This window comes from Pinus tabuliformis, chromosome Q (assembly GCF_031772625.1).
Source record: "Pinus tabuliformis cultivar Carrire ecotype Pingquan chromosome Q, CPIR1, whole genome shotgun sequence".
In the NCBI taxonomy this organism is placed as follows: Eukaryota; Viridiplantae; Streptophyta; class Pinopsida; order Pinales; family Pinaceae; genus Pinus; species Pinus tabuliformis.
Genome location: NC_142296.1, coordinates 87,508,162 through 87,652,340, shown reverse-complemented (window position 1 = coordinate 87,652,340; position 144,179 = coordinate 87,508,162). Strand labels below are relative to the sequence as shown.

The 144,179-nt window shown below is 38.2% G+C and overlaps 1 protein-coding gene across 1 annotated transcript; it reads right to left on the bottom strand.

Annotated features, from left to right (window-relative positions):
• Positions 1-30,429: 30,429 nt before the first annotated feature.
• LOC149218379 (pinene synthase, chloroplastic-like) lies at positions 30,430-115,524 on the bottom strand. Its single transcript, XM_089386546.1, has 6 exons — positions 115,299-115,524; positions 114,997-115,202; positions 31,405-31,508; positions 31,096-31,311; positions 30,763-30,901; positions 30,430-30,636 (listed from the first exon to the last, which is right to left on the bottom strand). Exons 1-6 carry the CDS (start codon positions 115,522-115,524, stop codon positions 30,430-30,432), a joined length of 1,098 nt encoding a protein of 365 aa, XP_089242672.1.
• Between the last annotated feature and the right edge of the window lie 28,655 nt (positions 115,525-144,179).

Genomic DNA, 144,179 nt, shown 5'->3' with positions numbered 1-144,179 from the left:
TCTTGGATCAAAAAGTTATTGTGCGAAAAAAAGGTTATGCCACTAAATTAATGTTTAGAAGAGATCTGATGAGAGCTAAGTGAAGTGGGAAAACATTGAGAAGAGACCTATATCCAGGTGCTAAATACAATCCTATGTTAGGAGCATCTGATAGTGACAAAGAAAGTAGTGTTCTGAGGACATCGTTAGGTGTGTTGGATGTGGTAAGAGAGAGTATCGCAGGGATACAAAATCCTTCCACTACACCCTTTACTGGATCCTTCCACTCCACCTCTGCCACCACCTTCGCCTCACACACATACACCCATGTCTCTGCATCCACCTCCACCTCCATCCTTCAAAATGGCGAACACGATGAATATGCCCGTGTTTAAGGGTCTAGGGATTGAAGACCCTCAGTAATTTGGTTCATAGCATATTCTGTATGGAAGGCGCAATAGATTACTAATGATGACATGAAGAAAGCGTATTTGGTTACAACGCTACATGACAGAGTGCTGAGATGGTATATGAAGTTTTGTTTGGGTAAGGTGACTGATGGAAACACAAAAAGTGCTGAACAATAAGTTTAAGAAGAATAAATTTCAGGCCCATTCAGTGACGAAGTTTAAAGAGATCCAGCAGAGGATAAATGAGTCCACATGGGACTTTGATCAAAGACTGAAGTGTCTAATCCAACAGGCTAATAAGAAGATCATGGATGATCAACACCGAGACTGGTACATTGCTTCGCTATTGTTTCATCTGAGATTGCCACTATCACAATAAAAAATAAGAAAGCAAGCTGAAGCCTTGGAGATCCCCATGAGGTTGGAGGCTTCACTCGTGTAGGCTACAAATTTCTGGGTACAACAGATTTAGTCACAGTTGGCCATTCTACATATGGGGTTATAGAGCCTTAAGAATGGAAAAGAAGTCCAGCCTGAGGTGTGCACAGAAGTTTGGTGCTTGAAGTGTAAGGGCCATGGTCATGATAAGGACAACTGGCCAATATACCAAAATTATCTTATTGGGCGGGGGGGGGGGGGGTGGGTCCTGTCCCCTTGAAACGAGAAAAATTGTTGGACCGAGTATAGGAGTAGCATTATGGTGCGCTATTTGTCAAATATCTAGGAAACACACGACTGCTAACTATTTTTGGGTGTGGAATCCCCCCAAGGCATGTTTTGGGGTTTAAAGCCTAAATTTTGACCAAGTCCATTGTAAAGACTCCGCGATTTGTGGGCATGGAGTGTGAAGTCATAATAGAGTCATAGGGTTGTTTGCTCTTGTTTTTGTAATGTAATTTCAGCTTGATAGATCTACCCATGGTTTACGAACCATGGGATTGTATAAATAGAGTGAGGCTCTAAGTGTAGAAAACAGCTAAGAAAGGAGAATAGAAGCATGAGGAGTCTAGGGAAGTGATTGAGTCGAAGTGTAAAGTGTGTCTTTGGGTCGTAGAGTAGGAGAAGGCTCTGCAGTTGAGTGCGCAAAGGCCTAGTAGTTCGTGGTTGAGTGCACGGTCCCTTGTAGTTGAGTGTGAAGGGCAGGTCGAGTTTGTAACCGTTGGAAGCATTAATAAAGAGAAGTTTTATCATACTTCTGTGTATCTTTTCCTGTTTTATGTATTATTGGGTACAAATTGCAAGTTTACTATATATTGGCTACACGAACTCATATGAATGTCCTGTATAAATAAATATAACATAAGGCATCCATTTACATGAAGATAACTAACTGGTGTAAGAAGATAATTAAGATCTCAGGTGTGACTTAGGGAAATAGTGCAGAGCTCTGCTCCAGAAGCGCGGAAACCCCACAGCCCTTGGTTAGGTCTATGCAAAGGAAATCATATTAGGACGTGAGGGATAGGGAAGTGTGCGAAGTAACCTGTGTGAAGGGATTAACAATTGGACCAAGTTAACCCCTCAGACATCTCAAGGGTGCGGAAACCTGGTTCAAACACCCCCCATACTACTTCGGGTGAGACCTCAGTCCACGCTTCGCGGACTGTTGCCGAAGGGGCCAATAATATAGGGATTTGTTTGGCTAATTAACTTCGAACTTGGATTAGGCCCTAACAAGCCAACATATGGTTTTGTTGCCGGGACCGAGATCTACATAGAGATGTTTGATGTCGTATCACTGGAATTCAATTAAGAAAGGAATTGGAGATTGGTTGGAAAGGAAGATTCATGAGTTCGTGGCACAGAAGAACAGGAATCCACTACTATCAAAATAAGAGTGGTTAGACTGCTACTTATACATAGAGATCCATGAAATTTTCTTCGCATCTTTCCCTACTGAGCTATACGATTGGATCACAAAGCTAGCAGAGAGCCAATGAAGGTGCAAGCTCGATAGACCTATTGTGTGGACCCCAGAATTGGTGCACAGATTGGAAGCATCAGAGGATAAGATCATGTGCGTTGTTGATCACTGGCTCGATCGAATTATAGGACGATTCACCACTGAGTTCACGGTAGATATTTCAGTCAGCTATAGTGAGGTAGAGCGACGCTTCCTCAAAGGACCACGAGGTAAGTACGTTAAGTCTTTGAACACTTGGATTAAAATGCTACTATGTAAAAAATGGGTTATGCGAATAAATTGATGTTTGGGGCTACAGGAAGTTGGAGAATCTACAAAAACAAAGGTAGTGCAGAACTAGAAACTAGCCCCTTGATTTCACCTTCGTGAGGGGACAGGGAAGAGCTCACGAAGGTCTCACCAAGAAGTACGATCAATTTGATGAGGGAGATAATTCCGTGCATACCACCCCCACCCACACCACCGCCAGTTTCACCGTCTTCACCCCCATCTTCGCCCAGACCACCTCTGCCACCACTGCGAGTCAATATGTAAAGCACGATAAATTTGCCAGTGTTCAAGGGAGTAGGAAATGAAGATCCGGACCAGTTTTGGTTCGTGATAAAAACTGTATGGGAAGCGCAGGGAGTTAAAAATGAAAATATAAAGAAAGCAACATTGGTCAGTGTTGTGCAGGATCACGCTTTGACATGGTAAATTAAGCATTCCAACGACAATCCGAATGCGGGGATCGTGGATATCCAAACTGTGTTAAACAAAGAATTTAGTAGGCTGAATTTAGAGGCATAATCGATCATTAGGTTCAAGGAAATCACAATGCTACCAGGCGAGACCCCTTGGGAGTTGGATCAGAGACTGAAGTGCACAATTCGCGAAGCTAACATGACGTTGACGGATGGAAAACACTGCGAATGTTTTGTAGCATCGTTAATGCCGCATCTAAGGAATGCGCTGTCACAAAAGAGGCTAACAAATCAGGTCGAGGCCCTAGAGATCGCGATGAGACTGCGCGAGATCCCGATACAGGATCCCAACCTCGGAGTTCAGCAGATTCACACGCAGTTGAAAAACTTGTGCCTTGAGATGTAGAGTCTGAAACAAGATAGGACAATTTTCCAAAAAGTGCGCGACGAGGTATGGTGCATAAAGTGAAAGGGTTAGGGACATGACAAGGACCACTGCCCAGTATTCGCGAATCACCTCATGGGAGGAGGACCAATGCCATTGAGACTAGAGGCACAAGCATGACCTAGCACAACACCTGCATTGTGGTGCACAATTTGTCAAATAGGAGGAAAGCATGCTACAAATAATTGCCATTTATTGCAGAAGTACATGCAAAATTCACAATAGTTGTTCTGTAATTTTTGTAGATCAGTGGGACATGATGAGTGCACATGTAGAAGTTATGAGCTAATGATGGATAGGACTCCTAGCTACAGATTTCAGGCTGAGACACGACCCCTTGACCAAAACGCAGGGATGGCGCGAACTAGATTTCAGGGGTGTAGATGAGGCCAAGGTGGAGGAGGACTTGGAAGAGGTCGTGACAGCTGATATGTTACAATTTCGGAGGGCCAAGACATTATGCCCATGATTATATGAATCTGACACATCCATCATGCATGTATTGTACATTGTTTGATCATGAGACCGAGGATTTCTCACACTGATAGCAAGGCTGTGCGACAAGGGAGCGCTCCAACCTCCCCCGACTCAGAACCTGCAAATGATGAGGTCTAAGTTGCACGAGGAATACCCTAATGTGAATATTGTGCTCTGGAGTGGAATTACGATGGGGGATGACAAAGGCTAACAACCTGAAGATAGTACTTGGGTTCATAAGGCTCCAATGAAAGAACCAGAGTTTAATTTGGAGCATGCTAAGGAAACCTTCATGGAAGCCAAGAAGAGCTTCACTAATGCCTCCACTTCAGGAAGCAAAGACAGATCGGAGCCAGAAATGGATCCATGGATGCTCATGATGTTTTTGGAAACATGCATGAAGCTATTGCGTGACAACAAGGCTACAAAGGGGCTGCAGGAACGCATAAATAGATGTGCCGGCTAGGAGAACCGCGCGTAGTCTGGAATCTCGGAAAACACACAATGAGGATGGGAAGGGAGATGAGATTGACCACGCAAATTGGAGAATATGAGATGGACCAAGTGATTCTGGATCTCAGATTAGACATGAACGTTCTGCCAAAGCAAACATGGGAGCGCATGGGAAGGCCTACACTGCAATGGTATCCTATCAAATTGTGAATGGCGAACCAGCAAAAGATCCTACCTATCGGAAGATTGCAAGGAATCACAGTGGATATCAAAGGAGCAAGCGCGTTAGCAGATTTCGAAGTGATAAAGATTATTGATGACAACAATCCATACCCAATGCTATTAGGAATAGATTGGGTTGCTAACATGAATGGGGTGATAAATCTGAAGAAGCACAAGATGATTTTTGAGAGAAAGTCTCTACTTGTAGTTTTACCTTTTGACCCTGTATAAGGATCGCACTACATAGAGCCCTTGCGCGACTATGAAAGCGATGAAGACTTGGACTGCATTTAGAAGATAATTGCGCGAGAGCAAGACTGGGTAAATCTGACCACGGATGGACGAATCTCATGGGAGCGCGAAAGATCTTGCACCTCGGATTCTGACGAAGAGATAGAGCAATGGTAGAACCGATTACACAAGGTAACCACACTGAACTGTAACATGATGATGAAATCGTTGCGCTACATATCAACGGAGGTAAGGGATCTACCTACTTATGATGGGTTAAGTGAGGTAGACGACTTCATGAATAGAATTGAAAAAGAGGTGCCGGAACAACAATGCTTCAAAGCTTTGAAATGGGTACTATGCGCTATGCCTGTGAGGTGGTGGGTTACGCACCAAGGGAGCTTCAAGGACTGGAATGAATGCAGGAGAATGATGCACATGCGGTTTGGGAAGCTTCAGATGCGATTAAAAAACAAGTATGACGGATGGGATGGTCCACGCATGCACCTTTCCAAGTGGAAAAAGGTCTGTGGGGAAGGTCCATAACTTGAGTGGGTGCGTCTATTCTACCATACCCTAGATGTTATTCCCATGAACTAGTATATAGAGATAAAGCTCCGCCATGGAAGAAGTGAATGGGATATCTTGCGCGGAGGGTTCCTGTTAACCTTCATATTTGAGGATTGTTGGTGGGAAATGTTGATGATGCGCTACAAGCAGTAAAAACAGTTATCTTTAAAATACCCTAGGAGCCAATAACAGTGATTCACCTTGAATGGGCGACCCAGCTGAGCTGCTCGCTGGAGTGTTACGACGTAACCACTGAGGAAGACGACGAGGATCTGTGAAAAGTTAACATTCCAGAAAATGAAGGCTATTGCAAGGTTCAAGGGCCATTGATTGAAGACCCTGACATAACCGCGCTGGTAAAGACAAAGCAGGTGAAAATTAGTATGGAAGCCGAACCTAAGTACGCAACGCTCGGTGATTATTGGGATGACGTGACGGTAGATAAAGTTGTTGAGTTACTCCGCGAGTACCAGGATTTGTTCCCTACCAAAATCACAGACTTAAAAGGAATCATCATAGATTTAGGAATGATGCAGATCACATTAAAGCCCGACACAAAGCCTGTTAAGCAGAGGCCTTACCACTTGAATCTAAAGTACAAGGAAAAGGTCCACATAGAACTGGACAAGATGCTTGCGGCTGGAATCATCGAGCCGATGGAAGAATCCGATTAGGTAAGCCTTATGGTAGTGCAGGAAAATAAGCACAAGGGCGAGATAAGAATATGCGTGGACCTCAGAAAATTGAATGACACATGTGTGCATGACCCATTCCCAACTCCGTTCACAGATGAAGTACTAGAAAATGTCGGGGGGCAGGAAGCATATTCTTTCACTGATGGATTCTCAGGGTACCACCAGATCAAAATCGTGCTAGAAGATAGGAGTAAGACAACCTTCACGACTGAATGGGGCTGCTTTCAATACACCGTTATGTCGTTTGGGCTGAAGAACGCGCCAACCATCTTTTCGCACATAGATGTTGTAGCATTCAAAGAATACATCCACAAATTCTTGAAGGTTTATCTAGATGATTGGACTGTATTTGGATTGGTTAAGCACCATGTAACAAGCTTACGCTTGATGCTGGATAATTTCCGACGACACCAAAGTGCGCTGAACCTCAAGAAGTGTACGTTTCTTGTTACCTTTGGAAACCTGTTGAGACATGTAGTCTACAAATAGGGACTGATGGTAGACCTCGCAAAGATTGCAGTAATTCTGAATTTGGAAGTGCCGCGAAGTGTCAAACAGCTGTGCGCTACCCTGGGACATCCGGTAAACTACAGGAAGTTCATCAAAAGCTATGCCTATATCACTGCGCCAATGGAGAAATTATTGAAAAAGGATGTCACATTCTGCTGGAATGATGATTGCATGAAGAGCCTGGATGTACTAAAAGAGAAATTGGCCTCTGCGCCAATCCTGGTCTTCCCAAAATGGGATGTGGAGTTTCATGTCCATGTTGACACGTCATGTATACTGTTGGGAGCTGTACTAACACAGGAGGGTGGAGAGGGATTGGATCACCCTATCGTGTATGCGAGCCATAGGTTGTCTAAAGCAGAAAATAACTATTCCACAACTGGACGCGGGGGATTGGCTATTGTGTACGTGCTCCAAAAATATCAGCACTATTTGCTGGGAGGACACTTCAAGATGTATACAGATCACTCCGCGCTGAAATCCTTGATCAATAAGCCTGTGTTGTGGGGGCGCATATGCAGGTGGCTCTTATTGTTTCAAGAATATGATTTTGAGGTCATTGTGAAGCCTGGAAGCCTGGACGCTTGAATGTGGGACCCTATCACTTGTTGCGCATTGAGACGGGAGAGGAAACTACTAGTTTTTGTTGTGCGCGTAGTGAACTAACACTTTGAAGATATAATCCACTTTCTGACAACGAGGACTGCACTGAAAGAATACTTTGTCCAGCAGAAGAAGGAACTGGTGGTGCGTACACCTGATTTTTCTGTCATCGTGGGGCACTTATATAAGATGGGCAATGACGAGATATTGCGAAGGTATGTACCTGAATTCGAACGAAGTCAGATCCTTGCCAAAGCGCATGGGGGCACTACAGGAGGACACTATGCAAGGCAAGCGACTGTGCAAAAGATTCTTCACGCAGGGTTGTGGGGGCCAACCCTTCATTAGGATTCAAAAGCACACTGTAAGGCCTATGACATATGTTAAAGAACAGGTAAACCATCGCGGAGGATGAGATGCCTTTGAATATGCAAATGACACTGCAACCCTTTGAAAAGTGGGCAATCGACTTTGTAGGACCTATCAAACCTCAAGGAAAGATGGGCGTGAGATAAATTATCACCGCGACAGAATACCTGACTCATTGGGCCGAAGCACAGCCGGTAAAAGATTGCATGGCTGCCACGGCTGCAAAGTTTCTGTTCGAACACATATTGACTCTATTTGGATGTCCGAAGTTCTTGATGAGCGGTCGTGGTACACATTTCTTGAACGAAACAATCAGTGCTCTAACAGAAGAGTTTCAGGTGTATCATCAGAAAAGCACACCATATCACCCCAAGCCAATGGGACAGTAGAAGCATTTAAAAAAATACTGGAGACTGCACTGGCCAAGGTATGCAATGCACAACGGAGTGATTGGGACCTGTGCGTACCTGCAGTACTATGGGCTTATAGGATAACATGCAAGAAACTGACGGGACAGAAACCTTTTCGGTTGGTTTATGGCATGGAAGCTGTCATGCCAATGGAGTATATTGTGCCTAGTCTATGCATAGCAGTGCTCACAGGTATGACAGACCGCGAAGCCCTGGAAGAGAGGCTTGCACAATTGGAGGAACTCGAAGAGGAATGGTTCTTGGCTGGCTTTCATCAGCAGGTACAAAAGAAGTGCGAAAAGGCCTGGCACGATCACCATATTAAGTTCTGCACCTTCAAGGTAAATGATTTAGTGTTACCATATGACAGTAAGTTTGATAAATTCCTGGGAAAGTTTAGAATGCATTGGCTGGGACCATACGTTGTTCAGGAGGTCACAGACGGAGGCATGGTGTAGCTAGTAAAGCTAAATGGAGAACCTTTCCAGGAAAAGTGAATGACAGTTGAATGAAGCCCTACATAGGTGGCTCGACTATCTGACTAGTCGGCAGAAGCACAGTCTTCACGCTCCATGTAGCCGGACGAAGGCACGAGACTATAAATGTAGGCAGAGGACGCAAGAATAGAGGTAGGGAAGCAATTCCGACACCACGGTCTCGGAACAACAGGTACAGGAGATTTAGTAGGCAGCCACTCAGTGCAGTGTCAACCTTGTAGCTGTTTGAGCAGAGTTGGAGGGACTCCATGCGAAGATCTCTACACTAACAGAGTGACTCAAGGGCGAGTCACGATGTTTGTGTTGGGGGCTTGTTGGGAATGGAATCCCCCCCAAGGCATGTTTTGGGGCTTAAAGCCCAAATTTTGACCAAGTCCATTGTAAATACTTCGCGATTTGTGGGCATGGAGCGCGAAGTCATAATAGAGTCACAGGGTTGTCCACCCTTGATTTTGTAATGTAATGTCGGCTTGATAGATTTACCCATGGTTCACGGACCATGGGATTGTATAAATAGAGCGAGGCTCTAAGTGTAGAAAACAACTAAGAAAGGAGAATAGAAGCATGAGGAGTCTAAGGAAGTGATTGAGTCAAAGTGTAAAGTGTGTCTTTGTGTCGTAGAGTAGGAGAAGGCTCTACAGCTAAGTGCACAGAGACCTAGTAGTCTGCGGTTGAGTGCGCGGACCCTTGCGGCTGAGTGTGCAGGGCAGGTCGAGTTTATAATTGTTGGAAGCATTAATAAAGAGGAGTTTTATCGTATTTCTGTGTATCTTTTCCTGTTTTATGTATTATTGGGTACAAATTGAAAGTTTATTGTTTATTGGCTGCGTGAACTCATATGAATGTGCTGTATAAATAAATATAACATAAGGCATCCATTTACGCGAAGATAACTAAATGGTGTAAGAAGATAATAAAATCTTCGGTGTGACTTAGGGAAATAGTGCAAAGCTCTGCTCCAGCAGTGTGGAAGCCCCACAATCCCTGGTTAGGGTTGCATGAAGGCAAGCATATCAGGACGCGAGGGACAGGGAAGTGCACGAAGTAACCTACGCGAAGGGACTAACAGTTGGATTGAATTAATCCCTCAGACATCTCAAGGGTGCGGAAACCTGGTTCTAGCACCCCCCCATACTACTTTGGGTGAGACCTCAGTTTGCACTCTGCGGGCTGTTGCCGAAAGGCCCAATAGTATAGGGATTTGTTTGGCTAATTAACTCTGAACCTGTGTCAGGCCCCAACAAGCCAACACTATCATCTCCTACAAAAGTTTGTGCAGACTCCGCAACAGCTGTTTTTCAATTTCTGCAAATCAGTAGGTCACGATGAGCACAAATGCCGAAGTTATGAAGTAATGATGGAGCGGACCCCTATATATAGGATGCAACAAAAAAAAATTGGCCTCAAGATCTGGGCATGGGTGTGACATGTGGAGGGTTCCAAGGCCGAGGAAGAGGTTGCATAGGAGGAGATGGAAGGGGTCGGGGCCAAATTATTTGTTACAACTGTGGGGAAGCAGGTCATTTTGCACGTGATTGTCAGAATCTGACACACTCTTCCTGTTAGTATTACAGGCAGTTTGACCATGTCATTGAAGATTTCTTGATACTTATCACGAAGATGTAAGAAAAGAAGACTCAGACCCAACAACCTACCCAAAACATCCAAATGATGAGGTCAGAGCCTCGCGAATATGAGCTTAGTATTAATATTGTTACACAAAGCGGTATTGCCACTCGAGAAGATAAGGGGAAGTATCTAGAAGTTGATTGATGGGTACGAAAGGCTACTGAAAAAGAAGTGGGGTCCAATCTAAGCAAAGCAAAGGAAACCTTTATGGAGGCTAAGAAGAGCTTCACAAAAGCCTCTACATATGGAAGTCAAGGAAAATCTGGAGGAAATGACAACGCGCAGGATGTAGATCCTTCGTTGTTAGAGACATCTTTTGAAGACTTGTATGAAGCTTCTAAGGAATAGGAAAGCAGTGGAAGGACTACAGGAACTTATCGATAATTGTAGGGGTAAAAATAAGCCTCTGCTGGAACAACACACAGTACGCAAGGTTGGAAAAAGCAAGAAGAGAACAGGTCACGAGATGAGATTGACTACGCAAATTGGAGAGTACGATATGGATCAGGTAATTCTTGATCTAGGATCAGTTGCGAACGTTTTTCCAAATCAAAATTGGGAGAGAATGGGGAGACCTATGCTGCAGTGGTCTCCCATGCAACTATGAATGGAAAATCAACAAAATATCATTCCTATGGGGCACCTATATGGGGTAATGGTAGATATTGAAGGAGCAAGCGCCCTAGATGATTTTGAAGTAATTGAGATAGTTGATGATAGTAACCCATACCCTGCACTACTTGGCATTGATTGGGCCTTTGATATGGATGCAGTCATTAATATAAAAAAGCGCAGAATGACATTCAAAAGGAAGGAGCTCAGGGTTATTGTTCCACTAGATCTGACTAAGGGTGCACGATATACTGAACCAGTCCGCGATTATGAAGAAGAAGACGACCTGGATCAGATCTATAAGATCATTGTGTGCAATGAGGACTGGATCAACCCTACTGCGGATGGAAGAATCACATGGGATAGGGACAGTTCCTGCACTTCATATTCTGACAAGGAGCTTGAGAATTGGCAGAACCGACTACGTGAAGTATCGTTTCTATGCTGTAACATGCTAACAAAATTGCTTTGATGCATATCCAATGAGGTATGAAATTTGCCTTATTATGATGGTTTAGAAGATGTTAATTTATTTTTGGATAAGTTTGAAAGGGATGTACTGAAGGAACAATAGTTCCAAGCTCTAGATATTGCACTGTGAGCTACGCCTGCCCGTTGGTGGGGTACGCATAAAGACAGCTTTGTCGATTGGAAGGAGTACTGAAGAATGATGAAGTTGAGGTTTGGGTACACCAATACCTGCTTGGTGGATAAATACATTAGGAAGGACGATCCATGCGAGCATTTGGTGCGATGGATGAATGCATGGGGAGAAGAACCGTAGTCAGAATGGGTTCATATATTCTGTGACACGTTGGATACAATACCAATGAACTGGTATTTGGAAACAGAGTTGCGGCATGGGATCGCAGCATGGGATGTGTTGAAGGAAATTTTTCTATTAACTTTTAGCTCTGAAGATGGGTTTGAATGTATAAATGAAGCACTATAGACGATCAAAGCTGCGATATTCAAAATGTCTGAAGAACCGGTTGCGTGGGTACTGTTATCACCCCAAGAAACTCACCTAGGTTGTAAATCAGTGATGCTCAGGAACATTAAAAATTCAACAATTTTGTTGGATAAAATGATGGATAAATGGAAGATGTGCAGCACCTTTAAGCCAGATAACCACTCCTACTATGATTTACCCCAGACATGGGTGAAGACCCCCCAAACTACAAGGCTTTCAACCACCAGCTACTCACGGTTTAAGGTAAAAGTGATAATGGAGAAGACTGATTGCACCAGCAGATGCACAGAGCTCTGTGATGGCCAACTGCTACCAGTTAGAGGATCTGCAAGACTATTATTCAATAGACAGTGAGGATGACAGCTCTCTGTTATTAGAACAATAGCAACCTGCAAACAATTTTCAATGAACCACTAAACTTTAACATAGAGGTGGGATGACAGCCCCTCTGATATTAAAAATCCACAGCACATCAAATAAATGCAAGCAGGCACAACATAGAACGTAGAAGAAGTGAAAAGCGAGCAGGTGATTGCAAAAGAAGCTTGTATTAGTGGAAATCAAAACCAGAAGCTGCAGGTCTCATAGTATTAACAGTCTCCAGAAGTTAAAAGGCTACAATAAGCTCTCATTCATCAAACACTCATCAAAATACCATTACATTTTTTGCTCTGAGTATATATAGTGTTACAATACAAAACATCTCTATCAAACCATGCGTGGAGGAGCCCCATAAATGGCCACCAACCATATTCATATTTAGAAATGGGCCTCTGATATAAATCTGTCTGAGTTTTAAATAGATTTGACTCTCTCTGGCTCTCTGTGGTCCTCCTTGGGCAAGTGGAATGAGGTATGGGTGAAACCCATAACCATTAAATGCTCTGATTGGATCTGTGGTGTCTTGCTTCCTCCTCGGCCATACTGTTAATTGAAGGCAGCTGCCTACTACGTTGTACTGTTGTGTGCTTGCTTTAATCATCTTTGCGACACTGAGAAATACCGCCCTCCTTGTCATTTTTAAATATCAAAGGCCCACACACATATATCTTTTCTATCAGGTCCGCCCTTTCGGGTCGCAATGCATATCTTAACCAGCCAATCCTCTGTTTCATTGTATTTGAAAATACATGTAAAAATGCCCCAAAATCAATAAAAATAGTTTTGGCGGACTCAAATATTATGCCATTCTGCTAAACATATCGGGTCTGGCCCATCGGGTCGGAGGCATGCATATGATTAAAGCCCCGCCCCCTTCCATTGCCGATAGTGAAATCACCCCGGACCCGGTTATTCATCAAAAATAACTTATAGCGCCATCGGGTCCGGTCTTATCGCATCGCAAACATAAACATTGAAAAGGCCTTGCCCCCTTTGAAAGCGTCGATGTGATATCAGCGATCGCTGCGGACCCGAAATAATATAAAATGTAGCGTTGTATGGCCGTCGGGTCTGGCCCATCGGATCGGAGACTCCTTTGTCACTGCCACTGCCCGCCTCCTCCGATTGCGATATGCCGACGCGATCTGGACCGTTGATCGGCCAGATCCAACGGCTGAGATCAATGCGGATCCTTAAACCTGTAACTTTGATTTTTACATGTTTTGGAGTGTTTTTGCCTCCCGATAGTGTAATTCTGCCCCTCCAAGGGCTTTCCCTTTACAACCATTTCGATCGGTGGAGGCCTTAAGAGGATTTGAACAACAAACATGGATCTCGGGCATGATTATCAGTATATTTGCAGCCTTTGAGAGTGTTTGAATCCATTTTTGATTCTTTTTTTCAGCAAAGCTAACAGTGGCTCCTTCTCGGGATGAGATCCTCCCTGTGAAGTCTCAAGAACCTGCAGATCAATGCCTTTCCAGCAACAAACAAATTAGCCAAAATTCCTAGTGTTCCATTGGGCATGGAGTTAACTACAGCTACACTAAAAACTGATAAAAGCAGAATATTTACAGCTTTTAAGGCCAAAAGACCTTAAATCACATAGTTCTTTAGAAACCGCCCATTAACTAGGCCATCAAAGACTGGTTCTCCTCCCATACTTTTCAGTATGAAGGTATTGTTCCCTTGAATCTGCGAAATGATGAAAAGGCCTGTCCAGAGAACATCGAATTTCCCATGATTACCTTTCTTTTCTTTAAAAGCATCCCATTTCATGACCAAATCCCCAACCTGGAAATTGTTTCTTTTTGTCTTCTTGTCAATGGATTCCTTGACCTTTTGTTGATGTGCTGTAGCTTTTTCAATCAGCTGTTCCCTGATCTGATATAATTCTGTTAGATCAGTGATTCTATTTGCCATATCATCTTCTTCATTCTGCGCTGTCTGGATCAGCTTTTCCACAGGAAGGGTAAGCTGAATGGGAAAAACAGCATCAATACCATATACCAGCTTGAAGGGAGAGCAACCTATAGATCTCTTAATGGTCACTCTGTCCGCCAAAAATGCATACTTCAGCTTGGCATCCCAACTCTTCTTGTTATCCTCTAACAACTTCCTAATAATCCTGATCAGACTTTTATTAGAGGATTCTGCTAGACCATTCCCTTGGGGGTAATAGGAGGTGGAATGGACAAGTTTAATGCTGATTGAATCACACATTTCCACCAACTCTTTTGCCTTGAAGGCTGCTGCATTATCTGTTATAAGCTTATGTGGGCAACCGAATCTGCTGAAAATGTTTTCTGATAAAAATTTCATTACCACATTATGATCGGCCTTCCTTGTTGGGATTGCTTCAATCCATTTTGTAAAATAATCAGTAGAAACTAATATCCACCTGTGCTGGCCACTGGAATGTGGGTTGATTTCACCAATGAAATCCAAGCCCCACTGTTGAAAAGGTCCTTTTGCAATTATTGGCTTTAGGGGCAGGGATTTCAACTGCTGCTTACCTTCAAATCTCTGGCACCTGTCACAAGATCTAACAAAAGCAAATACATCAGAAAATAAAGAGGGCCAATAGTACCCGCTCTGAGAATCTTATGGCTTGTAGTTCTCCAATAGTGATGTCCTCCACACATTCTGTCATGGAACTGCTGCATAACTTCTATTGACTGCTATTTATCCAGGCATCTTAAAAGAACTCCATATGGATCCCTCCAATAAAGCAAGCTACTATTGATACAATATTTCGTTGCCTTGAGCTTTAACGTTCTTGCTTGAATTTGAGAAAATTCTGAAGGAACCTCTAGCTTTAGCAGAAAAATAATTATTGCAGCATACCAGATACATGAAGCTAGGTTCTCGGCCACTGACTGTCCTCTCTGCGTTTCAGCTGTTTCATGCTCTTCTATCTGACCATTTTCTGCTACATTGAACAAGAAATCAATGTCCAAAGACCTGCAATTTTCTTCAGCCAATAGTTTAGCAAGACCTTGACCTCTTACCAGCTTGGTGGGCTTTAGCTCTATGTTGAATTCTATCATTTTTGCAATCCATTTCGCTCTTTTTCCATCAGCATCAGGCTGCGTTAAGACATCCTTTATTGTAGCAGAGGGCACATATGCAACTATTTTGGAATGCAAGATGTATACTCTGAAAGCTTTCAAAGATTTGATAAGAGCATAAGCCTGCTTTTCAATAATATCATACCTTAGTTCAGCATCCCTTAGATTCTTGCTGAAAAAGGCCACTGGATGCTCTTGACCTGCTTCATCTTGCTGCAACAGGACAACTGCAATGGTATCCTTAGAGGCAAATGAGAATATATGAAACTCCTTGCTATAATCAGGGCTTATTAAAGTAGGAGCTTCCATAATAGCCATCTTAATACACTCAAAAGATCTTCTAGCCGCATTAGTCCACTTCACCTCTGCTCCCTTTTTTAACATGGAGGTTATGTGCTTAACCAGCTCATCAAAATTAGGAATGAACCTCCTTACAAAGTTAATTTTGCCAAGAAAGGACTGTATATCTTTCTTTGATCTTGGAAGAGTCAAGGCCTGAATCGCTTTGACTCTTTCTGGGTCAATCTGAACGCCTGCAGCAGACACTACATGCCCCAATAGTTTCCCTTCTTCCAAAGAAAATTGGGACTTTTTGGGATTGAGTGAAATTTCGAATTTTCTGCATTTTAAAAACACCCTTTTTAAATGCTGTAGATGATCATGATGGCTGCCAAAATAAACAATTATGTCATCAAGATATATCAGCACGAATTTATCCTTTTCACCCACAAAAGCAATATCCATAGCGCGCTGAAAGGTGGCTCCAGCATTCATTAGCCCAAATGGCATTTTTGCATACATGAACATGCCCCAAGGAGTGGTAAATGCTGTCTTTTCTTGATCATCTGGATGCACAACGATTTGATTAAAGCCTGAAAACCCATCTATGAAAGACATCACTTTGGCACCTGAGACTTGCTGCAACAAATGCTCCATTTTTGGCAGGGGATAATTATCCTTTTTGGAGCATTTATTTAGATTCCTGAAATCAACGCACAATCTGATTTCTCCATTCTTCTTCCTCACAACAACCAGATTGGCCACCCATTTAGAATATCTGAGAGGCACTATAATCTTAGCAGCCAACAACTTTTTAATTTCTTTCTCAACCAAAGGAAGGAGCATCGGATTCATTGGCCTCAGCTTCTGTTTGAAAGGAGTAGTGCCTTTCTCAAGAGGAATTTTGTGCTGAATTATATTCCTGTCATATGTTTTTAGATCACTGTACTCCCAAGCAAACACATCAGCAAATTGCCTCATTAGTTTGCAATATTCAGCACTCTGATCAACAGATAGATTAGTGGACAAATTTATGAATTTGGGCTGACCTGGACCTCCTATATCATGCTTGCAAACTTCAGATTGATCTTCTTTTTGGGCAGCTTTGTAAGGCACATCATTGTGGTCAAACAATCTCTCAAGAGGAATTAGACCCTTAGGGATATGGTTACTAGGAAGCTGGACTATGCTATTCTTGCCGATTTTATTTTTAAGCTGGGATTTGGGATCTTCTAACAAAGCATCATTATTTTGGTCAATTTGCATTTCAGAGAACTCATCTATGACTTGAAGGAACCTATTTAACTCATCATTGTCATAAAAAACCTTCCAATGGTGGACATTATCAGGCACAGAGGGTCTATATTTTATTTGTACCTCATAAACTAGTTTGGGAGGCGATGGAGGGATGAACAAACTAGCAGAGACAGCAATGGAATCAACAAGCTGATTTTTGGCTCCAGGAATATATGAAATGCAGAAAAAATCAAAGAACTCTTTGACTCTCCATACCTCATGTCTGTAAGCTCTCAGCCTTGGGTGCTTTGCTTGGAATGATTTATTTACTTGCTGAATTATCAGATCAACATCTCCGAACACCTTCAGATTTTTTATTCCTCTATCTTTGGCTTCATGAAGGCCCAACAGTAGTGCTTCATATTCTGCTATGTTGTTTGTCACCTGAAAAACCAACTTCAGAGACAATTGAACTGTTTCTTGTTGTGGAGATACTAGCACCACCCCCGCTCCTGCAGTCTCCTTGGTACATGCTCCATCAAAGAACATCTCCCAAATCTGACCACCTGTATCATGCTCAGCCTGAGCTATTGGTTTCCTGATCTGCAATGCAGCCTTCTGAGATTCTTCTAGTGATATCAAGGCCTAACTCTTCCATGACAGTTTTAGGCATTAGATTGTGGCTGGCCCCTGTGTCTAGTAGGAAATTGTGAAGGATTTTATCATGGATAGTTAATGAAACATAAAAAGATGGAGAACTATTATCAGCAGGTTTAATCATGGGACTAAGCACAATAGCAGGCTTGTCATCTTGCAAATTGACAGAGTCAATGGAGGTTTGTTTAGGCTCTAGTTCAAGGGCCTCAAGGATGGGTTTTCTGAATAATTCACTCTTCACCAATTCAGCCAGAGGCATAGATATTTTCAATTTCTGAATTTCTGACTCAAAACTAAAAGAAGATGATACTTTATCAGAAGTTTTTACCTCTTGAACTGGAGCTTTGAGGGTGATAGGATCAGCTGCTGGTCTTCTTTGCCTGCTATTCTGTGGCATTTTTTGAGCAGCTGCTTCTTGTGCAACATTTTCTTTGACATTCTTTGCATTGGATCTTAGATTATATCTTTGCTGCTGCTCACCAGATTGCAGAACAGCACCACTGTCCCACCTCTGACTGTTTTGCTCTTGCAGCAATGACTCTTCATATTCGGCCAATGTTAAAAATGCAGCGCTGCCTTTATCCTCCAAGCAATGAATTTCATCCTCATATTCTTCAAATTGTTCCTCCTCCATGACTGCATTCTGAAGGGGAGCTTTTACTTTATGATCTTCTTTTGATCCTTCACCCCTTTGCATAATTTGTAGCTGCTCATTTGCTTTTCTAAATGGGCTTGGATTTCTTGGAGCAAACGTGTTTTGCTGCCTTGTTTTGCCTGAAGTCTGCTCCACTTTTAGCTTAGAAATTTTAGCAGCCAATGACTTAATCATCTTAGTAATTTTATCTAATTTAGGCTGTTATGAAACCAGCTCAAGAAAAGATAGAAAAGATAGATCAATGCCTTAGAATTCAGCCTCTTCGAGGGGGCAACCTCCTTTACATTACATAAATGAAAAATTATTGGATGATACAAATGAAAAAACCTCCTTTCTATATATAGGAGTCTAAGGAGTCACAATATAATCCAGCCGACCTAACAATAATAATATAAAGCCACAAAAATAACAATAGAGGGATTCTATGGGGCACATAAATAACAATATGGGGGTAATAGGGGCACAACAATATAAATAAGGGGTATAACTACAATAGTAATGGGGTAATCACTAGTATTATAGGGACCCAACATGCCCCTCTCCTTCAAAAAAGTGTTGTCCTCAACGCTTGAGTAGTTCTGGATACTTCTACACAAAATTCTCATCCTCCCATGTGGAATCTTCAGCAGATAAGTTCTTCCACTTGATAAGATACTCTGAAATTGATCAATTTCGTAGCTGTCGAGTTCTTGTTTCTGTGACTGCTTTCGGTTCCAATATAATTTTTCCTTCCTCTTCAAGTTCTGGCAATATTGTTTGAATTGGGAGCTTGTCGCCTATAACCTTCTTTAAACATGAAACATGGAAAACTGGGTGCAATCGAGAAGCTGCAGGAAGCTCCAATTTGTATGCCATAGTACCAATCTTTTGCAACACCTTGTACGGACCATAATACTTTGGTGATAATTTATTATCCTTCTTAGCTTGCTTTAGGGACATTTGCTTATATGGTTGTAGCCGTAGGAATACCCAATCACCTACATCAAAACTTCTTTCACTGCGATGTTGATCTGCCTGTTGTTTCATTCTATTTTGTGCCAACACGAGGTTATCCTTTAAGAGTTGGAGGACTTGTTGTTGATGTTCGATGTGATGTTCCACTGCCTGAACCTTAGAATTTTCTCTTAAATATGATGTGATGGATGGTGGTTGATACCCATAAAGTGCCATAAATGGGGTCATTTTTGTTGCTGTATGGAAGGAAGTGTTATACCACCATTCAGCCAGAGGCAACCATTTGACCCATTGTGTCTGTTTATCAGATACAAAGCAACGAAGATATCCTTCCAAACATTTGTTTACTATCTCAGTTTTCCCATCAGATTGAGGATGATAAGATGAGCTATGAGCTAACTGAGTACCAAGACAAGAAAATAATTCTGTCCAAAAATTTCCAGTGAAAATGGGATCTCTGTCACTTACAATAATCTTTGGGTTTCCATGTAGCTTTTGAACTGTTTCCATAAATGCAGTAGAAACTGTACTGGCTTTAAATGGATGTGATAATGCACAAAAGTGTGCATACTTGGTAAGTCTGTCAACTACCACCATGATGACACTCTTTCCCTCAGACTTGGGTAAACCTGTGATAAAATCCATTGAAACCTCCTCCCAACGTTGGCTTGGAATGGATAAAGGTTGTAATAGACTCGGTGTCTTAATTGTTTCAACTTTATTTTGTTGGCAAACCAAACATTCCGCCACAAACTTTTGAATATCTGATTTAAGGCCATCCAAAAAAAATTCCTTCTTAACCCTGTGGTAAGTTTTTAAAAATCCTGAGTGCCCTCCTAAGGGAGAAGTGTGCAATTCCATAAGAATCTTTTGTTTTAGCTGGGAATTCTTACAGAGGTATAAGCGATCTTTGTACCATAACGAATCATTTTTCCAGCTAAATGTATCAGAAGTACTGGAATCTTGTTGTAGCTTTCGAATAAGTGCCCACACTTCTTCGTCATTCTTCCATTCCTCCCTTGCTTCATTTATCCAATCTGGTTGGATAATAGAAATGGCACACAACAATGCTTCCACATCCTCATCCTTTCTTGAGAGTGCATCTGCCACCACATTTTGCTTCCCTTTTTTGTAGATGATTTCAAAGTCATAACCCAACATCTTTGTGACCCACTTTTGTTGCTCTTCAGAGGATAATCTTTGTTCTAAAAAGTATTTAAGGCTATCATGATCCGTTTTTACCTTGAAGTGTCTTCCCATTAGGTAGGGTCGCCATTTCTTAAGTGCATGGAGTATTGCCAACATTTCCTTCTCATAAATAGCTTTGCTTAAAAACTTTCCCTTGATTGGACGACTTTCAAAAGCAATGGGTCTTTCATCTTGCATTAGAACAGCACCAATTCCATTTCCTGAAGCATCACATTCCACAATAAAGGTTTTTGTGAAGTCCGGTGTAGCTAAGACCGGTGCTTGGCACATTGCCTCTTTAAGATGTTCAAAGGCCTTTGTTGCTTCTGGAGTCCATGAAAATGAATCTTTCTTCAATAATGTTGTTAGAGGTGCTGCTATTCTCCCATAATTCTTAACAAACTTGCGATAATACCCTGTCAACCCAAGAAATCCTCGCAGATGCTTTATGGATGTGGGGATTTTCCATTCCTTAATGGCTTTAATTTTGCTAGGGTCTACCTTAACTCCTTCATGAGATACAATATGACCCAAATATTCCACCTCCTGGACTCCAAAGAAACATTTGGATCTTTTTGCATATAATTGTTTCTCCTCCAATAGTTGTAGCACCCTGTCAACATGTTCAACATGATCCTTCCAAGACTTGCTGTAGATTAGTATATCATCAAAAAATACTAACACAAATTTTCTAAGGAATGGTTTGAAAATTGAATTCATCAAACCTTGAAATGTTGAAGGTGCATTGGTAAGGCCAAAAGGCATGACCAAAAATTCATAATGACCCTCATGAGTTCTAAATGCCGTTTTCGGAATGTCTTCAATCTTCATTCTGATTTGATGATATCCCGAACGAAGATCCAACTTGGTGAAGTAAATTGATCCATGCAATTCATCCAGTAATTCATCAATGACAGGAATGGGGAACTTATCTTTAATAGTGAGCTTGTTGAGCTCCCTATAATCTGGACACATGCACCATGATCCATCCTTCTTGTGCACCAATACTACTGGAGCTGAGAAAGAACTTTGACTCGGTTGAATTATACCAGCCTCTAGCATTTCTGCAACCATACGTTCAATTTCACTTTTTTGGACATAGGGATATCTGTACGGCCTGATGTTTGGAGGAACACTTCCTGGAATCAGATGAATAGCATGATCATGATCACGCATAGGTGGGAGACCTTTGGGAGTCTCAAATACCTTGGAATGATTGTCCAGGACTTTTTGGAGATCTGGAGAAATAGATGATTCCAATGTGGAAACATCTAGCGAACATAATTGTGCAATTACACCTCTTTGCTCCTTTTTTAGAAGCTTTGTCATGCCATTAGAGCTGATTATCTTTCCTGGTTTCCCTGCAATACCCCTTAATTCAACTTCCTTTCCTTCCGTAGAAAATTTGATGAAAAGTTCTTGAAAATTAAAAGCTATTGTACCCAAGGATTGTAGCCATTGGACTCCTAGTACAACATCAGCACCTCCCATTGGAATGGAAAGCATTGGGCTAGTCAATACATATTCTCCCATGGATAGCTTGATATTATGGCACTTTCCAGAGCAATTTATTGTTCCTCCATTTGCAATCATCACTTGACACTCTGGTGTTGGATATAAGAAGCAATTCAATTCTTTTGCTACCCTACAATGAATAAAATTGTGGGTGCTTCCTGAATCAATCAACACTATTACCTTTTTCTTCTTGATTTGTCCTTCTATCTTGATGGTTTGAGGAGTGGTAATTCCCACCAATGCATTACAAGATATGGTCGGATTTATTTTTTCTTCATCTAGGCTTTGTTCCTGGAGTATATCCTCTTCTTTTGACCTTTCTTGCTCCTTTTCTTCTTCCTCTTCACAATCTATGTAGAATAATTTCTTCTCAGACCACTTATGACCTTTTGTGTATTTGCTATCACAATTGTAACAAAGCCCTTTTGCTCTTTTTTCTTCCAATTGTTGTGGTGTCAACCTTGTAGGTTGTGGAAGACTAGGGGCAACAACACTTCCGTCTTTATAGTTGTGAATGGTATGCTTCCTAGTTGCCATAATTTTGCTTTCCATTTTTCTTGCTAACCTGAATGCCTTCTCTAATGAATCAGGTTCCCAAAGGCGAACATCATGTTGGATATTATCCTTTAAAGACCCTATGAACACATCAATCCTATGCTAACAATGTAAACTTTGAAACGGGAACTGATACTGTTACCCGTTTTGTAGAAGTGGCAAAAAAATGACCCGATTTTCAAAAGTGGTGATGCAGAATACACATGTTTTTTTTAGAACATGGTTTTTGGAACTTTAATTTTTTCATGTGCATTAAGTTTTAGAATGGTAGTGAATGGTAGTGATTTTCATCCTGATTTTAAAAAGTGAGTATTCTGCATCACACCCTTTTTTTAAAAGACCTATTTTTTGACTTTATATTTTCTAGTGTGTGAAATGTAAAAAATTATTTTCTAAATTTGATAGTTTTTGAAGTGGTCATTTTATTCATATTTTCTTGTTCTCTATCTTAATTTTTTTTTTTTTTTTAGTGGGGTTTTTATTGTTTTGCGTTTTTAAATTAGAAAGTCGATAGTTTGAATTTTAGATAATCTACATATTTATACATCCTTAATTAATTTTTCAATCCACATGAAATAATTGTTTCTAAAAAACAACATTTTTTAACAATGGACATAAAAATAACCATTTTTAACATAAATATAACAAAAAAACTAAACGTTTTGATAATTTTTTGCTAGAATTAACATGTCAAAATCACAATTTTTATACAAAAATATTAACTAAAAATGGTCAAATAATAGTTTTTTTTATGAATTTCATGTCAAAAAAATAATAATAACAACTTTTTTTTTTCAAAAACTAATAATTAACTTAAAAATCAATGCGAAAATCACAGTTGTGCTCTCCCCCGCCCACCCCTCCACCGCCACCGCCCCCGCCCACCCCTCCACCGCCACCGCCCCCTCCCCGCCCACCCCGCCCACCCATCCCCCGCCACCGCCACCGCCACTGCCCCCCCGCCCACCCTGCCCACACCCTCCCCACCCCCCCTCCACCGCCACCCCGCCCACCCCTCCACCGCCACCGCCCACCCCTCCCCCGCCACCGGCCCCTCCCCGGTCCCCCCGCCCACCCACACCACCCCCTCCCCGCCCACCGCCACCGCCCCCTGCCCGCCGACCCCGCCCACCTATCCCCCTCCACCGCCCCCTCCCCGGCCGCCCCGCCCACCCATCCCCCACCACCGCCCCCTCCCCGGCCCCCCCGCCCACCCCGCCCACCCATCCCCCACCACCGCCCCCTCCCGGCCCCCCTGCCCACCCCTCCACCGCCACCGCCCCCTCCCCGGCCACCCCTCCCCCTCCCCCTCCCCCGCCCCCTCCGCGGCAGCGGCACCCTCGGGCCGCCTCGCCCCGCCCGACCCGCCGTCGGTCGGGCGGGGCGGGGCGGCCCGGGGGTGGCGCTGCGCGAATCTAGAACACATCTACCCAAATCTTCAAGTAATTTCGAATCAAACAATGAATACTTTATTCTCCCACCTTCACATGCAATTGTTTTATTTCTAGACGCACGTTAGGAGGGACAATGTTGAAAATGGATCCACCTTTTTTAAGAGTTGATCTAGTCTATATACTCGTCGCACTTCATTTTATCCCATTCTCTTCTCTTAAACTTCTCTTTTCATTCCTTTTTTTCTAGTTTGTTTCCTCCTATTTGAATTCTCTCATGCATCCCCCTAGCAACTTCCCCTGAATCCTTCTTCTTATTCCAAGAATGGAGGTGAGACACCTCTTTAGTCTTCCTAGTCAGAATTTGCCTCCAAAATTTCTTAGGAGCTAGCTTAGAGAGGTGTAAGAGATTCCCTTGTCTTTGACGAATGTATTACCTCTTTTTCCTTTTAGTTAGGGCTTTATATATTTTTATCTTGTCCATTTTAAGAGATTCATCAACAGCTTCCTTAATTGCTCTCCTCGCACTTTTACACTCTTTGTCATACCATGGATTGGTTTTGCTATTTCTTTTATTATTTGATATAGGAAAAATAATTTGCAAAATTTGATAACTAATTCTCTAAATCCCTTTCCAAGACTAACACTTGAAAAATCAATTAGGTAACAAACATGCTATTAGATAGAACTATTTGTTTCTTTATTTCACCAAACCAAATTGAAAAAATAATTTTATAAATTAAAAATCAATAATACAATCTTAGAAGCAGTTTAAACCTATTATTATAATCATGATGTGAAATTGAATAGCTAGATTCTTAGCACATCTAATATTCTCTTTTATTCTGCTATCAATGATATCATATTTTCCAACATTTGATACATTGTGCAAGGCCTATCTATATAAAAGGATCATGAAATACAAAAAATGGAGAACCTTTTCCCACGAGCATGTGTGTGCTTGACACAATAGTACTTGCAACAACAAATATTCAACAAGATGCAGACACTTTTAAATTGGTTGTAATTTGGAGAACCTGATCTTTTTTCAACCTTTTGAACTCATTTTTGTATCAGCCATAGCCAATATTATGCTTTGACTTCCTTAAAATTTTCAATGGTTAGAAGAATAAATTACTGATTAGCAGAAATAGTAAGATATGTACAATTTTGGTTTTGTTAATATCACAGTTATGAGATCAAATTACATGTTATAAGTTTAGAAATTTAATTTAAGACATCATTAAATCATTATCCAATATAGCATACAACATTTAACCTTATAAATAGTGTTTTATTAGCACAGGGTCCACATTAAATATATTATTTACTTCTTCCAAATCATCTGGGGAGGGTTTCAAATGGTCTGCCTTCCATACGCTACATGCAGAAAATACATTCCAAATAAGATTTAATTTTATAAATAGTGTTTTTGTTAGTACAGGGTCCACATTAAATATATTACTTACTTTTTTAAATTGTTATACATCTTTACAAAAAAATAAAAAGGCAGTGACATCATTACCATGCAACTCTTGTGTTATAAAGAATACGAAATTCAAATATAAAAGTGTTTATGAATATCAAATATAAAAAATTATATATATCGTATAATTTTTTATTATACATTTTTATACTTTGAAATTCGCATATTTTAAAGCTCCAAATTACTTTTCCATTATTCTAGAGTCGTATAAGACAACCAAGTTGAATAATCAAACACCAACTGGAAACTAAAAGTCCGATATCTTGCGAGAAAACTCGAGCGTTGTACTTAATATGTTATTTCTCAAGTGATTCTCTGTATTCTATGTTTTTAAGAATTCCTAACTAAGAAGTTGTTTGCTAAACCAACCAAAAACCGAGACAATCAGGCACAAAATCATGACAATTTGTAATAAAACAATAACTAATATACTGTATACAATATTGAGGAAAGCTTGATGATGGTAATACAGCAAGGAGAAAAAACTAAAATATTCAGTACCGTAGCAAATAATCCGTCTGAATATATAAACTAGAGCTCACAAGCTCCGAAGCCGGTACGGGTCGATTCCCAGAATCGACCCGCCGCCGGTCGGGCGGGGCGTGGCGGCGCGGGGGTGCGCAGCGCCACCCCCGCGCCGCCCCGCCTCGCCCGACCGGCGGCAGGTCGATTCCGGGAATCGACCCATACCGGCTTCGGAGCTTGTGAGCTCTAGTTCACAAATTTTTGGTTTAGGACGCCATATTTGATGAGAGAGAAACTGTTAAAACTTGCAAAATTGGAATTCAACATCTTTCACTCTATACAGAAGAGAGAGTTACAATCTCTCTCGAGGTGAGGTGATGAGTTGTCATTGCATATCGTCTCCAAATTAATTGAATTTGAGTCCTGAAAAAATCAAGAAAGTAAAAATGGGAAGTTTATATGTGTAGATGGTGGAAAGATTATGGGTTCCCTCAAGTAACATTCGCACGGCATCGTCACGTGGAATACTACACTTTAGCAGCTTGCATTGAAAATGATCCTAAACATTCTGCCTTCCGACTCAGATTTGCCAAAATATGTCATATGATCACGGTTCTCGACGATATCTACGACACCTTCGGAACAATGGAGGAGCTCGAACTCTTAACCGCAGCATTTAAGAGGTGATATCTGGAGAGGCCTATTTCATACATATAATTATTATCTATTTTTAATAACTTTACCTTCAAATTAAGAAAAAGTATACTAATCCTTCTCGATTTTAAATAAATAACTTTCCTTTCGAATTAAGAATATGCATTCTACTAATCGAGTCAACGAATATTACTATTGCATAAATTGTGTATATAATGATCAGATGGGACCCGTCTTCAATAAAGTGTCTTCCAGATTATATGAGAGGAGTGTACATGGCGGTTTACGACAACATAAACGAAATGGCACGAGAGGCACAGAAGATTCAAGGCCGAGACACAGTCAGCTATGTTCGACAATCTGTATGAACAATTATAATAAAGCATACACGTAATACAAATATTTCTTTGTGAGAACCTGGGAAATATTTCACCCATCATGATCAATTAATTTTGTTTCGCTTAGTTAATTTTGTTTTGCTTGTTCATGTGCATGTCCAGTGGGAGGATTATTTTGATTCCTATATGGTAGAAGCCAGGTCGATTTCCACTGGTTATCTTCCGACGTTCGAGGAGTACCTGGAGAATGGTAAAATCAGTTTCGGTTCTCGCATAATGACACTGCAACCCATGCTCACGTTGGGATTTCCTCTTCCGCGTCACATACTGCAGGAAATAGACATTCCCTCACCTCGAGAGAGATTGTAACTCTCTCTTCTGTATAGAGTGAAAGATGTTGAATTCCACTTTTGCAAGTTCTAACAGTTTCTCTCTCATCAAATATGGCGTCCTAAACCAAAAATTTGTGAACTAGAGCTCACAAGCTCCGAAGCTGGTACGGGTCGATTCTCGGAATCGACCCGCCGCCGGTCGGGCGGGGCGGAGCGGCGCGGGGGTGCCAGCGCCACCCCCGCGCCGCTCCGCCCCGCCCGACCGGCGGTGGGTCGATTCCAGGAATCGACCCGTACCGGCTTCAGAGCTTGTGAGCTCTAGTTTATATATTCAGACGGATTATTTGCTACGGTACTGAATATTTTAGTTTTTTCTCCTTGCTATTTCCTGCAGTATGTGACGCGGAAGAGGAAATCCCAACGTGAGCATGGGTTGCAGTGTCATTATGCGAGAACCGAAACTGATTTTACCATTCTCCAGGTACTCCTCGAACGTCGGAAGATAACCAGTGGAGTATTCCAGGAGTACCCAACGTGACGTGGGTCATTATTTGGTCTTATCATAAGCTTCTTTGTTTATTCATCAACGATGCTATAATATTCCACATCATGATGGGCTTCGTCATCCACTCCAGTTGTCTATTGCACTATGAGATGCAACAAAGTTGTCATGTTTACTCTTATCTTTAAATTTTCAGAGTATTTTGAAATGCGGCAGATAAGCACTAAATTAAACTCATTGAGATGTACTAAATTGCACCTAACAACTCATTCTACCGGTTAAGCTGAAGTTTCCTTGAGGCATAATTAGGGAAAAACCATGAAATGAGAATGTCTTCACATAAAACTGCCTCTTTTTCAAATTAAAGTAGTATTTGTACTGCATAGACAGTTCATTACGTACTTCTGTCATGATCAATGTAAGCCAATAAACAGTCAGGAAGCTGCGTAGTCCGCCTTTTCATTTGCCTTCTTAGATTTTAACTGCTCTAGATGTGCATATGAGCTACTACAATTATTTGTTCCAGATCAGCGCATTCTATAGCCACTATCAATAACCTTGTAAGGCAAGCACCTGTTTTCCAGGGCAGCAATCTAACTTTTTTGTTTTTTTGGTATTTTCTGGGTCAGTTGTGTTCATCCGAATAGATTTCTTGAAATCTTAATTTTGAGTTGTATAATCTGTATAAGTGGAGTGTCGTAAAGCTTTTTCAGAATGATAAATCTATTTATGATTTTAAAAAACTAAATGCCATTCATTGTTGGGTGGATTCAGTGTCCTTTATTAATGGAGTAGAGATAGCTAGAGCCTCATGAACTAACATAATATTAAGACAATTTTGCACAATATTTTTGAAAGACACCTTACCCAGATGTTCAGAGGAGGAAAGAAAGGTGTTGGCACACACCGAAAGCCCATTAACAACTTTCATACTAGCACCAGAACTATGGAAGGAGGATGTGGACGTCACACGAACAACCACCGCGACACTGAAATCATAGACATATTCGAATCATTACATATTCGAATCTTCTTAACGAATTTCCAATATTTTTCCTCTGATCCTGGCGAATTTCGTAACTATGGAATAGATAGGTTAGTGAAGCAGTATAACTATAATAGTTTTTTTCCATTTCCCCTTCAATCTGGTGATTCAAAAACCTCTAGAACATCTAAAACTTTGAAGTTTAATACCTATAATCTAAATTTACAAAAATCCCTACACAATTTTATCATAATCTTACGAAAATTTTCATAATTTTCAAAAAAAAAAAAAAAAACCAAACCAACTAACTAAACTCCTCCTCCTCCTTTCCGTAACCAAAATAATGAAACAATAAAATGGAAATTTGGAGTGCATGTTAAAACGGAATCTGCAAGGGCGTTTCTGTGTAATAGGATTTTTTTCACATCATTAACGAAATTATTCAAGCTCCATTCAATATGTCTAATTTATTTTCTTACGAGGTTAGTATTTTATCTGTGGTGCGAGGGATGAGTCAGATGCACGCTAATTTCAAATTCCTCACGGAAAGATTTGCTACAAACCATACTATTCATGATAGTTCTAGTTATATGAATATGTAGGTTTGCTACAAACCATACTATTCATGATGGTTCATATTATTCAGGATGGTTTTATGATGGTTTTAGTTATTATTGTTCGAATGGAAATTCGTTAAGAAGATTCGAATATGTAATGATTCGAATATGTCTATGATTTCAGTGTCGCGGTGGTTGTTCGTGTGACGTCCACATCCTCCTTCCATAGTTCTGGTGCTAGTATGAAAGTTGTTAATGGGCTTTCGGTGTGTGCCAACACCTTTCTTTCCTCCTCTGAACATCTGGGTAAGGTGTCTTTCAAAAATATTGTGCAAAATTGTCTTAATATTATGTTAGTTCATGAGGCTCTAGCTATCTCTACTCCATTAATAAAGGACGCTGAATCCACCCAACAATGAATGGCATTTAGTTTTTTAAAAGCATAAATAGATTTATCATTCTGAAAAAGCTTTACGGCACTCCACTTATACATATTATACAACTCAAAATTAAGATTTCAAGAAATCTATTCGGATGAACACAACTGACCCAGAAAATACCAAAAAAACAAAAAAGTTAGATTGCTGCCCTGGAAAACAGGTGCTTGCCTTACAAGGTTATTGATAGTGGCTATAGAATGCGCTGATCTGGAAAAAATAATTGTAGTAGCTCATATGCACATCTAGAGCAGTTAAAATCTAAGAAGGCAAATGAAAAGGCGGACTACACAGCTTCCTGACTGTTTATTGGCTTACATTGATCATGACAGAAGTACGTAATGAACTGTCTATGCAGTACAAATACTACTTTAATTTGAAAAAGAGGCAGTTTTATGTGAAGACAATCTCATTTCATGGTTTTTCCCTGATTATGCCTCAAGGAAACTTTAGCTTAACCGGTAGAATGAGTTGTTAGGTGCAATTTAGTACATCTCAATGAGTTTAATTTAGTGCTTATCTGCCGCATTTCAAAATACTCTGAAAATTTAAAGATAAGGGTAAACATGACAACTTTGTTGCATCTCATAGTGCAACAGACAACTGGAGTGGATGACGAAGCCCATCATGATGTGGAATATTATAGCATCGTTGATGAATAAACAAAGAAGCTTATGATAAGACCAAATAATGACCCGCGTCACGTTGGGTACTCCTGGAATACTCCACTGGTTATCTTCCGACGTTTGAGGAGTACCTGGAGAATGGTAAAATCAGTTTCGGTTCTCGCATAATGACACTGCAACCCATGCTCACGTTGGGATTTCCTCTTCCGCGTCACATATTGCAGGAAATAGCAAGGAGAAAAAACTAAAATATTCAGTACCGTAGCAAATAATCCGTCTGAATATATAAACTAGAGCTCACAAGCTCCGAAGCCGGTACGGGTCGATTTCGGGAATCGACCCGTACCGGCTTCTGAGCTTGTGATCTCTAGTTCACAAATTTTTGGTTTAGGACGCCATATTTGATGAGAGAGAAACTGTTAGAACTTGCAAAAGTGGAATTCAACATCTTTCACTCTATACAGAAGAGAGAGTTACAATCTCTCTCGAGGTGAGGGAATGTCTATTTCCTGCAGTATGTGACGCGGAAGAGGAAATCCCAACATGAGCATGGGTTGCAGTGTCATTATGCGAGAACCGAAACTGATTTTACCATTCTCCAGGTACTCCTCGAACGTCGGAAGATAACCAGTGGAAATCGACCTGGCTTCTACCATATACGAATCAAAATAATCCTCCCACTGGACAGGCACATGAACAAGCGAAACAAAATTAACTGATCATACTGGGTGAAATATTTCCCCAAGTTAAGGTTCTCACAAAGAAATATTTGTATTACGTGTATGCTTTATTATAATTGTTCATACAGATTGTCGAACATAGCTGACTGTGTCTCGGCCTTGAATCTTCTGTGCCTCTCGTGCCATTTCGTTTATGTTGTCGTAAACCGCCATGTACACTCCTCTCATATAATCTGGAAGACACTTTATTGAAGACGGGTCCCATCTGATCATTATATACACAATTTATGCAATAGTAATATTCGTTGACTCGATTAGTAGAATGCATATTCTTAATTTGAAAGGAAAGTTATTTATTTAAAATCGAGAAGGATTAGTATACTTTTTCTTAATTTGAAGGTAAAGTTATTAAAAATAGATAAGAATTATATGTATGAAATAGGCCTCTCCAGATATCACCTCTTAAATGCTGCGGTTAAGAGTTCGAGCTCCTCCATTGTTCCGAAGGTGTCGTAGATATCGTCGAGAACCGTGATCATATGACATATTTTGGCAAATCCGAGTCGGAAGGCAGAATGTTTAGGATCATTTGCAATGCAAGCTGCTAAAGTGTAGTATTCCACGTGACGATGCCGTGCGAATGTTACTTGAGGGAACCCATAATCTTTCCACCATCTACACATATAAACTTCCCATTTTTAGTTTCTTGATTTTTTTAGGACTCAAATTCAATTAATTTGGAGACGATATGCAATGACAACTCATCACCTCACCTCGAGAGAGATTGTAACTCTCTCTTCTGTATAGAGTGAAAGATGTTGAATTCCACTTTTGCAAGTTCTAACAGTTTCTCTCTCATCAAATATGGCGTCCTAAACCAAAAATTTGTGAACTAGAGCTCACAAGCTCCGAAGCCGGTACGGGTCGATTCCCGGAATCGACCCGCCGCCGGTCGGGCGGGGCGGGGCGGCGCGGGGGTGGCGCTGCGCACCCCCGCGCCGCCACGCCCCGCCCGACCGGCGGCGGGTCGATTCCGGGAATCGACCCGTACCGGCTTCGGAGCTTGTGAGCTCTAGTTTATATATTCAGACTGATTATTTGCTACGGTACTGAATATTTTAGTTTTTTCTCCTTGCTGTATTACCATCATCAAGCTTTCCTCAATATTGTATACAGTATATTAGTTATTGTTTTATTACAAATTGTCATGATTTTGTGCCTGATTGTCTCGGTTTTTGGTTGGTTTAGCAAACAACTTCTTAGTTAGGAATTCTTAAAAACATAGAATACAGAGAATCACTTGAGAAATAACATATTAAGTACAACGCTCAAGTTTTCTCGCAAGATATCGGACTTTTAATTTCCAGTTGGTGTTTGATTATTCAACTTGGTTGTCTTATACGACTCTAGAATAATGGAAAAGTAATTTGGAGCTTTAAAATATGCGAATTTCAAAGTATAAAAATGTATAATAAAAAATTATACGATATATATAATTTTTTATATTTGATATTCATAAACACTTTTATATTTGAATTTCATATTCTTTATAACACAAGAGTTGCATGGTAATGATGTCACTGCCTTTTTCTTTTTTTGTAAAGATGTATAACGATTTAAAAAAGTAAGTAATATATTTAATGTGGACCCTGTACTAACAAAAACACTATTTATAAAATTAAATCTTATTTGGAATGTATTTTCTGCATGTAGAGTATGGAAGGCACACCATTTGAAACCCTCCCCAGATGATTTGGAAGAAGTAAATAATATATTTAATGTGGACCCTGTGCTAATAAAACACTATTTATAAGGTTAAATGTTGTATGCTATATTGGATAATGATTTAATGATGTCTTAAATTAAATTTCTAAACTTATAACATGTAATTTGATCTCATAACTGTGATATTAACAAAACCAAAATTGTACATATCTTACTATTTCTGCTAATCAGTAATTTATTCTTCTAACCATTGAAAATTTTAAGGAAGTCAAAGCATAATATTGGCTATGGCTGATACAGAAATGAGTTCAAAAGGTTGAAAAAAGATCAGGTTCTCCAAATTACAACCAATTTAAAAGTGTCTGCATCTTATTGAATATTTGTTGTTGCAAGTATTATTGTGTCAAGCACACACATGCTCGTGGGAAAAGGTTCTCCATTTTTTGTATTTCATGATCCTTTTATATAGATAGGCCTTGCACAATGTATCAAACGTTGGAAAATATGATATCATTGATAGCAGAATAAAGGAGAATATTAGATGTGCTAAGAATCTCGCTATTCAATTTCACATCATGATTATAATAATAGGTTTAAACTGCTTCTAAGATTGTATTATTGATTTTTAATTTATAAAATTATTTTTTCAATTTGGTTTGGTGAAATAAAGAAACAAATAGTTCTATCTAATAGCATATTTATTACCTAATTGATTTTTCAAGTGTTAGTCTTGGAAAGGGATTTAGAGAATTAGTTATCAAATTTTGCAAATTATTTTTCCTATATCAAATAATAAAAGAAATAGCAAAACCAATCCATGGTATGACAAAGAGTGTAAAAGTGCGAGGAGAGCAATTAAGGAAGCTGTTGATGAATCTCTTAAAATGGACAAGATAAAAATATATAAAACCCTAACTAAAAGGAAAAAGAGGCAATACATTCGTCAAAGACAAGGGAATCTCTTACACCTCTCTAAGCTAGCTCCTAAGAAATTTTGGAGGCAAATTCTGACTAGGAAGACTAAAGAGGTGTCTCACCTCCATTCTTGGAATAAGAAGAAGGATTCAGGGGAAGTTGCTAGGGGGATGCATGAGAGAATTCAAATAGGAGGATTCTCATAGATATGATTGCGCTTAGTTAAAAAACAACCGTGCATATTCATTGAACCCTTATGCTTTGGAACAATACAAATATTAGGATTGGATAAGTTCTTTAGTGATGAATACGCCCTTTGGTTGGAAGTCCTCACATGTATAGTGTATTTCAAGACCATATTACACTTCATGGACTCTTAAAGACTATTGTAATATATTGTATTTTATTATATGATACTGTGAAGGATGCCTCTTAGGTCAGCAATGGTCCAAGTAGCATGTTTTTGAAAAATTAATTGTATATATTAAATTTGTTATTTATTATGTGAATGTTTGAGCAACGATATCTATATTTGGTCGAGCTCTATTATTTTGTCTGTACTCCAATTATATATAGTTAGCATTATAGTTTTGATGAAAATTTTAAGGTGACGTTAGGTTGCCTTCGCATCCCCGACTACAGGTTTCGAGGGTGGACGTCAGCTTGTATGTGTGATACAACGGACAGAGAGACAGTACGCGACAGAGAGACTCGGCAAAGTGAAAAGACGCAGACATTCTCCATTGATGGGCAGCTTGGGTTTTACCAATTCCACGCATCAAATGATGATCCACATTACCAATTCCACGCAGCGGCACCCCCAAGCTGCCCCGCCCCGCCGGACCGGCGGCGGGTCGATTCCAGTATCAACACTTTCGTTCTGAAGCTATATTTTGCAGGAAAATTTCGTAGTCACTGCCATTTTTAAAACAGCCGCAAAATTGACACCTAAAAAAATAAATCATTATTCCAGTATCAACACTTTCGTTCTGAAGCTATATTTTGCAGGAAAATTTCGTAGAAAATTTCGTAGTCACTGCCATTTTTAAAACAGCCGCAAAATTGACACCTAAAAAAAAAACATCGTTCCAGTATACACACTTTTCGTTTTGAGCACTGTTTTTGTGGTTTTTTTGGGGTTTTTGGGCCAGAGTTCCCGTTTTGAGTTTATAGTTCCCGTTTCAAAGTTTACATTGTTTGCTACTCTGGAATATCTTTTACCCTTATGTTCAGGTTTTGGAACTCCTCAATGTGCTCCATTATTGAACCCTTTTGTTTGAGACTTATCAATTGGCTAAAAAAAGTGTTGCATTTTGTATCCTCATAATGTGCTATCAATTCTTCTGTAAAAATTGCCCAAGTGATAAATTGTTTACAAGAACAAAGCCATTGATACCATACAAACTGATTTGGTTCCAAATATACAGTTGCCATACGTAACTTTTGTGCGTTTTTCACATTATTGAGATCAAAGAATTGCTCCATCTGTAATATCCATGTGGCGGGATCCTTGCCATCAAACTTCCTCATATTGATTTTTGGAATATGGTGATTCTTCGATCCAACATTAGCGTCTATGGAATCATGATTAACATTTCTTTTGTTCTCATCATGAGTTTCCTTTACTACCTTTTCACCATTAGTAAGTATTTCTTGTAGAAAATTTGTCAAATCTGTCTTCAAATCTGCCATGCCTGTCTTCAAATTTGTGTTCAAATATATCTTCAAATTGTCCATCTTAGCTTCCATGCCATTCATCTTAGCTTCCACACCATTTATCTTGGCTTCTGTTAACTTTTGTGAGCGTGACATTTGTTGCACTTGTTCTTGTAATTTTGATATATCATGTAGCATTTCTTCCTCTTCTTCATGAGTCATGCTAGAGCTTTCAAGTTCCTTACTAGGTGTTTGCATTTTCTTTCCTTGGGACATCAGTTACCGATAATAATTCTCTACTATGCCCTTTGAATTCCTTCAAAATAAATTTTCAAACCAAGCTTAAGAAAAAATTTAAAAAAATCTACACACCTTTTTTCACTTTGTAGGAGCTTGATATTGTCTCTGATGTATCTCTGTACTTTCCAATCATCTAGTTCTGAATTTGTGACCTGTAGTAGCTCTCTGTGTCCTCTTTCCAATGCCACCAGTCTAATCCAAATTGGATTCTCCAAGAAAGAGTTATGCACAATCTCCCAAGATGACCTGATTATAGACCTTTCCAGAAGAGCGAACTTGTATGAAGTGCCACGTGTACAATTTTCGATCTTTGGTTCTGTAAAATATATACAAGAAACTACAGTCCGTCCTCTTTCTGTATCTTCTTACGAAATTTCAATCTGATTCCTAGAGAGAAAGTTATGACGATTTTCCCCAGGTCACCTGTTTTGAATGTAATTCAAGAGTCTGCAAAAAGACCAACTTCCTCAGATCATATCTCCGTAAATATCACGCGAAAAGCTCTGAAATTTGGACCCAAGGTTCAACGCGATTTCTTCTAAAATGGTTTTTTTTTGTGACTTCTGAAACGTCACAGAAAAAAAGTTATATCAAAAATGCCACGATGACCTGTTTGGAGCAGCAAACCCTAGAATCCAAAGCTCTGATAACAGATGTTATGAAACCAGCTCAAGAAAAGATAGAAAAGATAGATCAACGCCTTATAATTCAGCCTCTTCAAGGGGGAAACCTACTTTACATTACATAAATGAACAATTATGGGATGATACAAATATCAAAACCTCCTTTCTATATATAGGAGTCTAAGGAGTCACAATATAATCCAGCCGACCTAACAATAATAATATAAAGCCACAAAAATAACAATATGGGGGTAATAGGGGCACAAAAATATAAATAAGGGGTATAAATATAATAGTAATGGGGTAAACACTAGTATTATAGGGACCCAACATAGGCTCTGAAGTTGATGCAGGGGAAGAGGAAGCCTCACCTATCGGCTTTCTTCTATCAACTTGACTCTTTAACTTTTGTGCTGCCAAAATATTGGATTTGACCTCCAGGGCTGCCTCTTGCATATCACCCAGAGTAGCACATCGTCTTTCTCTCAACAATAAGAAGAAATCAGAGTCAAAAGCATTGGCATATGTGAGTTTAGCAGCAGTGGGGGTAGGCTTTACCTCAGCTGGTATTTTACCGTACATTATATTAAATCTTTTATTGAAGTCAGGCAAAGACTCACCCTTTTCTCTTTTCAAGTTTCCAAACTCTATATGATAATACAGCAGGTCCTTCTTATCTCCCCATTGCTTCAAAAATGCATCATCTAATGCTTCAATATCTATTATGGATCCTTGGGGTAATTCTCTGAACCACTTCCTAGCCTCACCATCAAGGCTTTGGACAAACACTCTCATCCATACATCATTCTCACTAATAACTAAATTATCAGCATAACTGTAAAAGGCTTCAAGATGTTCTTCTGCTGTCACTCCCTCTGTTCCAGTAAACTTAGGCATATATTTTTGATATTCTCCCACAGGCATAGGATTTAGAGGTACAGGCAATACCAAAGGTCCATATCTAGTAGCAACAATCCTCTCAATCCTAGTAGGTGCTTTATGTCCTGCCATGTTTGGAATATGTGGAAGAACACTAGCAGATGGAGCAGTAGGAAATAATGTAATGGATGGCAGAGATATTGGGATGTTTTGGACAGTATGGGAAGCTTTCTTTGGACTGAGATTCAAAGGGGAACTAAATGGACAAGGAGCTTTATGAATCTCTGCAGGTTTTTCTTCCTTAGCAATACTAGGCTCTAAATCTTCAAACTGTGTATCCTCAACTAAAAACTTCTCAAGCAGAGACAAATAAGATTTCTTGGGCTTACCTGATCCTGATGCTCCTTTTTGTGATGTTTTCTTCGGGTTAACAATCTTCTTAGGGTCAGGTACTTGAACAGCTGGAGACTTCTGCGGATTTCTTCTAGTATGCCTCACAAACTGAGCCAAAACTTCAAAGTGGAGTCGCCAAAGGATGGCCTTCCTCCAGTGGAGTCGCCAGACAGATGTTTACAACCAAAATCTATGTTCAAGCCTTGTCTGTCATCAAAATCTTGAAGTTGTGTCGTCTCCCAGGGAAGCTGAGCTTCGATTCTCCTCTCCCCAGCAACGACGCCAATTAATGTTATCACCCCAAGAAAATCACCTAGGTTGTAAATCAGTGATGCTCACGAACATTAAAAATTCAACAGTTTTGTTGGATAAAATGATGGATAAATGGAAGATGTGCAGCACCTTTAAACCAGATAACCACTCCTACTATGATTTACCCCAGACATGGGTGAAGACCCCCCAAACTTCAAGGCTTTCAACCACCAGCTACTCACGGTTTAAGGTAAAAGTGATAATGGAGAAGACTGATTACACCAGCAGATGCACATAGCTCTATGATGGCCAGCTGCTACCATTTAGAGGATCTGCAAGACTATTATTCAATAGATAGTGAGGATGACAACTCTCTGTTATTAGAACAACAGCAACCTGCAAACAATTTTCAATGAACCACTAAACTTTAACATAGAGGTGGGATGACAGCCCCTCTGATATTAAAAATCCACAGCACATCAAATAAATGCAAGAAGGCACAGCGTAGAACGTAGAAGAAGTGAAAAGCGAGCAGGTGATAGCAAAAGAAGCTTGTATTAGTGGAAATCAAAACCAGAAGCTGCAGGTCTCATAGTATTAACAGTCTCCAGAAGTTAAAAGGCTACAATAAGCTCTCATTCATCAAACACTCATCAAAATCCCATTACATTTTTTGCTCTGAGTATCTATAGTGTTACAATACAAAACATCTCTGTCAAACCATGCGTGGAGGAGCCCCATAAATGGCCACCAACCATATTCATATTCAGAAATGGGCCTCTAATATAAATCTGTCTGAGTTTTAAATAGATTTGACTCTCTCTGGATCTTTGTGGTCCTCCTTGGGCAAGTGGAATGAGGTATGGGTGAAACCCATAACCATTAAAAGCTCTGATTGGATCTGTGGTGTCCTGCTTCCTCCTCGGCCATACTGTTAATTGAAGGCAGCTGCCTACTGCGCTGTACTGCTGCATGCTTGCTTTAATCATCTTCGCGCCACTGAGAAATACTGCCCTCCTTGTCATTTTTAAATATCAAAGGCCCACACACATATATCTTTTCTGTCGGGTCCGCCCTTTCGGGTCGCAATGCATATCTTAACCAGCCAATCCTATGTTTCATTGTATTTGAAAATACATGTAAAAATGCCCCAAAATCAATAAAAATAGTTTTGGCGGACCTCAAATATTATGCCATTCTGTTGAGTCTTGAAAATGTCATTCATTTGCATTACACTTTCACTATTATGTCCATTATATCACTTCCATTTCACCTCCATTTCACTACTATGTCACCACATTCATCCCACTTTCATTATCATTGGGCCACCTTTATGTTTTTCCAATCTTTATTATTTCTAAGCCTTTTAAGTGAATTTGTGGTTAAACATTAGAAAATAATGTGCATATGCTTATACCTAACAAATGGGTTGAGTTTGTTGACATGTGTAGGTTGAAAGGAGGCTTCTAGAAGACCCTTATGTGGCACTCTAAGGCCAAATTCGAATTTGGTTGGAAAGAATCATGGGATCATGAGGATATGTGTCACATATCCTAATTGTATTGTAACTCTAAAAAGACATGTGTCTTATCAGTTCCTATTTTGATTAGGACTCTAGAGGTAGAGGGAGAGATTCATGGACTATCATTAATGAGATGGCTCTCATCTTTTTGTATAAATAGGAGATCTCTCTCCTTCATTTGCTAGTCTTTCATTTAGTCTTTTCTTAGTCCTTTTAGCTTGTTAGTCCCATGGCTTTTGAAAGCTTTTGTACTTTGTACTTTTGAAGAAATTGAATAAAGCTTTGATGTTCTCAACATGGAAGGAGATGTGAAGTAGATGTCATGGAGCATATTAGGATGTAAGTAGAGTAGATTTCATTTTGTAAATATTGCTTTGTAGAATGTAAGATAGATTAGATTTTCATTCATGCAATTTTAATTTATGCAAGTGTGTTTAATTTTGCTTTGATTTCATAGGTGGTAGGGGGCCCCTGCCTTGTACAGATGTCTTTGTTGTATTTGCTTTATCTCTAATGGGATTTTCAGTTGTCATATTCATAAGTTGCTGCCTTTATTTTATTTTTCTAGCTTGATTTCTAAGTTTAGTTTCTCAAGTTGTATGCTAACATATTGATGGTCTCCTTATCATAAGTTGTTCATCTTTAAGAGATCAGAATACTAATAAATCACAGCTTGCTTTGAGTAGTTTTTGACTTATATCACTAACTCTTTCTTCACTTGTTACACATTACAATGTATGTTGGAAGCAGAATGTTGGAGAAAGGCAAAGTGGTGTTATAATTTGTCATCTTAGAGCTTGATTACTTTTTAGACTTATATCTAACTACTTCTTAATCGTGTTTCACATAGTACTATATGTTGGAAGCAGAGTGTTAGGAAGAGATGAACATTATAATTGGTCTTTAAAGTGGTTTTTCTTACCTTTTTATTGCAGCAGCATGAGTAGTGACTAGTGCCATTAGAAAGTGGTTTTTATGCTTTGCTTTCAGTTTCATTTCAAGTTATTTCTTTCAAGCTCTTTCTTTGCAAGTTTAGAAGGTAGTTAGAAACCACCAGTTACACACACTCACTCATTTAGAAACCACCATACACACACAAATCACTCATTTGTTTATAAAACCATTACTATAAACAAAATAAACTATAAAACAACGAAGTAAGAAAAAGGTTAACTAAACACATATAGTGCACCACACTTCATCAGTTTACGATACCCGGATTGATAATTTATGTAGAGCAATTTAAGACGTTAAATTGACTAGACACATTCTGCTATGGAAACATATCGGGTCCGACCCATCGGGTTGGAGGCATGCATATGATTAAAGCCCCACCCCCTTCCATTGTCGATAGCGAAATCACCCCGGACCCGGTAATTCATCAAAAATAACTTATAGCACCATCGGGTCCGGTCTTATCGCATCACAAACATAAGCATTGAAAAGGCTTTTCCCCCTTTGAAAGTGCCGATGCGATATCAACGATCACTGCGGACCCGAAATAACATAAAATGCAGCGTTGTATGGTCGTGGGGTCCGGCCCATCGGATCAGAGACTCCTTTGTCGCTGCCACTTCCCGCCTCCTCCGATTGCGATATGCCGATGCGATCTGGACCGTTGATCGGCCAGATCCAATGGCTGAGATCAATGCGGATCCTTAAACCTGTAACTTTGATTTTTACATGTTTTGGAGTGTTTTTGCCTCCCAATAGTGTAATTCTGCCCCTCCAAGGGATTTCCCTTTACAACCATTTCGATCGGTGGAGGCCTTAAGAGGATTTGAACAACAAACATGGATCTCGGGCATGATTATCAGTATATTTGCAGCCTTTGAGAGTGTTTGAATCCATTTTTGATTCTTTTGTTCGGCAAAGCTAACAGGTACATCCACATTGGAGTACTCAGTTGTGCCATGCGCTCGAATGTTATAATTTGACCGCAAAGGAGGTTGGAAAGATCCCAAAAATATCAACATCCATGAGTCTGAAGGACAACGCAAAGGCGAGGGACCTCAGGTGGAGATACCCAATCTATCAGAGCCTTTAAAGACTAATAAAGTAAATATTGGATTAGATGCGCAACTAAAGTTTGTGAAGATCAACGACTATTTGGATGAAGATACCGTTGATAAAGTTGCGAATTTGTTGCGTGAATATCAGGATTTGTTTCCCACCAAGTTATCAGATCTGAAAGGGATAGTAGGGGATCTGGGCATCACGAAGATTAATTTAAAACCATATGCGAAGCCAGTAAAGCATCGCCTCTACCGATTAAATCCCAAATATAAAGAAAAGGTACACAAGGTATTGGATAAGATGCTGGAAACTAGGATCATTGAATCTGTGGAGGAGTCTGACCGGGTGAGTCCCATGGTGGTTCAAGAAAAGAAGCAACAAGATGAAATTTGGATATGTGTAGACTTGAGGAAGCTGAATTACACATGCATTCATGATCCATTCCCTACGCCATTTATAGACGAAGTACTACAGAATGTTGGAGGGCAGGAAGCCTACTCGTTCATAGATGGATTCTCAGGGTACCATTAGATCAAGATCGAGCCGAAGGATCAGAGCAAGACTACTTTCACAACTGAGTGGGGCTGCTTTCAATACACAGTGATGCATTTTGGACTAAAAAATGTGCCTACAATCTTTTCACGAGTGGTAGTTGGGGCTTTTAAGGAATTTATCCACAAAATTTTCGAGGTCTACTTTGATGAATGAACCGTGTTTGGGTTGGTCAAGCGCCATGTTGATATTTTGCACCTCATGTTGGATACCTATCGAAGGCATCAAATAACCCTTAACTTGAAAAAGTGCATATTCTGTGTACCGTATGGGATACTATTGGGTCATGTGGTTTGCAAGAAGGGATTGATGGTAGACCCTACCAAGATTATAGTCATTGTCAATTTGGAGACCCTGAAGAATGTTATGCAGCTATGTGCAACGTTGGGCCATACTAGATATTACAGGAGTTCATCAAGGCATATGCGCACATAACTGCGTCGATGGAAAGAATGTTGAAAAAGGATGCAACATTTTGTTGGGACGAGGATTGTTAGAAAATTTTGGATGTTTTAAAGGAGAAAATGGTCACCGCGCTAATTTTAGCATTCTCGGATTGGAAGAAGGAGTTTCATGTTCATGTAGATGCGTCCTATATTGTGCTATGTGTGGTACTAACCCAACCAGGCGAAGGAGATATTGACCACCCTATAGCATTCGCGAGTAGGAAGTTGTCGAAGGAAGAAAAGAACTACTTGACCACGAAGCACGAAGGACTAGCAATTGTCTATGCACTGCAGACATTTTGACACCATCAGTTAGGAGCGCACTTCAAGATGTATACAGACCATTCTGCTCTCAAATACTTGGTTAACAAGCCTGTGTTGGGGTGGAAGATTTGTAGGTGGTTGTTGTTATTCCAGGAATATGATTTTGAGGTAATTATGAAGCCAGGATGCTTGAATGATGGTCCTGATCACCTCTCGTGGATTGAGACTGGTGATGAGCCTAAAAGTTTGGAGGAAGGGTTGTCTGATGCGCAACTCTCCGCTGTTCACGTCGCAAACGATCACTTCACAGATATAATTCAATTTTTCTCTACATGCTTGGCCCTAGAAGGATATTCGACACAACAAAAGAAAGAATTGGTGGTCGGATAGGCTGACTTCTCTGTGACCACTAGACATTTGTACAAGCTCTGATGAAATATTGTGCAGATATGTACCAGAGTATGAATAATCAAGCATTCTAAAAGAAGCACATGGAGGAGTAGTGGTGTTATATACCTAGGGGGGATAATATGGGGTACAAAGGGAGGTACCCAAGGGAACAATGTAGCAATGGGATGGGCCATAGTAATAAATAAGGTAGTTAAATTGTATCATGTAAGGGAACACAAGTAGTTAGTAATAATGTAATGGGCCCATGGTATTAGATAGATGGTATTGAGGGAACCATGGTAATGCCCCATGTTATTGTATGTATGAGGCCTATATAAAGGCTAGAGACTCCCCATTGAGAGATGTCAAGGAATATTGTATGATAGGCATATGGCTTGTGGAGTGTTCTCCTTCCTTAAGGAGTGAATTTATGGTATTGCCCTACCTTAAGGGTTTGATCAATAAAGAAGCATTTCTATCTATATTCAGATCTTATTTATGGGTATATTTGCATCTTATGTTTTTGGATTAGATCTATAGCAAGTGGTATCACTTGTTATAGATCTAACCCAGAAATATATGATACTATAAATAAACCCAAGAATAACAAGATCTAAATATAGAATAGAAATTGATTCACTTTATTGATTCAAACCCTTAAGGTAGGGCAACACCATACATTTACTCCTTAATGAAGGAGAACACTCCACAAGCCATAAGCATGTTCATACAATATTCCTTGGCACCTCTCAATGTGGAGTCTCTAGCCTCTATATAGGCCTCATACATACAATACCATGGGTCATTACCATGGTTCCCTCAATACCATCTATTTAATACCATGGGGCCATTACATTATTACTAACTACTTGTGGTACCTTACATGATACTGGTTAACCACCTTATTTATTACTATGGCCCATCACATTATCACATTATTCCCTTGGGTACCTCCCTTTGTACCCCATATTATCCCCCCTAGGTATATAACAAGCGGGAGGTCATATGTAGGTAGAGCGATTGCGCAAAAGATATTGCGCATAGGGATTTGGTGGCCGACGATACATAAGGACTAGGAGATGTATTGTAGGGTGTACGATGTTTTTCAGAGGATGAGGTGATCATCGTGAAGGGATGAGTTGCCACCAAAATCCGCAAATAACGTTGCAGGTGTTTGATAAGTGGGCGATAGACTTTGTGGGTCCAATTTAGCCACCCAGGAAAAAGATGGGGGCTAGATACATTATCACTGCAACTGAATACTTGAACAGGTGGGTGAAGTCACATCCAGTGAAAGGCTATAGCATAGCTACAACCATGAAGTTTATCTTTGAATGCATATTGTCTTGATTCAGCTGCCCTAAAATTTTAATGAGTGATAGGGGCACACACTTTTTAAATGAAACCATTGTTGCGATGCTTCAGAAATTCCAGGTATCAAAAGAGTATGCCCTATCACCCTCAAGCTAATGGCACGGTGGAAGCCTTCAAAAAATTTTGGAGAGCACCTTGATAAAGATTTTCAACGCGGAACAGAATGACTGGGATGTGGCATACTAGCGGTGATTTGGGCGTACAAGATCACTTGTAAAAAGTTGACAGGCCAAACCCTGTTCAGATTAGTATATGGGCAGGATGTTGTAATGCCCATGGAATACATTGTGCCAAGTTTTCTGATTGCGGCATTGACCGATATGGTCGATCGAAATACCATGGAGGAGCGTCTTGCGTAGCTGGTAGAACTAGAGGAAGACAGTTTCCTGCAAGATTTCATCATCAAGTGCAGAAGGACAATCAAAAGGCATGGCATGATCGCTGCATAAAATAATGCACCTTCAAGAATGAAGATTTGGTATTGATATATGACAATAAGTTTACAAATTTCCTTGAGAATTTCAAATTCATTAGCTAGGACCCTATGTTGTTAAGGAAATTATAGATGGTGGCACAGTTCAGCTAGCGAAGCTGAATGGTGAATTATTTCCAGGACAAGTCAATGGCAGTTGATTGAAGATTTACAAGGGTGATCCCATCCGTGCGCAATGACTATATGATTGCGGGATAGTCTTAGTACTCTAGGAAGTTGTAAGGAAGTACAAGACTCTAAAATACACTGCTCAAAAGTTGGAAAACTGAAGTAAGGGGGCTGCACAACGGGTTGAGGCGTTGAGGAGAGCTTCACCGAAGAGGCTGTGCCACAAGAATGGGTGCCACACGGCCTAGCTAACAAATGACTGTTGGAAGCGCTGTAGATGATTGGATAGCAAAATTTTCGTTGAAAGGAGTATGGAAGACGCATTTTTGGAGCACATATTTGGCAATCTGTCGCCAAAGATGCATTAATGATCGGAAATTGGAGGGAACATTTGGATTTGAATTTAAAATAATTTATAAATATGGGATGCTGCCCCGCATTTGAACACTTTTCTTCCTGAGAATTTGTATTGAGATTTTTCACCTTGTTGTGTGCCAAGTGCAAAACTGTATGTCTGGGCCAGATTGGGAAGAGCTCTTTCGATGACCAAGGTTGGTTTACGTACCTGACTTTCTCCATGAGCATTTTCTGGATAGAATGATTGCAAATCCCCTTGAGATGGAAGCAATGCCATCTATCCCTACATGATTTCCAACTACGGCACCTAGGTCTCCTAGAGCTAAGCCTTATGTATCTCAACCTTCTCTGTCCAAGGCGATAGATAAGAAGTAGAAGAAACCTCAACAAGTCCTGGTGAGGCAGTCACCATAGAAAAACCCCATAGAAGTCCTCTAGAAGGGGAAGATGGATCTGTCACAACAACCGACAGAACCGATGGATTTGGATGAAGAAGAACTGCGCAGAGGCATCGAGGAGATTGATGTTGAGGAGGGTGAGCCAATGACTCGGCTACAACAGTATATTCCGCTGCAAGGAGGCAATTCTTTCTGCACGAACACAACCATGGACTAAAGAGGCCAACCAGTTGAATCTGTGTACAAAGTAAGATCAAAGGGATGCAATAGACTCAGAGGACCATGGGCCTTGTAGTTGAAGGTCCAAATACCGAAAATTTGGTCGAAGAAGTGCAACAGGATGCTACACAAGGAACCACCGACCTGTAGGTTTTGAAGTTGGAGTTCTGCGAACTGCAGGCCAAGATCGAAGCACCAACAGTGACTTGAGGATGAGTCACGAAATTGTGTTGGGGGCCTGTTGAGATAGGGTCGCTTGGGGTAAAGTTTTGTAATAAATTTTAGTATACTTATAAAGTCTCCGTGTTTTAAGGAAGTGGAGCACAAAGGTCATAGGAGTTAAAAGGGGATTTATTCCCTTAATTTTTTGGAAGATAGAGAGTTTTGTGACCAGCCCATGGCCCGCAGACCATGGTATTGTAAAAGAAAAATCTATATATAGAAGAGTCATATCGAGTCTAGGAGGTAAAAAAATAATAGAAGATCATTGTATGGGAAAGTAAGTTAAGGCAAGAAAGTCAGTTTCCTGTACTTAGGTGAAGGGGAAGGCTCTTGTAGCAGAGTGCATGAAGACCTCGGTAAGTCCACAGGCTGAGTGCCCGAGCCCCTGCTACCGAGTGCACAGGGAAGAATAGTCCGTAAACAAACAATTATATCAATAAAAGACTATTTTGAAGATGTACTTGTGTATCTGTGCATCTATATTTACTAATGAAATTTTTGTGTATTCGCTCTGATATTCTTAATTTATATGTAGTAATGTTTGATTAATGTGTGAAAGTAGCAGATATTCATTTTTACTTATTGTTATGAATGATTAAAGCATTTCGCGAATGTTAAGATTCAATTTTAGTGAGTTACTGCAATTATTTATCTTTTAAGGGTTAGGGTTTGCGAATACTGAAAGAAGCCCTAGAAGTCTCAGGAACCCATCACACTAACCTCTGGATGCAGAAACCTGGTTCTGTCATCCCCCAATATTTATTTGGGTGAGACTGTAGCCTACGCTACGTGGGTTGTTGTCGAAAGGGCCAACAATTAGTGTTTTTTTGTTGGTGCAACTAACTTTGAACCTGGGTCAGGACCCATCAAGCCAACAACTATTGAAAACTTGGAGTGCTTTTGCATAAAGAATTAGTAGTTGGAAGGATACTCCAACATTCAAACAAATGTGGAATGCATGTAGTCAAGAAGAAGCCCATATATCATTAGCAAACAACAAAAAGGAGGATGATGAAGAAAAGATCTCTAATTCCTATTATGCTCATCACAAGAAGAAGGGAACCTTCAAGAAGTTCAAAGGACTATATCCAAGGTTGAATGTTATAACTGTCATAAGATGGGTCACTATAAAAGTCATTATCTTGAAGATCAAAGGAATAACAAGAGAGAAAGAGAACACACGAATTTTGTTGATGAAGCTCCACCTAAGAGAAACAAGACTAAAGAATTTAAAATCAAATATATATTTGGCAAAGAATCTTAGGGAATATTATCCCTCACATATCCTTCTATCTTAAGTTTTGCATTGTTTCCCTTTATGTTTTGATTTCTAGAATTTGTAGGTCTAACATGTCGTGTTAGAACATTTTTGAACTATTTTGATAAGTTGTAAGTATCCCACAAGATTCGATTAAGAGGGAGCCTTCACCATTTTACTAAATATGAGTATCTTGTTCCTTGTTTCCTCTTTTATGTTTGGCTTCCCTCTCATATCAAGATTTGTTTGTATTATATGCTAATAACCTTTCTTTGTGTTTTCCTTAGTAGGAAAGATTGAAAAATACACAAAGGTTATGGAGGAGACTTCAAAGGATTAAATTGAAGCATGGAAGAAGTTTTGTTGCAAAGGACGCCCTTCAATAGTTGATGTCCTACGAGGTTTGTTAAATAAAAATTCAAGGTATGTCTTAAACTACAAGTTTGGCTAGAAAAGGTATGATCATTCTCTTTTGAAATTTGCTTTAAATTAATAACATTGTTATGTCTAGGATTTTGAATCTTAAAGATTCTTGTTAGGGTGATTAATCATTAGATTAAATCTACCGTTGTTATACTATATTTTGATCATTCTCGTGAAACCCTAACCTTTTGGTACTTAGGGTGTGTTAACAATAATTTTGAAACCGTAGTCCTCTTAGGGTTATTGATAAAATATAGAACCTACGATGAAAAATCTATTATTTTGATGTTTAGGGCTTTGATATTGTTTTAGAAAAAATTCCTAGTATGTTAGGGTTTGTTGTTAATATCTAGGTCATATAATGAAACTCTAGATATTTAGGGTTTAGTGAATTAGGGTTTATGAACAAAACCCTTGTAATAACTAAAGTAAGATCCTAGGAATAAAACCCTAGGTGTATATTCTTTTGTATAATTGAAACCCTAGTATGATTAAATTTTTTGTAATTGTGATGTATTGATGTTTGTGTCTTGGGATTACCTATTAGGTATATATATTGATATGATATGCTAGTACATGATAATAGAACCCTAGATATACATATGAAAGTATGTTATCTTGACAGTTGATGAAATATGAGGCATATAAAAAAACCCTAGTAGAGATTAATATTATAGGGCATGGTGATACTACTTTCGATTAGTGATATGATTTAGCTTTGATAATAAAATCTAGGGTTTACAACAAACCATAGTAGATTTTGACATGCTATTTTAAAAACATATTGTTGAAACCTTAAATTTATAGTACTATGATTAGATTTTAATTGAATTGCTAATATCTAAAACTTTATGTCTCGAAGATGGAGTCTAGGGTTTATGACAAAACCATAGTAAAAAGCTGAAGTGTAGATGTGTCTCTTGCTTATTATGAACCTAAATAGGTTTATGTATTTGATGTATAAAGTTTAAATGTTTTGATGCTTCCATTGTAATGACATAATAAACATATTATAGTTATCTTAATGCTTTTGTATATTTGTATTTGGTTGTGCTTTTTGTTGAATATTTGCAGGTACATAATATTCAAGATATACATAAGTTGGAGATGAGAATGATGAGAATGATGAAGGAAGATATAAGAATGAATATGATTAATATGACCTTGATGCCATAAGAAATAAATGAAGCCTTGGAAGAATGAATTTTCTCCGATGTTATGAAGTTGTTGATCTCCTCAAGTTAAGAGGGAGCTTGGATAGAAGAAAGGGTATATCTCTCTAGTTGAGAGGGAGGGCATATTATGAAAATAATAATGAATACCTTTAAGTAAGAATGAAAATAAATAAATGAAATTAATACAGATGAATGTTCATGATTCATGAAGTTATAAAAAAAAGATTTGAGAAGTACTGAGACTGTATTTGGTGTTGCTGAAGAAATGGAAAATCAAAAACTTCCGATAATATTGAAGATGATATAAGAAACATCATAATGATTAAGGACCCTGAAGGTTTGTGTTTACTTGTATATATATTTGAAAGTTAATTAATGTTTGGGGTTGTGATTGTGTAGTATCTCTCCATAAAATATTGGACATTTGAAGCATGCTTGGATTGGTGGATATATTTCATTTAGTTGATTAGGATAGATGAAGCATCTTATGGAAAGATGCTTGGGCAGACATCTAGCTGACCTATTTGTTTATGTCTAGATCCCGAAGTAGGGAGGGTGGTTTTATTCATGGAGATCCGACCATGGACATGCACCTATACCCATGGGTTTGTGGTAGAGTTTAAAAACCTAATGCTACCTATAGTGGCTAAATCTTGTGTCCACCTTAGTCCCACCCAATTAGAGCACCCTGGTTAGGTATATAATCTATAGCATTGTGTGTGTTGTGACTCTTCATAGAGCATATCATTTTGAGATCTTCCATGTACCTATGTATATATGTAATTATGAATACCTCCCTAGTTAAGAGGAAGTGTTGAAGAATGTAACTAATGTTGGTCATCATAATTGTATTTGAGTCATGACGTAATGTATTTGTCAAAAGAAACAAAAATGAATTTTATTATTAAAGAAATTGACTTATTAAAGCATGGGTTTCATGCTTGGGTCAATTTTTTTTAGGTCAAATTCTCTATTGTAGGATTCTAGGGTTTATGTCAAGTGCCCTTGTCCATGTCATAATGTAAAAGACCTGGGCTTCATTTGTCAAGAAAGAAATTTATTTTAATGTAAAATAGGTCAATTGGGCCTCCTCCACCAAATAATATTCAAACTGGACAAGTTATCCTAATTGAGGGGAAAAATATCATATATAAATGCAACAACTCAACCTCATTTTGAGCCCTTACTTACCAATTTCGATCTGTAGTTGCTCAGGGTAGTAAAAAGTGTGAAATTCAAGGAAGATAGTGGAAAGGGATAACAAAGGATAAGGAGGTCGTTATCAAGCACAAGAAGTCAAAATTATCTCTCTCTCTCTCTATAACACACATGTGAAGCTGCTAAGCTACTGGAAGGGCTTAAGTTGTAGTAATATAGCTAGGGGCCAAAATTATGGGTTGTTGCTGGGCAGAAGTTGTTGGAAGGCTAACTTGGTGGAGGAGGAAGGTCTTTTGCTCTAGGGTCTTGGTCAATCTCAACTTGAATTTTCTAGTGGAAGAGTTTGATTGGTATTTTCCCCTATAGAGGGGTTTTAGCCCTGGTAGAGTGCCTACATCTGGTGTCTTGATCTTCATGTTTTTCTTTTGATAATTTCTTGATGAAATAAAGATAAAATAAGAACTTAAGGAAGTTAATAATAACACAAATATATCACAAGCAATTATCAACATAAGAAAATATTTCAGCCTTTCTGATTTTCTAACAAAAGGGTCTAAGAACAATCTCTTGGAGTTTGTTAGTTTCACTTGTGACTAAGAAGAGAAACTTATGCCTAGCCTCAAGGATTTCTACACACCCCTTTATCCATGTAAAGAGTTTGCAACCATTATCTTAGAGGTCAACCAAGAGTTAGAATAGTGGGTAGCATAAATGGAGAAGAAGAGGAAAAACTTAGATAAAGTCATTAAAGGGAAAGAATAGTCCAAAACTCCCCACAACAATTTCCATTCATTATATTCAATTGAAATAAATTGGAATTTAGCAAGCATATGCCACATTAGAGTGGCATATGCTTGCTCCATAATGAGATTATGGAGTTGGCTAAAATTGTTGGAGTATCTTATATTTTGGAGTTGGGTACAATTAGCTTTCAAAATATATAATTTTTATTTATGGAAAATTTGTATAGCTATGAAAAATAAATCTAAAAATGTGATGTTGCTTTTTGTCTACATTATATTGTAGATATTTGCATTAAGATGTAATTTTAGTACCTAAAGGTCAAAATTTATTTTAACAATTTGCTTAGTTGTGATAAGAATAATTTCCTATGCACCACCACATTTTGGATCCTTTTAATACTAATTTTATATTTAAAAAAAAAAAAATATATATATATATATATATATATATATTAGTGAAGCTTCTAAATTGTGATGTCAAGAACTAATATTAGCTTTGAGGGTCCTACCATAGTGGAGGGAGGTTTCCTCCAAGATTAAACAACTCCAATAATTTATTCTTGAAACCAAGAGGACCTCATTAAGGTATTCATGCACTCAAATATTTTAATTATTTTTTTCCCGTGGAAAAAGTCGTAATTTTATTCATAGGACAAAATTACATTTTGTAGATGCTAAAAACATATGTAGATGTATTATTCCTATTTTCACAGAACCCAAAAAAATAAAAAATGAAAATGCTATTCTTTTCTCCCCTTCTTTTTCTCCACCTTTCGCCATCCTCCAGTATTGGGGAAGCAGTTACAATGGATAGCTGATTTTCGGTTATAAGTGTGGGAGAGTCCTTGTCCAACTCAAATCCTTATGATCCATGTGTTTTCTTGTTGCCAGATATTTCCTTTCTTGTTGGCTGAGAAGCTTGTCGCTGCAGGGGGTTGTTGGGGGTTTCCTCTTTCTTTAGTGTGTTGTTCTGGACTTTTTGTTCATCCATTTCTGCTTTATATTCTGTAGTCTCTGTTGTGTCTTCTTCTTCATCCAATGGATCTGTATCTTGCCATCCTTTAGACTTCCTCTATTGCTTCTTGTTCCATTCTGAGATGTTCCTTGCCTGTGGACAAGCGCTGAGGAGGTGTCCTGTTTGTAGACATCCACGACATTGAAACACTATATTTTCATAACCAAGGTTTGTATCCACTGTGTATTATTGAAATTCAGTGTTATGCTATCTGGCAGACCCTGACTGAGATCTACTTCAACACAAATTATGGAAAAGTAAAATATTCCTCTTGTGAGTTTGTCTCCATCAATCTTTAAAAAATTTCCCAAAGTATTTCCTATGGTGATTAAAACCTTGGGGTGCCAGAAATGTAATGGAAGGTTATGCAACCTAACCCAAACTGGCATCCTTGATACCACCATTGTGTTGGCATCGAAATCTGGGAACCAGGGGGTCATGAAGAGCCCTGCGCTGCCCAGAACCATGGTCCCTTGCTGAGGATGTGTTCCTTTTCCTATTCTGTATTAAATCTTACTATAAAGAACCCCTTAGGGAATAAATATATATCACAGTTTGGTGTCCATAAAGTGTGGATCCAGTGGTGTAGATCAAAAGATTTGGGCTAGAACCCATTAAATCTACAGATAATTGAGTGGGTATAAAGATTTGAATACAAAGCATTTACCTCAAGCATTTCAATGGTGAGAGAAGGATTCTTAGATTTTTGTTTTACAATGTAGGGTCTGGGTAGTTCCAGCATTGTTTCTGTTTTGGGCTACACTTTTCCCTTGCCTTTGACTGCGTCCTTGAAGGAGCTTCTATTCTTGGAGTTGGTTCTAGAGCATCCACCCTTCAGATGAAGATTAATGATGATGGCTGAGTTTGTAGTTATGTTGTAATCCTGTAGAGAGTAATTGTCCTGTAAACTGTGTCCCCTGTGGATCATATTTTGCCCATGTACAGGTATACCAAGGAGATTCTGAATTTTATATCTTAAGTCCTGGATCCTACAACCTTTCCAAAGTCTCAAGCAATAATGTCTAACTTCCGGTGATTTGATGAAGAACTGAATGAGGTCCCTCTTAGTATGGTATGGATCTGTATGAGGATGACCCCGATCTGTTGTTCGGGTCCCCCTGTTTCGAAACACTAGAACCTCGTCATTTTGCTTGTCTATCAGAACTCCTTCTGTGTTTTGGGCCTGTAATTCAGGGCAGGGAGGTGTTTTTGCGATTGCATGCCCCCAGATCTAAGCCTTTAGTAGGCTTCTCGGTCTTCTAGGTACCAGATCTACTAGATCGTTAACGGATCTGAGAATGTTGCTACCATTCTTGGCATGAGTGATTGCCCCTCATCCATTCAATGACCATGCAGATATTGCGTTGCCTAGCTCTGGATTATAAAATAGGTTTATGGAAGGCATGATGTCCCTTATCTCAGAAACTATAGCGTGTAGACTGCTAGATTCCATAGTGGAAGCGTAAAAACTCCCTTGGTCGTGGGCCTGAGCAGATACAGAAAATATGTCTGTAGCAACCCTCACCGTCTCCTTCGTGTACGCTCTAGCTCCATGTCTTTTACTTGTCAATCCGTTCAGGCTGCCTTCTCTGCAGCCTATCGCCACAACCCATACGATAGCGTGGTTCATCTAATATGGGGTATTAAGTTGGATCCCCCTGATTTTGCTCAGATCCAACGTCCTGGGGTCGTTCCTCTTATAGCCCTTAATGATTTCATCGATCTTCACTACAGTGACATCGATGGGGTATTCCTCAGAGGCATACAGATTGTATGCATCTCCCAATCCGGATCTAGGCTTGGCCTTGAGCGGGTGCGTGGTATTTTTTCATAGGAGCCCACAGTAAGGAAAGGCAAAAATCATTCCAGAACTAATTGCAAGACAAGTTTTAGGAGAGGAGGAGGGCCTCCAAGGCATAGCTTGTGGCTTTGATGTCGCGTCATTACAATCGAACGCTGTGGTGGCTGGGCTTGCTGATTTTGTTTCCATGGTCCTTGAAAGAACTCCCAAACCCTCGTCAAAATCTTTTTAATTATTATTTATTCATGCAATTAAATTTACTGTTTGGTTAAATTTAATCCAGGTTTGCCTAATTGGTCTCATGAATATGTTTAGGACAACTAATATCAATTAACATGTTGAAGTGGAATCACTATCGAAAGCAAATAGCTAAAAATGGTAATATTAAATTTAACGTTCAAGGTAAGTTACTTTCAATTTGATACCTTTTTGCTTTTGCATAATTCACTGCACTACTTATTGTATTTGTAGTCATATGAGTGGGTAGATATTGTTGGAATAAAGAATTACTGAGAGGGGGGTGAATCAGTAATAGTGAAGTTATTTCAAATTTTAAGTATAAATCTTCAACTCTTTTCACTACATCCAATTACTTGTGAGAGATTTCATACACAATACAAATGATCAACAAGATAAGGAATTCACATGTACATACAATCCATCACATGAGAAAAATACACATATTGACACATGTATTTTTACATGGAAACCCAAAGGGAAAATCCCACCAATCTGTTTTTTTTTTATGATGTAAATTAATAACCTACTTAATTACATCAATTTTTTTATAATCACCCACTCACAGGAGGCACTGAACCCCTTAAGATAGCAAGCCACTACTTTCCAAGAGGCACCAACCCCTTATGAATGCAGGCCACCACCTATTCTAGCCACTGTTCTACCTTTCATATAAATTTTAAATTGAAAATAGGGGCAAATACATATATAGAGAAATAAAAATCTGATCCACTATAGGTCTCCTTTAAACTATTATCCTTGCTACTCCCTCAACTCTAATCATATCCCTCAACAACAGTCTATCTTAGGTTAAAATCTTGGCCATTCACACCACTTTCACATACTCCACTCCACACTCTTCAACTTGCACATCAATACTGTATTCCCCATCTTTTCTCTTTTGTGATCACTGGTTTTGTTCCCCTTTCACATAGCAAACGATGTACTCTCTGTCAACCATCATTTCACCATTTACACTTCTCGAGTGTACTTCTGCACTTGGCACTCCTTCTTGTTGTTGCATTTGATACATAGACACTGCAACCTCATTAACCATTGAGAATGGCCTCTGTTCTCTCACCCATTATTACTGCATTAAACATGAGGATGAACACCTGAGTTTTCCCATGCTAAGACATAAATCCTTAGTCAACTTGCAGACTCCAACAAGGCTCTTGTTCTTTCTGTGAATAAATATTCTATGCCTAAGGGTCTTATCTTCATTCAATTCGATGAGGCATGCATGGGAGATCAGAGGTAGCTTACTTCAACTCAAGACATACCCAACAATATTCTTTGATAATCATGGTCCTCATCGTCCTTGAATCAATGATCTTGAAAGTCACTATTTAATCCAGTGACCAACTCTCCTAAATGAATTTACTCTTAGCTAGCAACTCATTTATCCTTCATACACCTATGTGTTGCAATATTAGAGCCCATTATTTTGTAACTTTTATTATTGTGACATTACCAAATTGCGAGATTCTGATTGACCTTCAGTCCCTTTTGCTTCGCCCCTTATTGTTTTACACCATACGATTGGGTGCTATAATCAACAACTTCATACACCTCTATATTGCAGTTTCAGAGCTCCACATATCATAAATTTATTAAGGTGATGTTAGGAAATCTAAGGATTCCAATTGGCCTTTAGCCCCTTTTGCTTCGCCCCTTATTTTTTTACACAGTAGGACCGGGTGTTGTCACCAAATACATAACATTTGGTGCTAAGCCCTTCAAGATTCTTCCAGGGGCCTATCTCCTTGTGTACTTTCTCTTCACCCCTTATTTTTTTACACAATAGGATTGGGTGCTATGGCCAACATCATAACACTTGGTGCTAAGCCCTTTAGGATTCTTTTAGGGGCCTATTTCCTTGTGTACATTCTCTTCACCCTTGGTTCTTTGGGCTTCCACGACCAACCGTCAACAATCATTAGAAGCCCCTGGTATAGGAACTTTCTCAAAATTCAATTATAGAGGAGTTACGAAATCTTGACCTTCGATATTTTGACCTCTGAGATGACATCATGCTCTTATCATCAACCCCACTTGGTGTCTCCATAGTGGTGATACATGTCACAAGGATTTGCCCCATTAGGCACTCAATAATGTTGAATTTGACTGCAACGTGTCCTCCTTACAACCATGTCATGCTGATGTCATCTTCCACTGTCATCTCTCGAGGGCCAATCAATTACTGCCATGCGTCTTATCTGAGGAGAGAAAAAGGGTCCTTGGTTCTTGGTTTTGAAAATGAATTCCTTTGAAATCCCTTCTCCCTGTAACCCTCGGTGACAACTAAATGACAGCAAAATCGGAAGCTCCCTGTATTAGAACTTCTTCAAAGTGAAATTATGAAATCTCCGACCTTCGATATTTTGACCTCCCAAAGCTTCGATGTTCTAAGAATCAACTCCCTGGTATCAAATTGGAACTTTCTCAAAAAGGAATTATAGTGAGGTTACGAAGTCTCCAACCTCTTGAAGCTCCAAATTTCTGAGAATCGACTCCCTGGTATGATATCAAAACTTTCTCAAAAATAAATTATATTGAGGTTATGAAATATTTGACCTTCGATATTTTGACCTCTTGAAGCTCCGAAGTTCCGAGAATCGGGGTTCCGATATTACACTTGCTTCCCTGGTTCTGAAAATTTTCATGCTCCTAAGGACCTCAAGATCCTTACTTCGACTATCAATAAATTTTGATACCGAGATCCATTTATGGACTTCCACATATCGTTGGAAATATTTTTCAAAGATCTTTCTAGTGGAGAAGGTACGATGCAATCCTTAAGCCCATTTTCTACCGGAAACATGGCTGCAAACTTTACCATTATTTTCACCTTGACTCTTCTTCTTGTGCCTGGAATCTTGGACTCCCCGACCAGCACAATCATCTTTTTATGGATTTTGCAATAGACCTGCTTACTGTGATGATTCTCTACGTGATATTGAAACAACCATGGGAATCCCCATGGAACAAACATGCTCAAATCAATGCTAACATTTGTTGCTTCTAACCTAATGCTAGTCCGATTGACATCAATGCCAACATACCAAGTGCCACCAATCAATCAAACAATTTCAATTATCCAAAAATCTCCCCCTTTGGCATTGATGGAAACAACATAAGCTCCCCCTCAAACAAGGCATGGTCTTATTCATTTTTGTTCTTCTCTGATACACCAGTAATCTTCTCCCCCTTTGGCATCAATGTAAAATGATGCTCTTGAAAATCCCCCCATACCACTGCAACCTACTCTTTAATTGATCCCACATGCTGAGTAGTTGCTAACACACATTATAATTGTGTCATTTGGGAGGAGGAGTCACAACCCCTATCTACTTCCTGAGATATTGAAAGGGTTCTCTTGCCAGTGGCTTAGTAAAGATGTCTACAAGCTAGTCTTTAGTGGCCACATATTCAAGTTGAACAACGTTAGCTGCAACATTCTCTCTTAAGAAATGGAACTTGATAGGGATGTGCTTGGTCTTTGAGTGCATGACAAGATTCTTAGAGATACTAATGGCACTAGTATTATCACACATGATTGGAATGAGATCAGTCAAATCTACCTTAATGTCCTTCAAGGTCTGCTTCATCCATAGAATTTGCGAGAAATAAGTGGCAGTTACAATATACTCTGCTTCAACAATTTATAAAGAAATGGAGTTTTGTTTCTTACTGACCCAGGACACTAAGCAGTTTCCAAAAAAGAATGCTGCACCAGAGGTGCTCTTCCTATCATAAATATTGTCTGCGAAATCAACATCAGTATAGGCCTTCAACTTAAACTCTTTACTTTTAGCATACCATAATCCATAATCTATTGTTCCTTGAAGTTATTTGAAAACCATTTTGATAGCAATGACACGACTTTCATGAGGGAAAGATTGAAATATGGCCACAAGGCCCACTTCTTGCATGATGTATGGTCTCGAAGCTGTGAGATACAACAAGCTTCCTATCATTGATATGTACTCAATTTGATTTACTAGCGATGTCTCATCTTCTTTGCACAATTTTCAGCCTATAACCATAGGAGTGCTAACTAGCTTGCAATCTTCTAGCTGAAACTTTTTCAGAATTTCTCGTAGGTACTTGGATTGGGAGATAAATACCCCATTTTTTGACTAAGAAATTTTAAATCCTAAGAAGAAGTAAAATTCTCTAATCATGGACATCTAGAACTTTGTAAGCATACAATTTGCAAATTGATGTCCCAATTGCTCCAGGTCACTGCCAAATATTATGTCATCCACATACACTACTACAATTAGTAGATGATCATCTTTATACTTTATGTATTTATTGTTGTCTACAAGAATTTCTTAAAGTCTTGTTGCTAAAGGTATCGATCCAGTCTTGCATACCGGGCTCTGGGAGCTTGTTTGAATCCATATAAGGCCTTTTTCAGTTTGCACACAAACCCTTCATTTTGGTGAGCGTGAATCCTTCTGGCTACTCAATATAAACTTCTTCTTCTAGATCTCCATTGAGAAATACTGACTTTACATCCATTTTATATACCTTGATGTTTTTATGACTCACGAAGGAAATAAACCTTTAATGGATTCCAGTCTAGCAATTGGTGCAAAGGTTTCCTCAAAATCTATTCCCTCTATCTGGGCATACCCTTTGATAACTAATTAAGTCTTGTTCCTAATTACTCGAACTTGCTCATTTAGCTTATTTTTTAAGACCCATTTTGTACCTATGATATTTTCCTCTTTTGGTCTTGGAACAAGCTCCCAAGTGTCATTCTTCTCAATTTGGTCAAGTTCTTCATTCATAGCTCTCACCCAAAACTTATCCTCACTTGCCTAGATGATATTTTTAGGCTCAACCTGAGATAACAGAGCAAGATTTACACAACTTGAATTGCCAACAAATTTCCTCCTAGTCTGAACACCAAGTCTTTGATCTCCAAGAATTTGACTCTCAGGGTATTCTTTCTGTACATACCTAGAAGGTGTTTTGGGCCTTGGAGTTGTGATCATTTCCATGCCTTCATTATCTGAATTTGTTTCATCTTGATCTAAGGGCCTGATGTCTAAACTCTCTTCTCCATCTGAGTTCATGTTTCCTTTGGAGGACTCAGGTTGTGAAGCTATTTCATCTACTATTACATCAATGCAATCCTCAATCCTCTTTGTTTGTTTTTTGTAACACTTGTAGAAATTCCCACTGTAGATCACCTGGTAATGTAATGTGCTAAGGAAAAAAACTTGATCTACGTTTACAAACAATTTAGCAGAAGCTTAATTGAACATGAGCAACATCAACCAAGAACAAATATAACTACAAATGAGAAGTAATCAACCATAACACAAAAGATATAACACTGGGGAAAGCACCAACCTAGAACCCGAACTTTGTATTATCATACAAGTGGAAATCTTGTTCAAGTTACAAAAAGAATTAGCTCTCAAGCTATCCTTCTCTCTCTGCAATCAAATAATACAACTCATAGAATTAATAGACATAGCATATATCTTCCCCAAGCCCTCCAAGCCTCTTATTTCCTTGCGCAGTTTTGATTGGGGTCCAATGATGTCACATGTGTGAATTGGCCTCATCACACTCAATGTAACCTCTGATCCAACTGCGCAGTCCTGAAGGAGATAAATCCTTCTCCATGGATGAGCTTCCTTTAGAGGAAAAAATACATCCAACTGATAGTACATTGTACCTCCTCTAATCTCAACTGGGTCTCTATCTGAACTTACATGCATGAGTTATTCATGAGAGAATATTCAGTTATCTGAAGTGTAGCAGTTATATGAAAGCATGCATTAACTAACTGAACTAACATTAATTTAAACAACTGTTTAAATCAATCTAATTGGACTTGAATCAATTAAATGAGCCAACTAATTACTACTCGAATTAGAACTCATCCTTATCTCTTTAACTGATGGATAAATTCCTCAATTAATAGAGAAACTGTTGCATGTCCTCACATAGACTTCATGTTTGATTTTTCACAACTAATTAACTCATGGTGAATTAATTAATTTATTTTCAAACAGCTGTTAAGATCAAATTCGAATTTTACTTCCTATTTTTACTCTAGGGATTGACTAAAATAGGAATCCATCCCGAACTGCTAAAAATAGCAATGCTGTTTTTAGAACTTCCATTTTTTATTCCCTGTTTCTCAATCCAGCACTGGTACTCAAACTACTATTTATAGTAGTGCTATTTTTATCACTTTTATTTTTAGCGTTTCTTGTTGCCATTTTCAACAACACTTGTATGCTTTACTTCGAGTAGAGTACCCGAGTAATATATCCTCATTAGCGTGTGAATCAAAATTTCCAAGATTTTTATCATTCCTTTTGATAAAGAATTTTCTCCCAAACACCTTGTAGTGTTTAACTAATGCAGGTCTTCCCTTCCACAACTCATAGGGAGTTTTATCACTATTAGGTTTGTTGTAACATGATTAGTTTTGATAATTTAAATTTGATGATATAATATGTTTTAGTAGTTTTTAAATAATAAATGGGTCTTCAAGATCGTATTGAGATATTATAAGGGATGACTGGACCCTATTTTTTATAAATTCGGGAGGAAAAAGGTCAAGACAGTTAGTGACTTGGAGGCCACCTCATCAAATATGAGTTGCAATCAAATTCGAATTTCTCTTGTTTATCAAAAGAAATCCTTACGGATAGTACAATAACTCTTCAAATAGTTTTAGTTACCTTTATTTGTGTTCTATTTTTGTAATATAGTTTTCAGATATTTGTAATAGCTCTTGATATTTTTTATTAAGATATTTTGTGAGGAAATTGTATAGATAATTCATCAATTGAAGTAATATGGGTTGGATTTTGATGCCAAGGCTCTTAAATTATGTAATAAATTCTCCTGTATAATTCTAATAAAATCCTTTCGGCTCCAATTATGACAGAATTTTGTGTTTCTTGTATGTCTTTCTAGTGTTTTCATAACTTGTTTCTACATATGTTCAAAGCAATTGTAGGAAGGTCTGGGTAAGGTAGATTAAATCTTAATCTCTCTATAATTCCCTGCAAAATCATAACCTTTGGAAAGAGATTAGCTTATTGGACTGTTTGTCCAAGATAACTCCTCTTTGACTATTTTTTGCTTTATGTTTTCTGATAGCCATTAAAAGAGATTAACTTATTAGACTATCTATCTGAAATAGCTCTTCTTGGAATTGGTTTCACTTTAGCCTTCTATTACTTTTGAATATGTTTTTGTTGGGCTATAGAAATATTCTACACGCATCTAAATTTCCCTATTTGTTAAGTCATTAGTCTGACTGCTCAATTATTAGGAATCCCCTTACATTCTTCTACCATAATTCTTGAAAAAGCTAAGTCATTCTGTCAAGATGGAAGCTGACACTTTCAGAAGGGACCCTATGAGAGAGGCCTTTAATCATGATTAAGGATTATCATTGATTGCCAACCATCCCCATTAAAACAATAAATTTGGCCATTGTACTTCAAAGGATCTTGTTCAGTGACAGGTGAACAACATTAAATAAAGCCTCGTAGCAACTGAGGGATCCCCCTTTGGTTCAAGGGCCAACTTGAACCTAAAGGCTGGTTGAGTTGGTTTCCTAGCGTAGTTTTTGTAGCCAAGGACTACCTACAAGAAATAGGTACAACATCTGGCGCCATTTCTAGGGAGAAAAGTAACAAAGATATCTTTCTCTGAGGAACGATAAAGATTAGATCTATTCATTGCTCATGAACAAGGAGTAGGCATTTATTATTGGTTTCATTTCTTTTACCTCAAGACTGCACTTTGTCATATGGAAATTCCATTGGGTAACCAATCCCACTATTTCAAAATTTTAGCTACCTTTACTGCTATGCGAGGTTCGTTGATACTTGCAATCAACAATATATGTCTTTCCCTCTCAACCATGGTCAGAAATCTAAGATATCTACAGAGGAAGCATCTTTTAAACTAAAACTTTGCAGGGGTAATATGCAGTAGTTAGATGATGGGTATTGGTTATAAATTACATGATGACAGATCAGTGATTGATGGTTTTATGGTATGACTCCATGCCCAACACTAAAGGAAACTAGTCTACTAGGTCTCTACATCCCACGGGGGGAAGCAATCCCCATTGGAGCCGATGTTGTAACATGATTAGTTTTGATAATTTCAATTTGTTGATATAATATGTTTCAGTAGTTTAGAAATAATAAATGGGCTCACAAGAGTAAATGCGCCCTCAAAATGTAAATTTAAGTTTCATTAGCTGGTTGATTTAGTTAATCATGCATTTAAACATGATTAAATGATGTAATAAAGTACATTCAAACATGGTTTACAAACAGCCGAGAACAATTTTTCAAAACCTAAAAGATGTTTTTGTTTATAACCTCCTCATGTACGAAAACCTATCTCATTTTTCTAACATCTGTTATAGTTTGGGAAATACAAGTGCATCTTTAAAGACATATTTTCCATAAATTTCATGTTTTAGTCACCTTTTTACAGAGGATATTTTGACAAAAAAAAGATGAATATTTAGAAAGTGGAAGAGGTTTTGGCTCATAAGATACCAAAATAAAATAGCCTATCTCAATTTCCACATAGGTGTCAGGGGTTGGGAGATAAACTCTCATCATGTTTAGCATATTTTTCCGACTGTGTAATGTCCTGTTTAAGCCACCTTTTTGCAGAAACTATTGTGTATAATCAGAGATGAATCTTGGGAAATTGGAGGATTTTTATGTTCCTAAGATACTGTACAAAAAAAACCTCTCTCAGTTTTCACACAGCTAGCTCGGATTGATATATTGGAAGGGATGACTAGACCCTATTTTTCAGAAATTCGGGAGGAAAAAGCTCAAGACAGCTAGTGACTTGGAGGCCACCTCATCCAATATGAGTTGCAATAAAATTCGAATTTTTATTATTTATCAAAATAAGTCCTCAAGGATAGTACAATAACCCTTCAAATAGTTTTAGTTACCTTTATTTGTGTTCTATTTTTGTAATACAATTTTCAAATATTTGTAATAGCTCTTGATATTTTTTATCAAGATATTTTGTAAGGAAATTGTATAAATACTTGATCAATTGAAGTAATATGGGTTGGCCTTTGACTCTAGGGCTCTTAAATTATGTAATAGCTTCTATTGTATAATTCTAATAAAATCCTTTCGACTCCAGTTATGACAGAATTTTGTGTTTCTTGTATGTCTTTCTAATGTTTTCATAACTTGTTTCTACATATGTTCAAAGAAATTGTAGGAAGGTTTGGGTAAGGTGGATTAAGTCTTAATCTCTCTATAATTCCCTGCAAAATAATAACCTTTAGAAAGAGATTAGCTTATTGGACAGTTTGTCCAAGATAACTCCTTTTTCACTGGTTTTTTCTTTATGTTTCCTGATAGCCATTAAAAGAGATTAGCTTATTATACTATCTGCCTGAAATAGCTCCTCTTGGAATCGGTTTCACTTTGGTCTTATTTTACCTTTGAATATGTTTTTGTTGGGCTGTAGAAATATTACATGCATCTAAATTTCCCTAGTTGTTAAGTAGTCAGTCTGACTGCTCAATTATTAGGAATCCCCTTACATTCTTCTACCATAATTCTTGAAAAAGCTAAGTCATTATGTCAGGATGGCAGCTGACACTTTCAGAAGGGACCCTGTGACAGAGACCTTTAATAGTGATTAGGGATTATCATGATCGCAAACCATCCCCATTAAAACCATAAATTTGGCCATTGTGCTTCAAAGGTTGTTGTTCAGTGACAGGTGAACAACGTTAAACAAAGCCTCATAACAATTGAGGGAGCCCCTTTTGGTTCAAGGGCCAGCTTGAACCTAAAGGCTGGTTGAGTTGGTTTCCTGGTGTAGTTTTTGTAACCAAGGACTGCCTACGAGAAATAGGTACAACAAGGCCTGATTTGTGTTCTATTTGATAGGTACAATCTTGCTTATATTGCTTCTCCCTAGAAGATGTGAGGTACATCTGGTTCATCAATCATAGCTCTAGCCATTTCTTGAATTGTTGTGTTCTTTTTCTCAACTACATTTTTTTGTGGAGTTCTAGCCATAGAATATTGCCTCCTTATGCCATGCTCTTCACACAATTCTTCAAATTACCTTGAAGTGTATTCTCCTCCTTTGTATGATCTCAAGCATTTGATATTGAGATGTTTCTCATTTCCTACTTGAGCTTTAAATTTTTTTAAATGTTTAAATGCTTTTTATTTTTCCTTTAAGATCATGATCCAAGTGGCCTTAGTAAAACCATCAATAAATAGCATAAAATACCTTTCTCCTCTTGGGATTTTTACTCTAGTTGGGCCATAGATATCTGTGTGATTTAGCTCCATTGGTCTAGATGAAGAGAACTCTTTTGTCTTGAAATGAGTCCTAGTCTACTTACCAAATTGACATGACTTGTAGATTGAATTATCAGGTCTTGATAGTCTTGGAAAAAATCTCACAGCTCCCATCTTGCTGACTCTTACTAGACTATAAAAATTCATATGACCAAGTCTCCTGTGCCATAATCGGGCTTCACTCAAATTTCTCAAATAACAACTTACTATGGAGTCATCAACCACATATACATTATTGTGAGTTCTGAATACTTTTCCCACAACTTTCCATTTTCTTCATTTTTGATCTCACAGTCTTTGGATCTCATTCTATCAGGATGGAAGCTGACACTTTCTGAAGGGACCCTATGAGAGAGGCCTTTAATCGTGATTAAGGATTATCATTGATCGCCAACCATCCCCATTAAAACCATAAATCTGGCCATTTTACTTCAAAGGATGTTGTTCAGTGACAGGTGAACAACGTTAAATAAAGCCTCGTAACAACTGAGGGATCCCCCTCTGGTTGAAGGGCCAACTTGAACCTAAAGGTTCGTTGGTCTACTAGTTCTCTACATCCCACGGGGGGGAGCAATCCCCATTGGAGCCGATGTTGTAACATGATTAGTTTTGATAATTTAAATTTTGTTGATATAATATGTTTCATTATTTTAGATATAATAAATGGGCCCGCAAGAGTAAATACGCCCTCAAAATGTAAATTTGAGTTTCATTAGCTGGTTGATTTAGTTAATCATGCATTTAAACATGATTAAATGATGTAATAAAGTACATTCAAACATGGTTTACAAATAGCTGAGAACAATTTTTCAAAACCTGAAAGAGGTTTTGCTTATAACCTCCTCATGTACAAAAAATTCTCTCAGTTTTCTAACATTTGTTATGGTTTGGGAAATACAAGTGCATATTTAAAGACATATTTTCCAGAAATTTCCTGTTTTAGTCACCTTTTTGTAGAGGATATTTTGATTAAAAAAAGATGGATATTTAGAAACTGGAAGAGTTTTTGGCTCATAAGATTCAAAAATAAAATAGCCTATCTCACTTTTCACACAGGTGTCAGGGGCTGGGGGATACACTCTCATCATGTTTAGAATATTTTTCCAATTGTGCAATGTCATGTTTAAGACGCCTTTTTGCATAAACTATTGTGGATAATCAGAGATGAATCTTGGGAAACTGGAGGATTTTTATGTTCCTAAGATACTATACAACAAAAACCTCTCTCAGTTTTCACACAGCTAGCTCGGATTGATATATTGGAAGGGATGACTGGACCCTATTTTTCAGAAATTCGGGAGGAAAAAGCTCAAGAGAGTTAGTGAATTGGAGGCCACCTCATCAAATATGAGTTGGAATCAAAATTGAATTTCTATTATTTATCAAAATAAATCCTCAAGGATAGTACAATAACTCTTCAAATAGTTTTAGTTACCTTTATTTGTGTTCTATTTTTGTAATACAGTTTTCAGATATTTGTAATAGATCTTGATATTTTTGAACAAGATATCTTGTGAGGAAATTGTATAAATACTTCATCAATTGAAGTAATATGGGTTGGCCTTTGATTCCAAGGCTCTTAAATTATGTAATAGCTTCTCTTGTATAATTCTAATAAAAGCCTTTCGACTCCAATTATGACAAAATTTTGTGTTTCTTGTATGTCTTTCTAATGTTTTCATAACTTGTTTCTACATATGTTCAAATAAATTATAGGAAGGTCTAGGTAGGGTAGATTAAGTCTTAATCTCTCAGTAATTCCCTGCAAAATCATAACCTTTAGAAAGAGATTAGCTTATTGGACTGTTTGTCCAAGATAACTCCTCTTTGATTGGTTTTTGCTTTATGTTTTCTGATAGCCATTAAAAGAGATTAGCTTATTAGACTATCTGCCTGAAATAGCTCCTCTTGGAATCAATTTCACTTTGGCCTTATTTTACCTTTGAATATGTTTTTGTTGGGCTATAGAAATATTCTACACGCATCTAAATTTCCCTAGTTGTTAAGTAGTCAGTCTGACTGCTCAATTATTAGGAATCCCCTTACATTATTCTACCATAATTCTTGAAAAAGCTAAGTCATTCTGTCAGGATGGAAGCTGACACTTTCAGAAGGGACCCTGTGAGAGAGACCTTTAATCATGATTAGAGATTATCATTGATCGCAAACCATACCCATTAAAACCATAAATTTGGCCATTGTGCTTCAAAGGTTGTTGTTCAGTGACGGTGAACAAAGTTATACAAAGCCTCGTAACAACTGAGGGAGCCCCTTTTGGTTCAAGGGCCAGCTTGAACCTAAAGACTGATTGATTTGGTTTCCTGGCGTAGTTTTTGCAGCCAAGGACTGCCTACGGGAAATAGGTACAAAAAGGCCTGATTTGTGTTCTATTTGATAGGTACAATCTTTCTTATACTGCTTCTCCCCAAAAGATGTGAGGTACATCTGCTTCATCAATCATAGCTCTGGCCATTTCTTGAATTGTTGTGTTCTTTTTCTCATCTACTCCATTTTTTTGTGGAGTTCTAGTCACAAAATATTGCCTCCTTATGCCATGATCTTCACATAATTCTTCAAATTACCTTGAAGTGTATTCTCCTCCTTTGTATGATCTCAAGCATTTGATATTGAGATGTTTCTCATTTCCTACTTGAGCTTTAAATTTTTTTAAATGTCTAAATGTTTTTTATTTATCCTTTAAGAGCATGATCCAAGTGGCCCTAGTAAAAGCATCAATAAATAGCATAAAATACCTTTCTCCTCTTGGGATTTTTTCTCTAGTTGGGCCATAGATATCTGTGTGAATTAGCTCCATTGGTCTAGATGAAGACAACTCTTTTGTCTTGAAATGATTCCTAGTTTTCTTACCAAATTGACATGACTTGCAAATTGAATTATCAGGTCTTGATAGCCTTGGAAAAAATCTCACAGCTCCCATCTTGCTGACTCTTATTAGACTGTCAAAATTCATATGACCAAGTCTCCTGTGCCATAATAGGGCTTCACTCAAATTTCTCAAATAGCAACTTACTATGGAGTCATCAACTACATATACATTATTGTGAGTTCTGACTACCTTTCCCACCACCTTTCCATTTTCTTCATTTCTAATCTCACAGTCTTTGGATCTCATTCTGTCACGATGGAAGCTAACACTTTCAGAAGGGACCCTATGAGTGAGGCCTTTAATTATGATTAAGGATTATCATTGATCGCCAACCATCCCCATTAAAACCATAAATCTGGCCATTGTACTTCAAAGGATGTTGTTCAGTGACAGGTGAACAACGTAAAAATAAAGCCTCGTAACAACTGAGGGATCCCCGTCTGGTTCAAGGGCCAACTTGAACTTAAAGGCTAGTTGAGTTGGTTTCCTAGCGCAGTTTTTGTAGCCAAGGACTACCTACAGGAAATAGGTATAACATCTGGCACCGTTTCTGGGGAGAAAAGTAACAAAGATATCTTTCTCCAAGGAACGATAAAGATTAGATCTATTCCTTGCTCATGAACAAGGAGTAGGCATTTATTATTGGTTTCATTTATTTTACCTCACGACTCCACTTTGTCATATGGAAATTCCACTGGGTAACCAATCCCACTGTTTCAAAATTTCCGCTACCTTTACTGCTATGCGAGGTTCGTTGATACTTGCAATCAACAATATATGTCTTTCCCTCTCAGCCATGGTCAGAAATCTAAGATATCTATAGAGGAAGAATATTTTAAAGTACACCTTTTCAGGTTTAATATGCAGTAGTTAGATGATGGGTATTGGTTATAAATTACATGATGACAAATCAGTGATTGATGGTTTTATGGTATGACTCCATGCCCAACACTAAAGGCAACTGGTCTACTAGTTCTCTACATCCCATGGGGGGAAGCAGTCCCCATTGGAGCCAATGTTGTAACATGATTAGTTTTGATAATTTCAATTTGTTGATATAATATGTTTTAGTAGTTTAGAAATAATAAATTGGCCCGCAAGAGTAAATGCACCCTCAAAATGTAAATTTAAGTTTCATTAGCTGGTTGATTTAGTTAATCATGCATTTAAACATGATTAAATGATGTAATAAAGTACATTAAAACATGGTTTACAAACAGCTTAGAACAATTTTTCAAAACCTAAAAGAGGTTTTTCTTTATAACCTCCTCATGTACGAAAACCTCTCTCAGTTTTCTAACATCTATTATGGTTTGGGAAATACAAGTGCATCTTTAAAGACATATTTTCCAGAAATTTCCTGTTTTAGTCACCTTTTTGCAGAGGATATTTTGACTAAAAAAAGATGAATATTTAGAAACTGGAAGAGGTTTTGGCTCATAAGATTCAAAAATAAAATAGCCTATCTCACTTTTCACACAGGTGTCAGGGGCTGGGAGATACACTCTCATCATGTTTAGCATATTTGTCCGAATGTGCAATGTCCTGTTTAAGCCACCGTTTTGAAGAAACTATTGTGGATAATCAGAGATGAATCTTGGGAAAATGGAGGATTTTTATGTTCCTAAGATACTATACAACAAGAACTTCTCTCAGTTTTCACACAGCTAGCTCGGATTGATATATTGGAAGGGATGACTGGACCCTATTTTTTAGAAATTCGGGAGGAAAATGCTTAAGACAGTTAGTGACTTGGAGGCCACCTCATCAAATATGAGTTCCAATCAAATTCAAATTTCTATTATTTATCAAAATAAATCCTCAAGGATAGTACAATAACTCTTAAAATAGTTTTAATTACCTTTATTTGTGTTCTAGTTTTGTAATACAGTTTTCAGATATTTGTAATAGCTCTTGATATTTTTTAACAAGATATTTTGTGAGGAAATTGTATAAATACTTCATCAATTGAGGTAATATGGGTTGGCCTTTGATTCCAAGGCTCTTAAATTATGTAATATCTTCTCTTGTATAATTCTAATAAAAGCCTTTCGACTCCAGTTATGACAGAATTTTGTGTTTCTTGTATGTCTTTCTAATGTTTTCATAACTTGTTTCTACATATGTTCAAAGAAATTGTAGGAAGGTCTAGGTAAGGTAGATTAAGTCTTAATCTCTCTATAATTCCCTGCAAAATCATACCTTTAGAAAGAGATTAGCTTATTGGACTATTTGTCCAAGATAACTCCTCTTTGACTAGTTTTTGCTTTATGTTTTCTGATAGCCATTAAAAGAGATTAGCTTATTAGGCTATCCACCTGAAATAGCTCCTCTTGAAATCGGTTTCACTTTGGCCTTACTTTACCTTCGAATATGTTTTTGTTGGGCTGTAGAAATATTACACGCATCTAAATTTCCCTAGTTGTTAAGTAGTCAGTCTGACTGCTCAATTATTAGGAATTCGCTTACATTCTTCTACCATAATTCTTGAAAAAGTTAAGTCATTCTGTCAGGATGGAAGCTGACACTTTCAGAAGGGACCCTGTGAGAGAGACCTTTAATCGTGATTAGGGATTATCATTGATCGCAAACCATCCCCATTAAAACCATAAATTTGGCCATTGTGCTTCAAAGGTTGTTGTTCAGTGACAGGTGAACAACGTTAAACAAAGCCTCATAACAACTGAGGGAGCCCCTTTTGGTTCAAGGGCCAGCTTGAACCTAAAGGATGGTTGAGTTGTTTTCCTGGCATAGTTTTTGCAGCCAAGGACTACCTACGGGAAATAGGTACAACAAGGCCTGATTTGTGTTCTATTTGATAGGTACAATCTTGCTTATACTGCTTCTCCCCGGAAGATGTGATGTACTTCTGCTTCATCAATCATAGCTCTGGCCATTTCTTGAGTTGTTGTGTTCTTTTTCTCAACTACTCCATTTTTTTGTGGAGTTCTATCCATAGAATATTGCCTCCTTATGCCATGATCTTCACATAATTCTTCAAGTTACCTTGAAGTGTATTCTACTCCTTTGTATGATCTCAAGCATTTGATATTGAGATGTTTCTCATTTCCTACTTGAGCTTTAAATTTTTTTAAATGTTTAAATGATTTTTATTTTTCCTTTAAGAGCATGATCCAAGTGGCCCTAGTAAAAGCATCAATGGCATAAAATACCTTTCTCCTCTTGGGATTTTTTCTCTAGTTGGGCCATAGATATATGTGCGAATTAGCTCCATTGGTCTAGATGAAGAGAACTCTTTTGTCTTGAAATGGGTCCTAGTCTGCTTACCAAATTGACATGACTTGCAGATTGAATTATCAGGTCTTTGATAGTCTTGGAAAAAATCTCACGGCTCCCATCTTGCTGACTCTTATTAGACTATCAAAATTCATATGACCAAGTCTCCTGTGCCATAACCGGGCTTCACTCAAATTTATCAAATAACAAATTACTATGGAGTCATCAACCACATATACATTATTGTGAGTTCTGACTACTTTTCCCACCACCTTTCCATTTTCTTCATTTCTGATCTCACAGTCTTTGGATCTCATTTTGTCAGGATGGAAGCTGACACTTTCAGAAGGGACCCTATGAGAGAGGCCTTTAATCATGATTAAGGATTATCATTGATTATCAACCATCCCCATTAAAACCATAAATCTAGCCATTGTACTTCAAAGGATGTTGTTCAGTGATAGGTGAACAACGTTAAATAAAGCCTCGTAACAACTGAGGGATCCCCCTCTGGTTCAAGGGCCAACTTGAACCTAAAGGCTGGTTGAGTTAGTTTCCTAGTGTAGTTTTTGCAGCCAAGGACTACCTACGGGAAATAGGTACAACATATGGCGCTGTTTTTGGGGAGAAAAGTAACAAAGGTATCTTTCTCCGAGGAACGATAAAGATTAGATCTATTCCTTGCTCATGAACAAGGAGTAGGCATTTATTATTGGTTTCATTTCTTTCACCTCACAACTCCACTTTGTAATATGGAAATTCCACTGGGTAAACAATCCCACTGTTTCAAAATTTCAGCTATCTTTACTGCTATGCGAGGTTCGCTGATACTTGCAATCAACAGTGTATGTCTTTCCCTCTCAGCCATGGTCAGAAATCTAAGATATCTACAGAGGAATCATATTTTAAAGTACACCTTTGCAGGTTTAATATGCAGTAGTTAGATGATGGGTATTGGTTATAAATTACATGATGACAGATTGGTGATTGATGGTTTTATGGTATGACTCCATGCCCAACACTAAAGGCAACTGGTCTACTAGTTCTCTACATCCCACGGGGGGAAGCAGTCCCCATTGGAGCCGATGTCGTAACATGATTAGTTTTGATAATTTCAATTTGTTGATATAATATGTTTTAGTAGTTTAGAAATAATAAATGGGCCCGCAAGAGGAAATGCGCCCTCAAAATGTAAAGTTAAGTTTCATTAGATGGTTGATTTAGTTAATCATGCATTTAAACATGATTAAATGATGTAATAAAGTAAATTCAAACATGGTTTACAAATAGATGAGAACAATTTTTCAAAACCTAAAATAGGTTTTTCTTTATAACCTCCTCATGTACGAAAACCTCTCTCAGTTTTCTAACATATGTTATGGTTTGGGAAATACAAGTGCATCTTTAAAGACATATTTTCCATAAATTTCCTGTTTTAGTCACCTTTTTGCAGAGGATATTTTGACTAAAAAAAGATGAATATTTGGAAATTGGAAGAGGTTTTGGTTCATAAGATTCCAAAATAAAAAAGCCTATCTCACTTTTCACACAAGTGTCAGGGGTTGGGAGATACACTCTCATCATGTTTAGCCTATTTTTTCGACTGTGCAATGTCCTGTTTAAGCCACCTTTTTGCAGAAACTATTGTGGATAATCAGAGATGAATCTTGGGAAACTGGAGGTTTTTTTTGTTCCTAAGATACTATACTACAAAAACCTCTCTCAGTTTTCACACAACTAGCTCGGATTGAGATATTCGAAGGGATGACTGGACCCTATTTTTTAGAAATTCGGGAGGAAAAAGCTCAAGACAGTTAGTGACTTGGAGGCCACCTCATCAAATATGAGTTGCAATCAAATTCAAATTTCTATTATTTATCAAAATAAATCCTCAAGGATAGTACAATAACTCTTCAAATAGTTTTAGTAACCTTTATTTGTTTTCTATTTTTGTAATACAGTTTTCAGATATTTGTAATAGATCTTGATATTTTTTATCAAGATATTTTGTGAGGAAATTGTATAAATACTTCATCAATTGAAGTAATATGGGTTTGATTTTGATTCCAAGGCTCTTAAATTATGTAATAGCTTCTCTTGTATAATTCTAATAAAAGCCTTTCGACTCCAGTTATGACAGAATTTTGTGTTTCTTGTATGTCTTTCTAATGTTTTCATAACTTGTTTCTACATATGTTCAAAGAAATTGTAGGAAGGTCTAGGTAAGGTATATTAAGTTTTAATCTCTCTGTAATCCCTGCAAAATCATAACTTTTAGAAAGAGATTAGCTTATTGGATTGTTTTTCCAAGGTAACTACTCTTTGACTGGTTTTTGCTTTATGTTTTCTAATGGCCATTAAAAGAGATTAGCCTATTAGACTATTTGCCTGAAATAGCTCCTCTTGGAATTGGTTTCACTTTGGCCTTATTTTACCTTTGAATATGTTTTTGTTGGGCTGTAGAAATATTACACGCATCTAAATTTCCCTAGTTGTTAAGTAGTTAGTCTGACTGCTCAATTATTAGGAATCCCCTTACAATTTTCTACCATAATTCTTGAAAAAGCTGTGTCATTTTGTCAGGATGGAAGCTAACACTTTCAGAAGGGACCCTGTGAGAGAGACCTTTAATCATGATTAGGGATTATCATTGATTGCAAACCATCCCCATTAAAACCATAAATTTTGCCATTGTGCTTCAAAGGCTATTGTTCAGTGACAGGTGAACAACGTTAAACAAAGCCTTGTAACAATTGAGGGAGCCCCTTTTGGTTCAAGGGCCAGCTTGAACCTAAAGGCTGGTTGAGTTGGTTTCATGGCGTAGTTTTTGCAGCCAAGGGTTGCCTACGGGAAATAAGTACAACAAGGCCTGATTTGTGTTCTATTTGATAGGTACAATCTTGCTTATACTGCTTCTCCCAGAAGATGTGAGGTACATCTGCTTCATCAATCATAGCTCTGGCCATTTCTTGAATTGTTGTGTTCTTTTTCTTAACTACTCCACCTTTTTGTGGAGTTCTGGCCACAGAATATTGCCTCCTTATGGCATGCTCTTCACACAATTCTTCAAATTACCTTGAAGTGTATTCTCCTCCTTTGTATGATCTCAAGCATTTGATATTGAGACATTTCTCATTTCCTACTTGAGCTTTAAATTTTTTAAAATGTTTAAATGCTTTTTATTTTTCCTTTAAGAGCATGATCCATGTGGCCCTAATAAAACCATCAATAAATAGCATAAAATACCTTTCTCCTCTTGGGATTTTTGCTCTAGTTGGGCCATAGATATCTATGTGAATTAGCTCCATTGGTCTAGATGAAGAGAACTCTTTTGTCTTGAAATGAGTCCTAGTCTGCTTACCAAATTGACATGACTTGCAAATTGAATTGTCAGGTCTTGATAGTCTTGGAAAAAATCTCACGGCTCCCATCTTGCTGACTCTTATTAGACTATCAAAATTCATATGACCAAGTCTCATGTGCCATAACCGGGCTTCACTCAAATTTATCAAATAACAAATTACTATGGAGTCATCAACCACATATACATTATTGTGAGTTCTGACTACTTTTCCCACCACCTTTCCATTTTCTTCATTTCTGATCTCACAGTCTTTTGATCTCATTCTGTCAGGATGGAAGCTGACACTTTCAGAAGGGACCCTATGAGAGAGGCCTTTAATCATGATTAAGGATTATCATTGATTGTCAACCATCCCCATTAAAACCATAAATCTAGCCATTGTACTTCAAAGGATGTTGTTTAGTGACAGGTGAACAACGTTAAATAAAGCCTCGTAACAACTGAGGGATCCCCCTCTGGTTCAAGGGCCAACTTGAACCTAAAGGCTGGTTGAGTTAGTTTCCTAGCGTAGTTTTTGCAGCCAAGGACAACCTATGGCAAATAGGTACAACATATGGCGCTGTTTTCGGGGAGAAAAGTAACAAAGGTATCTTTCTCCGAGGAACGATAAAGATTAGATCTATTCCTTGCTCATGAACAAGGAGTAGGCATTTATTATTGGTTTCATTTCTTTCACCTCACAACTCCACTTTGTCATATGTAAATTCCACTGGGTAACCAATCCCACTGTTTCAAAATTTTAGCTACCTTTACTGCTATGTGAGGTTCATTGATACTTGCAATCAACAGTATATGTCTTTCCCTCTAAGCCATGGTCAGAAATCTAAGATATCTACAGAGGAAGCATCTTTTAAAGTACACCTTTGCACGTTTAATATGTAGTAGTTAGATGATGGGTATTGGTTATAAATTACTGGATGACGGATCAGTGATTGATGGTTTTATGGTATGACTCCATGCTCAACACTAAAGGCAACTGGTATACTAGTTCTCTACATCCCACGAGGGGGAGCAGTCCCAATTGGAGTCGATGTTGTAACATGATTAGTTTTGATAATTTCAATTTGTTGATATAATATGTTTTAGTAGTTTAGAAATAATAAATGGGCCCGCAAGAGTAAATGCGCCCTCAAAATGTATATTTAAGTTTCATTAGCTGGTTGATTTAGTTAATCATGCATTTAAACATGATTAAAGATGTAATAAAGTACATTCAAACATGGTTTACAAACAGCTGAGAACAATTTTTCAAAACTTGAAAGAGGTTTTTTTTTAACCTCCTCATGTACGAAAACCTCTCTCTGTTTTCTAACATCTATTATGGTTTGGGAAATACAAGTGCATCTTTAAAGACATATTTTCCAAGAATTTCTTGTTTTAGTCACCCTTTTACAGAGGATATTTTGACGAAACAAAGATGAATATTTAGAAACTGGAAGAGGTTTCGGCTTGTAAGATTCCAAAATAAAATAGCCTATCTCACTTTTCACACAAGTGTCAGGGGTTGGGAGGTACACTCTCATCATGTTTAGCATATTTTTCCGAATGTGAAATGTCTTGTTTAAGCCACCTTTTTGCATAAACTATTGTGGATAATCAGAGATGAATCTTGGGAAATTTGAGGACATTTATGTTCCTAAGATACTATACAACAAAAACCTCTCTCGGGTTTCACACAGCTAACTCGGATTGATATATTGGAAGGGATGACTGGACCCTATTTTTCAGAAATTCGGGAGGAAAAAGCTCAAGGCAGTTAGTGACTTGGAGGCCACCTCATCAAATATGAGTTGCAATCAAATTCGAATTTCTATTTTTATCAAAATAAATCCTCAAGGATAGTAAAATAACCCCTCAAATAGTTTTAGTTACCTTTATTTGTGTTCTATATTTGTAATACAGTTTTCAGATATTTGTAATAGCTCTTGATATTTTTATCAAGATATTTTGTGAGGAAATTGTATAAATACTTCATCAATTGAAGTAATATGGGTTGGCATTTGATTCCAAGGCTCTTAAATTATGTAATAGCTTCTCTTGTATACTTCTAATAAAAGCCTTTCGACTCCAGTTATGACAGAATTTTGTGTTTCTTGTATGTCTTTCTAGTGTTTTCATAACTTGTTTCTACATATGTTCAAAGAAATTGTAGGAAGGTCTGGGTAAGGTAGATTAAGTCTTAATCTCTCTGTAATTCCCTACAAAATCATAACCTTTAGAAAGAGATTAGCTTATTGGACTGTTTTTCCAAGATAACTCCTCTTTGACTGGTTTTTGCTTTATGTTTTCTGATAGCCATTAAAAGAGATTAGCTTATTAGACTATCTGTCTGAAATAACTCCTCTTGGAATCGATTTCACTTTGGCCTTATTTTACCTTTGAATATGTTTTTGTTGGGCTATAGAAATATTCTACACGCATCTAAATTTCCCTAGTTGTTAAGTAGTCAGTCTGACTGCTCAATTATTAGGAATCCCCTTACATTCTTCTACTATAATTCTTGAAAAAGCTGAGTCATTCGGAAGCTGACACTTTCAGAAGGGACCCTGTGAGAGAGACATTTAATCATGATTAGGGATTATCATTGATCACAAACCATCCCCATTAAAAGCATAAATCTGGCCATTGTACTTCAAAGGTTGTTGTTCAGTGACAGGTGAACAACATTAAACAAAGCCTCGTAACAACTGAGGGAGCCCCTTTTGGTTCAAGGGCTAGCTTGAACCTAAAGGCTGGTTGAGTTGGTTTCCTGGCGTAGTTTTTGCAGCCAAGGACTGCCTAAAGGAAATAGGTACAACAAGGCTTGATTTTTGTTCTATTTGATACATACAATCTTGCTTATACTACTTCTCCCCAGAAGATGTGAGGTACATCTGCTTCATCAATCATAGCTCTGGCCATTTCTTGAATTGTTGTGTTCTTTTTCTCAACTACTCCATTTTTTTGTGGAGTTCTAGCCATAGAATATTGCCTCCTTATGGCATGCTCTTCACACAATTCTTCAAATTACCTTGAAGTGTATTCTCCTCCTTTGTATGATCTCAAGCATTTGAAATTGAGATGTTTCTCATTTCCTACTTGAGCTTTAAATTTTTTAAAAAGTTTAAATGCTTTTTATTTTTCCTTTAAGAGCATGATTCAAGTGGCCCTAGTAAAACCATCAATAAATAGCATAAAATACCTTTCTCCTCTTGGGATTTTTGCTCTAGTTGGGCCATAGATATCTATGTGAATTAGCTCCATTGGTCTAGATGAAGAGAACTCTTTTGTCTTGAAATAAGTCCTAGTCTGCTTACCAAATTGACATGACTTGCAGATTGAATTATCAGGTCTTGATAGTCTTGGAAAAAATCTCATAGCTCCCATCTTGCTGACTCTTATTAGACTGTCAAAATTCATATGCCCAAGTCTCCTGTGCCATAACCGGGCTTCACTCAAATTTCTCAAATAACAACTTACTATGGAGTCATCAACCACATATACATTATTGTGAGTTCTGAGTACTTTTCCCACCAACTTTCCATTTTCTTCATTTCCGATCTCATAGTCTTTGGATCGAAGGTCACATTATAGCCATTATCACACATCTGACTTACAGTAAGAAGTTGTTCTTGAGACCTTCTACATGCAACACATTTTTGGTCCTAAGTCTCTTCATCAAGAATGACTATGCCCTTACCCTTAATTCTTGCCAGGGCATTGTTGCTGAAAGTGACATTGTTCCTCTTTCCTTTTCTTTTAGCAAAACTATTTTTTTCTTATCCCCAATCATATTCTTGGAACAACCACTATTCACATACCATCTGTTTTCTTGATTATGTGCTGCTAGAGCAAGTCCACATTCCATGTTTTTTCCCGATTTTTGTTTCCAATTCTCCTTATCTTTTTGAAAATATGGCTGCTAATTATTCTAAGAATTAGATGGGTACTCAAACCTACTTCTAGACTCACTTGCCTCGTGCCCAAAATTATTACATTTGAAACATTCAACATCACTCATTAGGGGAGAGAATGCATTTCAATTTCTGAGAGAAGAGTTTTGAGATCTAAAATTTTGATACTTATTATATCTAAAATTTTCATCTCTTTCAACTTTAATCCTTCTACAATCAAAAATCTTATGTCCAAAGATGTGACATTGATGAAAATGCCATAAAATAAATGAGAACACCTATATTTGGAAAGTTCATGAGATTGTGCATGAAGGTACCTCTATTGTCTATCTGATTGATTCATTCTTTGCTGGTGTGGTTCCTTGGGGTAGATGGAGTTATTATTCTAGTGATGGGCTCCTCTCTAGCTTGCTACCTTTTTGTCTTCATTGATTCTTTCTTGATACACCTTTGCATATCTCTGAGGTTCCTCAAATCCTGCAGACTTGAAGTTCATCTTTCCCATAGAATATTCTTGTGGTTTGGAGTATCCCATGATTATTTTATTTCTTGAATACCATTAACTATTTAGAATATGATCTATATTTCTTGTTCCTTTTGTAAAATTTTCATTTATACCTTTCTCGGTCTTCATTTTCTCAAGATCCATTCTTAGAGAGATGACCTCTACCTCGAGACTCTAACATTTCTCCTCCCATTCATGGATCAAATCTTGAAGAGCTTCTTCCTTTCATTTAGCTTCTTATAATTTGAATTTCAAGGACAAAATTTAATCTTTTCATGTTTTTGAGATCGTTTTCTTCTTTACTTTGAATAACTCCTATTTTAAATGCTTGTTCTCTTCTTCTAGTTTCTCACATGTTCCTTTTTTTTCTTCTAGTAGAAAGGCTAAACTATCTTTTCTTTTAATGACTTCTTCAATTTTTTCTTTTTGATAAACAAACTCCTCATTGTCGAAGTTGTACATACCTTATTCAACATGTTGTAGCTATTCTTTTAGTTGCTTTTTATTTCTCCTTGCCTTCTTTAACTCATCAAGAGAACTGATGACTTCCACTTCAAAGTCCATTACTCCTACTTCTTCTTCTTCCTCTTAAGAGTTAGTAATATTTTGTTTCTTGGAGTCTACTCCAGACTCCATAAGTATATACTTATCTGAATAATATTTTGAAGGTTTTCATTGTCTGACTCTAGTGCTGAACTATCCTCTTTGGAGTAGATCCCCTTTTTTCTTATAAAACTTATTCTTCTAATGTTTTTGAGATTTGTTTCTAAATTTTTTATCATCTTCCTTTTCTTTCCTTTCTTTGTAAGGGAACTTGGATGAAAAATTTCCCACTCTTCCATAGTTAAATCATTTAAAGGGAAAATTCCCTTTATATTTTCCTAAGCCACACCTTAGTTTCCTGGAAAATTGAGCCAGCTCTTGATCAGATTAACAGTTGGACAAATCTTGATTATCTTTGTGCTCCTTGGCCTTCTTAGACACTTTGAATTCTGCTTCCTTTGGTTCAAACTTCTCTCTTCCTACTCTCATCTCATAGTCTGTGAGAGTACCATGCAACCGATCCATCTTGAGATTCTTTAAATCATCCATTTCTTCAATAACATAGACATTGGAATTAAATCTCATGGGTAGAGATCTTAAGACCTTTTGAACAATCATATCTTCCTTAACATCTTAACCAAGTCCTCTAATCATATTGGTTACTTCATCAACTTCAAGGAAGTATTCTACTATGCTTTATTCTTCACTCATTTTTAAGCTTTCAAACCTCATTTTGAAGATTTGAAGTTTGGGATGCTTGACTTTGTCATCTCCTTCATGAATCTGATTGAGATTCGCCCACACTTCCTTGGGAGACTTACAATGCATAACCTTTGTGAGTTCAGATTAACTAATTCCAAAGAGAATGCCATTCTTGGATTTATCATTATTATCATACAATTTTTTACCATCTGCATCAATGGGAGGGACATCAGGGACATCATAATCTACTAGTACAAATCTCCAAACATCTACTCCTAGAGACATAAGATAGGCTTCCATCCTAACTTTCCAGAAGGCATAATTTGTCCCATTAAAGAATGGTATATTGCTTGAGTAATCATCTTGAATCTCTTGCCTAGACATAATTCCTTATGGATCTACCTTCCAGTGGTTATACTGTTCCTGAAGGAACTTGACTCTGATACCAATTATTGGAATAAGGAATTGCTGGGGGGGGTGAATAAGTAATAGTGAAGTTCTTTCGAATTTTAAGTATAAGACTTTAAATCTTTTCACTACGATAAGTTACTTGTGAGATCTATCATACACAATACAGATAATTAGCAAGATAACGCATTCACATGTGCATACAATCCATCACATGAAAAACATGCACATATTGACACAAGTATTTTTATGTGGAAACCCAAAGGGAAAAAAACACCAATCTGTTTATTGTTATGATGTGAATTAAGAACCTAATTAATTACATCAATTTGTTTGTGAGAAACCACTCATAGTAGGCACCGACCCCCTTAAGATTACAAGCCCCTATTTTTCAAAAGGCACCAACCTCTTATGAATGTAGACCACCACCTGCTGTAGCCACTGTTATATCTTTCATACAATTTTCAAACTAAAAATAGGGGAAAATACATATACAAAGAAATACAAATATGATCCACTACATTTCTCCTCTAAACTGCGCTCCTTGCTTCTCCCTTAGCTCTAATCACAACCCTCAACAACACTGTATCTTAGTTTAATCACTTGGGCCATTTGTACCACTTTCGCATACTCCACTCCACACTCTTCAACTCGCACATCAATACTGTATTCCCAATATTTTCTCTTCTATGATCACTGGTCTTTTTCCCTATCACATAGTGAACGATGTAGTCTCTGTCAACCATCATTTCACCATTTATGCTACCCAAGTGTACTTCTGCACTTGGAACTCCTTCCTGCTATTGTGTATGATACATAGGGACTGCAGCCTCATTAACCATTGAGAATGGGCTTCGTTCTCTCATCCATTGTTTCTGCATTAAACATGAGGATGGGCACCTGAGTGTTTCCATGCTGAGACATAAATCCTTAGTCAACTTGCACACTCCAACACGGGTCCTGTTCTTTCTATGAATAAATCTCCTGTCCTTGAGGTTTTTTATCTTCATTCAATTCAATGAGGTGTGCGTGGGAGATCAAAGGTATCTTACTTCAACTCGAGATAGACCCAACACTCTTCTTTGAAAATCGTGGTCCTCATATCCCTTGCCTCAATGATCTTAATAGTCACCATTTATTACAGTAACTAACTATCCTGAATGCATTTACTCTTAGCCGCCAACTCATTAATCCTTCATACACCTTTGTTCTGCAATATCAGAGCCCCTCAATTTGTAACTTTTATTATGGTGACATTACGAAATCGTGAGATTCTGATTGGAATTTAGCCCCATTTTCTTCACCCATTATTGTTTTACACCATAGGACTGGGTGATGCGACTAGCAGATTCTTACACCTCTATATTGTAGTTTCAGAGCTCCACATATTGTAACTTTATTAAGGTGATGTTACGAAATCATGATATTCTGATTGGCCTTTAGCCCCTTTTTCTTCACCCTTTATTGTTTTACACCATAGGACTAGGTGTTGTGACTAGAGGATTTATACACCTCTATATTGTAGTTTCAAAGCTCCAAATATTGTAACTTTATTAAGGTGATGTTACAAAATCGCAAGATTCTGATTTGCCTTTAGCCACTTTTTCTTCGCCCCTTATTTTTTTACACCATAGGACTTGGTGTTATGACTGGTCGCATAACACTTAGGTGCTAATCCCTTTAGGATTATGTTGGCGACCTATCTCCTTGTGTACTTGCTCTCCGCCCTTAGTTATTTTGGCTTCCACAACTAACCACCAACAATCATCGGAAGCCCCTAGTATCGAAACTTTCTCAAAATTCAATTATAAGGGAGTTACAAAATCCTGACATCCAATATTCTGACCTCTAAGATGACATCTTGTTCTTATCATCAACCCCATGTGGCATCTCCATAGTGGTGACACGTTTCACCATGATTTGCCCCATTATGCCACTCAATAATGTTGAATCTGACTGCCACATGTCCTCTGTATACAACCATGTCATGTTGATGTAATCTACCACTGTCATCTCCTGAGGGCCAATCAATTACTGCCATGTGTCCTGTTTGAGGAGAGAGAAAGGATCCTTGGTTCTTGGTTTTTCAAACAAATTTCTTTGAAATCCTTGCTCCCCAAAACCCTCAACGATGACCAAACATCAACAACATTTAAATCTCCCTATATCAAAACTTCTTCAAAGTACAATTACAAAATCTTCGACCTCCAATATTCTGACCTCCCAAAGCTCTGACGTTTCGAGAATCAATTCCCTAGTATTGGATCAAAACTTTCTCAAAAAGATATTATAGTGAGGTTACGAAGTCTCCAACCTCTGATATTCTGACCTCTTGAAGCTCTGAATTTCCAAGAATCAACTCCCTGGTATCAGATCAAAACTTCCTCAAAAAGAAATTATATTTAAGTTACGAAATCTATGACCTCTGATATTCTGACCTCCCAAAGCTTTGAAGTTCCAAGAATTGGGGTTCTGATATTTAGTCTACTTCCCTAGTTCTGAAATTCGACCTGCTCCTAAGGACTTCAAGATCCTTACTTCAGCTATCAATAAATTTTTATCCCGAGATCCATTTATGGACTTCCACATACTGTTGGAAATATTTTTCAAAGCACTTTCCAGTGGAGAAGGTCTAATGCAGTCCTTGAGCCCATTTTCTACTTGAAACATGGTTACAAACTCTCTTCTATTCTTTTCACCTTGACTCTTCTTCTTGTGCCCAAAATCCTAAACTCCCTGACCAACACCGTCATCTTTTTATAGATTTTCCAGTAGCATTTCTTACTTTGATGATTCTATACCTGAGATTGCAACAACCATGGAAGTCCCCCCAGGAACAAACATGCTCACATCAATGCTAACATCTCTTTCTTCTGACCCAGTGCATTCTAGTTGACATCAATGCCAACATACCATTTGCCACCAATCAATCAAAAATTTTCAATTCTCCAACAGATCTTTGCACTGACTTGATATTTCTTCTATTATTTAAAGGGAACTGTTGTACAACTTGGTAATTCAAACTTACAAATTTCTTTAGATTGGTACGAACATACTACCACTGATGGAAGAAGGTATGAGCAAAAATAATTAAAAGGTGTATTATTTGTTTTTATTTTCCACTGTCAAGTGAGAAGTGATGGAACAAGGTTAATATCATGAGTAACAATATGATCGATACATGTAGTTGTGATCTTGTGGTGTTTCCCATTGCTTACATGTTCAATTTAAAAATTCTACAAGAATTAAAATCATTTACAATTTTATATTACACAACAAAGAACTTTTGTATCTAATACATTGGAAGCTTTGTGAACTTGCTTGCTCCGGGAAGAAATTTAATTTGTACATTCCTGTACCTACTAATTCTAGGTTTTACAATACCAGAATTGAAATGGAACTTCTGAGTGAATCACAATCTTCTGATCTTGTGTAGGTCTTAATTTAACAAGAATACAAGGGAGTCAAGTTGGGAGAACCATTTAGTATTGATGACACCAATTGAGGTGATATAACACTAGATTTATGTCACTGTATGCTTGGGTTTGTTATTTTAATATATGATAACTAGGGTAAAAAGATGTTGCATTTATGAGAAATAGTGCATTTATTTACTATGATTTGTTTTTTACAAAAAAAAAAAAAAAAAACATTCTCGGTTTCATTGACCTTGGCTGGCGTTATAAAGAGCCTCTCATACTCCTCACCCCTTTCGATGCCTTCGCCTTTCTACATCCATAGGAAAAGAACTCTTCACAACTTATACCTACTCTGTTGTCATACTAGATCTCACATTTCGACAATTGCAAGTACATTCAATTGAATAAATAGAGGAAATAAGGTTGCTTTAGACCGAACATAGACATAATTATAGAAATTGCAAGAAATTTGCTACTACTAATGAAATCAAACTGAAATCAAGAGACAAAGAATTCTTCTACTATTATGTGGAAAGGAAAACACAAGATAGAAACACATGCAATAACATCCAACCATCAAAACACAAGGAGCACAATGATTTTATAGGGGAACCCAACTAGGAAAAAACTCTCCGCTTCTTTGCATTAATTCAAATGAGAATATGGATCAATTACAATGCAATTCTAATCTCCTTCTCACTGACCTTCTCTGACCAATACTTAGCCAATTCAAGCTTTAACATTCCTCCTATTTCCTTATGCAATCTAAGAGGAAATTAGCTCCAAAATAACAAGGAAATTCCCTATTTCCTTGCGCAATTTACAGAGGAATTGACAACTTACTCAATGCAAAAGTCTGTACACTCAACTAGTATACAATTGACAATTATAATGTGAATTTTCCTCCACTCCAACAAGGAAATTCGAATTCCATGAATGAATGGGTTTATTTTTTGTAAATTGAGCAGTTAATAGAGAGATCAACGAGTTAACAATTGTTATAACTACTCAACTGAACTCCTACTAACTCCACTAAGAACTAGAGATGAATTAACTGAGCTTAACTAACAATAACTCCACTAAATTGCTAAATTTTAGCAATCAATCCATGCAAAACTCTACTTCTAGCCTATGGCTCAAATTTACTGATTTAACTAGGAGACAAAGCCATGTCACTCTAGCTAACTGCAATCCAAGTCATCCTACTGATGTGGAAAATCGATTTTATCCATTTGACTAAGACACAATTCAAATGAAGACTTTTCTAGCTATATTTTAATACTCCCTCTTAGCAAGAAAAGGGTTTTTCACCACACCTATCCTACACCTGTGGAACTCAAAGTTGCCTCTTGACAATTCCTTTTTCAAAAAATCTGCATCTTGTTCCTCTGTGGGAATGTACTGCAATATCATGATTCTCCTTTGCACGCAATCTCTCAAGTGATGGTACTTGATATCAATGTGCTTGGACCTGTCATAAAATATTGGATTTTTAGAGAGTTTGATATAACTATTATTGTCATAATAAATCACAGTAGGATCCATCCCCTGATTGAAATACCAACAAGAATTTTCCTCATCCATATGGTATCTCATGTTTCTTGACTATAAACCATATACTTGGCCTCTTCTAAGCAAAGTGTTACAAATCTCTATTTCCTGCTATACCATGAAATAATTGCTGACCCAACACTGAAGATAACTCCTGAAGTGCTATTCTTGTCTGATGGACTCCTTGCTCAATATGCATCAGTGAAGACTTGGAGCTTCACACCATCATTCCTCATGTACCATAACCTAAAATATGTTATTCCTATGAGGTATCTAAGCACATGTTTTTTTATTTCCAGTGAAGCTTTGTAGGATTCACCATAAACTGACTCAACTGATTCACTGCATAACATATGTTGGTACTTGTGTTCACTAGTTACATCAAGGACCCCACCAACTGTTTGTAGATGGTAGCATCTACTTCCTCTCCTATAAAAGCATCCTCCTTCCTTTAGTTGGTAGCTAGAGGAGTGTCCATAGGTTTGCAGTCCTGCATATGGAATCTATGAAGTATTTCAGAGGTATACTTCGCCTGACCCACAAAAAACTCTCCATCTCTCTACCACACCTCCAAACCAAGGAATTAATGCATCAAACCCATGTCCTTCATCTTGAACTCTCTTGCAAGGTCCTCCTTGCAATACTGGATCAAATTCTCATCCCCTGTCAGTATCAAGTCATCTACATACAAAAATAGAATGAGCAATTTTCCATCTACCACAATGTAGTAGAGATTGGCATCTTCTTCACTCTTGCTGAAGCCAATCCATTGAGATATGTGTCTATCAAAGTGTACCAAGCACAGAGTGCTTGCTTGAGAACATAAATAGATCTCCTGAGTCTACATACATGTGTCTCCTTGTTAAATGTATCAAATCCTTCAGGCTTCTCGATGTAAATGTCTTCCTCAACCACTCCAGAATGAAATCTTCATATCTATTTTGTGGATATTCTACCTCATCTACACAACTAATGCTATAATGGTTATGATTGAGGAGTATCTTTCCACGGGGGCAAATGTCTCATCATAATCAACTCCCTCTACCTGTGAAATTCCTTTGGCCACAAATCTGGCCTTTTACTTCTCGATACTTCCATCAACTGCATGTTTCACTTTGTATATCCATCTAGAACCAACCACTGACTTGTTCTCTGGTCTTGGCATCACCTCCCATACATTGTTCTTCATGATGGGGTCATACTCCTCCACCATGGAATCTACCCATACTAATTTGGAAACTACCTCATAAAATGAATAAGGCTAAGAATCAATGAGTTATGTCATGAGTGCCATATAACCAATGCATTTGTTTGGTGATATCCTTTTCTCGCACAAGGATTTAGGAGCTCCCACATGCTCCTTTGCATCATGCACTAACTTGTCAACCTCTCTGGTTTTCTTCCTCCCCTCAATGGAAGATTCTAGTTGAGTGGGTGCCTCCACTCTACCTTCTCTCTGTTCATCCACATGTGGTTGCTCCACAACAAACTGAGGCTCTGACTAAGGTTCCTCCTTTGGAGATAGAAGTTCCTCCTCTGGTGAAATACTCAACTCTCTCTCTAGAGATATTCTCATAGCCTTCTCCTCATTAAATCTGACATCTCTCCTCATCACTATCATCCCGAGTGAGGGAAAATACACCTGATAGTCATGAGTTGTATCTGTGTCTCCTACAAAGATCCCCATCTCAGCTGTAGGATACAACTTTTTCTTGCTATCCTTGGAGACATGACAATAGACTATAGCTCCAAAAATTCAAAAATGGGATACATCTGGCTTCCTCCCAAAGAAATCTTCTTCGGGTGTGATCATGCCAAGTATTTTGTGAGGGATCAGGTTTTGCAAATAAAATAATGTATTGCATGCTTTTTCCCATAGATATAGTGGCAGTCCTTGATCATGCAACATCGCTCTTGCAACCCCTACAATGCTTCTATTTTTCCTCTCTGCCACCCCATTTTGCTGTGGGTTGTGGGCTGCAATCAATTCTCTTCTAATGCCTTCCTTGGCACAATAATATTTGAAAGCATTAGACACAAGTTCTCCTACATTATTACATCTCAAGGATTTAATTTTCTAACCAGTCTCGTTTTCAACCAATGCTTTGAATTCAACAAAAAATTCAAACACTTCATCTTTCTTTTTCATAAAACATATCCAACACTTGCAGGAAAAGTCATCTATGAAAATTGCATAATACCTATGCTTTGCAATTGAGACTGTAGAAAATAGTCCACACACATCTGAGTGGACTCACTCCAAGATGGCTCCAACTCTGCTATCTCAGCACTGGAAGGAATATTTCACATATTTTCTAAGGGTGCATCCCTTGCAAACATCATGTTGGTCAATAGTTCATTTTGGAAGTCACGTGGTGATATGTTGCATTATTCTCAAAGCTCCATGGTGTAAGTGACCCATGCAACTATGCCATATTTCTCCAACATCTCGACTTTGAACATGTTATGTTTTGTTTCTCAATGCAATGCATGTATCCACCTCCAACTTTTAGATATTTTTCAGTCTAACACCAATTTGTTTTACTTGTCCATAGCAACATGCTTCAGAAAATACTTCCTTTTATTGAACACCACATCATAACCTCTTCTCTCCAATACAGCTACATAAATCAATTTTTTCTTCAGCCCAGGCACATACATTGCATTTTTTAGGTGAAGGTGGGAGCCTGACTCCCTCTTAGAGGTGATATTACCAATCCCTTTGGTACTATACCTCCCATCATCTCCAAGTTCTGTGTGTAATTGTAGGTCCTTCTCCTCTAGGATGCTGAATAACTCCTTGCTTCCTGTCATATGCAATGAGGCTCCAAAGTCCAAGTACCGTACAATACCTTGTACATTACTTACCATGCATATAATGAAGGTGAAATCCAATTAGAATTGTGATGTGAGAGCATCATCTCCTACTCCTCCTGTAGGCTTATTCCCAGATTTCTTGTGTGGACACTTGGCTGCATAGTGTCCATATTCATGGCAAGGAAAACACTTAGTTTTTATGAGGTCCTTCTTATATACATGGTTTTGAATAAATTCTACCTTGCCTTAGGCCTTCTCTCCCTTGGATTTCTTTCCCTTTCCTAGCAAGGAAAAATTTTCTTCCTCCTCAGCTCTAGATGTGACACCATCTCTAGTGTTTCTTCTCTTCTCCTCCTACACCAAATCATCCCAAAGTCTTTCCCAATTTGGTAGCTTGTATCTTCCATTAACTAAATCTTGATAGTCGTGCTAGGATTTTGAAAGGCCAAGGAGTGCTAAGATCAAAAGTTCAGATGATGACACATTTTCTCCTACTCCAAGTTATTCTCAAACTTGAGTGAATTTGGAGAGGTATTGTGGAATGATTTCATTTCTCTGCATTCGAATGCTCCCAAGTTTATCTCTCAATACCGATTTCCTGGCATCACTTCTTCTCAATAATAGATCTGTGATAGTTTTCCACATTGAAAATGGAGTCTCCTTTCCATGCAAGTTCGAAACCACATGATCTTTGACACCCTCTAGAATAATCCTCCTGACCTTTATTGTGTCTTTCTTTCACTGAGCAAGTGCTTATGCATCTGATGTTGTTGGTTTCAGGATACCAATTTTTGTATATTCCCATAATCCATTTTCATCCAGGACAAATTCCATCTTGTATTTCCAAGCACAAAAATTTGAGGTGCCCTCCAATGCATACTCAAGCCTCAATATGTTGAAAGACATTTTTCCCGCATTGAAGAGAATCTACACCAAAAACTCTGTAAATAGAAATTTCTCTGAGAAGATCTAGAAAAAGCTTTCTATGTAGTCTTCTGATGCTATGATACTATGTAGAAATTGCAAGAAAATTTTTATTTCTAATGAAATCGAACTGAAATCAAGAGACATAAATTTATTCTACTATTTTGTGGAAAGGAAAACACACGATAGAAACACATGAAATAACATGCACCCATAAAAACACAAGGAACACAATTATTTTATAGGGGAACCCAACTAGGAAAAACCCCTCCGCTGCTTCTGCATTAATTAAAATGAGAATATGGATCAATTACAATGTCTTGCTTCAATCCTGAACCACACCCTGCACTGTAAATTTGATCTCTTGCTCACTGACCTGCTCTAAGAAATACTTAGCCAATTCAAGCCTCAACCTTCCTCTTATTTCATTGTGCAATCTAGGAGGAAATTAGCTCCTAAACAATAGGGAAATTTCCTATTTCCTTGTGCAATTGCTAGATGAATTGACCACCTACTCAATGCAAAATTTTGTACACTTAACTAGTATACAATTGATAATTACAATGTGCCTTTTCCTCCACTGCAATTGGGAAATTCAAGTTCCATGTATGACTAGGTTTATTTTTAGAAAATTGATCAGGTAGCTGAGAGATTAGAGAGTTAAAAATTGTTATATCTACTCAAATGAACTCCTACTGACTCCACTAAGGAATATAGCTCAATTAACTGAGTTTAACTAACAATAACTCCACTAGATTGCTCAATTATAGCAACCAATCCATGCAAAACTCTACTTCTAGCCTATAAATTGAATTTACTCACTTAACTAGGAGATAAAGCCATGTGACTCTGGCTAAATGCAATCCAAGTCATCCTGCTAATGCAAAAACTCAAATTTCTCCATTTGACTAAGGCACGAGTCAAATAAAGACTTTTGATCTTGCTACATTTTAACAATAATTCTTGTTGTCTAGTATAAGTAAGATCTCTCTAAATGGGAAAAAAATAAATGATAACTTATATTGGTGGGTATATGGCCATTACTCACACCATTGTCCTAAGATCCCTCAGTTCAAAGATTCCCTTGTGGCTTATTATGCAAACCTAACTACACCACCTATCATAACTACATTAAGATCTAGACCTGCCTTCTCCCTATAATGGTTAATTAGGGATGGTGGAAAGGAAAAAAGGAAAATACCATGTCATCATCAGTCAAATGCTACTTTGTTTGCATCGAATCATTTGTAGAAGTAGATGAAAAAAATACAATTTTTTTTAATAAAACTATCATGAGGCATGATGCCTGTTTATGTGTGTACATACTATTTCCAGATAGAAGAAGGACATAACTCAGTTTACATTAACTTTTTAAAAAATAATTCCCTTTGGAGGTGATATCTCAAATGTAAATTTATCTGTGTGGAGGATATACCATGTTTGGATAAGAATAAAAAGGAGTTTTATGAATTGAATGAAGAGCTTCTAATACATATTGATGGCACTGGATTTATATTTGAAGATTCAGCTTCATAATGATGAAAAAATGTATTTAAAGGAAAACATTTAAGCAATCATATTTCATAGGCTTGCCCCTTGCTCATTCAATGTCATATTTTCTATAATGGCTATGTAGTCAAAGGAACATTTCTTGTTAACATAATATTTCCATTTAAAATGATCCATTTTCGAGAGTTGATGATCAAATTTGAAAGAGATGAAAATTATGTTTGTTACCCAAGTACCAACTCCTTGGAAATATGTGGATCCAACCATAAGCCAAGCACAACATCCCTTTCAAGACATTTGATCACATTGCTTATTTATGGAGGGGTTCCAAAATATTTCTTCCTTGAGCTTGTAATCAATGCTATAGAAAAAATTCAGAATGAACTTAAAGATGAAACAAAAGCTTGGAAAATTGTAAAGCAGTATATACATTTAGATGACGATACATATGTCTTAGAATGTTGTCATGTGGAAATCCTTTGCATGAATGAATGCTTATTGTATTGACCACAACCACCCCTGGGGTACCATGAACGAAATGTGAAGCAATGACCTCAAATAGGTATCTAGAATAAGCACATGATCCTAGGGGTGATGTAGGGAAAACCTATGGCTAGATATAGACATAGAGATGATTGGAGTTCACCCAGAAATAGGCTGTTAGTTAGTCCCTTGATGTCGATAGGAAAGAGAGACATCAGAGTACGAAAGATTCCCGTGCTAATGGTAAAATAGCCTTATAATTAAATATAAGGTTAGTCCATGTGTTGCATTTATGGTACATGTATGTGCTTAATTTCACATGGTATTCAAACATTTATGATCATTGAATGTCCAAGACTTGTATCCATTTCACTTCAAGGAATCAACTTATCTATGTGAAGCCATTTTTGGCTCTGTTTGATCCCTATTGACTCAATCATAAAATACAAGCTCCTAGGGACCTCTTGATCAACTCAGATTTTATTGAAGTGTTTATTCTCTAATTTCCATTATTGGCATAGTGTTTATCTATGATTAGTCATAGTTCACATTTACAATATGGTTCACACTTATTTATTTATTTTTATGTATCTTAATGTCTTTCTTTCAGCTATTTCCTATATAGTAGATAGACTGGGTACTGGGGAATTGAGAGTTATGTGAGGGGTGGTTGGGGGGGGGGGGGGGGGGGGGGGGGGTGTGGCGGGGGTGCGGGCATGGGTGATGAGCCATGAGAGCTTCCAACTCCACGTGGTTGGCCCTGTTTAGTAGAGAATAAATTAGTATTTGGATAATATTGGAGAAAGAAAACCTTGATCCAATAGAGAAACAACAAAGTCAACATTGACTTCACTGTTGCTTCGTCGAGTGGAGGGAGGTTTGCTCCAAAAGTAAACTACTCCAATAATTTATTCATGAAACTGAGAGGATCTCATTAAGGTATTCATGCACTCAAGTCCTTTATTCATGCAATTAAATTTAATTTTTGGTCAAATTTAATCTTTGCCTCATTGGTCTCATTAATATGTGTAGGAAAACTAGTATCAATTCAAATGTTGAAGTGGAACAACTATCAAAATATAATAGCTCAAAATGGTAATCTTACATTTAACATTCAAGGTAAGTTACTTTCAAGTTGATGCCTTTTTTATTCTGCATAATCGGTATTGCACTACATACTGTATTTGTAGTCATATGAGTGGTAGATATTTGAACTGACTTGACATTTCTTTTATATTTTAAAGGGATCTATTGTACAACCTGGTAATTCCAACTTACAAAGTTCTTTAGATGGGAAATAACATACTACCATGGATGGAAGAAGGTATGAGCAACGATAATTCAAAGGTGTATCACTTATCTTACTTGTCACTATATGGATAGAAGTGATGGAACAAGATTGATATCATGAGTAGTGATGAGCCCTAGTATTGCAACAAGAATTTTGCAACTCTTGAGGCTATCAACTTGAATTATCAGTTCGAGGTATGTAAAAACTTAAGAGGGGTCGACACTGTATGTGCAGTAGACACCTTCCTCTTCCTAGGCCGACACCCTTAGATGTAAGTGAAATAAGGAAATGAAACAAATTCAAATGAACAAATATCTAAGTAAGATGCCAATCCTAAGTTGCAAAAGGTAAATAATAATAAGAAAATCTATTCTACTTGGAAAGTAAATGGTAGGAAGGAAATCTATTCTATTTACAAATATGTAAATCATAATAACAAATAAGAAAATCTAATCTATCTTGCTGGAAAGGAAATGCCAGTTAAAGGAGATATATTCTATTTTGTAGGAAAGGGAAGTCCTAGAGTACTCATTCAAAAATGAAATCACACTTTGCATAAAGTAAATTGATGAAAAGGAATATAGACTACTTTACATAAATCAACATTCAAGAAGTAAGCAATATCAGAGATAAATTGCGGCCTAACCAAACCTCAACTAGACCAAGGTGGCCTCAGAGCCTTCATAGGATATACATCTACTTCTACCATGAATTTGGAGTGAATCTAGGCAAGGAAAACCTCGAAAACAAATTACTATAGGTTTTCTACAAGACGCCTACAGGTGTGACATGATTGCTACAAAAGTGAGATAACTCGCCGAATGCAAAAAATTATCAAATGGAAATGAGATAGGAATATTTTTTTTATGAAGTAGGATGTCATTAGACTCCATTCCAAGTGGATTCACTAAAAATACTCATGTTAACATGTGCTAAAAAATAGCAGAAAATTACTACTCTAAAAACCAAAAATTCAAGAATTAGTGAGCAAGTTAACCTATCAAATGCCTAATCTAATCAAGTGAAAATTCTACAGGGTAAATTTTGTTATTAACTTGAATGTCTCTATGGACCAAAACAACTGTAAGCAATGCAAATGAATCTCATTAACACTTTATAAAAAATAGCAAAAAAGTACTACTATTTTGCTACAAGAGACTTCCAAAAATTCTAGATTTGTGAACTAATAAACCAATCCAAGTAGCTCAATAATGAATATGAATTTTCAAATACGTTATAAATATTCATCATGATTGTGACTCTTTAAAAAACATTCAAAACAACCCACTTCAATCATTTAACTGATGTAACCTACAACAAAAGAGGCATGAACACTAAATGCAAAAATAAGAGATGCAAGTGAAAAAGATATTAAAAAAAAATAAAGAAATTGTACAAGAGGGATCTAAGGCTCCTAGGATGGCTAAAACCAAGGATAATCAGAGTACTATGAAGGAAACCAAGCTTAAGAAGCTAAAAATGACACTAAACTTCATTATTTTAATCGATCCAAGTAGACCCCTGCTAGATATGAAAGTGGAGCTGTTAAACAACAAGTTTTGTCCACAAGAAGACTAAGAAATACATTCCCCTAGAGGAAAATTATATTTGGTACTTATTAAAAGTGATGAGGAAGAATTCTCCTTGAAAGGAGGCATATTTTCCCTCCAAAATCCCTCAAAAATTGGATCTAATTCCCAACACTAGGAATTTGCATTAAATGACAAGGAACACATTCCTAGATTTTCTCAATCAGTGGAGCTCCAGAATTTGTCAATAAATTCATGATATTTTTTTAATTTATTATCTAATATTGAGCCTCCTATATCAGGGAGCAAGTCCCTAGATGATCTCATCCTCCAAGTCTTCATAATCTTCCCAATATTATCACAATATTCTAAAAAAATAAATAATATTAGGCACAAATATGCATTTATCTATAAACCTTCCTAATGGACATATTAAAGTTAAAAATATGTCATCTAATGTAGAAATAGAGGTTTAATGTGATGAAGGATGGTTAGATGGGCCTTAATTTATGTCTAATTTGGAGGCCCATCATACCCCCCTACTGAAAGTGTTGCTCAACCTCTGAGCAACTTAGTGACCTAATTGTGCCTCATTCATAGCCTTGGTGGCCTCCTTAACATACCAAGATACATTAGAAGGAATTTTGGCACATCTTCTCTTGCTCCATCCTCTTCCTCTTCTTCCCAAACTTCTCCTTCTACTTCTTATTCTTGGTCGTGGGCAAGACACTTATCTGTTTCTAAAAATAATTGTAATTCCCTTTCTTATCAGGTTCAATTCAAAGAAAGCATCCACATTTCATTTTTTATTCGTGAACTTTTATAAGAAGTTTCCCATAGGCTGTACTACTGAAAAAAATGGAAATTTTGCAGGTTTCTTGTTCACATATGGCAAGGAGAAATATGTATTTACCCTTCCTTTGGATGTTGTCCTTCGAATCCTAGGATTTGGGGGTGAAATTGCTCAAAATCAGGGTCTTTTGTAGCTCACTGGAGTTTCCTATAGCACAGTGTCTTCTCCTGTAGAAAATCTATCCCTTCTTGTAGCATCTTTGTTTCTCCTGTAGCAGTGGTATCTAGTCCTATAGCACCTCCTATAACACCCACAAACTTAGCTTGTAGTTGTTATGTAGCGCCCTCGGTAGCCCCTGGTAGCATCTAGCTTGATATTCAATGATGTAGTGGACCTCTCCTACCATTTTGGGAATAACACCTTGGTAGAAATGAAGTTTTGGCTCATCCCTTACTCCTTCAATGCATTGGATGAGTTGTCCCACCTACCAGCTTCATAACTTCTCAAACCCATTGGCCCACTCCTTGTAATTATCACCCTACTTTTCTTGTTTTTTTCCACCTTGCGTGAGCACTTGAGTAAACTGCAGTCTTAATAGTTGAGGTTGGCCAAGTTTAATGGCCACTTTAAACCTTGAAAACTTTCTCTCGTGTTCATTGAAAACAAATTTTCTAACCATAATATGCTCAACAGGAGAGATGAAGAACAATGCATATTTGTGCCTGCCTGATGTCGAGTTGTTATAGATGTATGCATGCTGCTGCTGGGATGATGATTGATCAACAATTCTCTCGAGGTGCCATCTTTAGTTTTATTTCTTGTGGATAGGTCCTCATTGAAAACAATAATGTGATTATGTATTTGACTGATACAATATCTCTTTCATGTAGGTCTTTTCCAATGTTTGATATGTTGTTTTTGGAGTGAATTGGTGACCTTGCAGCTGCTCCTTAGGGATGGTGTGACTTCTCTAAGCCTCAGGGATGGAATTTTGATGCTGCAGGGTGGCAAAATCTTCATTCTAGAGTTGCAACATGCAATACCCTCCTCCCACATCTACCCAAGTAACCGACCAACCTGGGTAAACATGTGACGAGAGGCTAATATGATTTGGTTCAACCTCCTAGGTCACCTTAAGGAAGTGGAACCGACAAAACAAAACCAAACTGACTATCCACACTCCTACAAAACCTTTAGGAGCTACAACACCTTTCTAGGTGATCAACCCCTAGGAAAATAAGCAGTTCAAGGAACTAGAGCCCCAATCGCTCCCTTTCCAAGCCCTCCAGGCGACTAAGGGTCCCAGTCACTCTCATGAGCCTTCCTGAGTGCGAATGTAGCCATTTTATTCGAGTGTTATGCCAATGGCTGCGATATTTAAGGTTAAATTCTAGGTTTAGGACCCAATCCACTACCCAAAACTCCATGAAACTTTCAGGAATGAAAAATAACATCGAAAAAATGATGCAAATGAAAATACTTGAACAAAGACTTAGCTGGACCCCTACTAGCCATGACAAGAATTTCGTCAAACATGTCACAATTGTGCATTCTACAAGTCATAACAATATATCTGAGCATAGGGGTCTCATACTTACCTCAGAATCGCTAAGAAGCATTGATGCCTTATCACATTAGCTGCATTATCATCTACTAGGTCATATATTCATTGTACATTCATTTACAAATAAAAACATGATGAGATCCATACATCATCACTTTCATAAAACGCGCTCATAACCAACATATAACCAACATAAATAACAAGGATACATCAACCATAAATGCCTCATATGAACCAATACATTTTCTCATAAATACCAAGGAGAAATAACTTATTAATGAATGATTAGGCCAACCAGGTTTAAGACTTCCATGTACCACTTGACCATATATTGGCTGAACCAAATATTTCTTTCAACGAATCACCCCCGTTCCATATTCCAAGCATGAATGTGGGACTTATATCCAAAATCAACCAGGGATTCCTGAGGCTACACTACCTCACCCTCAATAATACAACCAGGCTTTACCACAATCCCACCAGATTACTAGGCCATAAAAAATAAACATACATTATTAGGATTTAACACAATCCTCACCGAATCACTAGGACAAAACATAGCATGGATGCCACCGGATCTCTCCACTTACACAGTGAGGGATTTTTCCATCCCAACCTCTCGGCTTTACCATGTATCCCACTATTACCGGTCAAGGGGTTCCTAGGCCTATGAGGTTTCCACCCTCTGGGATTTACTGTGTATCCCATCCCAAGATTCCTAGGCCCAATCAAGGGTACTCACCACTAATGTTTACCATGTATCATTCCATTCAGTAGTCAAGGGATTCATAGGCTCAATTGAGGTGTTAACATTCAAGATTTATTGTGTATCCCATCCCGGGATCCCAAGGCCTTGTGAATAATCCTGGTACCACCCCACTCAGCTTCGAGTCCACCCAACAATCCAGCTCAACGACATACAAAAGAACCCACCACACCACGGCTATCCAGAAATTGCAAGGCTAGGTTGAAAAACACTGTCACACCTGGCAAAACCCATTGCAAAGACAACATGAGAACCAAGAACACACATGCATAACCATCATGCTAAATCTAGCAAGGAAATCATACATGCAAATAGATACCTGTAAATAATCTCGTTGTAGCTGCTAGATGCTTCTCTTCCTTGCTTGATATTTGCTTCCTCTTGCCTTCTTTTTCTTTTCTTGATCCAATGATGAAGTGCTCCAAGAAAACTTTAAGTGTCCAAGAGTATGAGAGAGAGAGAATAAAGAGAGAGCTCCAAAACTGAACTAAAAAAAGGTCACCATCTAATCCTTAGAAGCCTTTTTATCAATGAGGCCTCTATTTTCTTCATTTTCCATTATTTTCATAAATAAAATTCCAATTAATTCCTCTTGCCTTTCCAAAAGCTTAGCCATTTCCTTTGCCAATTTCCTTAGCCATAGTAAACCAAATGAACACCCACTAGGATGTTTTTCCCACCATTCAAGTTAGAATATGTGTCCCATGACCGTGGTCTTATATATTTTTACATGGATTTTTAACCAGCGATGTTACATAACCCTCCCCCTTGGGGGAACACTGTTCTTGGTGTTCAATGACACCTACAACCAACAACATTGATGACAACCAAAACATATTGCCATGGATCTTTATAACACAACTCATTGTATTATTTACAATGACATCCTACTGAAAACATGAAAACCATACTGTTTATAGGAGCTTTATAACACAACTCATTATTGTATTTACAATAACAACCACATATACTCGTGCACATTTGCTTCAACCAACAAATAACCATAATGTCTATGGATATTTATGACACAACTTGATACAATATTTACAATAATATACACATATGCACATTTTCTCAACCAACAAATAAAAGGATATGATACTCGTATCAACAACAAGGGAATCCAAAGGCTTACACCTCCACCCTAAAAAATAATACTGGGATTCACCTCCTTCCCAAGAAGTCCATTATCCACTGTCAAATTCAAAGCTGCGTCAAATTTCCAACACTACAATCCTACACAGCTGCCCTCTCAGTGAACAATTACCTACTCATTGTTCCAAGGCACACTCCCAATGTGCATCTGATTCCATTTGTCAATGCTAATGACATAAAAAAAATCCATCCTTGGCCTTCCCTTCTCTGATACACAGTCCCCTAGGCAATCCGGTCACCCCCTTTCGTGCAGTCACTCACCTTCCAATTTCCCTGATATCCTCTATCCTGGTCGATCCATCCCTTAACAAGGCTTCCTTGCATCAAAAGTTCAACAACCAAGGCATTGACCTACATTAAAACCATCATACCGGTCATAGGATGCTCATGGAAATCAATGGACACTATAGGGCACTAGTTTCCCATAAAGGCCTTGCTCCTTAAGTGCTTTACCAGAATACTTCTGCTTCTTCAAATTCCTTTTTCTGCTATTGCTAATCCTTGCAGTCAGTTTCAACCACCCAACTGAGAATTTACGTGCTTCCTATCCCAAGCACATAACTTCCATTAGATTTAAAATAAATTGAAATAAATTCACATCATACCTCATTGGTAAGGTACACTTGCAATCTTGTTTACTTCCTGTCAGAACAAGTCAAACTAGCATCTATGATCAAATCATTATGTATAAACATATCATATCTGTTAGCTCAAAACACAACCATCATAGATCAAAATCATGAATCACATGAAATCATCATAAACCAAAATCATAGATCACATGTAACCATCATAAATCAGAATTATAGATCACATGCATAATAAAATTGGAACAAAATATTGATACTTATCCTTTAATCAATCCTTAGCTTATACCTTTATCCTTTGTCCTTTCTATATGCACACCAGATCAATTACCTCACCCAACAACACCCAATGCCTTTTCTTTTCCTCAATCACGTACACATACAAAATGTACATCACAACACATACACCATTACTCGGTGTACAACATGATACATACACCTAACCTGATGTACAACACAACACATACATCTATACCCAATGTACAACACCACACAATACGTGTACCTACACCTAGCATAGAACACAACACAATACATGTACTACACAGAGTACAACACAATGAATACACAAGTCACGATACCACAACTACACAATACACATGCATAGTCTGCAACACAATATGTACAACATGCACACAATACCACATGTACACCAGTACCATATGTACAACATGTACATAGTACAACTTGTACACAAAACCACCTGCACAACATGTGCACATCATCACATGTACACGACACCACCTGCACAATGTGTACATAATGCCACATCTACACCACACCACCTATACAACGTGTACATAATACCACATGTACACAACACCACATGCACGACATGTACATGATACCACATGTACACATCATCACCTACACACAACACCACATGTACAACATGTACATAGTACCACATGCACACAACACCACATTTACAATCATGCACACAACATCATATGTACATAGCACCACATGTACAACATGCACACAACACCATATGTTACATAGAACTGCATATACAACATGTACATAACACCATATGTACACAACACCACATATCCAACATGCACACAACACTACATATCCATCATGCACACAATACAATATGTACACAACACCGCATATCCAACATGTACATAGCACCATCTATAACCAACATTGCATATGAAATATGCACAAAACACCATATATACAACATGAACTCAACACCATATACACAACATGAACTCAACACCATAGGTATAATCACTGAATATATAATATGCACAACATATACACAATAGTAGCACTGCACATCCAAAACCACACTGTCTCTACCAAGCAACCTTACTTCCAGTATTTCTTTGCCATCCATGCTTATCCCATCATGCCATAGATCATATTACTTTCATTCCGCTGATGTATCCCTCAATATAGCTTGTCCATAACACAAACATAGTATAATCACATAATATCAACTCATAGCCGCATGATACTGACCTAGTATATTTTTCAGGACTACTCTTCCCACTTGATTCCTCATAGCCAGGAACCTCTTCATTCCATTCACCTGCATAAGCAATCATTCCTCCACAAGAATGATCCTTGAAAACCCTGTGAGACAGTGACATAGATACATATGTATGACAACGACATACATACATACATACATACATACATACATACATATATAAAACATTAGCATAAAAATAATCATGATCCATGATGACCCTATTAGACATGACATACATACATTCATATGTACATGTATACATAGATAGGCATCAACACGATCATGATCACAACATAGTTACCAGATACAATAAGGTCAAGGTTAAGATAAATGCCTTTATCTATTCACAACATGCACAACATTGATAACAATGATTCCCAACATAGTTGTTGGCTTATTGGGGTCTGATGCAGGTTCAGAGTTGATTTAGCCAAACAAATCCCGGTACTACTAGACCTTTCGACAACAGTCTGCGGAGCGTGGAATGAGGTCTCACTCGAAGTAGTATGGGAGGGTTCTAGAACCAGGTTTCTGCACCCTGGAGATGTCTAATGAGTTCTAGTGTTTTGCAGTTTGACCCTGCGAACACGTCGCTATGCGCACTTTCTTGTACCTCGCAGCTTGAGATGCTACCTTTGTGCAGCCCTACTCGAGGGCCGAACGCTGTTATTACCCAAGTCCTTACTAGTATTCCAATGTTAGTTGATTATTTTAGCCTACTTGCGTGTTTTAAGTTATACTTAACAACATAAATCATTCATACAGGTGTGCGCAGTAAATAAACAGTATATTTGCAATTTATATCAAACATGCATTAATCCAAGAACAAATACACAAATTAATATCAAACTTATCTTTATTAATCCCTTCTTTGGTTATAGACTTGAATCCACCCTGCGAACTCAGCTGCAGGGGTCCATGCACTTAGTTGTGGACTACTAGGCCTCTGCACACTCAGTTGTAGAGCCTTCTCCTACTCGACGACTGAAGACACACTTAGTCACTTAGACTCTTTCTTCTCTCTACTAATTCGCTTCTCTTTTCTTTTACACTTAGAGCCTCACTCTATTTATACAATCCCATGGTCCACAAACCATGGGTAGGCTGACATTACATTACAAGACTAGGGTGGACAACCCTGTGGCTTTATCATACATTTTGTGCTCTGCGCCCACACTTTGTGGAGTCTTTATAACAATATCAGGTCAAAACTTGGGCTTTGAGCCCCAAAACATGCCTTGGGGGGATTCCATGCCCAAGAGGTCCCCAACACAAACATCGTGACTCACCCATGAGTCACTCTGTTGATGCGGCGATCTTTACACGGAGTCCCTCCAACTATTCTCAAATTGTGCTGAGGTCAGCAGCGTATTGAGCTGCTGCTTGTTGGATCTATTGCATTTATTGTTCCAAGACCTATGTGTCTGAACTGTTTCCATACATCTATACCGATATCTGTTGCATATGTTTATAGTCCTGCGCCTTTGTCCGGCTCCTTGGATCACGAAGACTATGCTTTTGTCGGCTAGTTAGATAGCCAGCCCACTTGTGTAGGGCTTCAAGTGGCTACCATTCACATTGCCTGGGAAGGGTTCTCCATTAATTTTGACTAACTGGACCATGCCTCTGTCTATGACCTCCTTAACCATGTATGGTCCCAACCAATGCATTCTGAATTTTCCTGGAAATTTTCAAACTTATTGTCATACAACAACACTAAGTCATTTGCCTTGAATGTGCGTAACTTAGTATGGCAATCGCGCTAGGCCTTTCACACTGATTTTGTACATGCTGATGAAAACTAGCCAAGTACCATTCCTCCTCAAGTTCTTCTAATTGCGCGAGCCTTTCCTCCAGATCTTCATGGTCCGTCATCCCTATGAGTGCTGCTATGCACAGATTAGGCACGATATATTCCATCAGCATGAAAGCTTCCATGCCATAAACTAACCGAAAAGGTGTTTGTTCCATCAGTTTCTTGCATGTTGTCCTATAAGCCCATAGAACCGCTGCTACACGCAGATCCCAGTCAGTGCATCTCACATGGTGGACCATGTTCAGTACTTCACATACTTTGTCAAAGGCTTCCACATGGATAATCTATGGTGCGCTTGGTATTATCATACTTCATTGTTCGTGCCATCGTCTTGCCTAATCCTGCTTGTTGGTCCCATTTCCTATCGTGAGGACGGTGTGCATTCGTGTAGGTTGCGTACCATATGCCTGTACCCATCTGGAGAGGTGGGCATGCAGGTTGTTTCGTCCGTCATACCCAGCTTTCATTTACATCTGAGGCTTTCCAAACCGCTTGAGCATCATCCTTTTGCATTCGCCCCAATCCTCAAAACTTCTTTGATGCATACCCCACCATCTTGCAGGTGTAGCGTGCAATGCCCATTTCAAAGCGTCGAAACACTGTTGTTCGGGTGCTTCACTTTCAAATTTGTTCAAGAAATCATCCACCTTGGTCAATCCGTCATACATAGGAAAATCTCTTATCTCTGTTACCACACAACGCAATGACCTTATCATCATGTTGCAGTTGAGCATGGTTACCTCGTGTAATTGATTCTGCCATCGTTCTATCTCCTCGTCCGAATCTGAGGTGCAGGAGCTTTCATGCTCCCACGAAATCCTGCCATCTATTGTTGGATTCACCCAATCCTATTCCTGTGCGGTTATCTTGTAGATACAGTCTATATCGTCATTGCTATCGCAGACGTACACCGGCTCTATGTAGCGCGATCCTTCTGCAGGGTCTAAAGGTACCACTACACATAGTGACTTTTTCTCAAAAATCATCTTGTGCTTCTTTAGATTTATCACTCCATTCATGTCAGGGGCCCAATCTATTCCCAGTAGCGCGAGATAGGGATTATTTTCATCAACAATCTCTATCACTTCAAAATCTGTAAGCGCACTGGCAACTTCGATATCTACCGTTATTCCCTACAATCTTCTCATTGGTAGGATCTTTTTCTAGTTCACCATTCACAATTGAATAGGAGACTATTGCAATGCGAACCTGCCCATGCGCTCCCATGTTTGCTTTGGCAGGATGTTCGCGTCCAATCCTAGATCCAAAATCACTTGATCCATTTTATATTCCCTGATTTGCGCAGTCAATCTCATCTCCCTTCCTGTTCGCGTTGTGTGCTTCCCGAGCTTCCAGACTACGCGCGATTCTCCTGGTCTAGCACATCTAGTGATGAGTTCTTGTAGCCCCTTCACCGCTTTGCTATCACGCAGCAGCTTCATGCATGTCTCCAGAAAGGTAGTGAGCATTGATGGGTTCATTTCTGGTTCTAATTTGTCTTTAATACCTGAAGTGGAGGCCTTCGTGAAGCTCTTCTTAGCTTCCATGAATGTCTCCTTCGCGCACTCCAAATCAAACTTTGGTTCCTTTGTTGGAGCCTTGCGAACCTAGGCACTCTCTTCAGGCTGCTTGCCCTTGTCATCTCCTATTGTGATACTGCTTCGGAGCATGATTTTTATAGTCGAGTCCTCCTCACGCGGCTCATACCTCATCATTTGCAGGTTATGAGTCGAGGAGGCTGGAGTGTTCGTTTATCGCGCAACCTCGCTATCAGTGTGGGGCTGTTATCTGTCTCATGATCAAACTAGGTACAATATAAACACGATGCTCTCATTGGATTTATACAATCATGGGCATAATGCCCTAAACCTCCACAATTGTAATAGATCAGCTGTCCACGACCCCTTCTTGGCCCCATTCCACCTCAACCTCGTCCATGCCCCTGAAATCTAGTGCGCTCCATCCCTGCATTTTGATCGAGGGCTCATGTTTCGATCTGAAATCGGTAGGTAGGAGTTTCATCTATCATCAGTTCATAACTTCTATAGGTACGCTCATCATGGCCTACTAACCTACAGAAATTACAGAACAACTGCTGGGACGTCTGCATATACCTCTATAATAGGTGGCAGTTATCTTTAGCATGCTTCCCTCCTATCTGACAAATCACGAACCATAATTCAGGCACCGCGCTCGGTCTACTTATGCCTCTAGTCTCAATGGCATTGGCCCTCCTCCAACCAGGTACTTCGCGAAGATTGGACAATGGTCCTTGTCATGTCCCTGGCCCTTGCACTTTATGCACCATACCTCCTCACGTGCTTCTGGGCAACTTGTCCTGTCTTGTTTCAAATTCTGCATCTCAAGACACAAATTTTTTAACTGCACATGGATCTGTTGGAGTCCCAGGTTAGGATCTTGTATTTGGGTCTCGTGCAGTCTCATTGCAATTTCCAAGGCCTCGGCCTGAGTTGATAGCTTATGTTGTGACAACGCGTTCCTTAGATGCGACGTTAGCGACGCGACAAACCATGCACGGTGTTTCCCATCCGTCAAGGTCATGTTTGCTTCCCGAATCATATCCTCCAGTCTCTGATCTAGCTCCCAGGGGGTCTCACCTAGAAGCATCATGATTTCCTTAAATCCGATAATCGACTGTGTCTCTGATTTTGGCCTGCTAAATTCCTTGTTTAGCACATCTTGGATATCCGCAATCCCTGCGATTGGATTGTCATTGGAATGCTTAATGTACTATGTCAGTGTTCGATCCTGTAAGGCACGGACTAGTGTTGCCTTCTTCATATTGTCATTCGTGACTTCTTGTGCTTCCCATACAGCCTTTACCACGAACCAAAATTGGTCTGGATCTTCATTCCCTACTCCTTTGAACACCGACAATTTTATTGTGCTTGCCATATTGAACTGTGGTGGTGGCGGAGGTGGTGTGGGCGAAGATGGGGGTGAAGATGGTGAAACTAGTGGTGGTGTAGGTGGGGGTGGTATGCGCAGAATTCGTTGCCTTATCAGATTGATCACACTTCTTGGTGAAACTTTCACGAGCTCTTACTTGCTCTCCCTTGGAGGTGAAATCAAGGGACTAGTCTCTAATTCTCTGCTACCGTCATTTCTGTAGATCTTCCCACTTCGCATAGCCCCAAACATCAATTTATTTACATAACCCACTTTTCAAACAGTAGTATTTTAATCCAAGTGTTCAAAGATTTAGCGTACTTACCTCGCAGTCCTTTGAGGAAGCATCGTTCCTCCTCGCTGTAGCTGACTGAAGTATCTACCGCGAACTTGGTGATAAACCCTCCTATAATTCGATTGAGCCAATGGTCCACAACATGATGCTTCTAGTGTGCGCACCAACTGTGGAGTCCACACAATAAGTTTGTCGAGCCTACAGCTTCCTTGACCATCTGCTAGCTTCGCGATCCACTTGTACAACTTAGAGGGGAAGGATGCAAAGAAAATTTCGTGGATTTCTGTATGTAAGTATCGCTCTAAATACTCTTCCTTCGATACTTGCAGATTCCTATTTTCCTGCGCTGCGAACTCGTGAATCTTTTTGTCCAATCACTCTTCAATTTCTTTCTTTCTCGGATTCCAGTGACACGACATCAGACATCTCTTATGCAGATCCCGGTCCTGGCAACAGAACCATTTGTTGGCTTATTGGGGCTTGACCCAGGTTCATTGTTGATTTAGTCAAACAAATCCTGGTACTACTGGTCCTTTCAGCAATAATCCAGAGTGCGGACTGAGGTCTCACCCGAAGTAGTATGGGAGGGTGCTAGAACTAGGTTTCCACACCCTAGATATGTCTGATGAGTTCTAGAGTTTCGCAGTTTGACCCTGTGTGCACGTCGCTACGCGCACTTTCCCATACCTCGCAGCCTGAGATGTTGCCTTTGCGCAGCCCTACTCTTACGTGCTTTAAGTTATACTTAACAACATAAATCATTCATACATGTGCGCGTAGTAAATAAGCAATATATTTGCAATTTATATCAAACATGCATTAATCCAAGAAAAAATACACAAATTGATATCAAACTTCTCTTTATTAATCCCTTCTTCGGTTATAGACTTGGCTCTTCCCTGCGCACTTAGCTGCATGGGTCCGTGCACTCCGTTGAGGACTACTAGGCCTTTGCGCACTCAGCTGCAAAGAGTTCTCCTACTCTACGACCGAAGACACACTTAGTCACTTAGACTCTTTCTTCTCTCTACTACTTCGCTTCTCTTTTCTTTTACACTTAGAGCCTCACCCTATTTATACAATCTCATGGTCCACGGACCATGGGTAGGCCGACATTACATTACAAGACTAGGGTGGACAACCCTGTGACTCTATTATACATTTCACGCTTCGCGCCTGCACTTCGCGAAGTCTTTACAACAATATTGGGTCAAAACTTGGGCTTTGAGCCCCAAAACATGCCTTGGGGTGATTCCATGCCCAACAATAGCCAAGGCATCTGACACCTCAAATCCATTTACTTTACTTTTGCTGATTAATTTTCTCATGTGTGTACTACCACCATCCATTTACGACAATGGACCCAACTAATCCAACCAATTGTCATATTCTTGCCTTCAACTACCCTTATACATGCACCGAGATTTATACGGGCCTTACATCACTTGTTAGATTTCATTCAAATCTTCTCGGGCTCCATTAACTTTCCTCTTTTCCAACCAACTCCAAATACTCTCAAAACATAAAAGGAAAGAACAAGAATCAAACAAGACAAAAACATGAAAACCAATAGAAATACGACATTACAAACAAAGTGGCATGATCATGCACTGGACATAAATAAAACTGCAATCAAGCACAAGCAAATCACAAAAGACCAAAAGCACAAGACTAGAAACAAACACCATGACTCAATCCCCATGGGTTCCCAAAGCTTCCAAGGGAAATCTCAACCCGAGCCTTCTTCAAGATTTCATGGTAGTCTCTTTGCCACGCAATTCCCTATATCATGCTACCATAAACACATAACTATTAGTGCATAAAAAAATATAACAACATACTAGTGATCTTACCTTGTTGTGCCAAACACGTTGCCTTGTAACTGAACACGTACACCTATCATCTCCCAAGGGACTCCAATTCCCTTGACGGATCTAGTTATAACTAGACACTGGCTGTTATACCTATCAAATACATGTTCATGAATCTAGCATATATCCACATAATGTGAGACAAAAACTAGGTTAATAAGACTTCTTGTATTCATGCAAAGCACTCATTCTTTAGGAACTGCAGTTTCCAAACATATCCAAAGGAATTCTCACCCAATTCCTTTCTTTTACCTTTTTACCTTGTTGTAATCAAGTCTTACTATGTATTGTCACATCACCCCTTTGTTAGTTATATAAACAATTCAACTATTACCTTGTCATGCAAATACCAAGAATGTTGCCCTGTAACTCTTCACACATGTTAATCAGATGTTGCACAAATCAAGGCATCCCATCTATGAATATGAAATCAACCTTTACCAAGTCGAACAACCATGTCATACTCAAAAATCAACTCACATTCATCAGTCATAATACATAATGCTACAACCGTCACCTACTTACACTCAAGTACATATCAGCTGTCTCAACACATATGTATTAGTACAACCATCTTAAAACAAGATCATTTATTCATGAAATATTAGAGATACATACTCATGTAATGCAAGTAATCAAACATCAAAACAACATATAAACGAAATAATCAAACATTCAAGCACCAAGTAGACAACATAAGCAAACTCATACCTTAATGTATCTTAGGGGAGGTTATCTTGTCTGCACAATCAATCTAGATTAGCACGATATAACTTCAAAACATATCAAATCAAACATAAATAAGGTCATGATGTCCATAACAATAACTAGCTAACATGTTCACATCATAAACTCATAAAAAATTGTCATTCATGCATAACAATCACATATGCACAACCAGTCTAGATTAGTACAACACCATATCATAAATATCTCAGCTCATACCTAAATATCGTAGCCATAACCATTTGCATAGGCCAATCAAAGTTAACATAATACACATAACATCAAGATCTTAAACAAAATAACCCTAATCATCAAGTTAACTGACATATAACAACAAAAATTTAACATATAGCATACTCATGAACAACATATAACATAATCATCAAGTTAACTAACATAAAACAACAACAACAATGCATGTAATAACAAGTTACTATCATTCATGACAATTCAACACATGTGCATATGACCACACTGATTCACTAGCATCTACCATGCATGTAACCACAACAAAAATAAAATGACAAACATTCATATAACCCTAATGCATATAACAATCCATTAACTAATATACCTACATGCCAAACATACAATACCTGTATGACTATCTGCTCTTATCCCCAAAGTCTAGTGCTACAACTTCACTCTAATAGTCTGCATCTCCTGCTCTATCTCAACCAACACATCAGCATCATAAAAACCAGTAGCATGATGATGAAACAAGACCAAAACATGACCATCACAATGCATCTTTGACCTACTATACATGCATAATTATAACCATGACAATACGTGCATAAAATCATATAGACACCAACATGCATAACAAATGCATATACAACTGACATGCATTCATGACAAACACATCCCAACAACAACATCATCAAATCCTACATGAAAACACAACTATAATAATGACCACCACCATTCATACGTAACAAGCACATATACAACCTACATGCATGTTGTTGTATCTCTGAGATTATAATGGTTATCTATCATGCCAGGGCATCTAAGATAATTGTTTTGGGGGTTTTGTTTTAATTTGGAGCACCAATGTATGAAACAGATTTAAAACAGTGATGCCTAACCTTTTGAATAGTATTAATGTTTAAATAGAGGGCTGCTATTCAAATCCACACAATGATATAGCTTGCATGATGGTGAGCTGAAATAGAGATATGGTACAACTATCATGGTCTTCAAATTGAAAATTAAATAATCATAAGTAAGAAAACCTTTAAACTATGTTTAGAAGGTTTAACAAAATATGCTTAAGCTTACAACAGATGTTGATGATATTATGATTTAGAGGGAATTAATAAAAGAAACATTTTATATAATTCATTCTCTTTATAGATGATCACTTCAGAAGCTTATAAGAATAATTGTAACACAATTATTCCTACTTGGTTATCTTTGTAAAACATAAGAACATGAAGAAAACACTCTGATAAAAAACTGGAAAAAACCTACAAAAAAATGAAACTGTATGATTCAGAATTTAGAATTCATTTGCTTTTGTATTAATGATTCAAAAAATTCAAGTACATTCAATGTTTAGAAATGCTTCTTCAAGGGTGAAACCCTTAATAACTCGTGAAAGAGAGTTATTTATACAATGATAGAACTGATAAAATATCTTAAACTATTTTACAAAAATAAATAATTACAAAATCAGGAATATAAGCTACTAGCCGATCTGGAACTATTTTGGTGTTGAGTTGTTGATGGATGTTGCTGAAAAAATTGAGAACTGTTGAACTTGTGTTATGCCCCTATAATACTAGTGATTCCCCCATCACTATTGTCATTGTATCCCTTATGTTTATTATTGTGCCCCTATTGTCCCAATATTGTTATTAGTATGCCTCATAGAAACCCACTATTGTTATTTTTGTGCCCTTATGTTATTACTGTTATGTGGACTTGATTATATTGTGACCCCTTAAACTCCTATATATAGAAGGGAGGTTTAGTCATTTGTATCATCCAAGAATTATTCATTTGTGTAATGTAAAGGAGATTTCCCCCTCGAAGAGGCTAAATTCTAAGGCATTGATCTTTATTTTCTATCTTTTTGTGAGTTGGTTTCCTAACATTTGGTATCAGAGCTTTGGATTCTAAGGTTTCGCTGCTCCAAACAGGTCATCATGTAATTTGTGCTATAACTTTTTTTCTACGATGTTTCAAAAGCTAAAAAACAAACCCATTTGAGCTAAAATCATTTTGAACTTCGGGTCTGAATTTCAGAGCTTGTATCGCTATATTTGCGGAGATATGATATGAGGAAGTTAGGGTTTTTGTAGACTCCCGAATTACATTCCAAACAGGTGACCTGGATAAAATTGCCATAACTTTGTTTTTGAGCATTACATTGAAATTTCGTAAAAAATTTTAGAAAGAGGACGACCTATAGAATTCTGTATATCATTTTTAGGTACTAAAGTCAAAACAGTGACACGTAGCACATCGTACAAGTTTTCTCTATTGAACTAGTCTATAATTAAGTCACCATGGGAGAATTGGCATAACTCTTCCTTGGAGAATCCAATCTTGATCAGACTTGCGAGGTTATAAAGAGGCCTCAAAGGGCTACCACAGGACATGATTTGATATATTCAAGATTCGCAGTTACAGAGATACAACAGATTCAATATCAAGCTCTTACAAAGTGAAAAAAAAGGTGTGTAGTTTTTTTTTAAATTTTGCATAAGATTAATTTGAAAAATTAGTTTGGAGGAATTCAAAGGGAATAGCGAAGAATTATTAGCATTAATTAATGCCCCGAAGAAATAAAATGGAAACACCTAGTAAGCAACCTGAAATCTCTAGCATGACTCATGGAGAAGAGGAAGAAATGCAACATGATATATCAAAATTACAAGACCAAGTACAACAAATTTCACTCTCACTAAAGGTAAATGAAGCCAAGATGAATGGCGTGGAAGCTAAGATGAATGGCATGGATGCTAAGATGAATGGAATGGACGATAAGATGGAAGAATTGAAGATAAATTTGAACAAGTTGCTACAAGAAATGGTCACTAATGGTGAAAGGGTAGGAAAGGAAACTCATGATGAGAACAAAAGAAATGTTAATCATGATTTCATAGACTCTAATGTTGGATTGAAGACCCATCATGTTCCAAAAATCAATATGAGGAAGTTTGATGGCAAGGATCCCGAAACATGGATACTATAGATGGAGCAATTTTTCAATCTCCATAATGTGCAAAACACACAAAAGGTATGTATTGCAACTTTATATTTGGAACCAAATCAGTTTGTATGGTATCGATGGCTTTGCTCTCGTAAAAAAATTGTCACTTGGGCAATTTTTACGAAAGAATGATAGCACATTATGAGGATACAAAAAGCAACATCTTTTTTAGCCAATTGATAAATCTCAAACGAAAGGGTTCAATGATGGAGCACATTGAGGACTTCCAAAAATTGAACATAAGGGTAAAAGATATTCCAGAGGAGCATAGGATTGATGTGTTCATAGGGACTTTAAAATATAATATACAACATGAGGTTTGCCTTTGGGAACCTGATTCATTGGAGAAGGCATTCATGTTAGCAAGAAAAATGGAAAGCAAAATTATGGCAACCAGGAAGCCTACCACTCACAACTATAAAGATGGAAGTGTTGTTGCCCCTAGTCTTCCACAACCTACAAGGTTGACACCACAACAATTGGAAGAAAAAAGAGAAAAATGGATTTGTTACAGTTGTGATAGAAAATACACTAAAGGTCATAAGTGTGCTGAGAAGAAATTATTCTACATAGATTGTGAAGAGGAGGAAGAAAAGGAACAAGAAATGTCAAAAGAAGAGGATATACTCCAAGAACAAACCCTAGATAAAGAAGAAATGAATCTGACCATATCTTCTAATGCATTGGCTGGAATTACCACTCCTAAAACTATCAAGATAGAAGGACATATCAAGAATAAAAAGGTAATAGTGTTGATTGATTCGAGAAGTACCCATAATTTTATTTATTGTAAGATAGCAAAGGAATTGAATTACTTCCTATATCTAGCACCAGTGTGTCAAGTGATGGTTGCAAGTTGAGGAACCATAAATTGCTCTGGAAAGTGCCATAATATCAAGCTATCCATGGGAGAATATGTATTGAATAGCCTAATGCTTTCCATTCCAATGGGTGGTACTGATGTTGTACTAGGAGTCAAATGGCTACAATCCTTGGGTACAATATCTTTTAATTTTTACGAAATTTTCATGAAATTTTGTGCAAAAGGAAAGGAAGTTGAATTAAGGGGTATTGCAGGGAAACTAGGAAAGATAATAAGCTCTAACGGTATGACAAATCTTCTAAAGAAGGAACAATGAGGTGTAATTGCACAATTATGTTCGCTAGAGGTTCCCACATCGAAATCATCTATTTCTCCAGATCTCCAAAAAGTCTTGGACAATTATTCCAAGGTATTTGAGACTCCCAAAGGTCTCCCACCTATTCGTGATCATGATCATGCAATTCATTTGATTCCAGGAAGTGTTGCTCCAAACATTAGTTTGTACAGATATCCCTATGCCCAAAAGAGTGAAATTGAACGTATGGTTGCAAAAATTCTAGAGGTTGGTATAATTCAACCTAGTCAAAGTTCTTTCTCTGCTCCAGTAGTATTGGTGCACAAGAAGGATGGATTATGGCGCATGTGTCCAGATTATAGGGAGCTCAACATTAAAGATAAATTTCTCGTTCATGTCATTGATGAATTATTGGATGAGTTACATGGATCAATTTACTTCACCAAGTTGGATCTTCATTCAGGATATCATCAGATCAGAATGAAGACTAAAGACATTCCAAAAACAACATTTAGAACTCATGAGGGTCATTATGAATTTTTGGTAATGCCTTTTGGCCTTACCAATGCACCTTCTACATTTCAAGGTTTGATGAATTCCATTTTCAAACCCTTCCTTAGAAAATTTGTGCTAGTATTTTTTGATGATATACTAATCTACAGCAAGTCTTGGAAGGATCATGTTGAACATGCTAACAGGGTACTCTAACTATTAGAGGAGAAACAATTATATGCAAAAAGCTCCAAATGTTTCTTTGGAGTACAAGAGGTGGAATATCTGGGTCATATGGTATCTCATGAAGGTGTTAAGGTAGACCCTGGCAAAATTAAATCCATTAAGGAATGGAAAATCCCCACATCCATAAAGCATCTGCGCGGATTTCTCGGGTTGACAGGATATTATCACAATTTTGTTAAGAATTATGGGAGAATAGCAACACCTCTAACAAAATTACTGAAGAAAGATGCATTTTCATGGACTCCAGAAGTAACAAAGGCCTTCAAACATCTTAAAGAGGCAATGTGCCGAGCACCGGTCTTAGCTATGCCGGACTTCACAAAAACCTTTATTGTGGAATGTGATGCTTCAAGAAATGGAATTTGTGTTGTTTTAATGCAAGATGAAAGACCCGTTACTTTCGAAAGTTGTCCAATCAAGGGAAAGTATTTACACAAAGCTATTTATGAGAAGGAAATGTTGGCAATACTACATGCACTTAAGAAATGGCGACCCTACCTAATGGGAAGACACTTCAAGGTAAAAACAGATCATGATAGTCTTAAATACTTTTTAGAACAAAGATTATCCTCTGAAGAGAAACAAAAATGGGTCACAAAGATGTTGGGTTATGACTTTGAAATCATCTACAAAAAAGGGAAGCAAAATGTTGTGGAAGATGCACTCTCAAGAAAGGATGAGGATGTGGAAGCATTGTTGTGCGCCATTTCTATTATCCAACCAAATTGGATAAATGAAGCAAGGGAGGAATGGAAGAATGACGAAGAAGTGTGGGCACTCATTCGAAAGTTACAACAAGATCCCAGTACATCTGATACATTTAGCTGGAAAAATGATTCATTATGGTACAAAGATCGCTTATACCTATGTAAGAATTCCCAACTCAAACAAAAGATTCTTATGGAATTGCACACTTCTCCCTTAGGAGGGCACTTAGGATTTTTAAAAACTTACCATAGGGTTAAGAAGGAATTTTTTTGGGATGGCCTTAAATCGGATATCCAAAAGTTTGTGGCGGAATGTTTGGTTTGCAAAAAAAATAAAGTTAAAATAATTAAGACCCCAGGTATATTACAACCTTTATCCATCCCAAGCCAAGATTGGGAGGAGGTTTCAATGGATTTTATCATAGGTTTACCCAAGTTTGAAGGAAAGAGTGCCATCATGGTGGTAGTTGACAGACTTACCAAGTATGAACACTTTTGTGCATTATCACATCCATTTAAAGCCAGTACAGTTTCTACTGCATTTATGGAAACAATTCAAAAGCTACATGGAAACCCAAAGATTATTGTAAGCGACAGAGATTCCATTTTCACTGGAAATTTTTGGATAAAATTATTTTCTTGTCTCGGTACTCAGTTAACTCATATCTCATCTTATCATCCTCAAGATTATGGGAAAACTGAGATAGTAAACAAATGTTTGGAAGGATATCTTCGTTGCTTTGTATCTGATAAACAGACACAATGGGTCAAATGGTTGCCCATGGCTGAATGGTGGTATAACACTTCCTTCCTTACTACAGCAAAAATGACCCCATTTATGGCACTTAATGGATATCATCCACCATCCATCACATCATATTTAAGAGAAAATTTTAAGGTTCAAGTAGTGGAACATCACATCGAGCATCAACAACAAGTTCTCAAACTCTTAAAGGATAACCTCACGCTGGCACAAAATTGAATGAACAATAGGCAGATCAACATCGCAGCGAAAGAAGTTTTGATGTAGGTGACTGGGTATTCCTATGGCTACAACCATATAAACAAATGTCCCTCAAGCAAGCTAAGAAGGATAATATATTATCACCAAAGTATTATGGTCTGTACAAGGTGTTGCAAAAGATTAGTACTATGGCATACAAATTGGAGCTTCTTGCAACTTCCCGAGTGCACCCATTTTTCCATGTTTCATGTTGAAAGAAGGTTATAGGTGACAAGCTCCTAGTTCAAACAATATTGCCAGAACTTGATGAGGGAGGAAAAATCATATTGGAACCAGAAGCAGTCACATAAACAAGAACTCGACAGCTACGAAATCGATCAATTTCAGAGTATCTCATGAAGAACTTATCCGCTGAAGATTCCACATGGGAGGATGAGAATTTTATACGAAAGCATCCAGAACTACACAAGCATTGAGGACAACGCTTTTCAGAAGGAGAGGGGCATGTTAGGCCCCTATAATACTAGTGATTCCCCCATTACTATTGTCATTGTATCCCTTATTATTATTATTGTGCCCCTATTGTCCCCATATTGTTATTAGTATGCACCATAGAAACCCACTATTGTTATTTTTGTGCCCTTATGTTATTATTGTTATGTCGGCTTGATTATATTGTGACCCCTTAGAATCCTATATATAGAAGGAAGGTTTAGCCATTTGTATCATCCAAGAATTGTTCATTTGTGTAATGTAAAGGAGGTTTCCCCCTCGAAGAGGCTGAATTCTAAGGCGTTGATCTTTCTTTTCTATCTTTTTGTGAGCTGGTTTCCTAACATCGTGATGACTATTCTTGTAAAGGCTGAATGTTGTTTGATCACCCTCTAGTCAAGTAAATCAATTAATTCTTCCCAACATTTCTTATCTGGGATAGATAACTTAGTTACTCTCCTATAAACTTCATCCATGTCTGTATACTTCGTAAAAGTGGGTTTTACTGGAAATATATGCCTAATTTCATCCAAGATAAAAAAGGAATCTCTGAGTGCAATCAGCACAACCATTGGTGTTGTTGCACATGTTATATTTGAAATTGAAGCAACATTAGTACCCACCTCTGTGAGCTTCAGATCATAATCCTCAATGGGCATTAATTTATCATTGATCACAAGCATAGAGGGAAAACCCTCGCTGGTCAAGGGTTCTAACCTATTGAAAAACCTTTGAACTATAGTATTCACAGTGCTGCACTTTTCCTCCAACTGAAGGATGAGGTTTTTCTTGGTAATGTTCTTCTTTACCTCCAGTATAGTTGTTGTCCTAGCATTTATACCCAATTCTTCCAGCTCATATATGTATTTAGAATTGAGGAACTTGATTATTTCAGAGTTAATTTCTCGCATGTCCTCAAGTTCTTTGTAAATAGTTTCTACAGCTTCCTGAGCTTTCTCAAAAAGGTATTTTTGATAAAAGATTATCTTGATAAAGGGCCAGATATCCTTGACATCTTTAGTAATTTATTCCCATAGAATTTCCTTTTCCAAAAAAAGTTTGTTTCTAAGGTAGGACTCTTTGATTTCCTTCTGCAAAACTTCAATCTGACTTTTTGTCCTCTGCAACTTGGCTGCATGTGAATTGTTTGCAACTGCCTTCATATGTTTTAATTCCTTCAATTCATCCCGCAACTTCTTCATTTCAACTATCTGAATGGACAGATTTTGAATAGCTTCTGCAAGTTGTTTAGCTCCTTCTGTTGTACCTATAGTTGATGTTGTTCTTGAAGTAGAAACCCTGGCTATTGAGACTGCTAAAAGAGGAACTACATACATTGGGATTTGAGCTCTTTTGACAACTTCCTCTTTCTCCTTGACCAGTTTCTCCATTTGCTCTTCCATCTGTTTTATTTGCAGATTTTGTTCCATGATGAGCTTCATCATGTCAGACTTCTGAGTTTCAGTTTCTTTAATCTATTTAGCCATCGAGTCCTCAGAAGATGGTCGTTTGAGCTGCTTCCTTAATGTTGAGAGCTCAACATTTTTCTTCTTAACAAGTTCTTTTGCTGCATTTATGTTGGAGGGATCATATCCCATCTTCAGCACCAAATCTTCTAAAGATTTGATCTTTATGTCCTTTGCCAATGAGGAGACTTTCTCCAACTTGAGATGTGACTGTGTGTTTGCTAAGGTAACCTGCAACTTTGACAAACTCATGGCAGTGTTAGTCAAAGTGGAAGAAATCACCTGACCAGTTTGTTTGTGCATATCAATTTGATTAATTGGATGCACATCCTTTACATTAAATTCAAAAGAGGTCTGCTTCTGATAATGTGCAACAGTCCTAGACTATGGAATTTGGTCTTGCAAGAAAGCCATCTGCATATTTCCCTTCTCAGAGTCAAAGACTAAAAGAAGTTTGGCTTGAGAGTTGGAAGAATGCTTCTAGAATTGGGTATAGGTATTTAACTTCATTTCTTCATTTTTCTTTTTAATCTAACTAAAAACATGAAAGATGTCCTCCTCCTTGTCCTTTTGAATGCTTCCACTGGTCTGAATTACCTACTGTTCCTGAGAAGTAATGGAATGAGTTGGGGACTGGGTAGATTGTCCACCAGACTGTGTATAGAGCATAGTCTCTCCAAGTCCATCAAATGTGGTTTTTTGAGACTCATGTGTTGCACCAAAAATCACAGAGATCTTAGGTCTCTTATTTCTATGCACAATCCTAAAGCCCTGGCTTGATGCTTTAGTTGTAGGGTAAGACTGTTCTTCCCTTCCTCTTTTGGCTGTCTTTTCCTGTGCAAGTGGAGTTTGTACATTTGAAGTAGAAATTTCCTGCACTTCAGCTTCTTGGAGGGTGTTCTCTATCCATTCCAACTGATTTTTGTATTGTTCTATTTCAGGCCTGGCTGTGTGGTGATATGTAGTAAACTTGTTTTCCACCCTGAGTTTAGAAATCACTCCAATTGGGTCATCAGACCAAGTGAAACTGATACCAATCTCCATTTCCTTTAGTAACATGTATGCTTCTTCTCCTATTGTTCTGGTATTGCAGATGAATGGACCAACCTAAGCTTTTAGCTTGAATTGAGATTTCTTCTTTTCTTCCACAAAGTGTACTTCATCTACATTTAACCTTTGCCTAATATATTCTAGTGCAAAGATTTTGATGGGGAGGTACTTGGGAAGTTTGTAGGGTGGAACCTCACAACCATAAACCCTTATTTAGGTGTAGTTTTGGTAAAGATACCAATCCCCTATTGTGGCTTTGTCGACCAACTGCAATACTTTGATAATCTCATCACTGATTCTTGGTACTGGAGTGCTGCTCATAAGGCTAATAGCTAGATGAATAAGCAATTATATGAATTGTTTATAGGTAAAATCTTCTTTCTCCTTCATTCCCATTGTAGTCCAAAAGATCACTGGTTGTTGGTTGCCTTCCTCATCTAGCTTTTGTAAGGTGAATGGAAATTTGTCTCCCTGAAAATACACAAAAAGGTACACAAGTACTGAAGCATACTTGAATACTTCTTCAGTATTAAACTGGACAAATTGCTCATGCATGGCTTCAGCTAGGAATTGGCTGAAATTATAAATAACAGCGGGTTTGGAATTAGTAGAAAAGATAGACAAGAAACCTAATATGGCATCATTAACATATTGATCAAAGTTATAACCAAGCAGATAGGATAAAATAGTGGTGATTTGCTTGGTTCTATCAGGGAACATGGATGAGTCATAAGGAGGGTTTATTTTAGGCAAAGGTATATCAATAGCTAGGAAAAGTTCAAGAGTCTGGGATCTTTTATTAAAATCTAGTTTCTGATAGGCTTCTATTAGGCTTTCATGGGAAAAAGGATGGGTTGGTGTAATAGTAGGGACCTACAACATCTTTTCAATGGATTCAGCATTGATTAAACAAAGGATTTCTCCTGTAGGTGAAATGATTGCTCTTTGGCTAGGATCATAGGATTCATGGCATTTCCTGACGAATTCAGGTGCTCTGTGTATCTGAGGGAAAATGTAGTGGGGAATGAGGGAGTCCCAAAGTCCTACTTCATCTGTTTGATCAATTAATTGATCTTCCATCCAGCATTAAATTTCATATAAATCAAATTGAGAAGAAGTCTCAATAATTTTATATTATCTGTCGACCAGGGGGGTATGATGGAAGTCAACCTATGGATGTATAAGAGGATTTGGGATTTCTGCAACTTCTTTTCCCTTAGGAGGCATTTTATCAAATTAATTTGCAGACTGAAAATGATAGAAATGGAAAAATGGTTTTGAAACAGAGTGATCACAGTAAAAACAGTATGACTAAAAAAGAGACAAGTGGACCTAAATTTCAGCTTTCTTGTGAACAGGACAAAATAACTACTTAGTTTTCGAACCGTCATTGAGTTGTAAGGAGACAATCTTGAATGATAAATTTAGTTATAGAAATGCACTATTTAACCATTTTCATGGAGGAACAGGGCTTTTAATGGAAAAATTGGAGTGGAGTTGTTGAATGAATGGTTAAATCTGCATTAATTATTCAATGGGATTAATTAACAGGTATTTGGGACATAAATTCACGGGAGTTATGAATTGAATGAATAATGGATAGGAAACAGTTGATTAGATGGAAGAAATGACATGGAGCGAACGTGGATGGTGACATGGAGTAGTAGTAAACGGTCACATGTAAACTGCGTTCGGGAGAAACATGAGGCAATAAGTTGTTTTGGGATTTTAAGTCCTGTTGCACAAAATATTGTCACCATGACATTCTGCAATCAGTGTGAGTTTATCACCACTCATACTTTCCTCCTTTGCAAGTCTTAAACCTCAGTTCTTCATGTCAAGCCTTGAAAAATAAGAAAAAGCCCTTAAAAGTCTCTAAAACTCTGGTTCTGCACTTTCTCTTAGCATTACCTGCGGTCCTGCACCTACTAGTCATGTCCCCTACATACCTGACCGCTATGTCTCTGTGTAATGGGTGTGGACCCCTGTAAAAGTCAAAAAGGTGCAAGTACATGCTTAAAAACTCACTTTGAGTCATTTTTGGAAGCTTCTAGAGGGAATCTTGAGGTGGCAAGTTCACTCCTTTAAGGTTCATGCATCCCATACCTTAAGGAGCTAACCCCTTGATGTGAGGAGCTTATCCCTTTGAAGGAGGACTCTATCCCTTCATAGGTGGACCTGTAACTTCCTTCCTCTGCACTATAAAATGAGGCATTGGGCTGGTTACTGAGGAGGTTGAAAGCTGAATATTTTTGAGGTGAAAAGCTGTTGGAATTTAGTCTTCCTAATTGAACTTGAGAGGAGAGATTACATATTTTTTTTTATCTCATTGGGAAGAGTGTGAGGCTTGTCAAAGTAGAGGAGATTCCTACTTGGACCCTGGGAGGAGCTTGTACAACATCAAGGCACCAAAGGTTGTAAAGTTCTTCTATTTTCAAAGTTAATACAATCAAGTTTATTTTTCTCAATAAGTTGTGTTTTATGGTTTATTTCATGGATTCCTTGATCACCATGATGAATATGATTTAGTATATTAGCTATGCAGGTGTTATTTGATGTGTGTTTGTTTGTGATTTCAGGTTCCCAAAAGGAAACTCGTTCGGACGGTCGAAGCATGGCTGCCACAAACTAGCGTTGGACTTAAGGTAGGGTCTAAAACACCTTTCAGTTTTTATTAATAAATCGAAATATATTTAGAGAAAGGTAGATTTGCTTTTCCTGCTTGTCGCTAGATATCTGTTGATACTAGGGAGATCGGTCTTGTCCGCAAGAACGATTTATCTAGCCGACAAATTGGCGACCATACTGGGGACTGGAATTTGGTTTTTGCTTTTCCTTTTTCTTTGACTTGAGAAACTTTTTCTTGTTTCTGATTTTTGTTTGATGTGTGTGGGATTGGGTAGTTTTTAGGATCTGGAATATATTTTGTTTTTTCCGAAATTTTGAAGAGGACCGCACTTTCTTTTACAAGACAGTGCGGACATCCCCGCACTGTTCCTTTAGTGCACAGAGCAGTACCGCATCTGGTTCTACTGGAAGCCTGCGGACCCTGTCAAATTTTTTGAAAAACCTAAATATTTTTCATCTAGTTAATTTTAGGATTTACTTACGCTTTTTATTCTTTTCCCAGATCTGCATGTGTCCTGTCAAAAATTTCTTGTAAGTGAGTTCCATTGGCATTTTGGTTTTAGGTGATTTTCTAGAAGTTTTGCGTGCCTAGATTGATTTTTGCTTGGTCTTTGTAGTGACTCAGAGATTAGAAGCCTAAGAAACCTTAGATTACCCTGGTCTTTTTGGTCTTCTTGATGAGTCTGACTGATTTGTGAAATCTGCCCTTGCTGAGAAATAGATCTTGTTTTCTCTTTGCAAAGCTTTGAACGAACTTGTTTGAAAGTTTTGAATTTCATTTTTATAAAAGAAAACATAGCTGGGTGTTTTTTGATTAATTTTTTATTCTGAATGAATTAATCCTTAGTTTATTGAATAACTAAGTAAAACGTCCTCAAAATATTTGAAGCTTTTATTTCCATTAGGTTTTTAGAAATTTTTAGATCTCAAGATAATTTTTTATAGTTTTGAGTGTTTTCTAGAAATTGTAGAATCTCTTTTGAAAGAAATTGTTTTCTGTAGTTTTTGAGTGTTGAAAAAGAAAGGGATTTTTCGTAAGCATAATTAGTAGTCTCGTTTTGAGTTTATTGAAAAAGAAATAAAAAAATTTCTTTTCATTTATATGTTGAAGGAAAGATTTGTTTTTCAAAGAATTGCATTCTCAACTCTTTCTTTTAGCTAGAAATTCATTGAAGAAAAAGAATTGTTTATCATCTTAGGTGCATTTTTAGTGTTTTGGAGTTGAGTCTTCACACCATAAAGTTTCATCTCCATACCTATTGACTTAAGAAACAACCCATAAAAATAACGCTTAAAGTAAAATTGATTAGCAATCTTTTTATTTCTAGGGCTCTTATCACCAATATAGCTTAGGCTAGTATCTTGGAGTAGGGAGTAATTAACTAGTTCTCCAAGAGAGTTAAAACAAACAAGTAGCTATATCTTGCAGTAGGAAAAATTCCAATTGTTGCATGTATGCTCTGGGAAGCTCCTCTTAAAGGAGTCAAGCACGAGATCATATATGAACCAGTGAGGTAATCAATCCTTCCTCATTGGGAATGATAGCAGATATACACGTATTAAAAATGGTAAACCTCGGATTGACCATTATCGAGGAGCCTGGTGTCACTTGTTGGTAAAACTTGGATTATGTCAAGGAGCCTTCAAGGGGATTGAGCTTTGTTACTCTGCCCTTGTGTGTGTATCAGATCGTAGACTGTTCCCCCATGTATATTTGTTTCTGTTGGTAACCTTAGTGGCCATAATCTGTAGGATTCTTTCCTAAGGTGACGGTGGAGGGAAGGTGCCAGTATGTTTCATTAAGCAGGTTGTCAGGGTAACTTTTCCAACTGCCCTTTCTGTATTGAATTCTGCGATGTTGGATTTCATCACCAACTAGTGTTTTTGGTATGGAAAGTTACTCTTTGTGTGTGGTTTGAACTCTTAGATTTTTTAGGCGTGTGATTCAATTGTTTGTTTCTTTAGATACTTTAGGTGGTTTTATTGAGATTTTCTTTGTTTGTGTGTGAAGTAATTAAAATATATAATCGTGGCTGAATTACCGAGACAATCCCGTAGACTTCGGGGGCAACCTCCCGAGTATACACCAGGCCATCTTGAAGGGCTACAAGCTCTTGTAACACCTAGTGACAGTAGAGTTGGGTCACCGGAAGCCGGAGAGTCTCCTTTAATTGTTCATCCTGATTATCAAGTTTAAGCAACAAAGTGTATTTCTGAACCAATTTCATTTTCCGAAGTTACTGGTAGTATTTCTTCTACTAGTGAATTAGCTGAAGAACCTGAAATTTCTGAGCCTAAAACTGAACCTGCTGCTACTCCATCCTCAAGATTTGCTTCTCCAACTTCTAGTGGTCCTGGTTCACCGAGGGTAGGAAGGATCATTACCCAAAATATTCCTTCTAGACTCATTTCTATTAAAGAACTTGTTAGTCCGGAAGAGGATATAACTCTCCCTGAAAATCAACCAACTTTAGAACTTGGGGAGCGTGAATCAATTTTCTACAGTCCACCTAGGAGGGACACTTGGTACGTCTCATTGACCAACTTTTTAGAAAATCCGGGTCTTAGTTTTTCACCACCTCTAATTCCTTTTCATCCAACACCTAGAGGTTATTATCCTCCTTTGAATATGTCGATACAGTCATCCATGTTTTCCCAATCACCGGAAACATTTTTATATGGTGGTCCTTCTGTTCCTTCTGGGTATCAGTCACTCACTGGTACTTTTTCAGGAGCATCTCCTCAACCCATTGAACATGGGATATCAACTAGTAATAACGGAACTCAACCGTTGAGCGTAAAAGAAATTCTTATGATGCCTGGTACTATTCCAAATCCACAACTTCAAGGTAGTCAGTTATCGCCTGGGGGGCAACCTCATGGTACTCAATTACGGCCTGGGGGGCAACCTCAAGGTAGTCAGTTACCGCCTGGGGGCAACCTCAAGGATAGTACATACCTTCGGGACAGTACATACCTCAAGGTCAACCCCAGACTCAGTACATACCTCAAGGTCAACCCCAGTATCAATATATACCTGAAGGTCAACCCCAGTTTCAGTACGTGCCTCAAGGTTATCAACCTCAAGGTCAGTACCCAACCCAAGGTTTCCAACCACCTTCTGGTCAATCATTCGTACAAGGAGCTGGAAATGTACCTTTTAATTATCAGCCCTATGCTCAACCTTCTATGGGTCCATACCCCAGAATGAACATGGTGTGGGATCCATCTCAATCTCAACATATTTTGCAACCTAATGTGCAGTTGTCATCTCAATCTGGACAACCTTTGGTTTCTGGTTCAACCCAGCAACCTGTCCAGCTTACTGTTCAAACTTCTGCACTTGGTGTAGCTCATCAGTCTGGGCCTAGTTTGCCTCGAACTCCGCCTCAAACAACTATTGCAACTACTGCAGCTTCTGTTCAATCTACCCCACCTACTTCTGGAGTATCAACAGCTCCGGTTTCTATTGTTCCTGCATCAACTCCTCAAGCATCTTTACCTCAGTCGAGACCTACAATTCAAACTTTAGTTCAGATTCCTGTAGGGCAACCTGGTCCAAGTACGGTTGTCACAAGTCAACCGCAATTCACTTATCAACCGTACCAGGGACAATACCAATTCGGTCCTGCTGTGCAAAGCCTAGTTTACTAGTATCAACCATACTCTAGATACACTTATCAGCAACCTAACAACCCCAGTTTGGTCCGGTTAATCCTAGTTTTCCGGGAGGATACAATATTCCAAATGCAATTCCAATTCCAAGTTATCTTGGATATCCTCCTCCTAGGGCTGGTCTTATGACCCAGGGTTTTCGTGACCCTAACTGTCAGTTACCCTTTATTGCAACTTTGGACTTGCCTGATTTGTCACACCTTACGAACGATCCAATTAATTATCTTCCGTTTTGGCCGTAAATTCTGAATAAGTTGCCCAATGATATCCCAAAATTTGAAGGTAAATCAGGAGAGGATTCGTCAAACCATGTGATGACTTATCACCTCTGGTGTGCATCTAATTCCATTATAGATGATTCAATTCGCTTACGTCTTTTTCAACGCACTGTGATTGGTCTTGCGGCCAAGTGGTACATTGAGTTACCGCGGGCTTCTTTTTATAATTTTAGTCAGTTAGCCACTTCATCCTTAACACCTTTTCAGTTGCCTGTCAGATATGACAATGGCACAGAATTATTAACTTCATTAAAACAGTCAACGTCCACATATATTTCAGATCATATTCATGAATGGCGACGTAGACGACGTTTAGTGAAAGTTTTTATTCCGGATCAAATTTTAGCAGAATGGTTTGTTAAATCATTATTACCTAAAATCACTGAGGATGTAGCTAAGGCAGGAGTTGTTACTGAAGAGCAAGTAATTGCTCAAGCTCAGTACCTTGACCTCATTTATACGCAGTCGGGTACTTTACACGAAAAAATCCCCGACCTTCCGAAACAAAATCAAATAACTGCAGCTCCTTCAGGGTCTCATGCCGCTGATGGTATGATTGGTTCAGTTAGCACCAAAAGCAAGAAGAAATCTTCAAAGAATTCTTCTCCTATTATAACTTTACCAGATTCCCTGACAGGAGACTCTTCCGCTGAAATTCCTGCCGATATTCATGTCGTAGAATCATCTACGGCCAAATCAAAATCCGATGGTAAAAAGAAAGGGAAGAAGAAAAATAAACAAAACTCAAAAGAGAAATCAGATAAAACTGAATCTACTGACAAGAAACGTAAACCTTGCTATCCTTGTCTCATTTGTGACGAGGAGCATTTTACAAGAGATTGCCCACATCGAGCTGAGGTTGCGAAAATCGTCAAAGGTTCTCAAACACCTGCTGTCTTGAAGGATCCTTTTCCTATTCAATATAGTAAGATGATTGGTTCTTCCTCAAATTCCTCAGAAGAACCCATAATGATGATGTCCCATGTCAGGATTGCGACGTGATCGCAAGATTATGGTAGTAAAATTCCTATTGGTGGTAAGGAAGTAGAATCTTGTAATTCAAACCCATCAACTTCAACGCCTTCTAGTTCTAATCCGCTACAGATCGAGAAACCTAACCCAGACTTAGTAATCAAACCGCCTACTAAAGGTATACTTCAGAAGTCAGCTTTCAATCTGCATGCGAGAGCTGCTTAGAATTATAACATTGTTGAAGACTTCGCTATTTCCCCTTTAGCAATGTCGGCTTTAGAAGTGCTACAATCATGCCCAGCACAGCGTAAATTACTTTTTTCAGCTATAGGAGTTGTTGATATCCAGGATTCAAACCTTATAATCTTCGATTTAGAGAATAGTACACCTCACCTACCTCATCAAATGGCTTTCCAGATTCCAGTGTTAGTCAAAAACAGACCTTGCTTTAGGATTGTAATTGATGAGGGAGCTTGTATGTGTATTATGTCGATCCAGTGTTGGAGATCGCTTGGTTCTCCTACACTCAGTCAATCCTCGACGATTCTAAAGGCTTTTGATGGTCGTGGGTTCCATCCTTTTGGCATTCTATAGGATTTACCTATATGGGTTGAAGGCAAAACTGTTAATCTAGACGTGGAAGTGACCCCTCTAGATTACAACCTTCTTTTGGGTCGTAGTTGGTCTTACGCTATGACTATTGTTGTTTCATCGGTCTTTCAGCTTATCAAGTTTCCTCATAATGGAAAGATCATAACCATAGACCAGCTGACTTATTTTTCATCTGACCCAGCCTCTTCTGAAAGTATCCAACATGTCGGTAAAACAACTATCCCTTACAAGGATGTTGGGGTAGGATTAGTTAAAGATTCTGGTTTACTAGGAACTTTTTCCTTTCCTCCTCCTAACGTATCACCTTCTACTGCAACTATTCATATGATTTCATCAAACACTATTGTTTTTTATGATCCTTGGATCGTACCTTCCGAGTCTGAGGTGGATTCATTTGGTGATGTGATGCCTTTGAGTCCCTATGAAATTGCATATCAGGATGTACAGTCGTTTTCTAACCCTTGTTCAACCGAAATTGATCTAATGAATGTGGACCATGGAGAATCACTTTCAATATCAACCTTGGATTCAACAACTTTTTCCGAGCTTGTTCATACTGATGAGCAGATTCGTGAACTTTTGTCTGTTGATGATTTACCATGGGAAGATCTTCATCGTCGATCTTCGTTTTTACCTGAGCTTGATCATTTTGAAAATTATTTTTCATCTATTTTTACTACTGATTATGTCAAAGAACCACAGAATCCATTGCAACATCCTGATTCTGAGTTAAATTTGGGAAATATTTCTCAAACGGTTCCTATTGACATTAACCAGGAATTGTTGAAAACGTTCAAATAGGTGCTTCCTGTACTGAAAATGAACTCCAAACTTATAAAGCCCTATTTCAAGAATTCTGTGATGTGTTTGCCTGGTCATATGAAGAAATGCCAAAACTTACTCGGATGCTAAACCTGTCCGGCAACGTTTGCATCAGATACATCCGCGAAAATCTGCTACTATTAAAGTTGAAGTTGAGAAATTACTTCGAGCAGGTTTCATTTATCCAATTCCCTTAACGGATTGGGTATCGAATATTGTTCATGTTAAAAAAAATCAAGGAACGATAAGAATATGTATCGATTATAGGGATATTAATCGAGCTTGTCCTAAAGACAACTATCCAACCCCCTATATCGATCAAATCATTGATGATTGTGCCGGCAGTGAAATTTTCTCCTTTATGGATGGTTTTTCCAGTTACAATCAAATCAACATACTCCTTGCTGATCAACCAAAAACGAATTTCATTTGTCCATGGGGGACGTTTGTTTACTGCAAATTGCCTTTTGAATTGAAGAACACCAGAGCAACTTTTCAAAGGGCTATGTCTTACGCATTTCATGACATCAAGCACATTGTGCAACCTTATCTCGATGATTTACCTACCCATTCATTACGTAGAGCCAATCATCTCACTCATTTACGAGAAATCTTTATGAGATGTAGGCATTATCGAATTAGGCTGAATCCACACAAATGTGTTTTCTGTATAGAAACAGGTCGTTTACTGGGATTTGTTGTTTCAAAAGCCGGCATTCGTGTCAATCCCTCGAAGGTTGAAGCTATTGTTAAACTGCCTCCTCCTTTGACTCTTCGCCAACTCCAAAGTTTGCAAGGGAAAGCAAACTTTTTAGGTCGTTTCATTCCTAACTACGCCGAGATAACAAAGGGTTTTACCAGGTTGTTGAAATAGAATACTTCATTCTCTTGGGATGAGATAGCTGACAAATCTTTTGATGCACTAAAACACGCATTGACCCATGCACCGTTATTGCATCCTCCCAACTACAACCAGGATTACTTCTTGTACCTCGCCACTTCTCATTCCACCATTGGGATGGTTTTAGTTCAGGAAGATGAATTCAACAGTGAACATGTGATTTCCTATCTTAGACGAACTCTGAATCTGACTGAGCTGAGATATTCGCATGTGGAGAAATTGGCCTTGGCAACTGTTCAAGTTGTCCAAAGATTTCGTCATTACATCTTACTACGCAAAACTACCATAATTTCTGACTGTAACCCTATGATCTATATTTTGACCAAATGATTGCTAGGGGGAAAGTATTCCAAATGGATAGTTATCCTGCAGGAATTTGACTTGGAATTTGAAAAATCCAAGGCAAAGAAATCTTTGGTTTTTGTGGAATTGAAGCGTGATTTCCCGCGTGCTGATACTGAAACTGTGGCAGAAGAGCCCATTGCAGATGAATCCTTGTTTCTTATCAGTACTATTGATCCATGGTATGGAGATATCATTGTTTATCTCCAAACCCAATCTTTTCGGCCTGAAATTTCATGATCTTAGTGACGGAAAATACGTTTCCAATCCCAACAATACAAAATCATTGGAGATACTCTCTATCGTCGTGGGGAAGATTCTGTTTTCCGACATTGTTTAACTCATGAAGAAGCTGAAAAGGTTCTAAATGACTGTCACTCTGGATCATGTGGCGGTCATATGTCTGGGTATGCCACAACCCAAAATATATTGCGCGCTAGTTATTTCTAGCCGTCTTTATTTAAAGATTGTATCTATGCGGTCCGAAAATTCCACAATTGTCAATTTTTTTATCGTAAGATGCGTGCTCCACCTGCTCCTCTCCACCCTATAATTGCTGTCGATCCTTTTGCAAAGTGGGGTATTGACTTTATTACATGTAACCCTCACTCGGCCGGGGAGCATGTGTATATCATCCTTGCAGTAGATTATGTTACTAAGTGGGCCGAGGCAATGCCTACATTTTCGGCAGACGGCAAAACTACTGCAATTTTCGTTTTCAATCATATAATTACTAGATTCGGTGTTCCTCAAGTGATTATTATCGATCATGGGAGTCATTTTCAAAACATCATGATGATTGAACTAACAGATCAACTTGGCCTGCGTCACAATAGTTCTACTCCATATTACCCACAGGCTAATGGTCTGGTTGAAGCTATCAACAAAGTTCTAGTCATTATGATCCGACGAATCATTGGTATTCATAGGTCGAATGGCAAAACATGTTATTTTCAGCACTTTGGGCGTATCAAACCTCAGTAAAACCATCAACTAGTTTCACTCCTTTTCAACTGGTTTACGGTTTGGAAGCAGTGTTACCCATTGAATGCGAAATTTCGTCATTGCAAATAGCCATAGAATTACTCCCAGCCACTTCCGAAGAGGAGAAACGTTTGTTCTACTTAGCTCAGCTAGATGAGAATCGACATGATGCTGCATTAGCAATCGAAACTCATGCCAAACGAATTAAAGCTCAGTACGATCGAAATGTTACACCTCGTAATTTTTCGGAATGATACCTAGTCTTACTACATGATCAAGCAAACGATAAGCTAGGGGCTGGAAAATTTGTACCTATGTGGCATGGTCCGTATGTTGTTAAGCGAAAGCTGGCAAAAGGGGCCTATGAATTGGTAGATTTTGACGGTGTCTCTTTGGGTAAACCCAGAAATGGTCTTTATCTGAAGAGATATTATACTTAAATCTAGGCGTGGAGATTTTAGTTAGATTAATTTCTTTCTAGCTTGTGTGTTTTAGATTAGAAAAGTGTGCTTAGTTTAGAGAGTGTTTTTATCATTATTCCTACTTATCTTGATTTTACTCTTGATATTGCAGATGTCGACGTCTCTTCAAACATACATTAGTTTCGTTGATGGTGCTTGTCGTAATACACAGAACATTTCTTCCGCAGCTTGGGTTATCTATTCACCCTTTGATGAGTTGGTATCTATGCATGGGGTAAGCCTTGGTCAAACAACGAACAACATTGCAGAGTATAGTGCAGTGATTGAGTTACTATCTGAATCCATCTTATTTGGGATTCGGCATTTGATTGTTAGGTTAGATTCTAAACTCGTTGTATTGCAGCTTAATAGAGTTTATGCCATTAGAAATCCAGTGTTTGAGAGTTCGTCTCTTGGAACGTGAATTTGACTATATTGAATATCAACATATTCCAAGATATTTAAATACATTAGCAGATGCAATTGCTTCTCGAATGTTAAATAGACATTTGCAATAATCAAACAGTAAATTTAAAAACATTCCATAACATGTTATACAAGATAGCTAATCATAGTGATATAGCATAGCATAGAAGTGTGTCAAATATACATCGTCTTCGATCATAGGTTGAAAAACACCTTATGATCGGAAAAAATAATAGTACAAAAAGCAAAAATGTCGTATGAGTCTACAAAGGCAATCATCCTATCACTGGTGATGATCACGATAAGAAACCATTGCTTGGGCCACCCTACAAAGGAACCTCCTGAAATGTCTTGGGACCCCAATCACATAGCGTTGTAACCTAAGTGGAATATCATCTATGCTAGTCTCTAGAATATCTGCTGTCAAACTCTCTAAATGATTTTCCAATTCGGTCAGGGTCTCTGTAGATTCATCCCATGGGGTCGGTACTGCTGCAGCTGGGTGTCTCCTCTCATAGGGTGGGAGAGTGGCTGGTCGTCGTGGACCCACATCTGCATTTGCAACTTTTATTATCAGTTTTTGACGACTTAAAAACAAACAAAAAAAAAATTAGTTAAAACTTAGAAAATGTTGATAATGATTTTACCTGAATCATCCCACTGCTCTCCTGGTGGAAGAGTCATGTCTGGGTCAACACGATAATCCATCCCAGCATATCAAAAATCCTAAATCACAAAAAGTTGGTTTTCCAACCAACGAAAATACTCAGGCGGAAATTGAACAACCTCTGAACCCTCCTCAGGATGACGGGCCATAACTGCAACCCAACGCATTAGCTTAGGTTCTCAGGGAAGTCCAACTCCAACGGAAAGCTACTGTGGAACCAACATCGGGACCCTCTCTAGGTTAAAGCTCACAACTAGGAAACCATATCCAAAGTTTTTTAGTTGTCTGTTCTTTGCTCTAGTTAGTTGGCCTTTTACATTCGCCAACACAGCTTCGCACCAGTTGAAGATGGTGCCTTGATAACAGTCTACTGCCATTCACATTTGGGATCTGGTAACTACATGCAGTGTTGTGCTTCCGCAGAGTCTGGTGACAGTAAATGCAATCACTTTAAGTTCAAGAGGGGAGATAGTTTTGATATCGATCCCTTTGTCCTTTGTTTGATCATTACAAAACTCTAGTCAGAGACTATCAACAGACTAGCCACCTAGCCTAGTCCCGAATAGAGATAATCATTTACCTCTCTTGGGCAAACCAGTCAGGAAATAAATGTCCTCTAGCTCGATTTTGAGCTGGTGGCCACCAATAATGATACATTGGTCCTGTATATTCCACTTGTCTACCAGCCATTGCAAAACGTCTACTTGGGCCCTCATGCCAGGTATGGCCCAGAATTTAAATAGCCCGCATGTTTTCAATGTATCCAATGAGGGTCGATGATTTATCGCGGCAAGGTCCACATCTTCGTGCTCCCGTTCCTACCAAATGAGCATTTTGTATATCCTACATTGCAAAAACAGCGGATTAGAACATTTTAGTTCAAAAAAATTTGGGCGAAAATGGAAAAAATTGATGTTTTAAAACCTATTTCGCGGGGTCCGCACCCGCTAGTTAGGGACAGTGCGTAGGTCCGCACTCTTCCCAAGCAACAGGTGCGGGACTCTGGCTCTTTCCTTTGTAGAAAAAATTCAGGGTTCGCAGGTTTTGCATGTTACGCCTACGGACCCCCGCGAGCAGTTTTTTAAACTAATATTTCCCTAAAAAATCAAAATGGAAGCCTAAAAACAAAATGTAAACGGTTGAAATGCAAGATAAAGGTGATGTGGATTACATGGAGCTGTCGGTTTTTGATTCCAATGAACGGATTTTCCACAATCTTCATAGGAAGTTTCTTACCCAAAAGCTCTTTCTTCTCACTCTAAAGTCAAACGGTAAAAATGAATTTACAAAAGCCCTTTTTATAAGCTTTTTTGAATAAATGAATTTTCAATTTGTTTATTTTTCACTTTAAAAAGGTAACTTTTTGATGCATTTTTATTTATTTTAAACAGGATGAGTAATGTTTGAGTTTTTGTGCAGAATATTGGATTTTTCAGGGAAAATTGATCATTTTCAACAAAAAATATTGGACTCCTCTTTAAGCTCTTTTCTAACTCGTAAAATATGAAAAGATTGCCGAGTTTTTCTTTTTAAGCTCGTTAAAATGGAATTAAAAGGACGATCCACTTACAGCTCTTTTATGACCGTATAAACATGAAAAGATTGTTGGGCTTTTGTCATTTCAAGTTCGATATTGGTTATAAAACGACGTGTCGTTGATCGCTTTTTTACTTTTTTGGATCAGAGACACTAATTATGAAAAGTACTCCTTGATCGTAATGGTCAAGCGGTTCTCTTAAGTATTATTTTATACTTTTTCGGGCTTGGGAGACACAAATTTACGAAAAAGGACAACCATGGAGTTTTCTTAAGTTTTTCTTCTAACTCCCTAAAATTGAAAAACGTCGAGTTTCTCCTATACTGGACTTGTTAAAATTTAACGGTAAAGGACCTGTTCAATTTTAAACAGGAACGAACCACTCCTTCTTAGGGTTCGAATTTTAAACTAAGTTGGACTCATCCAAAGGATGAGCTTATAACCAAGCCTCCTCAAGCTTGTCAAAAATAAAGAGGTACTTGCCAGAAATGGTGGGGGAAAAGAGAGAAAAATGAACATGTTTGTTATACTTTGTGTTTTAGAAAAGCATTCAACCACTCTTGAACACGACACTTTTTGTTCACCTGGGTTGGGAAATCCTTTGACTAACAGTTAATCAAACCATACTGAAAGTCTTCAGCCGGTTTCTGGGTATTAGCTTTGGGTCAATTGTCACCAAACCATCTGCAGTGTCGTTATGTGTTCAAGAGGTCAGTTCGAATAAACCATTCATCTGCAAAATATCTGTCATCCATCTTGACCATCCCTGAGTTAGTCCTTGCCAAATATATTTCTTCAAACTCGATCTATGATTTTGTGTTGTGGGCTTGCCTACGACGGATCGCTTTCTATTGACTTCAGCTCATTATCTAGAAAGATGATCTAGAAATCGTCAGTACCTTGGAATCTGCATGCCTCAATGGCAGGTTTCTTGCCTTCGACGACAGGTTGCATCATTGACCTTCGATCAAAGGATTCTATGACATGTTCGACATCATCTCATCCATTCACATTTCATGGATTGTATTGAGTACTTTGAGAGCCATTGAAATTACTGGTGGTTTCTCTCACACTTGTTAACAGTTCACGTCATTGACTGGTAATCAAGTGGTTTCTACCATGTTCGACTTCGACACATTCATTCACATGGATAGAATCGTACTAGTTCGGGAAGCAGAAATCAAGACCCTAGATCTAGTTTCCACCATCCAGGCTGCGAGGAATTTTGTTATTCATTATACAGTGGACTATTCATAAACATATGGCTGCACCCATACTATGTCTACATATGTCTATACTTGTGATGTATTACAAAATCATTCCTATATCAGAACAGTTTAGTTAGTTTTCTAATCAGTTTTGATCTGAGTATGGGAATGCCTACCTCAACAATGATATGTTCACATATATATATTTTGTATTGAATGTTTTTACAGGTTCCAACCAGGGTGTCCACAGGATGATCCTTGAAATGATAAAGTACTTCACTCTTCTTAGATGACAAATGCTATCCTCATCTATTACAGACTTCGCACTTTAGGGGGCAATCTGTTACACAAAATATTGTCACCATCACATTCTGCAATCAGTGTGAGTCTATCACCACTCATACTTTCCTCCTTTGCAAGTATTAAACCTCAGTTCTTCATGTCAAGCCTTGAAAAATAAGAGAAATCCATTAAAAGTCTCTAAAACTCTGGTTCCGCACTTTCTCTGAGCATTACCTGCGGTCCCGCACCTACTAGTCATGTCCCCTGCGTACCTGACCGCTCTGTCTCTGTGTAATGGGTGCGAACCCTTGTAAAAGTCAAAAAGGTGCAAGTACATTCTTAAAAACTCACTTTGAGTCATTTTTGGAAGCTTTTAGAGGGAATCTTGAGGTGTCAAGTTCGCTCCTTTAAGGTTCATGCATCCCATACCTTAAGGAGCTAACCCCTTGATGTGAGGAGCTTATCCCTTTGAAGGAGGACTCTATCCATTCATAGGTGGACCTGTAACTTCCTTCCTATACACTATAAAATGAGGCATTGGGTTGGTCACTGAGGAGGTTGAAAGATGAATATTTTTGAGGTGAAATGTTGTTGGAATTTAGTCTTCCTAATTGAGCTTGAGAGGAGAGATTACATACCTTTTTTGATCTCATTGGGAAGAGTGTGAGGCTTGTCAAAGTAGAGGAGATTCCTACTTGGACCCTGGGAGGAGCTTGTACAACATCAAGGCACCAAAGGTTGTAAAGTTCTTCTATTTTCAAAGTTAATACAATCAAGTTTATTTTTTTCAATAAGCTGTGTTTTATGGTTTATTTCATGGATTCCTTGATCACCATGATGAATATGATTTATTATATTAGCTATGTAGGTGTTATTTGATGTGTGCTTGTTTGTGATTGCAGGTTCTCAAAAGGAAACTCGTTTCGGACGATCGAAGCGTGGCTGCCACAAACTAGCGTTGGACTTAAGGTAGGGTCTAAAACACCTCTTAGTTTTTATTAATAAATCGCAATATATTTAAAGAAAGGTAGATTTGCTTGTCGCTAGATATCTGTTGATACTAGGGAGATCGGTCTTGTCCGCAAGAACGATTTATCAAGCCAACAAGTCCCGAAAGACTAAAATGAGGAAAAGGAGGTTTAAAATGGTGGTTTCAGAAACTGCCCATTTTAGACACCCCCCCCCCCCCACCGATAAAGTTCAGACAGAAAATGAGGGCTGAGGAGCGATGTGGACCATGGGATATCGGGGGAGCATGTGGGATATAACGTAAGGTGAAAAGTTTTTAACATGTGAGTGACAAGTGATGGTGGGGTCATGATTTTGGTGGATGTGACAGTTTGGTGTTTATGGCGAATAAATGAATGAAGTCAGAATATCGCAAAATACATTGGTACTTAGGATTATGGTTAATTAAAAATGCAACATCATATGAACACATCATCCAATGTTACAACTTAGGTTAAATCCTTTCATGCTCCAATTATTTCTCATATGTCTACCTACCCTTTACTCTCCTAACATTTTCATTTATTCATTCTAGTGCATTTAGGCTAGCAACTCAATATTTCCTTTTAATGTCTAATCTACCTCTATCCCTTATTTCCTTGATTGGCTCATATTAAACTATTGAGCCAATTTTATTTGCTACCTATTGACAAACAATTTAAATCAAATCCATACATGATTAAATTATACAATTGGATTGTGTTAAGGGATAAAGTCCCCTAGGCTTTGGGTCAGAACCCTAGCAGAGCAGGAGTAATCTACAGCAAGAAACAAGCAGATAACTCAGGCAAAATTCTTAAACGAGCAAACTATGTGAGGATGTACATACCTGGGGGTCCTTCATTCGAGTAGTTCCAGCCATGGTTCAAACCCTCTGCAACTCATAACAATCTTTGAACCTGCAAAACAACCAATTCAAAGATGCACAACAACATATAGATAAAGCATTATAGTGGAATCAACTTTATAACATATAAGAATATGGTTAGTTATACATTGAAATACTCATTCATACATAAACCATAACAACAACATCAGATGCATGAACAAAGTTGATATCAGGAACAAGACAGTGTTTCTTTTATTGTAGATAACTATAATCAAAACATAGAAGAGTTCACCCGAGTCTTCCTCTTCCGGCTCCAAGCAGAACCGTCCTCCAGGTTCGTCCAGTCTTGGTCTTCAAAAGGCTCCTTCCATAACCAACACAAGGATATCTCCCACAAGTGAAAGGATATCAACTCTCAAGGAAACAAGGGTTTCCTGAACTTGGGGAAGTGCTTGAAGCACAGGGATCTTCAGACTTGATCAAAGGATAATCTCAACAGAGTAATTCTCTATTTTCTCTCCTCCTTAAAGCCTTCCCATTGAAGTCTTTTTATACTTCTCCCAAAGTAGGTTTTTAGTTGGGAAACAGTTGGGAACAGTTGGTCCACGGGCACTAATAGGTAATCAACAGGTAAAACTCGTGATCTCCACCCATAATTAAGAAAATTTATTTTTTTTTAAGTTTTTTAAGACATATACGCGGGTTGCGTATTGTCTAGTCAATTTAACGTCTTAAATTGCTCTACATAAATTATCAATCCGGGTATCGTAAACTGATGAAGTGTGGTGCACCATATGTGCTTAGTTAACCTTTTTCTTACTTCGTTGTTTTATAGTTTATGTTGTTTTTGGGGTTTTGTTCTTGTTGGTTTCCTAAAGTGTCTAATGCAAATGGAAATCCTATTCTAAGGTCTTAAGAATACTTTTAAAGGACAAGTATGGATGTAGATTTCAAGACAAAGTCTACGTCCCTAATGGTAATTTCCAAAACTTAGCACTTCAAAAGATCTTAAAACATGTTATTGATGGAGTTAGTACTTAAACAAAAGTGTAAATATGCAGCTACTTCAATCAAAATAGAATGCAACAACCAAACAATGAACTAGTGACTATGAAACCCAGTATCCTTGCTGCTGTATAAAAATAAAACTGAACTTAAAGCAATTCAAAAACTGTAAGCAAAGTAAACTAAATCATATTACATCAGCTCATATTCTGACCCCTCACCATTCGACTCACTCTGGCTATAGGAGGTAATCATAAACAAATTGAGCAATCTGATATCTAATTTGCATAAAATGAAACTAATATTAAACTACACATTCATACTTCAATCCCTCACCATTCGACTCGCTATGGCTATAGGAGATAACTGAAAATGACATGAGCAATTCAATAACTAACTTGCAGAAAAATAAACTAATATCAAACTACGCATTCATACTTCAACCCCTCACCATTTGAGTCGCTCTGGCTATAGGAGGTAACTGAAAATGACATGAGCAGTATAATATCTATCTTGCAGAAAAGTAAATGAAGAAAACAAAACTGAAAGAAATAAATAGTGTTGGAATTAGACCTCAGAAAATAAATCAGCAGAAGGACAAGATGATTCCATCATGTCATTGGTCATTAAAAAGCTATGTGCATTACTAATCTACAATCAACCGGTTGAACACACTTGCATGAATTAAAATTGCATGAATGAAAAATCTAATCTATCAAACTTGAAAGCAATCAAATGACATAATGAAATCAAAGAAAAATTTACAAAATGAAATCTACTCTACCTTACATTTTAATATGCTCCATGACATCTACTTCACATCTCCTTCCATGTTGAGAACATCAAAGCTTTATTCAAATTCTTCAAAATCACAAAGTACAACAAAGTTCTCCAAAGCTTTCAAAAGCCATCAAGGAAGAACTACAAACTCCAAACTAAAGAACTCACAAGCTAAAAGACTAATAAGCTAACAAATGAAGGAGAGAGATCTCCTATTTATACAAAAATATGAGAAGCCATCTCATTAATGAGAGTCCATGAATCTCTCCCTCTACCTATAGAGTCCTAATCAAAATAGGAACTGATAAGACACATGTCTTCTTAGAGTTACAATATAATTAGGAGATGTGACACATATCCTCATGATCCCATGATTCTTTCCACTCAAATTCGAATTTGGCCTTAGAGTGCCACATAAGGGTCTTCTAGAAGCCTCCTTTCAACCTACACATGTCAACAATCTCAACCCATTTGTTAGGTATAAGCATATGCACATTATTTTCTAATTTTTAACCACAAATTCACTTAAAAGGCTTAGAATTAATAAAGATTGGAACAACATAAATGTGGCTCAATGATAATGAAAGTGGGATGAATGTGGTGACATAGTAGTGAAATGGAGGTGAAATGGAGGTGATATAATGGACATAATAGTGAAAGTGTAATGGAAATGAATGACATTTTCAAGACTCAACACGTATATACTAACCCGCGTGTACATGCGTTTAATACAGGGCAAAGTCACGTACAGGGAGTAAAACATTGTTTTTTGAATATTTGGACCAAGTCTGGAAGGAGGGGTTGCCCTAGGCCATAAACCAAGCATCACAAATACATAAGGTGGTATTTGGAGCTATAACAGATGCCCCCTAATATATGAGGTCAGAAGGGGAACATGATGGCTGAAATGTATTAAGTATACGGAAAGGAAACCTGTCAAAAACCGGGAAGGACTTCACCAGATTTCAGCCTGCCAAGCCAACAAAAGAAGATCAGAAAGAAACAACTATCTGAGATGGGCATACCCATGCTCAGAGAAAGTAAAGCATGTCCGCATATCAAGTACAAGTGGATCCACTGTGTATACAAGTATAAGGAACTGAAAGTACATAATGGATCATCTGATCACGATCGAACAAGTACATGTCTGAATATCACATATAAGAAGATGATCAATGAAGCTGAAAGATGAAGTTGATCACTGATGTCAAAAACTGATCCCAATAGTACTAAATGAACATGATGGAATAAGATGGTACTACTTCGCAACTTGGATGCCAGCATATAGGATGTCGTTGTGAAGGATTGAAACATATGATGTGGAATGGTGTCAACTGGCAGCAACAAGAGCAACTGACAAGTGAACCAAAGAATGTTGATGCAACCCAAGGTCTTCACTGACCACCGTGGTACATTTCTACACAATGGGAATTAATGAACTGAATTCTAGCATGTGAGAAATTGTTTGATTACCGGTCATTGATGTATACCGTTAACAAATGCGATACTACTCACCGATAATGATAATGAGAGTCAAGGTACCCAGTACAATCTAACAAGTGCAAATAGATGAGCTGAAGTCAAACACCTGTAAGAATTTATCAATCAGGAGACAATGATGGTTTCCCACTGTTGATAGCGAAGGATCTTCCATTGATGACTACAAACCCCAAGGTATGCTAAATGGACTCTAGAGCAATGAGTCGTAGTCGATAGGGAAAGATCCGCTAGAAGGAAGGCATTAAGGCATCCTTCATTAATCTAGCATGAGTGTAACCCGTAGGCCAATAATGTGGAAGGAATCAAACGAAAAAAGATGTAGTAACCCAACCGAAGCACGTTTCCGCATACAAAAGATGTAGCTAACGCACGATAGAAACCCTCTGAACCAACCAATAATGAAAGATGACATAGAGGCGAGGAATCCACCAATAGAGTCAAATGGAAACCAAGGCACTACACGAATCCCAATGTGTGATAATGTAAGTTGATGTCGAACATAAGGGAAACCACTCAGTCAAAGACCCATGATACTGATCGATGTCGAGCACAAAGTGACCTATCAATAATGAAAATAGGGCCAAGGTGTGGCTCTAGGTCTGTCCTCAGAGAAAGATGTCGTCGTCGATAAGGACAAGACCCACCAACAAGAAGTCAATGGAGACCTTCTCAAACTGGCACGAGTAAAGGAGCAATATAATTGATGTGATGATAGACAAGACACTGACAACCATGGATGGCCGACTAAAAAATAGGTCAATAGACACTGCAGAGAGGCCGACTCTGGCTTACTTCCCTGGAAAATAAGCACGACTCACTGATGACCATGTGGCAGCATATGATGAATCTGTATAAGTTTGCCATGCAGGAGGCACGAACGAACTCTCCATATGATTGGAAGAGATAACCAATCAAAGGATAATTGACTCAATAACAAGCTTAAGGAGTACCTAAGTCAAGCTAAATCCCACCCAAATGGAGGAGATGCTTTGTTTGAGTGCTTTGTTCAAGGGCGACACAATTGACTCTAGCTTCCAACAATAAATGGAAATGTTGTCATGTTCCCGCTCTTTTTGGACTATGTAATTTTTTTGTCTTTTTCTTTAAGTTGGAAAAAGAATAAAATAATGCTATAGTACAGTGGAAAGAACGAGTGTCAGTGAAACAGATGATCTAGTTCCTAGGATGGGAACATTCCTATGCTCAATGAAGGGAGGCGAAACTGGTCAAGGACACTCAAAGGGATGTTCCTTCCATGGTCTGAAGGTGTGTCAAGTTGCAGAAGCTAAGGGATTGCAAGTTTGATTTGTGCAGAAGACATGGTCAAAAAGTGGCTTAAACACGAATCCAAGTGAAGCCGGCTCAAGGCCAAAAGGTGCAAATGGTCAAACTGCAATGTAGTAGTACAACTCAACACAAAGGAGCCTCTAGGGTATAAGGCCAGAACGAAGTGAAGAAGCAAAGAGGAATGAGTCTTCAATGCACAAGTCATGGCGGGACTAGAGATGACTCCCGAGCCTACTCAATGAAGTAGCATGGGCAACCAACGTCAGTGAGGTGCTAACTACGATGCCCATGAAAAGGATGGCTCTACCATCATGTCATGATTTAAAAAATCGACGAGTGAAGATGGTCTACAAAGCATAACACGATGGGATTGACCCTATGGCAAGTGTATCGACAAATGGAGGCTAGTATGCAAAATTCAACGGAAAAATGGCTTCCCTAACCTATATGCCAATGAGTAAACGATACCTGGCATGACGGGTCAGTAGTCATGGAACCGGCTTGAAATTTTTTAAAAAGTGTCCAAAATACCCTGAAAAACAACCCATTCTCGACACTCCAAGCTCCCAAGTTAAAAGATACATGAGACGAAACAAAATCAAGTTTTAAAAAAAAAATGAAATTTTCAAAGATTATAAAATGGTTTTTTGACTCACCATTGTTACCATTTGTGCTGAGAGCAAAATCTATGGAGAAAAAGAAGCAAACTTTCCCCTCAAAGAATTCGACTGTTCAAATTGACTCAAAATCACCAGGTAACCCCCAAATCTAGCTTGCATCAATTTGTGATTGTTTTTAGAAATTTTAATTGAGGTTTTACCATTGGAAATTATGTTAAAAATTCCAACGCTACGTATACGCGGGTTGGTTATGAGAAACCTACGTATATGCAGGTCCTACATGCGGCTATGTATGAAACGGACCCTTGTATACACGGTTTGAATTTAAAACATAAAAATCTAACGGTTAAACTTGATTTTCTTTCAGGATGACAATCACCTGGAGGGAAAGGGAGCATGCTACTGTTGATGATGAGGTTATGAATGATCAACAAGCCTTGGATGCCTTGAGAGGATGTGGTTTATTAAAATTCTTCAAAATTCCAAATATGAAGGCAAACACCCGCTTGCTTGAAATGTTAATCCACTATTGGAGTATCGAAGATGATGCGTTCATTATTGATCAAATGCCTTTAAGGATAGAGATAGAAGATATTTACTTTATCACTGGACTCTCCCAGAGAGGAGAAGTGGTGCATTTGACTGGACGATCACGAGGTAGTCTTTCAGTGGAAGACTACGTGCATATATATTGTCCGAGGCATCCGGAGAAGATTGGAAGCCAAATTCCAATCAAACATGTAGAGAGTTTGTCCTTGAGGATCATACTATTCACCATAGCCAGTGTAATCACAAAATCAAGCCTTGAAAGGCTGCTGATCAGGTAGACCTTGTGTAACTCTTTCAAACCAACTTTTGGTTGAGGCTTAGCCTCCCCAACATGGAAATGGTAGAAACACAACTAACAAGTATCCATTGGGCTTATGGAGTCATATATGATTCAGTATTAACAATAGGGTTGGCTTTGCATAGAAGTCAAGGCATTGAGTTTTCAACATAAGTAGAGCACACCAAACACATAGAAGGCAGTTTATGAGTATATGAAGGAAATTAGAGCACTGCAAGCGATTTCTAAGTAATCACATACTCATAACACTGTAGATAACATGAAAAGACAACAGAAGAAACTCATTACATTGAACTATTTATGATTCTTGAGAAGCATAAGCCAGTATTGTATTACCCAAAAAAACAAAGTCTTTGCATAAGCCAAATATCAGAGCTTTTTTTCATAAATTTCCAACCCCTGGTACATCGCTCTTTCTCCTATATATAGAGTTCTTTTACAAAGCTGAGATTCCTCCTCCAGCATGAGGGGAATTCGAATTCATCTTACTATGACACCTATTGATACTTAAAACTATCTATTAAATGCAAATGACACCTAACTAGCAGTCCTAGAGACCTAATACAACTAGGAGTGTAACTGAAAGAAGAAGAAGATAGTGTGGAAATTGCCGCTAGTAGGTAGGTAGGAAAATGCAAATAAGCTCAAGGTTGACTGAGCATCTGTTTCAGTAGGTGCAGTTTGAATTCTTCGTTCAGAAATCAGTAAAGGCTTGAGGAGAAAATTAGGTAGAGGTTCAGATTTTTATTCTAAAGGATGGATAGCGGCACTGGAGCTACAAGTTCTTAGTATACCACAAGGGCACACTATCCCTAGTGGAGCCACTGTTATCACCCTAAAATCATTATCTCTAAGCTTTGGAAAGTTGCCTTGTTTCTAGTCCTAGTCTTATAAGTTTTGAGTCATCTCATCACATTAGTGTCATTCTCATTTACAAACCCTTCTTCTAGTCATGGTGTTAAAGGGTCTCTAAGTCATTTCATGCTTTAAGGGTTAGGTCATAAGGTTACAAGTCTTTTAAGGTCATACTTCTTTTCCAAATAATTTTGACAGCCTCATTCCATGTTCTATAAGCCTTATCAGGTGTTTAGAAGTCATATCTCACATCATTTTGGATAATTTTGAAACTAACTACGAAATCACTGAACTAGGAGTTTTCGTAGCACGCTACGAAATCCCTGAAAAAGCTTGTTTCAACATAAAAAACTCTTCTTTCTGCGTTTACTAGTCAACTTCCAGAAGGGTTCCTGAGCATCTGAGAACTCACTTTTGAAACATAAAAGAGGCTTTTCTTCCTAACATAACAAAATACAAAAACCTCTTTCAGTTTCTTCAAATTCGTTCTGAGGTGGGAGGAATTTATGGTTAAACTTGCACTACAAAACTGTTGAAAGTCAAGCTTGGTCTTCTAGTTTTAGAAGTCTTTTTCAAGATCAGTTTATGGTCACATGAAAAAGTATTTTTTAATTCTGAATGAGGTTTCTCTTCATCAACTCTCCAGCTAAAATAACCTATATCAATTTCTTCTTAAGTTTTTTCAATTGGGAGATAATAAGCTTTCTTTGAAACCCAAAATTCAGAGAACGGATTTTTCCTGTTTGACACGTGTGTTTCAAGGACAGATTCTGGACAGCTGGAGAAGTGTTTTAAAAAACCAAGAGATTTTTTTATTCTAGACAGCATGGAATACAAAAACCTCTTTCAGTTTCGAACAATGTGTCATGGATGAGGAGATAAAGGCTCTGTCCCACGTGCCATTTTCAGGGACCCTAAACCTAAAAACAGGGAAACATGTTCCCTAATTTCTAGGGTTTGTCTTCAGCAGTCAGATGACCACGTGGGAGGCTTCATCAAATTTTACTTCTTGAGGTTGCAAGTTGTCAAGAATGCTTTAAATGATTAGATAAGGTTTTTGTAATCATGTTAAGGAGTTACACTCCTAGTTATACTAGGTCTCTAGGACTGCTAGTTAGGTGTCATTTGCATTTAATAGTTAGTTTTAAGTATCAATAGGTGCCATAGTAAGATGAATTTGAATTCCCCTCATGCTGGAGGAGGAATATCAGTTATGTAAAGAGCTCTATATATAGAATAAGATCTAATGTATTTCAAGAGAAACAGTGCATATTATGTTATTGCAGAACACTGTATGTTTTATGTTAATGCAGAAGTTTGGCTTTACTACTCAGGGTTCAGAGAGGGTTTTATGTGTTTTATTTCCTCATGGATTTCTTCATTTGCTCACTTGCAGTGGTATGAACACATGTTACTTAGAATTCATTGATAATGTTCTAACTTCCTTCATGTGTTCATAGACTGTGTTTCCTATATCATGTCTCCGTTTTGCTAGTAGATTAAAACTCTTTATGCCCTGACTTCCATGTAAGCTGATATGTTGTTGTACTAAAACATATTCTGACTCCATAGCCCAATAGATGCTTATTGATTGGAATTTCACCCATTTATACATTTTCATTTGATTTCAATCCATAGAGTTAGCCATCTTATTCATTATCCAAATCTTTAATCTTGTGAGAGAGCCCTCTCAAGTTGGGGAGGCTAAGCCTCAACCAAAAGTTGGTTTGAAAGAGTTACACAAGGTCTACCTGATCAGCAGCCTTTCAGGGCTTGATTTTGTGATAACAGCCAGGGTAAACGGATCAGCCTCATTGCACCAAGCGTCATGACTATCCATGAGCTTGGTCGTAGATTGTCTCACTACTATGTTTGACTGGTGTACACCTCTTCTAACCAATATGAAGAGTCAGCTATCCTCCATTCAAAAAGGATAGACTAAGAACTTTCGATATGGGACCATTTTGTGCTCCTTCTTCTTCGAGAAGGTTCCAGGGTTACGTCCCAAAGTATCAGTTCCTATTAGTAGCCCTTGAGATCCTCGGATGGGTAGGTGGGCCGACCTGATGAAACGCCTTGGAGGCAGAGACGTACCGAGGACTGCTTTTGACGATGATTTCTTCTCCTGGTGGGAGCAGCAAATCATCATTGTGGATGACTATCCCTATGCTGGCATGGATTTTAGGGGAGATCTAGATCTGGTGCTGCCACCAGACGTAGCATGGGGAGAGATAGGTAACCATTTTTTAAAGTTTTGTCAATTTTTATGATTTTTATGTTTTTCAAATATGAAAATGAACTTAAAGATATTTTTGATGGGATTAAATGATTGATATAATGATCATGTTCCAGATGTGGGTCCGGTACGACCAAATGGATTTCCGCGGCACAGGCATCGTGGAAGAGGTGTCAAAGAGGCGGCTGTGGAGACTAAGAGAGTCTTATACGCAGTCCAGCGAAACTTGGTGAGATTGACTCACCGAGTATTGATGGAGGCCATAGAAGATCTAATAGAGGATATGCAGCACCATGTGGTAGGAGTTCCACGCGACTGGGTTCGCCTTTTTCAGCATGTGGCCAAAGCAGTGGTCACCTACTTAGCCACTCATCCTGAGCCAGGCCATTAGATGTACTGGACATGATTATGGGCATTTTAGTCCCGATTTTGTATATTATTTTTGAAACACTTTATGTACACACGGGCGATTTTATGATATATATATATATATATATATATATATATATATATATATATACAGTTCTAGATTTTTGATGTTTGATTTTATCTTGATGAATGAATGATATGCCAATCTAAAGCTTGATTAGCGATAGAATCTGCTAATGAATTATCATATCATGGAATGTGAAAATAAGTAATATAAACAAATTATCTTTGCAACACCCCCACTCTCAAATATTGGCGATATAAACAAGGATCCCAAACCCGATA

What these genes read in the sequence shown, in the direction of transcription:
- LOC149218379 (XM_089386546.1), bottom strand. Translation starts at nt 115,524, where the DNA reads ATGTATGTAGTTCCTCTTTTAGCAGTCTCAATAGCCAGGGTTTCTACT. An exon ending in GGACAACAACTATACTGGAG is followed by an intron (nt 31,509 to 114,996) that starts GTAAAGAAGAAC and finishes TTTTTGGTTTAG; the next exon opens with GACGCCATATTTGATGAGAG. An exon ending in ACAATCTCTCTCGAGGTGAG is followed by an intron (nt 31,312 to 31,404) that starts GTGATGAGTTGT and finishes TTATATGTGTAG; the next exon opens with ATGGTGGAAAGATTATGGGT.